Source organism: Lolium perenne, chromosome 2, assembly GCF_019359855.2.
Source record: "Lolium perenne isolate Kyuss_39 chromosome 2, Kyuss_2.0, whole genome shotgun sequence".
Lineage (NCBI taxonomy): Eukaryota > Viridiplantae > Streptophyta > Magnoliopsida > Poales > Poaceae > Lolium > Lolium perenne.
Window position 1 is genome coordinate 3450078 of NC_067245.2, and position 144179 is coordinate 3594256.

At 45.7% G+C, this 144179-nt stretch overlaps 3 protein-coding genes and 1 long non-coding RNA gene across 4 annotated transcripts; all 4 read right to left on the minus strand.

The window, feature by feature from the left end:
- Positions 1–15827: 15827 nt before the first annotated feature.
- LOC127328164 (chloride channel protein CLC-a-like) lies at positions 15828–21975 on the minus strand. The gene is made up of 6 exons (XM_051354788.2): positions 21718–21975; positions 21262–21640; positions 20251–21171; positions 16625–16633; positions 16004–16026; positions 15828–15948 (listed from the first exon to the last, which is right to left on the minus strand). The coding sequence occupies exons 1-6, from the start codon at positions 21930–21932 to the stop codon at positions 15828–15830; spliced, it is 1668 nt and encodes a 555-aa protein (XP_051210748.2). The 5' UTR covers positions 21933–21975.
- A 2080-nt stretch (positions 21976–24055) lies between these two features.
- LOC139835102 (uncharacterized) lies at positions 24056–76902 on the minus strand. The gene is made up of 7 exons (XM_071825081.1): positions 76298–76902; positions 76097–76169; positions 75623–76018; positions 74994–75220; positions 24633–24705; positions 24196–24366; positions 24056–24099 (listed from the first exon to the last, which is right to left on the minus strand). Exons 1-7 carry the CDS (start codon positions 76634–76636, stop codon positions 24056–24058), a joined length of 1323 nt encoding a protein of 440 aa, XP_071681182.1. The 5' UTR covers positions 76637–76902.
- Positions 76902–78252, minus strand: LOC127329616 (uncharacterized). The gene is made up of 2 exons (XM_051356106.2): positions 77374–78252; positions 76902–77295 (listed from the first exon to the last, which is right to left on the minus strand). Exons 1-2 carry the CDS (start codon positions 78250–78252, stop codon positions 76918–76920), a joined length of 1257 nt encoding a protein of 418 aa, XP_051212066.2. The 3' UTR covers positions 76902–76917.
- Positions 78253–123565: 45313 nt separating this feature from the next.
- Positions 123566–126149, minus strand: LOC127329618 (uncharacterized). The gene is made up of 3 exons (XR_007868980.2): positions 125686–126149; positions 125395–125586; positions 123566–123715 (listed from the first exon to the last, which is right to left on the minus strand). It is a non-coding gene; the product is annotated as an uncharacterized lncRNA (long non-coding RNA).
- Positions 126150–144179: the final 18030 nt, after the last annotated feature.

Below are 144179 nucleotides of genomic sequence, written 5' to 3' on the forward strand. Positions count from 1 at the left end.
TTCGTTGCCGCCAATTACCCGTCGGAAATTGGTTGGGTCGATGAGAGCACTCCAACTAAGGATATAAATGAAGATTGGGGAGAAGGAAGATTTTCGATCAAGAACCATTGTCTGCGTTGCATTACCCCGTTCAATGGTGAACTGTATGCAGTAGCTGCGGACAATTTTGAGATCGGAAGAATAGTGTGCACCAATGTATGATTGCGACAGCGCGCGAGCACTGTCAAGATGGAGACACTAATTTCATTTCCAGAACTTGGACGTCAGAAGTTCTACCTTGTGAAGTCGGATGGTGATCTGCTGCTTGTGTTGTTGGTCAGCGAGGCTTTGGCGGGCAAACCTTTGGTGTACCGTGTGGACACTCAGAGCCGCTCTCTCCATCCGGTCAGTAACATTGGCAGTAATGCCTTCTTCGTGAATTATATCCGGTGTATCTCCATCGACACCAGAGTGTACCCGACACTTCGACCTGGCAGCATCTACTACGCGGATTTGGGTTATATCAGAGAGTACTCTCATGATACAAAGGCCTGGGATGAGTGGCCAGTACGTGTGGATAGAATAGGAAGCTACGGTATGAGTAATGAACACAGGCCATGCCGTTTGGAGGATGTATTGGCCGCACACTGCAGACGGAAGGAGTTCAATGAATATTTCCTTGGGGAAATGCACGAATGGAGCGACGAAGAAATATATGAGGAGGAATGAAGAACAAATTCATTCATCCTAATCTTCTTGTTGTCCATACATTGCGTGCGTCTTGTATATTTTTCAGCTTAGTTTGTCGTGAACATTAACAACGTTATTGCCTGCTTTTGGCTGCTGTATGCAGTTTATGTATTATACTTAGTTTTGTGATTATGCTGTTGTGAATTTATCATATACTAGCTTCTAGATTTGCTACTAGATTTGCTGCCATATTGGGCAAAAAAGAGGGCCAAAAGGCATAAATAACCCCAGAGATTTGCTACTAGATTTGCTGCCATATTGAAGAAAGACAGAAATAGAAGCTTCTCTAGATTTGATACTAATTTGGTGAAAAAGACAGAGAGAGAAAGAGGGGAAAAGGTGCTCTTAAAAATGCCAATTTGGGCCGAGAGAGACAAAACCCAGCTCCTGCTCACGTGCAACCAAACGCTTCTCGTCCTATCCCACGCGGTCCCTTTCTACCAGCCCCACGCGACGCGGCCCCACACGACGCGGCCCCACACGACGCAGCCCCATAGACGACGCGGCGCAACACGTCAGCACAGAACGTCCAAATAAACGGATTCCTTCCGTCTGAGCTCCTTCTGCGGGTCTTCAGACAAAGGCTATGGTAAAACTGAGGAAAAACTAAGGGGCTGGGGAAAACTGAGTACAACTAAGGACCCGAGGGCACGAAAATAGAAATCCCTAATTTTAATGATGCTCTCGCAAGAAATAAAAGTTGAAGCAAAATAGAGCATCAAGAAGCAAATTCAAAACACATTTAAGCCTAACCCACTTCCTATTAAAAGGAATCTTGTAAGGAAACAAGTACTGAAAGCACATAGCAACAAGCATAAAAAGGCAACACAAGTTCAACTTCAAGATTCTCAACATAAAGAGGGGAAACTTAATATTATGAAAATGCATATAACCATGTTTCCCTCTCTCATAATAACTTTCAGTAGCATCATTAATAAACTCAACAATATAACTATCACATGAAACATTCTTACCATGAGCTACATGCATAAAAGTATCATTACTCTCCACATAAGCATAATCAATTTTATTAGTAATAGTGGGAGCAAATTCAATAAAATAGCTATCATTATTATTCTCATCACCATAATCATCATATATAGGAGGCATATTGTAATCATAATTAATTTTCTCCTCAATAGTAGGTGGACTGAAAATATCATATTCATCATTGTAAACATCATATATAGGAGGCATATCATCAACATAAACTTTCTCCTCCATACCCGAAGGACTAAAGAGATCATTTTCATCAAAACCGACCTCCCCAAGCTTAAATTCTTCCATAGCATTAGCAACAATGATATTCAAGGCATTCATACTTATAACATTGCCATTAGCATGGATATAAAGTTCCATAGGTTTTTTAATTTTCTCTTCAAACACCTTATGTCCCAACTCAAGATAAATACTATAAAGATCTCTAATATTTTTGTTGTTTTCCATTAAGCCTAACTAGTGAAGTCACACAACTTAGTATTCTCAGGAGTATTCATTTTAACAATAATAAATAAAGCAAACTAAATAAAGTAAATGCAAGTAACTAATTTTTTGTGTTTTTAATATGCAGAACGCAAACAAGATAGTAAATAAAGTAAAACTAGCAACTAATTTTTTTATATTTTTGATATAAGAGCAAACAAAGCAGTAAATAAAATAAAGTAAAGCAAGACAAAAACAAAGTAAAGAGATTGGATGTGAGAGACTCCCCTTGCAGCGTGTCTTGATCTCCCCGGCAACGGCGCCAGAAATTTAGCTTGATGCGTGCAGTTAACACACATTCGTTGGGAACCCCAAGAGCAAGGTGTGATGCGTACAGTAGCAAGTTTTCCCTCAGTATGAAACCAAGGTTTATCGAACCAGTAGGAGTCAAGGATCACGTGAATGTCGTTGGTGACGGAGTGTAGTGCGGTGCAACACCAGGGATTCCGGCGCCAACGTGGAACCTGCACAACACAACCAAAGTACTTTGCCCCAACGTAACAGTGAGGTTGTCAATCTCACCGGCTTGCTGTAAACAAAGGATTAACCGTATAGTGTGGAAGATGATGTTTGTTTGCGAAGAACAGTAAAGAACAATTGCAGTAGATTGTATTTCAGATGTAAAGAATGGACTGGGGTCCACAGTTCACTAATGGTATCTCTCCCATAAGATAAATAGCATGTTGGGTGAAAAAATTACAGTTGGGCAATTGACAAATAAAGAAGGCATAACAATGCACATACATATATCATGATGAGTACTATGAGATTTAATCAGGGCATTACGACAAAGTACATAGACCGCTATCCAGCATGCATCTATGCCTAAATAGTCCACCTTCAGGTTATCATCCGAACCCCTTCCAGTATTAAGTTGCAAACAACAGACAATTGCGTTAAGTATGGTGCGTAATGTAATCAACACAAATATCCTTAGACAAAGCATCGATGTTTTATCCCTAGTGGCAACAGCACATCCACAACCTTAGAACTTTCTGTCACTGTCCCAGATTCAATGGAGGCATGAACCCACTATCGAGCATAAATACTCCCTCTTGGAGTTACAAGTATCAACTTGGCCAGAGCCTCTACTAGCAACGGAGAGCATGCAAGAACATAAACAACATATATGATAGATTGATAATCAACTTGACATAGTATTCAATATTCATCGGATCCCAACAAACACAACATGTAGCATTACAAATAGATGATCTTGATCATGATAGACAGCTAACAATATCTAACATGATAGCACAATGAGGAGAAGACGACTATCTAGCTACTGCTATGGACCCATAGTACAGGGGTGAACTACTCACACATCGATCCGGAGGCGATCATGGCGATGAAGAGTCCTCCGGGAGATGATTCCCCTCTCCGGCAGGGTGCCGGAGGCGATCTCCTGAATCCCGCAAGATCGGATTGGCGGCGGTTGCGTCTCTGGAAGGTTTTCCGTATCGTGGCTCTCGGTACAGAGGGTTTCGCGATGAAGGCTTTAACTAGGCGGAAGGGCGGAGTCGGAGGAGTCACGGGGGCCCCACACGCTAGGGCCGCGCGGGCCCCCCTTAGCTCGCGCCGCCCTAGTGTGGCGGCACCCCGTGGCCCCACTTCGTTTCTCCTTCGGTCTTCTGGAAGCTTCGTGGAAAAATAAGACCCTGGGCGTTAATTTCGTCAAATTCCGAGAATATTTCCTTTGTAGGATTTCTGAAACCAGAAACAGCAGAAAACAGCAACTGGCTCTTCGGCATCTCGTCAATAGGTTAGTGCCGGAAAATGCATAATAATGACATATAATGTGTATAAAACATGTGAGTATCATCATAAAAGTAGCATGGAACATAAGAAATTATAGATACGTTTGAGACGTATCAGTGATGCAAAATGGACGTATCAATCTTACACATATTTTGAAATTTGAACAAAATTGGAACGAAAAAATCGCATGTACATCTTCATGTGCTACATGCTCACAAAATCGTTTCATGAAAAATCGACCGTGTGGCGTGTGTAAGAAAAGACAAAATTCATTGCTAAATATATGGATTTTCATAAGATAAATTTTCTATTTTTTACATAGATCACAAAAGATATTGGTTCCTCATGAAAGTTGACGAACACACGGATATTGTGTACATGCACAAGTAGAATTTTGTCAAATTTTCTTGACATTTCGAAATATAATTTTCGGGTAGAGGGAGCATACGCACCCGGGAGCCAAATTGAATCTCCGAGTATGATGGTACTATTTATAATCATGGTTAGATGGTTACTCCCGGACACAAGCTTGGATATCTTAATAGCTCGAAAAATAACTTCTTACGAACCAAACGGTTTTTAGTTTTAATATGATTGTTCTTTTTTATGACCATGGTTAGTGATACACCACTGTCGGTTACTCACAGACATATGCTTAGATATCTTAATGGACTGGAAAACAACTCCTTAGGCATCGAACACTTTTCAATTTGACTATGATGTTACTATTTATAATCATGGTTAGCGATACACCGTCAATGGTTACTCACAACCACATGCTTGCATATCTTATTAGCTCGTAAAATACTATTTTAGGGACCAAATAGTTTTCAAATTTGAATATGCTGTTACAATTGAAAATCTTGGTTAGGGATACTCCACTAGGGGTTACTCTTAGATATATGGTTGGATATCTTATTAACTCTCAAAAGAACTTTTTAGGCACCGAATGGTTTTCAAATATAAACATGACGGTACTATTTATAGTAATGGCGATACGCCATCAACGGTTACTCTTAGACACAATATTGGATATCTTAATATCTTGGAAAAGAACTTACTACACACCAAACTTTTTCAATTTGAATATGATGGTTCTATTTTATAATCATGGTTAGTGATACACGACCAGTGATTACTCACAAACACAATGTTGGATAAGCTAATAGTCCGGAAAACAAATTCGTACGCACCAACAATTTTTAATTTTAATATGATGGTTCTAGCTTTTAATCATGCTTAGGAGTACACGATCGGCTGTTACTCAGAGTCACATTCTTGGATATCTTATTATCGCGGAAAAGGACTTCTTAGCCACTGAACGGTTTTCAATTTGACCATGATGTTACTAGAAAATCGACCGGACAACGTATCCGCCAATACCGATCGTTTAGATGTAGTCCGCCTACCTGCCAAAATGGATCCATTCGAAAATGTGTGACGATACCTTCTTAGAGAAAGGATCATACATGACAAACATATGATTTTGAGGACATGTATGCCGAATGGTTACTTTCTGCGACATGTAAAGATACGGATGGCCAAAAAAAGGTTACTTTAGATGAAGCATGAGGATCCGACTTGCAAAGTACAAAGCACGAATACATTTTCTAGGAAAAAAGATCCTTTCTATAGTGTGTGAGGATACCTTTGCTCGAAAAAAGATTCCTAGGTGCCAAAGATAGGATTCCTCTGACGGCACATAAGGATACCTTCCAGAAGAGTATCTTACGTGCCAAACATATATTTTCGAGAAAATTAATGTGTGAAATGGTTACTTCAGTGACACGTAAAGATATAGCTGTTGCCAAAATCATATTAAAATTAAAAATGGTGACACGTAAAGATGTCACGTAAAGAGGATCGGCATGAGGGCGAGGGTGTCGGCGGTGGCCAGGTTGACCAGGGTGATGGCGCCGTCGGGCCTGGCATCGTCGCACAGGCAGAGCAGGCCATTGCAGGCGCCGACGACCTCCATGGTTTTGTAGATGTTGCAGGCTGTGCGGCCTGGCAACAGCTCTCGAGTTGTGCCGGTCTTGGAGTCGAGGATGTACGCGGACTCCATGGTGACGACCAGGGGCACGGCGTCACGGCACTGCTGCATCTCCGTGGTGCGCTGGTGGACGAGGTCGCGCAATGTCCGGCAGATGAGGCGCAGCCGCCGGAGCGAGGTCCATGGTAGCCGCATAAGGATTTCCAGCACCAGCTCCGTGCGGGATGTACACCATCGCAACTGCTGCGAGTCTCGATCCTAAGTTTTTGTTTGGATTTATTCCGCCATTGATTTTGTCTCCTAGTTGGCTCTCTTACGCTTTACCGTTTACCGGAACGGAATCGTAACCGCCAAGTTTTACGGGAAAGCCAGCCTCGTTCATAAATTTCCCAGCACCGGTTGTCGTAGGCTTCACTTCACCTAACCCCCTCTATTTGTTTTTTTCTCTTGGGGCTTAGCCGCATAGAAATTTGAGTATAGCGCCATCGATTGCTCTCGCCGTCTGCATCGGTCCTTTAATTGTTTCACCATTCACTTTTTTTTGAGCAAGGTTTCACCATTCACATAGCGACTCCTTCCCCATCAAAGATATCAATACCAACATGCGACCGCAAAAATCTCGGGTATGCTGACACTTCCAAACGTTGGCATGATGTGTTGCTCAGTACAAAAGATGTACTCAAGAACTACCTGTCCCGCCCGATCGGATACACATGCTGACTTGATCCTCTGGATTAGTCCCAAATGTTTCCATACAAGCCTAGCTCTAGGACACTCAAAAAGCATGTGTTTAACATCTTTAGTACCCCGTTGGCGTAGGGGACATTGTGCACTCACCTTGACATGTTAATTTGTATGCACCATTCAACACGGAAGAATTTCTTGCATGATACAAGCTCATTTAAACATTTTATCCAAACACAAACACAGCTCAGTCCGTGGGTTGCAGCCAAGAGTAAATTTAGATCCCAGGGGTAAACAGTTCCAGAGGTAGAGCCCCTCTAGTACACTTTTTTTTAAGCAAGAACTTCTCTTTGGCCATACTGAATTCAACATCTGTCACCTATACACAAGAAACACAAAACGAAATCCAGCAAAATGGGATTAATTTCGATTGAGAGAAACCTAGAAAAAGAAGTGCACAACTCTATTGGCCAAGAGCAGGTTTGTAACACCTGAGTTATAAACCTAACATAAACAACACAAGTCGGTATCGATAATTTACCATCAAGGCATGGACTAAATTTGTTTTTGGAAATTCTGCAACTTGTCGCCATATTTATAATTAGCCGTAGGTTGGAGGAAAATGTAATCTTTGGAACATATGTAGCAGTGGAAGCGTGAGCATCATGAACAAGAAAGCACCTAGAAATCTATGATGGCTTTTGTGGCCCACACTAGTGGAAAACGGGGCAATAGGCCCGGTCCATTTGGGCCTTTAGACCCGGTTCCCGAACCGGGACCAACTAGGCGGGACTAAAGGGGGTACCCTTTAGTCCCGGTTCAAAGATAAACCGGGCCTAAAGTCCTCGACACGTGGTGCGGCCAGGGAGCTCGCGGTAGAAGGGCTTTGGTCCCGGTTCGTGGTACGAACCGGGCCTATGTTTCTCTGCCGCGGCAGCGAATTGCTATTTCTCTGCCGCGGCACAGATTTGGGCTGTACCAGCGTTTCTCTGCCGCGGCAGAGAAACAGGGCGTTTCTATGCCGCGGCAGAGTTTCAGCAATGCATATATATATATCATTCAAGAAACCACAAAAAAGAGTCATGAATATATATAGACATCGTCAACAGTACACGACATAGTCAACACAGTACACGTAATGCATGCATATTTACAATACAACATGTCCTGAACGAATATCCTCCCCCGTCACGATCTTCCGATAGTGCTCTCCACCTGGGGTAAGGACCTCGGTAATAAAGAATCCCGCGATTTCCTCTTGAATTGCTTTTATTTGATCCGCTGTTATGAGAGTGTCCCGCAGGCGTGTCATCTATATTTAAAAAAGGAGATCAATATATGAATGGAACTCAATACAATAGATGGTACTAATTAAGATTAATTGTGAAAATTTGTTATCGTACACGAGTGTGGTGTATTTGGGCATCCCCACCCTTGGGACAGGACATGTCACGCATGAAGGTGCAGACGTAGTATCCACATAAGTTATTCCCTTGTTCCTGCCTCATACACTTTACGAAAAAATAGTTCGATCAAACTAATAATCAAGCATCGTATTGAAAGTAAATATCATATATAAAGTTTCACGGACATAGCTATATATATAGTACTACTTACAGGGTAATCTCTAAATGTAAGCTCCGGTTTCCATTCACCCGGAACAGTATTGATGAACCGTTTCCAAGCCCTGCCCGGCAAAAAATAATGAGTAAATGAGTAATTGATTAGTTGATGATATCTTCGAATTAGAGCAGATGAAGATGCCAATACGAAATTGATTGAAACTACCTCTGGAGAATGGCAGCCATGTCCGCCCATTCCGCATATTCTTTACGTTTCGAGTCCATGACGTTTACGACTCCAAGGTGAAGATCAATGATTAGGAGAATAAAGTGGAAACTGCACAAGCATAGCTCAATGATTACGAGAATAAAGTGGAAGGTGCACAAGTATAATGTATGTTATATATAACACTCACTTGAAGTTGTAGGGAAAGAATATATCCTCTTTGTCTGCTTGCTTCTCTAAAAACATTACGATGTTGTCCTCTGTGTCCTTGGGGTACCGTCGAACCGTAACTTCATGAACTGTGTTTGGGTCTATGAACCCCAGTGGTAGGAGCTTGCCTCTTTTGTATTCCAGCTTCTTCATTCTGCATAATTAAATGTATAGCGTACACAAAGAATATAATGAGGATAATTGTTAGTGCAAATGAATGAGCTACAAACTTAATTACACAAATAAATCACTTACATGCAGTAGCAACTGATGACAGCTTTGTCGAGGGCGTCTTCATTGAATAACTGAAACAGTTCTTCTAACTTAAGGTTTATCTCGTCTTCCCCCCGGAAGTAATGCTCATCTCTAAGATACACCGTGATGTAGCTTTCACATCTTCGACAGGCTTTCAGGTACCAGTCATACAACCTTCGCATCTGAGTCCCTAGACGCGCGAGCTCGCCAGGTTTGACGAGATCAGATCCGTATCTATACTTGTTTACCACTTGAGCCGTTGGATAGTAATCTTCGTACTCAACTGATGCTCCCTGAGCTCTAGCCGCCCGTTCGATCATCGATGCCGTCTCTGGATCATGATATGGCTCCACGATGAAGTGGGGTGCGGCCTGAATGTCCTGCTGTCCAAGCTGGGCGACTTTTTTTGCTTCTTTGCTCGCTCTAGAGGACTGTCCAAGAGAGCGGTCATAATCAGCTCTCAGCTCAGGTCTCTTCATTCTCGTCTCGGCAAAGTGCTTCACTGTCTGCGGTGGAATAAACATCTTCTTCGGCGCAAGAAACGCCTTTTGCTCTTCAGTCTGCTCATGTGGTAACAACTCTGGAGTCTGTGCCCTCATTGGAGTTGATGATCTCTTCAGAGCTGTAGGAGGTGCCGCGGACCGCTTCCTCTTTTGCTTAGGTGGAAGCGGCGGAGTCTCCTGACGAGGAGGAGGAGGCGGCGGAGTATTTTCACGCGGAGGAGACTGGTCATGGATAGGGGAATCATCATCGCGCAGAGGAGAATCATCACGCGGAGGAGATCGCACAGGGTGGCGGAGGAGGCGGAGGTGGCCTGCTTGTTGGCTTCTCACCTGGAAACACAATGTTCTCCTTCCGCCATTGCACGGTGGTTCTACGGGCTTCTCCCAGTTCTTTGATTTCCCCATCTTCACCTGCAGGGTGCTCAAGCACCAACCCCTCATACTCTCTCAACACTTCATCCACCATCACAACAACAAAGTCGTCTTGGACCGGACGGCAATGGTAAGACCTTGTAGGTAAGAGGATGCCGACCGCCGCCTTGAAGGATAGGTTGAAAACTTTAACATGCAGCTCACAAGGACGGCTCTCAGTGAGATCATCCACGGGGGGGTAGCGAGGAGGCTCGACCACCTGGTCATCATCATCATCATTATCCACCTGCTGAGAGGAAGCCACGCTGCTTTTCCGGTGTGGTTGAGATTGCAGCGGGGCGATGGCATTGAGCAGTGCAGGATCTACAGCCTGCCCCCGAGCCATCTGAGATGTAAGTACTTGGGTTACCATGGTTAATTGGGCTTGCATGGTGCTCATACCCTCCTCTAAGTTAGCCAGGCGGTCTGTTTCCCTTGCCTTCCTCCTCTCATGGCTTTTATCAGGAAATCTCTTCCTTTCCGCAGGAAAGCCATACTTCCACGGAACGGAGCCTGCTGTGCCTCGTGTTCGTCCGCCGTGTTCTTTGTTCCCAAGGGCGCGTGTCAGCTCATCGTTCTCTCTTTCGGGCTGGAACAACCCCGCCTCCACGTCCCTATGTGCTTTTTCCAGGGCATCAATGGGAACCTTCAGATGAGCTTTCTTATAGATGAGCTCTTAGGTCAAATTCCTCCTGCTTGTGCTCGTCCCACACACGTACACCTGCTAGGGACCACAACTGTAGAAGTTCTTCGACTAATGGCTTCAGGTACACATCAATGTCATTCCCGGGTTGCTTCGGGCCTTGTATGAGCACTGGCATCATAATGAACTTCCGCTTCATGCACAACCAAGGAGGAAGGTTATATATACAAAGAGTCACAGGCCAGGTGCTATGGCTGTAGCTCTGCTCTCCAAAAGGATTCATGCCATATGTACTTAGACCAAACCGTAAGTTCCTTGCATCCTGTGCAAAGTTTGGGAACTCTCTATCGATTTTTCTCCATTGGGAGCCATCAGCAGGGTGCCTCAACATCACGTCTTTCTTACGGTCTTCTTTGTGCCATCGCAACAACCTAGCATGCTCTTTATTTCTGAACAAGCGTTTCAGCCGTGGTATTATAGGAGCATACCACATAACCTTGGCAGGAACCCTCTTCCTGGGGCGCTCGCCCTCAACATCACCAGGGTCATCTCGTCTGATCTTATACCGCAATGCAGTGCACACCGGACATGCATCCAAATTCTCGTACTCATCGCGGTAGAGGATGCAGTCATTAATGCATGCATGTATCTTTTGTACATCTAATCCTAGAGGGCAGACAATCTTCTTCGCTTCGTACGTACTGGCGGGCAATTCGTTACCCCTTGGAAGCTTCCTCTTAATTATTGTCAGCAACTTTCCAAATCCTGAGTCAGTGACACCGTTCTCTGCCTTCCATTGCAACAATTCCAGCAGTGTCGCCTAGCTTTTTATGGCCATCTTCGCAAGTTGGGTATAACAATTTGTTGTGATCTTCTATCATCTTGTCGAAGGCCAACCTTTCCTTTTCAGTTTCACATTCTCTCCTTGCATCAGCAATGGCCCGGCCAAGATCATCATCAGCAGGCTCATCTGGTGCCTCTTGATCTTCTACTTCATTGTCTTCATTGCCTTCTGCAGTATCATCGTATTCAGGGAAATTGGGATAACCGTCATCATCCTCTTCCTCTTCGTCATTGTCTTCCATCATAACCCCTCTTTCTCCGTGCTTGGTCCAACAATAGTAATCGGGCATGAAACCGGATCGCGAGAAGGTGGCTGTGAATGAGACTCGAGCGAGCGTAATTTACGGTATTCTTGCAGTCCACACATGGACAATACATGAAGCCACCATGTTTGTTTGCCTCCGCCACGGCCATAAAATTATCCAGGCCCGCAGTGAACTCGTCAAACCGTCGGTCAATGTACATCCATTGCCGATTCATCTGCATGATATAATTAAGCTGATCAAAACCATTACAGAACATCACGATGTATATATACACATGCATTTTATCAATTGCAGATGAAAAGGATAAAGTTGTTAACCTCGATGAATAAGAAAAAAGCAAGTTAAGTGTGGCTTGATTTGTGTAAACTCAAGTGGCAAATCCTCTTAAGCATTTCATCGAACACCTCTTGTGCATGTGAAGAAGAGAGGAAAGCAATACACCCCTCTTGTGAAGATAGTGAAAAAATGGCTAAGTGTGGCTCACACTTGGGCAGGGGCAAGGTTATATAGCCAGAGGGGGGCCTTTGGACCCGGTTTGTCATACAAACCGGGACTAAAGGGTTCCCCACGACTGACACGGCCTGCCGCGCCCTGCGGTGGACCCTTTAGTCCCGGTTTGTCATACAAACCGGGTCCAAAGGCCGCTACAGGACAGGCGCCAACGGGTGGGGTCGTCCTGGGCAGAAACGAACCGGGTCCAATGGGGGCATTGGACCCGGTTTGGTTCAGCAGTGGGACATTTGCTTGGGACCAAAGGCCTCTTCTCCACTAGTGCCATGTATTTTCACCAGTACATCCCATACATATATTAGATATGAGAGACGGCTGCTAAGTGCTAACAACCCGGGCACGTGCTCCTCTTATGGTGAATGAAGAACTCACCTCACCCATTGTTCCTTCTCGAGGGATTTGACAAGGCCGGGGTTCTATTAGTCCCTCCATTTTCCTGCTCTGCATTGCAGGTTTGTCAAATCTGCTATTTCTTAAGGAACCTATGGGGGTTCTACAAGGAGTTCCTAACGTTCGCGCAGACCCACCTATCACCCATCTCGCCTTCAAAGACGATATCATCTTGTTTGCACTGAGTGAATCGAGGAGTGTAGATGCACTAAAGGAAACTCCTATTGTCCATGTTTAGGTCAGAAAATCAACTTGGAAAAATCTTCGGTTTTTGTCAATCGAGTTAAGCTCGATGTAATGAATAAGTTGGGAGTGACCAACAAAGCTCAGTCTAAGGAGATTGATGGCATCACTGTTCAGTTAGTGTCTGTACTATAACTAACTTGGCTAGCTGTAACTGGAAAAGTCTCAGAAGAAGCAATGATTAAAAATTTGTAATCCTCAATCGAGTTAAGCTCGATGTAATGAATAAGTTGGGAGTGACCAACAAAGCTCAGTCTAAGGAGATTGATGGCATCACTGTTCAGTTAGTGTTTGTACTATAACTAACTTGGCTAGCTGTAACTGGAAAAGTCTCAGAAGAAGCAATGATTAAAAATTTGTAATCCAGGAATCCAAGACTAAAGTCTCAGTTGAACCTGGATGCACGTGAACCCAGGTGAGAAATGCATTTTCCAAATGTTGAAAAATTCTGAAATAAAAATAACGGGGTACGTATGCATGTTCCATGTGTGCGTAGAAAGTTTTCGCGGAGAAACCACTTTTTTATTTCAGAATCTAAAAAGACAAAATACGTCACATATATACTGCTATATAGCCCTGCAAAATTTCACTTTTTGCCGAGGCAAAATAAAAGGTTTTTTTCTTCACGAAACTCATGTCCAGGGCACATGTTTGAGATCACCTTTGCATTCATTTTGTGTTTTGATTTTTAAAACATGTTTTTACATCACAAACGCACTTTTAAAAAAGTGTGTTCACATGCACCCAGGTTCTGAAAAGCCAGTCTCCCAAGACTAAAAGTCTCAGAAGAAGCAATGATTAAAAATTTGTAATCCAGGAATCCAAGACTAAAGTATGACATAATGTGTGACATGGAGAATGGAGGGGGAAAATAAAAGGAAAATTACCAACCAATTTATTTCCCATACAACTTGAACACTAAAATACCACAGCTACCATTCTCTAAGAAAAAGTTAGTCGACAAGGTATGAAAGCGGTAGGCCCATACAAGGAAAATTAGCTAGACTTCACAGATGGAAGAACGAACGCGGACTATGTCCGCCCGAGCTGGGTTGCTCTCGTAATCACCAAAGCTATTTGTGTGGCGTAGGTGAATCCCCGAGCAATAAATGCACCTATCTGACTATTGTTAGAAACGGACTAAATATTGGAATACTTCGTATACTTGTCTAAGAATTCTGTACCAATTTAATGAACTTAGGTGGCTGGTAGCATATGCAATAAGTTTACGTGTGGGTGAGACGGTCGAAACATGTACCAGCTTCTCCCTCACTTTACAATTACTTCACGTTTTGAGTTTGGTTAAAATCAAACTGTATAAAATTTGATTAAATATTTATGAAAAAAATCAAACATGTACCAGATTCTCCCTCACTTTACAATTACTTCACGTTTTGAGTTCGGTCAAAATCAAATTGTATAAACTTTGATTAAATATTTACAAAAAATATCAACATTTTACGAAAAATATCAACACTTTATTTCTTGAAAAAACTGTATACAATAGATTTTATATTGTAGATGTTGATATTTTTCGTAAACGTTTAATCAAATTTAATTGTCTTGTTTACTATCTTTTTTCATCTTGTTCTTGTTTTTGGCTTCCTTTTATTTCTATTGGCTGTTCCATATCTAGTCTACACCCAACTTGCTTGAAAAAAAGGCTTTGATGTTGTTAGTGTTGTTGTTGTATTAGAGTTGTGGTAATGTGTACTTTGATATCATATGTATTTAATATTATGTATATCAACATTTTTTTCTTGTAAATTTGGTCAAACTTTGCAAATTTTGATTTTAACTAAACCTGAAACGCCAAATAAATAAAATCAGAGTACCATAATACCATCGTTTGCACATCCTGTACCGGTTTGCACAGTACCATGTCTGATGAGCCTAGGAATACTGTTTGACATTTTTTCAGTGGTACTCGTCGATTTAATTTACCACCCCTACTACATTCAGAAGTAATTGGATTTTAGCATTGATTTTTCTGCCCAGATATATCTATGTTCATATTGTTGATGCCTCGTCCTCGGTTTTTCATGCCTTTTCCCAGATATAACCGGAACAGCTAGCACTAAATGGGTTCAGAGGGTTCCAATCAGACATGGATGCCTGGTCCGTTGGAGCAATTATAACTCTAAGGGTCAGACTGGTAGTTGGAGCAGGACCAAACCTATGAGGTCACATGAATGCTTCGGGTGGTTGGCTCGACTAGAATCTGTATTTGGATCGCCGATTACACAGAATAATACAAGCTGAGATATGACGTGGGGGAAAGAAACGGATGGCTTGATGGGCTTGGGATAAGCGGAGCAACCCAGCTCGGGCATGCTTCGGAGTTTTCGATGGAAGAACATTCATGTATAAGACGTGAAAGATATTATTTTCTTTGTGCTTTGGTGAACCGGTGAGCATTGCGAACGGATGGAGTAGCGGTAGGTCTATCTGGTAATGCTGATAATCCATCTTTGAAAACACATGCAAAGTTATCAGAAGTTAAATAGGAAACAATATTCATTGCTAGCACATCGGTGAGGGGCAAGGTTCCCCGGCGGCGTCCTCCTGCGACGGCGGGGCTCCTCCCGCTCCTGCTCCCCACATAGAACCAACATCTGGCATCCCATGCATGTGCATCTGGTTGGTCGACAGGGGCTTATTTTAAAAAAAAAAGGATTGACGAATCAAATGATATATCTGTTCTAATTTCTGCCACTTCTTCTCCCTCTGAATCAAACTTTTCTTTGCCATAATGTGGGGCTTCTATTACTACCCACATGCCCATCACGGTATGCTCAAAACAAGTGAAACTGATATATGACAAGTACACACCCATCATTCAGAACTAAAGTACTCACTCCGTTCGTATTTTAACTGAAACCAGCACCTGGCACAGCAGCGTGTGTCGATTAATACCAAACAGAGGTAGTAGTACGTACCATATTCAGATATATTTACATGTAGCAAGCACATCCAGTGTTCATCCCGATAAACAGATCCGGCATATACCTCATTAAAACCCTAGAATCCAGCACATGCATGACATAGCACATAAATATTACTCCATACTAGGTTCCTTCAACATCATTGGTTTAAGCCTCACACGCTGACATACTCCACTACATCGCATTGGTCAGCGACAGGATGGCTGTAGACGCACACAGGAACATCAGAACATTGCAGGTCCTCTCAATCGTGTGCAGCTCCCCGCGAGGCTTTGCCCAGAACTCAACCTCAAGCCTGTGCATGAAAGGGCATAACAGTAAATAAAGAGATTGAATGAGGAAAAACTGACAACTTATTAGAGAAGAATGAACTCTACAAAATATTTACAAAACTTTAAGTTCTAACAGGTATGGTTACATCATACATTGCTACAGCTAAATTTCATACGGTGTAAGAAACGAAAATTGCAATAAACAAGATCTGTCAGTGCGAATGTGGTTGACAGAAATATATACCCTTTTCCTGGGTGGCTCGCCCTCAACATCACCAGGGTCATCTCTTCTGATCTTATACCGCAATGCACCGTATATCGGGCATTTATTCACATTCACTTACTTCTCACCGCGGTAGAGGATACAGTTATTAGGGCATGCATGTATCTTCTGTAGATCTAATCTTAGAGGGCAGACAAGCTTCTTTGCTTCATACGTACTGGCGGGAAATTCGTTCTTTCTTGGAAGCAACTTTTTTAATATTATCAGCAATTTTTCAAATCTCGAGTCAGTCATACCGGCCTCTGCCTTCCATTTCAGCAATTCCAATATGCTACCCAGCTTTTTCTGCCCATCTTTACAACCTGGGTACAACAATTTTTTGTGGTCCTCTAACATCTTGTCGAACTGCAACCTCTCCTTATTTGTGCCACGATCTCTCCTTGCATCAGAAATGGCCCGACAAAAATCATCATCACCAGGCTCATCTGGTGCCCGTTCTTCACCTTCTTCTTCTTCATTGTCTTCCATTGCGGTATCATCGTATTCAGGGAACATAGATCGGTAGTTATCATCGTTATCTTTTTCATCACTGTCTTCCATCATAGCCCCTTCTTCTTCGTGCTTGGTCCAAACATTATAGCCGGACATGAATCCGTGCCGAAGCAGGTGGCTCTGAATGTCTCTTGAGCAAGAGTAATCCTTCTCATTCCGACATTTCAGACATGGACAACAAATAAAACCTTGCTTCCCCTTGTTGGCCTCGGCCACAAGCAGGAAAGATTTCACGCCCTCTCTGAAAGCGGGATCGCATCGGTTACCGTATATCCATGGATGACTCATCTGCACCATATGTACAATTATGTATCAAATGCAATCACCATGCTAAAATTAGTATTGTGCGGTCTATATATACGAGAAAATAGTTGCTAACCTTTTAGGAAAAAAAAAGAGGAAAATCTTATTAAATAAACTTAGTGGCATCCTCACAAACATTTCATCAAACACCTCTTGTGCACATGAAGAAAAAAAAGCTAGCATAAACCTCCACCTTCCACAACCAAGGAAAAAAATGTAGGGAGATAGGGGCTGGCTGTATATATATAGGCCTTGACCTTTTATCCTGGTTTGAGCCATAAACCGAGACAAAAGGGCTGCCACCAGGCTGCAGAAGGCCTTGGACCCTTTTGTCCCGGTCCGATCCACCACCCGCGATAAAAGGTCCCTAAAGAACAGGGACAAAAATCCCCGTGCCCTCCAACTAGTTTCGGGGCGGCGTGGCCTGGCCATTTGTCCCAGCTCCATACTGGTCCGGGACAGAAGGCCTGGACGGAAGGCCAGTTTTCTACTAGACGAACTCTCACAGAGTGCAATAGTAGATTATTCACTGTCGATATTAGTAGGGTCGGCCATGTACGGGAAAAAAGGAAAACTACCGCGGGCGGGCCTCGCGGGGCAAAGGCCCCTGCTCGATCGCTTGGTAACCATGGTTAACTGTTAACAAATTTATGACGGCCAATAGTCTAGTAATCAATAGAAAAAAGAATCATCTCATGATCATACAACACAACATTATCTTAGCCCATATCTTAGACCAGTCATAATGAAAATGATCATACATATGATCAACCGCGTCCCTACAACACATAATATCATGAGGTAGTATCATGGTTCCATCATAGTTAATATTTTGTAGTATCATGCATTTGCTATTAAATTTTCTAGTTTTACCCGCTATGATATGGTATCCACCTACGATACCGGTCTCAACTCTTTTCTCATTAACTGTTGTGCCACATCAAATTTTTGTTAACATGGTATGCATGATACTTTTATTATGGCTAGTCTTGAGAAAGACTCTGGGGCTTACTGGTTAGTACATGTGAAGCTGTACTAAACAGCCAGAGTTCGAGACTCGCCACCTCAATTATCAAATACAACGGTGGTTCCTCCCACTGTTGGTTTCATCTTTTTATTATGGCTAGTCTTAAGCGGAGTAGTTTCATGAATACGAAGGGCTATATTAGATAAAGCGATGATATTTCACTACCAAATGCAAAGTAGACACATGTTGCAATACATACTACTCCCTCCGTTCCATGAAAGTTGTCTGAGATTTGTTAAAATTTGGATGTATCAATAGTATGTAGATACATCCACATTTTGACAAATCTCAGACGAGTTTCATGGGATGGAGGGAGTATTATATGTAAGACACATTCTCCCCAAGAAAATGATAGCATCATGGCAATGATTCAATGTCAAGATCCTTTTAAATATGAAATATACACTGGATTTTTTATTTGAGTATACCTAAGTATAAACTAGAAACTTGTATAAAGATTTTTTTATCATACATAAGTAGAAGTTAGATATATCTACCACGAGTGGGAGATAAACAAATGTTTGTATGCAATATATTCATGTAAGTGACAAAAACTAGTCCAAAAATACATGTGATTTTGTTTTTATGTACCGACATTTGAGAAAGCATCATTTACACAACTCTCTTACACGCAATGTATGAAAAAGTGACTTTTATAACATACACGGTTTAAAATAGAGCAACATATTAACTAAGATCATGAATTGAAAATTGAGTTTAATCATGTAAGAAGTTTGAGTATAAATGATAATGCTTATTTATACTTTGCTCAAGAAAATACTTATTTATACTAAATGTTACTACAACATACTATTAGCTATGGATGTGGATTGATAAAAAGAGTTATAAACAATTGTAAAAGTTGAGTATAAATAATTATATTTATTTTGTCTAGAGACGCTCTCTCGAACCTTGCAGGTCCTCTCAATCGTGTGCAGCTCCGTGCGAAGCTTTGCCCAGAACTCAACCTCAAGCCTGTGCATGAAAGGGCATAACAGTAAATAAAGAGATTGAATGAGGAAAAACTGACAACTTATTAGAGAAGAATGAACACTAGAAAATATTTACAAAACTTTAAGTTCTAACAGGTCTGGTTACATCATACATTGCCACAGCTAAATTTCACACGGTGTAAGAAACGAAAAATTGCAATAAACAAGGTCTGTCAGTGCCATAGAAGGCATGATGCATGCATCACTCAAAAAACACATATCAGTGTAAATTTGGAACATCCAACACTTGAACAATTGTCCCGGAAAAAAGTCACGTGCCCTAGCAGTTTTATTCATTTCAAGGTTGTTCATCGTCCTACAGATAAGAAAGTAGAAGCTTTGAAGTGCTTCACTACAACGTCAAGGTTTCTGCTATCAAGACACACATGATAATTTATCATACGTATTTGACATAACTGAAAAATGGCCATACTTCAACTATCATTTGCTGAAAGTAGCTGCTGCTACTACAGCAAGTGTCAAACACAAAACAGTTGTTTGATGACTAAAGCGTGTTTATATTTCTAGAGAAAAAAAAAGTCAAGTTGTAACCTCAAGTTGACTGAGAGGCTTTTTGCACATTCCCACAAAAATACCACTTGGTGACTAATGCTAAGTGTGTCATTCCGGATCAAACACTTCTATAAGGATCATTTTGATTTTGTGGCAGCAGTAAACATATACTCCGTTATGAAGGGCGGAGGGATGAGTGGCAAACAGAGGCGATGTGGAAAAGGAAAACTTAAACCGTTACAGCCAAAGAGTAAAATAGCTTATAGGAGAAGCGGTACTATCTAACTGTCTGTAAATATCACTATTTCCAGAACATGGCTTTCACGCTTTTAGTTCTAACAGATCTGTCTATCCCAATGTGCTTGTATACTTGACAGAAAGCATGATACATGCATCACTCAAAAACAAATATCAGTGTAAATTTGGAGCATCCAGCACTTGAACAATTGTCCGGGGAAAATAGAAAAGCCGCGTGCACTAGCAGTTTTATTCATTTCAAGGTTGTTCATCATCCTACAGAAAAGAAAGTAAAAGCTTTGAAGTGCTTCACTACAACGTCAAGGTTTCTACTATCAAGACTCGCATGATAATTTATCGTACATATTTGACATAACTAAAAACTGGCCATACTTCAACTATCATTTGCTGAAAGTAGCTGCTGCTACTACAGCAAGTGTCAAACGCAAAACAATTGTTTTGATGACTAAAGCACGACGATGCGGCCGTAGGCGGAGCCCATGAGGATGATGGGGAGGAAGAGCCCCGACGGAACGGCAATGCCGAAGGTGGAGAGCCCCAGCACACAGTAGATGGCGAAGAAGATGAGGAGCGAGTAGAGGCGGAACTCGCCGGAGGTGCCCGTGGAGAAGATGTTGCGCGTCGCGTCCATGTTGGTGGCATGCAGGAGGCTGGCCAGGTCGTTGTAGTGGCCGGCAGGGCAGTTGAACTGCTTGAAGTTGCCGCTCATCCCATTGGTCGGGCACGCGGCACCCAACGCCGGGTCGCATGGGGTGCACGGCACGGCAAAGGGGAGCACGTACAGCCCCACCGACGTGAACACGCACACGGCCAGGGCCAGCGCCAGCTTCGCCATCCGGCCCTTCCCGTTGATGAGACTGTAGAGGCGGAGCACCTTGTGGAGAAGGTAGTTGTAGAGGGCGCCCAGGAGTCCACCGATGACGCCAACGAGCGTGACGAGGAGGAGGTCGGCGAGGTGGTAGTTGACGGTGACGTCGCCGACGTCGAAGATGATGAGCCCGCCCTCGCCAAACAGCGCGCACCGTCCGTTGCGGCATACCTCGATGAAGCCCCGCAGCACCACCACCACGGTGGCCGTGCTGAAGAAAGTGCGCCACAACAGCGTGCTCCGCCACCAGGTGGCCACCTCCTCCAGCGCGAACAGGACGCCGCCGACGGGGGAGCGGAATGCCGCGCACACCCCAGACGAGGCGCCGCAGGTGATGAGGTCGCGCCTGTCACGGTCGTTGTTGAAGTAACGCAGCCACTTCCAGCGGAGGCGGAACCGGCCGGCGCCGCCCTGGCTGAGCAGGTTGGCGAGGCACGCGCCGATGTGCACAAGCGGGCCTTCCTTGCCGAGATCGAGCCCCGACGATACCGCACAAATGCTGCCGATGATCTGAGCATGGAGCAACCTATTAGTTCAGTTGTTCATTTTCATTCACTTGGAGCAGCTACGATCCAGTTGCATTTCGAGACGTGGACGGACCTTGACAATAAGCTGTGGCACACCAAACATGTTGGGCGTGTCGACGCCGTTGAGGTAGGCCTTGATCTCGGGGATGCCCGGGCCAGCGGCGGTGGGCGCAAAGACCACACAAAGCACGGCGGCCACGAAGGTGAGTGCCAAGTTGAAGCCGGAGAAGTAGAAGAAGCCGGTCCAGTATCTTTTATCTCGGACGAGCTGCACCATGTGGATCATCTTGATGCCGGAGATGTTCTCGATGGCGAGGTTGATGAGCGAGGCGATGACGCCGGTGAGGAGGCCGACGAGGAACGCCAAGGCCCACTTGAGGAAGATGTACTGCAGCACCTCCACGTTGGACCGGCTCCTCCAGTCGTGTTTGAACAGATCGTTCTCGATGATCCTGCATCATACGGCAATGGCAATACGCAATGAATCAAAGGTGGCTGCAACAGAGAAATGGAATGCTCGCTCACTCACTCGTAGTCGAGGCTCTCGATGTGCGAGACCTTGGCGCCAACGATGGCGAGGTGGTTCGCTGTCAGGGTAGTGTTTCTCCTCAGCAGGGGTTGCTCTAGGGAGCTGATGCCATTGCTGGTGCTCCCTGGATCCTCCGGGTTGTCGTGGACACCATTATCGTGTTTGCCTAGACCAGACGTCGTAGCCGTAGCTCCGGCGCTCTGCTCGTACTCCATGCCCGTTTCTTCCTTGGCACAGAGACAGTTTTTGATGCCTCTGTTTCTTCAAGTTTGGAAACAACAAGGGATGTCAAGGCTGGGATTGGCATGTCTATGCGTACGTCACTACGGGAAAACATGGTTTTGCCGTGTTGGCAAAATACACGGCAAAGACCCTTCGGAACACGGCAAAGCGTTTGCCATGTGGCGGAACACGGTAAAGTTCACACGGCGAAAAACAGCTCGGCAAAGAACCTTTACCGTGTGCCTTTCTGCGTGGAACACGGCAAAGCCTTTGCCGTGTGCCTCACTGTCAAGAACACGGCAAAAAGTAACTTCACGGTTGCTCCACCTAACTGACGGTGCCACGTCAGGCCACCTTTGCTGTGTGCCTTGGGAGGACTCACACGGCAATGCCCTGCACCCTTTGCCGTGTGCCCTAGGGTTTTCAGGCACAGCCCTGAGGTTTGCCGAGTGTTTTTCAACCAACACGGCAAAGGCTAGTTTCAAAATTAAAAAAAAAACTGCCTGGTCGCGTCGCCAGAGACGAGCTCAAGCCCCGTCTTTGTCATTGACGACGCCGGGTACCACCGCCGGCGACCCACATCGTCGTTCTGGGATGCATCTCCACCGGCGAGTGTGAGCACCTGGCAACGACAGCGGCCGGCGGAGGGGCGATGGAGGAGCGGCGGAGGTCCGTTGTAACATCCCAAAAATTCAAAACAAAATAAATGAATTTCCGTAGTTCCAAATTTTGGAACCAACAAAAACTTTTATTAAATTAAGTGTGATACATAGTGATCTTGCTTAATTCTTGTGCTATTGCCATGATTGCTTGTTATAGTAGTTTGAAATAACCTTAAACCCTAAACCTCACCCCTCTTTTCATCATCCTAGTTAAAATAAAATAAAAGGAAATTAAATAAGAAAAAGGCATATGTGCCTATGGCTATTTTTACAAATCTTTACTCTAGACCTTTCTACTTTGTTTAGAGGTTTGGAAAACCTTCATACACCCTATCTAGCACTTATCAAACCAAATTCAAAGTGAAACCAAAGAAAATAAAAAGAAACTAAAAATGCTATAGAGGCATATGAGAGAAAAATGCAAATTTATGAATTTGGGAATCTTGACCCTAAGACTTGTTGTGAATGGTGGGATCACTCCTATATACCATTTCAACACTCAACAACACCATTTGGGTCAAGCCAAGTCAAATTAAAACTCAAATGCAACATATGCATAGAGGCATATGTGACACATAGCCATAATACCCAATTCTTGCCCTATGCCTTTAAACCTTGATCAAATGGTGGGAAGCCATTTCTAAACCTAATCTAGCACTAAATTGACCCTAACCCATGCCCAAGTAAAGCAAGGTGAACAATTTACAAAAATAATAAAATTTGACACATCACCTTTTATGTGTGATGGCCATTTTTGCAAATCTTTGAGCAAGACCATTTGAATTGGTTTCAATGATCTTAAAATGTTTCTAAACTAATAATAATCACTTTAGGGTCAATAAAAGTCAAATCAATTGGAGAGAATTCAAATGGTGAGATAATTCCATTTTTTTTACTCACATACACTAAGGGCAATTTTACAAATCTTCATATGAGGCCACCATTGCTTGCCCTATGGATTCTAAAACTCTTATATAACAAAAACAAACACAAATGCATAAAAGAAACCAGATTAAAATCAAAGGAAAATTCAAAACTCACATACATGTGATAATGGTCATATGTCCCAATTTTATTTTCTTCACCACTTTGCACCCATTTATCTTCTGATTCATCAACCAACCTTGGTCAACCAAAGCCATGTCATCCAAGACCATGTCAAAGTGAGCAACTCTCATGTTGACCATCAGTGCAAATGTTGACCAGGTTGACCAGTAGGGTTTTGACAAGTGGTGATGTTGAAACTAGGTGAAGATGACCACATTTTGAAATCTTTGCAAAACAACTCTAAAATGAACACCACCACCACCAATCTTTCACTTTATTTATATAATTGAGCTGCACCAAAAAGAATTTCAAAATTTGAAAAGAATTTTCATGCGGCCATTATGTCGAATACCTTGCAGGCATGATTCTGGTTTTGGCATACACTCTATTATCCTCTGGATTTTGGGCTAAACCCCTTTCGAATTGTGATCATCCATCTTCTGTACCTCCTCTGCATCAGACCCAGCACTTTAGCACTGATTAAAGTAGAGGCATGATGAAGAACACACCCATGCCGGCCATGCTAGACACCACCATGCCACCCTACCTCTCCACTCATCTCTGGCCACATCCACCTTGTCCTGGAGCATCACCGAACCTCCCTGAGCATGCCTGTACCCTCCCTGGATCGAAACGAGCACGACATTGGCCGAATCAGGCGCGCCCATGCACGCCCAGTACCGTGCCAGGCACGCGGTGAGCGAGTCCCGCCCCCAGACTGGACACGGCAGAGCACACGCTCGCCTGGACGCTCTAGTCCTCCTCTCCCTCTCCCACTTGGCACGAATGATCACCACACCCCCAGCTACCTCCTAGACATCCTCGATAGCCCGCGCGTGCACCCTAGCCGTCGCCATGATCAACAATCTGCCGCGCATGTACTGCAAACACTCGAATGACGCCAGCCTGCCATCGTCCTCCCCTCGCTGCCCCTTCACGCGCGTCGTCCTCTCCATGACCCCAGCAACCTAGCGCGACCCCTACCTTGCCCCTTCACCGCTCCAGACAGCCGCGCCATGGACACCCTCTCACAGCACCCGCCGATCACCTCGCGTTCCTATAAATAACGGCCACCCCAGCACGAGTTCCTCACACCATTCACTTCTCCACTTCTCCCTCGCTCTCCTCGACCCCTTCTCCACTCCAATTACTGCCTCCAGCGCCGGAATTGCTAGATCATCTCCGCCGGAGCCCGCAGATCGCCGTCGCCGATTCACGCCGCCCGGAGCCTCGCCGACGGTACCAGTCGCTTCCTCGTCCTCGCCAACGACGCCTCGCACCTCTCCCTCGACCGCCGGCGGCCCAGGACGCTCCCGGACCCCCAACCTCCGTCGCCAGCACGCCCTCCTCTCGCCGGAGAAGAAGACGAACCACAACCGTGCGATCTGGTTCTAATCTGACGGTCGACGTGGCCAGGTACCGCTTCGGCTAGTTTAAGTCGCTGACGCGTGGGACCGCTTGTCAGCAGGCCCGCGCCGTTACTGGGCTGTGGTTTCCCTTTTTCAAACCGTTGCGGCCCATTATTTTTCCCGCCTAAGCCCATTACGCCGTATTCGAATTAATTCGTTTCAGCACTTATTTCAATTCTGCTCAGTGCTATAAATTGAATAGTTCAAAATCTAGAAACCCAAATTGAGTGATTTGAAATGTTTTGGAAAGCTTAGAGTTTTATCTAAACAATGCCACTGGCCTCACTTGCAGATTATTTTTAGAATTTAAATGATAAAAATAACAAAACAGATACTTCTCTGTATTCAAATAAATCTTAAAATTCAACCATTGTGAATTTTGAAGTGAATCCAATTGCAATAATTCACATTTAACAAACCCTAATTTACTATGTAAAAATATGATAGGTGTTCTGTACATGATCATGGGCTAGAATCAAAATATTGGCTATGTAGTCAATACTAGCCCATTCAAACTATTTCAAATTTTAGGAATTTAAACCAATGAGGTGTAGCACCTCATTTAAATCATTCTCACAAGTGATATGAAGTAATGTGTTGACCTTTAAATGCTTAGGCTCACACTTGCTCACTTGTAGAATTTAAATCAACATAGTATTTAAATTGCACTAGTTATTTAAATCACATGAGATGATGAATCTCATTTAAATCACTTTTCTCAAATACTAAGTGTGAAGTGTTGACCTTGGTCAACATGGGATCATCCCTGGTTATTTGAGAAGATTAAATTTTAAGAAGATTCAATGAGAGGAAATTATTTCTCCAAACCAAAGAGAAACCCTAATTCCAATCTTCAATGAGAGGAAACTATTTCTCCTAAGATTAAATAAAGAAACCCTAGCATAATTTAAGAATAAATGTTAAGTAGTGATACTAGATCAATTGTGTAAGCCAATAAGGCTAATTAAGATTACTTAAGTGTTGTTTGGTGATTGTATCCTCGTATTCGTGTATAGACGCTAGTACCGGAGACTACCAAGAGGAAGAGGCCTTCTACCAAGAGGAAGAGCAAGAAAACTTTGGTCATCTCACCAATCAAGGCAAGCTAACACTCTTGCAAGGTTCCCTTGTGCAAAGCTCTACAAGAGCAAGGCACCATTATTTTTATTTTTAATGCTCCTATCCCAAGTTTTTACTTTACAAGCTTTACTAAATTTTGTTTATCAAAGTATCTTTTTGATTCCTGACTCACTTAGTCTAGTTATGGAGTAGTGCAAGAGTATCAAACTTAGCCTAGAGCAATCCATGATACTTAGCATCCCTCATAAGTAGTTGCTAGTGCTAAACTAAAATTGACTACTAGAGATGGGAACTTGTGAAAACCAATGACTTTGAAAACCTTGGAATGATGAGTCATTCTATTGAAAGATTTTGAAGGTGAATATGACTGGTGAATGACTTGGTGAATTTTACAAAAAAACTGATGGTTGGGTTCGGATGCGATACCATTCCAATTTGAAAGTACCCCCACAATACCCGACATGGGTAAGGGCTTAACTAGAAATTTATGTGCTTTAGTATGGGTTCCCTCTAAACAAGCGTTATCGGGGTTAGGCTGGAGGCTGCCTCTACAACAAAAGAACTGATGAGACATGATGTTAATATGAGGTGAATGTACGGCCCAAGCCCTGTGCAGTTCCCGGGTTGACTGCGGTTTTCACCGGGAGGCCAAGCTCATGGGGAGAGGTGCTCATACTAGAGTATGTAAGTGAAAGGTTATGGTTGGTAGTTCGCATACGGAGTATGGTAAATCAGGGCCAGTTAACCCTGACGGATTATTGCAAATGTTGTGGCACAAGTGTACGACCTCTGCAGAGTGTAGAACTATTCGAATAGCCGTGTCCACGGTTATGGACGGTTGGAAAGGCCATACTGTTCCGTCATCAGACCATTTTCAAAAATGTGACATATGACTTGGGACGTGAATTTGAAAGGTGAATGGTGACTTTGAATTGAATCACAACAGAGTTGTGGGAATGACACTAATGTTCCCCCTTGAGTTAGTTTAGCAAATGAAGAGTCTTTACTAAATGTTTATGAAATAAACTTGGCTTTATGCAAATAAACCTAGAGCTTAGTATCCCCTTACTAAAATTGATAGTGCTTACACTAGTATTAGTTTGCGAGTACTTTAAAGTACTCATGGCTTTGTCCCTGGCTATTCAAATGGCCAGACTTTGAAGGAGAACAACAGTGCGAGGAAGATGGTGACAAGGTATCAGCTTGTCAATGCCTATGGATTATAGGCTAGGGTTTAGTTGGAAGTAGAGGGCAAGTAGATCTCGAAGGTTTCAGCCGAAAAGTACTCGACGATTATGAAAACTAGGGTTTGTAACAATGATTCGATGATCTCTTCGTCCCTCGACTCCCCCTTTATATAGGAGGTGGAGCCGAGGGATTCGTGCTGTACAAGTTACAGAGTCCGGGACGGTTTCTAACTCATCCCGCCAGATTACAAATAACACTTCCTATTACAACTCTAGCTTTCCTTAATATATCTTGGGCTCCCGAATCTTCTTATTCTTTGGGTAGTGGGCCTTCAGTAAACCCCGGGTACTATCTTCGGCAGGCCCATTTGGGATGCCTATGTCAGTAGCCCCCGAGATTTTGCTTGAATCGTAGAGTCAGGGAAAATCTCCACTGTTTTATTTTTAATCGACAGCTTTAACTTTTCTATATTTCTTCACATAAAATTCTATATTGTACAGGGATAATGGTAGTTGGGGCTAGTTCATCTGACGGATCAGGTACTAGTTAACTGCTCTCGTGGCAATCCGCAAAAACGTACTTCAAGATCACGTCCCTGGACATGACCTTGGGATACTGGTGTAAACTTCGACAGGCGCCGCTTAAGGTCTTACCATTCTGTCGAGTCCCAGTAAAATTTATCGGGTACTGATGTCTACGTTCCCCCTCCTTTCCTGTAGACAGTGTTGGGCCTCCAAGAGCAGAGGTTTGTAGAACAGCAGCAAGTTTTCCCTTAAGTGGATCACCCAAGGTTTATCGAACTCAGGGAGGAAGAGGTCAAAGATATCCCTCTCATGCAACCCTGCAACCACAAAGCAAGAAGTCTCTTGTGTCCCCAACACACCTAATAGGTGCACTAGTTCGGCGAAGAGATAGTGAAATACAGGTGGTATGAATATATATGAGCAGTAGCAACGGTGCGTAAAATAGCTTGCTGGCGTGTAGTTGATGGTGGTAGTATTGCAGCAGTAGTAACACAGTAAAACAGTAAACAAGCAGTAGTAACACAGCAGTATTTAGGAACAAGGCCTAGGGATTAGACTTTCACTAGTGGACACTCCCAACATTGATCACATAACAGAATAGATAAATGCATACTCTACACTTTTGTTGGATGATGAACGCATTGCGTAGGATTACACGAACCCTCAATGCCGGAGTTAACAAGCTCCACAATTTGTTCATATTTAAGTAACCTTATAGTGTAAGATAGATCAAAAGACTAAACCAAGTACTAACATAGCATGCACACTGTCACCTTCATGCATATGTAGGAGGAATAGATCACATCAATATTATCATAGCAATAGTTAACTTCGCAATCTACAAGAGATCATGATCATAGCATAAACCAAGTACTAACACGGTGCACACACTGTCACCTTTACACACGTGCAGGAGGAATATAACTACTTTAATAACATTGCTAGAGTAGCACATAGATGAATTGTGATACAAAACTCATATGAATCTCAATCATGTAAAGCAGCTCATGAGATTATTGTATTGAGGTACATGGGAGAGATGAACCACATAGCTACCGGTACAGCCCCGAGCCTCGATGGAGAACTACTCCCTCCTCATGGGAGCAGCAGCGGTGATGAAGATGGCGGTGGAGATGGCAGCGGTGTCGATGGAGAAGCCTTCCGGGGGCACTTCCCCGTGCTCCGGCAGCGTGCCGGAACAGAGACTCTGTCCCCGCATCTTGGCTTCGCGATGGCGGCGGCTCTGGAAGGTTTCTGTGGGTTTCGTCGAACGCATCAGGGTTTTCGATCCAGGGGCTTTATATAGGTGAAGAGGCGGCGCAGGAGGGCTTCTGGGGGGCCCACACCATAGGGCGGCGCGGCCCCCCCTCTGGCCGCGCCAGGGTGTGGTGTGGGGCCCCCAGGGCTCCCCTCTGGCGACTCTCGGGTGTTCTGGATGGTTCCGGGAAAAATAGGAACCTGGGCGTTGATTTCGTCCGATTCCGAGAATATTTCGTTACTAGGATTTCTGAAACCAAAAACAGCAGAAAACAGGAACTGGCACTTCGGCATCCTGTTAATAGGTTAGTTCCAGAAAATGCACGAATATGACATAAAGTGTGCATAAAACATGTAGATAACATCAATAATGTAGCATGGAACATAAGAAATTATCGATACGTCGGAGACGTATCAGCATCCCCAAGCTTAGTTCTGCTCGTCCCGAGCAGGTAAAACGATAACACAGATAATTTCTGGAGTGACATGCCATCATAATCTTGATCATACTATTTGTAAAGCATATGTAGTGAATGCAGCGATCAAAACAATGTATATGACATGAGTAAACAAGTGAATCATATAGCAAAGACTTTTCATGAATAGCACTTCAAGACAAGCATCAATAAGTCTTGCATAAGAGTTAACTCATAAAGCAATAATTCAAAGTAAAGGCATTGAAGCAACACAAAAGAAGATTAAGTTTCAGCGGTTGCTTTCAACTTGTAACATGTATATCTCCTGGATATTGTCAACATAGAGTAATATAATAAGTGCAATAAGCAAATATGTAGGAATCAATGCACAGTTCACACAAGTGTTTGCTTCTTGAGGTGGAGAGAAATAGGTGAACTGACTCAACAATAAAAGTAAAAGAATGGTCCTCATAGAGGAAAAGCATCGATTGCTATATTTGTGCTAGAGCTTTGATTTTGAAAACATGAAACAATTTTGTCAACGGTAGTAATAAAGCATATGTATCATGTAAATTATATCTTACAAGTTGCAAGCCTCATGCATAGTGTACTAATAGTGCCCGCACCTTGTCCTAATTAGCTTGGACTACCGGATCATCACAATGCACATGTTTTAACCAAGTGTCACAAAGGTGTACCTCTATGCCGCCTGTACAAAGGTCTAAGGAGAAAGCTCGCATTGGATTTCTCGCTATTGATTATTCTTCAACTTAGACATCCATACCGGGACAACATAGACAACAGATAATGGACTCCTCTTTTATGCATAAGCATGTAACAACAATTAATAATTTTCTCATTTGAGATTGAGGATATATGTCCAAAACTGAAACTTCCACCATGGATCATGGCTTTAGTTAGCGGCCCAATGTTCTTCTCTAACAATATGCATGCTTAACCATAGGGTGGTAGATCTCTCTTACTTCAGACAAGACGGACATGCATAGCAACTCACATGAAATTCAACAAAGAGTAGTTGATGGCGTCCCCAGTGAACATGGTTATCGCACAACAAGCAACTTAATAAGAGATAAAGTGCATAATTACATATTCAATACCACGATAGTTTTTAAGCTATTTGTCCCATGAGCTATATATTGCAAAGGTGAATGATGGAATTTTAAAGGTAGCACTCAAGCAATTTACTTTGGAATGGCGGAAAATACCATGTAGTAGGTAGGTATGGTGGACACAAATGGCATAGTGGTTGGCTCAAGTATTTTGGATGCATGAGAAGTATTCCCTCTCGATACAAGGTTTAGGCTAGCAAGGCTTATTTGAAACAAACACAAGGATGAACCGGTGCAGCAAAACTCACATAAAAGACATATTGTAAACATTATAAGACTCTACACCGTCTTCCTTGTTGTTCAAACTCAATACTAGAAATTATCTAGACCTTAGAGAGACCAATTATGCAAACCAAATTAGCAAGCTCTAAGTGTTTCTTCATTAATGGGTGCAAAGTATATGATGCAAGAGCTTAAACATGAGCACAACAATTGCCAAGTATCACATTACCCAAGACATTTATAGCAATTACTACATGTATCATTTTCCAATTCCAACCATATAACAATTTAACGAAGAAGAAACTTCGCCATGAATACTATGAGTAGAGCCTAAGGACATACTTGTCCATATGCTACAGCGGACAGTGTCTCTCTCCCACAAAGCATGATGTAATCCAATTTATTCAAACACAAACAAAAATAAAAGCATACAGACGCTCCAAGCAAAGCACATAAGATGTGATGGAATAAAAATATAGTTTCAGGGGAGGAACCTGATAATGTTGTCGATGAAGAAGGGGATGCCTTGGGCATCCCCAAGCTTAGACGCTTGAGTCTTCTTGATTATGCAGGGGTGAACCACCGGGGCATCCCCAAGCTTAGAGCTTTCACTCTCCTTGATCATGTTGCATCATACTCCTCTCTTGATCCTTGAAAACTTCCTCCACACCAAACTCGAAACAACTCATTAGAGGGTTAGTGCACAATAAAAATTAACATATTCAGAGGTGACACAATCATTTTTAACACTTCTGGACATTGCATAATGCTACTGGACATTAATGGATCAAAGAAATTCATCCAACATAGCAAAAGAGGCAATGCGAAATAAAAGGCAGAATCTGTCAAAACAGAACAGTTCGTATTGACGAATTTTAAAATGGCACCAGACTTGCTCAGATGAAAATGCTCAAATTAAATGAAAGTTGCGTACATATCTGAGGATCACTCACGTAAATTGGCATAATTTTCTGAGTTACCTACAGAGAATTAGGCCCAGATTCGTGACAGCAAGAAAACAGTTTCTGTGCAGTAATCCAAATCTAGTATTGACTTTACTATCAAAGACTTTACTTGGCACAACAAAACACAAAACTAAGATAAGGAGAGGTTGCTACAGTAGTAAACAACTTCCAAGACAAAAATATAAAACAAAGTACTGTAGCAAAATAACACATGGGTTATCTCCCAAGAAGTTCTTTCTTTATAGCCATTAAGATGGGCTCAGCAGTTTTAATGATGCACTCATAAGAAATAGTAGTTGAAGCGAAAGAGAGCATCCAGAGGCAAATTCAAAACACATTTAAGTCTACCATGCTTCCTATGCATAGGAATCTTGTAAATAAACAAGTTCATGAAAAGCAAAGTAACAAGCATAGGAAGATAAAACAAGTGTAGCTTCAAAAATTTCAGCAAATAGAGAGGTGTTTTAGTAACATGAAAATTTCTACAACCATATTTTCCTCTCTCATAATAACTTTCAATAGTGTCATGAGCAAACTCAACAATATAACTATCACATAAAGAATTCTTATCATGAGTCTCATGCATAAAATTATTACTACCCACATAAGCATAATTAATTTTATTAGTTGTAGTGGGAGCAAATTCAACAAAGTAGCTATCATTATTATTATCATCATCAAATATAGGAGGCATATTGTAATCATAATCAAATTTATCCTCCATAACAGGCGGAACCAAAAGACCAATATCATTATAATCATCATAAATAGGAGGTAAAGTATCATCAAAGTAAATTTTCTCCTCAATGCTTGCGGGACTAAAAAGATCATGCTCATCAAAACCAGCTTCCCCAAGCTTAGAATTTTCCATATCATTAGCAACAATGGTGTTCAAAGTGTTCATATTAATATGTTCCATGGGTTTTTTAATTTTCGGATCAAACCATCCATGTCTGAAATCAGGAAATAGAGTAAAAAGCTCATTGTTGTCCATTATGCCAAACTAGTGTAAACAAGAAACAAAAAGTTGCAATTGCAGGATCTAAAGGAAATAGCTTCGAGTACTTACGGCGCCGGAAAATAGCTTAGTAGCCGAGATCCGGAGTGTGAGTACCTTTTACCTTTCCTCCCCGGCAATGGCGCCAGAAAATAGCTTGATGTCTACGTTCCCCCTCCTTTCCTGTAGAAAGTGTTGGGCCTCCAAGAGCAGAGGTTTGTAGAACAGCAGCAAGTTTTCCCTTAAGTGGATCACCCAAGGTTTATCGAACTCAGGGAGGAAGAGGTCAAAGATATCCCTCTCATGCAACCCTGCAACCACAAAGCAAGAAGTCTCTTGTGTGCCCAACACACCTAATAGGTGCACTAGTTCGGCGAAGAGATAGTGAAATACAGGTGGTATGAATATATATGAGCAAAGAGCAACGGTGCCGTAAAATAGCTTGCTGGCGTGTAGTTGATGGTGGTAGTATTGTAGCAGTAGTAACACAAGAAAACAAAGAAACAAGCAGTAGTAACGCAGCAGTATTTAGGAACAAGGCCTAGGGATTAGACTTTCACTAGTGGACACTCTCAACATTGATCACATAACAGAATAGATAAATGCATACTCTACACTTTTGTTGGATGATGAACGCATTGCGTAGGATTACACGAACCCTCAATGCCGGAGTTAAATGGCTCCACAATTTGTTCATATTTAAGTAACCTTATAGTGTAAGATAGATCAAAAGACTAAACCAAGTACTAACATAGCATGCACACTGTCACCTTCATGCATATGTAGGAGGAATAGATCACATCAATATTATCATAGCAATAGTTAACTTCGCAATCTACAAGAGATCATGATCATAGCATAAACCAAGTACTAACACGGTGCACACACTGTCACCTTTACACACGTGCAGGAGGAATATAACTACTTTAATAACATTGCTAGAGTAGCACATAGATGAATTGTGATACAAAACTCATATGAATCTCAATCATGTAAAGCAGCTCATGAGATTATTGTATTGAGGTACATGGGAGAGATGAACCACATAGCTACCGGTACAGCCCCGAGCCTCGATGGAGAACTACTCCCTCCTCATGGGAGCAGCAGCGGTGATGAAGATGGCGGTGGAGATGGCAGCGGTGTCGATGGAGAAGCCTTCCGGGGGCACTTCCCCGTTCCGGCAGCGTGCCGGAACAGAGACTCCTGTCCCCCAGATCTTGGCTTCGCGATGGCGGTGGCTCTGGATGGTTTCTGTGGGTTTCGTCGAACGCATCAGGGTTTTCGATCCAGGGGCTTTATATAGGCGAAGAGGCGGCGCAGGAGGGCTTCTGGGGGGCCCACACCATAGGGCGGCGCGGCCCCCCTCTGGCCGCGCCAGGGTGTGGTGTGGGGCCCCCAGGGCTCCCCTCTGGCGGCTCTCGGGTGTTCTGGATGGTTCCGGGAAAAATAGGAACCTGGGCGTTGATTTCGTCCGATTCCGAGAATATTTCGTTACTAGGATTTCTGAAACCAAAAACAGCAGAAAACAGGAACTGGCACTTCGGCACTTGTTAATAGGTTAGTTCCAGAAAATGCACGAATATGACATAAAGTGTGCATAAAACATGTAGATAACATCAATAATGTGGCATGGAACATAAGAAATTATCGATACGTCGGAGACGTATCAGGTACCTAACGCGTCCGTTAGGATTTTTCTTCGTATCTGTTGATACGGATAAAAGTAGCAGAGCGCATTCTTCGGCGATGCCACGCCCAGCAGAACGGATCTGGGGTCTTACCTTCGCAAATTTGCGGCATTCAGAAATTGATCGCAACTTTGGCGTTCTGAGAATATATTGTCGAGTGCTTTTTCGGCTGTTGGAATGGCACATTTTATCGAGTCTCAGATGACTTACATTGCTCTCCCGATGGGAGTATATGTAGAGTTAGTTATAACTCGAGATATACTCTTTTGCTTTTCTATTTTTCTTTTTTAATTTCATCGGGCACGCGAACAGCGTTCCCGATGGGAGTAGCCCCCGAGGCTACAACCAAGGACTTGTACTTGGTTGTAGGCTCAACGTTGTAGTCCACCTTGTCGCTATATTGTCATTATTTCTCGATATGATCTTCTTTTCATCTCTCGGGTGCGCGAACAGCGCTCCCGATGGGAGTAGCCCCCGAGGCTACAGCCAAGGACTTGTGCTTGGTTGTAGGCTCCCATAATTTCTATATTGCCACACTCGAAATTTTACTTTTGTCGAAGTAGCCCCCGAGCATTTGGGCAAAAACTTGTATTTGATCAAAAGCTCCCGAAGTATTTAATAACTTCTTCTGTCGCCAATCTTCTTTTATTTTTCTTGTCGACATGCTTCCCTTAGTCAAATTTACTTCATCTCTGTTAATAGTCGTGATTTTTCTGCCTTGTGGGTCCATTGTTTCCACCACGTTGACACGTCGTGCAAGTGGGGGACACACGTCCTCCGCTTTTCCTGGCGCACGTACGGTAACGCCTGTCTTATTCCATCTCAATAAAAATACCTTTTTGCCCTTTTATCTAGAAGATCTTTTTTCACCACACGATTTCTCCATCCAACGGTGCATTGCTTCGCCCGATTCCTATATAAACCTTTCTTCAACCTCCGTTCACTCCTTCGCTTGCGCCGCCCATCTGTTCCTCTTTGCAAAAACTTCCCCTGCGCCCAACTTTCTTTGGTCTTCCGCACGCACGAACGTTGCTTTTCCAGTGCCGTTGATGCCACCGCGCACGCGACTCACTCGCCACAGTACTCCAGAGTCCAAGATGGTCGCTGAAGATCTTGAGTGGGAGAGATCTAAAATCTCCAACCAAGACGTCAACCTGCTGAAGAGACTAGGCCTGATGAAGAAAGAGAACGCCATCCGCTTTCCCAGCGAAGAAAGCTACCCAACCCCTCCAATGGAGTACCGGGTTAGTTTCGTTGATCACCTCATCCGCGGCCTTTCTACCCCAATTCACGATTTCCTCCGCGGTCTTCTTTTTGTTTATGGGATTCAGCTGCACCAGTTGACCCCCAATTCCATCCTCCATGTCTCTATTTTTATCACTCTTTGCGAGTGCTTCCTTGGAGTCCCTCCTAACTGGGCTCTGTGGAAACGCATTTTCTGCCTCCGCCGCAATGGCTCCCACAACGCCACCTATAACATAGGCGGCGTTGTTATCTGTGTCCGATCTGACGTTGATTACTTCGACGTCAAATTTCCTGATTCTGTCCAAGGGTGGCGCAAAAGGTGGCTCTACATACACGAAGAAAGTGCCAATTCTGTTGAGCACAACATAGTCCCTTTCGACGGAAGTGCCAAAATTCAGCGCCGCCGCTCCTGGGATGCTGAAGCTTCCGAAGAAGAGAAAAAGGCGACAGAAGCACTTATGTCTCGTATTCATCAACTTCAAAATACTCGAGGCAAAGAGCTGTCTGGTGTTCAAATCACTGCCTACTTTCTTAGGATTAGAGTGCAGCCTCTTCAGGCTCGCAAAAATCCCCTTTGGACGTATGCTGGTGAAAATGACGCCAATAGGCTCTCCAGTGATCTTTCTGTAAAGGACTTGGAGAAGCTGATTCGAAGAATTTCCTCGCTGAACAAGAAGGATCCTATTCCCTCCTCTTGCCGTGTGGAACCATACAACTCTGCCAATCCTCTCCCTAAGGTATTTTGTCTTCCCGAATTTCTGTTTTGTTCCGAACCTTTCCTGCATCTCATTGTATTAATACCTCTCTAATTTTCTTTTGTCGCTATTTTTCTGCAGAACCATCCTACTGTGGCGTCCCTTCCTCCTCTTCCTGAGGATGGAGAAGTCGAAGAAAGAGCCATTATCACGGATGACAATCAAGAAGCTCCATCCTTTGTGAACGAACCCGTGGATTCACGAAAATCTGCGGGTAATTCCGAAGGTACTTCGTCGGCACAGTCTCCTCCTCCCGCTATCTCCCCGAAAGGCAAAAGGAAGAGGAATGATGTCGAAGATTCCGGCACTTCCAAAGCCGAAGAAGTTGATCCTTCATGTCAGAAGGCAGCTTACGATCCTTATCTTGGATCCCTCGTCAGCTCGTAAGTCCTTTTTACTTTTCTCCTTATTTCTGTACTCGAAATGTTTATCTTGTCTTGCTTTTTAAGCTGCCGATTTTTAACCAACAGTGATGACGAGGAAGAAGTACCAACTGTTGACGTGGCTCCTCGAACAAGCACGTCACATACTGTACTTGCCTCAGACACGCTAGTTGAAGGAGAAGAATCCTCGCCTCCTCAACGAAACGTCGTCACCGCAACTCCGCCAGCAAGCCCCCTTGCCCCTTCACCAAAAAGGACAAGGATTGAAACAATTCTTGAACCTGCCCCTCAATTGGGCAGCTCTTCGACCCTGCTCTTGGATGATGTAAGTTTGTCGATATCTATATTTCCTCTGTTTTGATTTTTCACGCCTTCACTCGTTTTTCATACCGATATTTCTCTTTCTTTGTTCTTCTTTGACAGCCCATGATCAAAGAGCTTATTCGCATCGGATCCCAATTCGTTGGGTACCGTGAGTATGCCAACAGAGCTGAAGGTAATACCTTTTTTGCTGTCTTTGTTTTTGACTTCTTGCTCCTGTCCTTTGTCGCAACCTTTTTTACCTTTCTTTTTTCTTTTTTACTTCGATAGAGAAACTTGCAGAGGCCAACAAACGTGCCGACACACTTGCTCAGCAACTGAAGCAAAGTGAAGCGGCACGCAAGAAAGCCGAACTTGTTGCTAGTGAAGCCAAAGCAGAGGCTGATGAAGCCAAAACGAAGATTGCTCGTGTCGAGGATCTGCAGAAAAGACTTGAGGATGCTGAATCTGCTTTAAACGAGCACAAAGCTGCACAGGCTGATCGTGAGCAGGGGATCCTCAAGCGCCTGAAATCACAAAGTCGACGCACTCAAAGTAATATTATTGATTTCTTCTATTTTTGTGCTACCCGCTGTTTCTTGTTTTTGACCAACGTTTTGTTTCATGCGGCAGACCAAACAAACCAAGAGTTTGACCTGGAGAATCCCGACAATGATCCTCTTCTTGACGCACTTTCTTATCTGGAGCTTCATGGAGCCGAAATTCGTGAAGGCGTGGCGAATGCTAGTGCGGGACTGTCGGCGCTGTTCCCCTACTTCTTCCCGAAGAAAGAGGAGCCCCCGACTTTCCTTACCCTTGCCAAGAGCTTCAATTCATCGGAGGACCTTGGACTGAAGATGCGCCAGGAAAACATGAAGATTGCTGTCGAGAGTACTGTTGCCTTGGTCGCTGACAGCCAACAATCTGTTGATTGGATGAAGGTTGGCGACACCGATCAGATAGAACAGTCAAGATGGAGGTCGTTGATTAAGGCAGCCAAGCCCAACACGAAGAAAATCCTGGCCTATCTTGGGATCAAACCAGCTTCGACTCCTAGCTCATCAAGGCCGGAGGTCTAGTTGCATGCCTCTTTGTTTTTTCATTCTCTGCTTCTTTTGCCCTTGTCGCCAAATTTAGCTGTGGCGACAATCACCCTGGTAGTCCTTTAGGAGAAACTTCTTTTGTAATGCCTATGTAAATGTTTCTAGAAAGTAATGAAATTTCCTCTGGCTCTATCATTGATCCTGGCGCTTTCTTTTCCAGTTAATATTTGACAACTATTCGACCAATCCTTGCTCTGCCGATGCCTCTCCCGCTTCTTCCTTCTCGAAGAAAATGCCAATCGCTGATAACCCTCTCGAAGGTTCTTCAAACAAACATTCGTCAGAAGAATTGCAAGAACTTCGACAGCAACTTCAATCCATGAAGAAACAAACGCTTGCGCTGATGGAAAAGTCTCGTAAGTCATCTGAAGCCAAAAAAATTGCACTTCAACAAGCTCGTGAGGCCGTGGCTGCTAAGGAAATCGCTGCTTCCAAGGCTGAAAAGGCGACTACTCGAGAAAATTTCATGCTCGAGTTAATGAATGAAGCCAGTGCGGATATGTCGGGTATGCTTGTTTCATCCTCCGATATCTTCCGTCTTCATGCTACGTCTCTTAAAGTTTTCTGCTCTGTTGTTTTAATAGGTTCCTTTACTGATGCTGTTGCCGAAGAAGAGAGGGTAAATACTAGGACGAACCTCCTTGTTAACCTTTCCCTTGACCATGGTTCTCTGTTTTGGGCTACCCCCGAGAGGACCCGCCAGGTTGTAAGATTTCAGGATCGCACCTCTCAAACTCGCGACTTCCTTGACTTCTGTACCAGGACCCTGTCTATGGTTTATAACTCCATGTTTCCTCGGAACGTTCAACCAAAAACCCTTCCCGAGTTAATGGAGAAGTTTAAGGATGCCCACAAGATCCATGATTTTGTCAGAGCTCAACTGGTGGCTGGCGCCAGATTTGCTCTTATCATGCTTCAGATCTGCCACTCAAATCTTGACCTGACTCAAGTTGTTGCGAAAGTTCATGAGAAAGTAAGGCGCCGAAGAATTGGTGTCGACCGAATTAACACGAAGGTTTCGCCTATAGCCGAAGAAATGATTGAAGACCTTCTTCGGATGGATGCCGACTTTTTTGCAGATGGTCATTATGCTGATTTTCTTGGCGCTGCTCCTGAAGAAAACAGGATTACACTTGACAACATATTGAATCATGACTGATTATTTTCCTTTGGTAGATAACTTTTCTTTGTAACCCATGATTGTGATTATATTGTGAAGCAATCATCATATTTCTATATTTATATAGCCTCCGAGTGTTTCGGTGGCTATTTCCTGTATTTGTGTGTTGCGAGGTTTTGAACCAAGGCATTTATTCAATATGTAGTTTTGCCGAGAATCAGCCCTCGAGTACTATTTTGTATTGCGAGGTATTTTGATACCAAGGCGAAGTTTTTCTTTTTTCGAGGAACTATATTGAAATTCGTCGGGTCGGAGACTTTTGATCGTGTCGATGAAGAAAAGTTATATTGATACTATCTTTATTATATTGCAGCACCGCGAGTCCGCCTCATTAAAAACCTTTCCCGGCCCCACTCGGTGCCCCGAAAAAGGAAAAGAGTGCGTCTGAAAACTCGCGGGTGTTTCAGTACATTGAAGTTTTATAAGGACTATATTTCAGCTTTAACCGTAGAACCGCCTGAGTTGCGCCACGTTCCAGGGGTTTTGTTCCTCCACCCCTGTCTTCTTGTCCTTTATCCTGTATGCTCCTCCTCCAATTACTTCCGTGACAATGTAAGGGCCAAGCCATGGTGAGTCGAGTTTTTCATGACTTTTTTGCGTGAGCCGAAGAACTAGGTCTCCCACCTGGAAAGATCTTGGCCGCAAACGTCGACTGTGGTAATTCTTCAAGTCCTGTTGGTATTTGGTTACCCTTGATAGTACTTCGTCTCGAGCTTTGATGACCCACAAGTATAGGGGATCGCAACAGTCTTCGAGGGAAGTAAAACCCAAATTTATTGATTCGACACAAGGGGAGGTAAAGAATACTTATAAGCCTTAACAACTGAGTTGTCAATTCAGCTGCACCTGGAAAAGCACTAGCAACAGGGGTGATGTGAAAGTAGCAGTAATATGAGAGCAATAGTAACAGTAACACAGCAGCAGTAATAGCAATATGAGAGCAATGGCACCAAAAGATAGTTGATACTACTTCCAATGAAATGTAGAACAAGTATATGATGATGAGAGATGGACCGGGGTTCCCAGCGATCTACACTAGTGGTAACTCTCCAATAACAAGTAACAAGTGTTGGGTGAACAAATTACAGTTGGGCAATTGATAGGAATCGAAGCATTAAGAAAGAACATCAGGCTTATTAATTATGTAGGCATGTTTTCCGTATATAGTCGTACGTGCTCGCAATGAGAAACTTGCACAACATCTTTTGTCCTACCAGCTGGTGGCAGCCGGGCCTCAAGGGAAACTACTGGATATTAAGGTACTCCTTTTAATAGAGTACCGGAGCAAAGCATTAACACTCCGTGAAAACATGTGATCCTCACATCACCGCCATCCCCTCCGGTTGTCCCGATTTCTGTCACTTCGGGGCCATTGGTTCCGGACAGTGACATGTGCATACAACTTGTAGATACAATCTAAGCAACAATAGAGAGCTCAAATCTAAGATCATGCCACTCGGGCCCTAGTGACAAGCATTAAGAATAACAAGATTGCAGCAACAATAACTTCACAAACTTTATAGATAGACTAATCATAATGTATCATCCATCGGATCCCAACAAACACAACACCGATTACATCAGATGAATCTCAATCATGTAAGGCAGCTCATGAGACCATTGTATTGAAGTACATAGGGAAGAGTATACCGACATAGCTACTGCTAGAACCCGTAGTCCATGGGGGAACTACTCACGGAGCATGGCGGAGGCGGTGGCGTTGATGGAGATGGCTTCCGGGGGCACTTCCCCGTCCCGGCAGGGTGCCGGGACAGAGTTCTGTCCCCCGAATTGGAGTTTCGCGACGGCGGCGGTGCCACAGTAACTTTTCTGGAGTTTCGTCAATTGGTACTGCGTTTTTAGGTCGAAAGGGGTTTTATAGGCGAAGAGGCGGCGCAGGGGGGCACCTGGGGGCGCCACACCCTAGGCCGGCGCGGCCAGGGTCTGGCCCGCGCCGCCATGTGGTGTGGTGGCCCCCTGGCCCCTCTCCAACTCTTCTTCGGTGTTCTGGAGCCTTCCGGGAAAAATAGGAGGTTTGGCGTTGATTTCGTCCAATTCCGAGAATATTGCCCGAATAGCCTTTCTGGAACCAAAAACAGCAGAAAACAGGAACTGGCACTGTGGCATCTTGTTAATAGGTTAGTTCCGGAAAACGCATAAAAACATCATAAAGTGCAAGCAAAACATGTAAGTATTGTCATAAAACAAGCATGGAACGACAGAAATTATGGATACGTCGGGGACGTATCAGCATCCCCAAGCTTAGTTCCTGCTCGTCCCGAGCAGGTAAATGATAAAAAGAATAATTTCTGTAGTGACATGCTACTTACATAACCTTGATCATACTATTACAAAGCATATGAATGAAGTGACTCAAGGCAATGATCTATAGTTGCTAACAAGTAGATAACATATAGCAAAACTTTTCATGAATAATACTTTCAAGACAAGTATCAAAAGTCTTGCATAAGAGTTAACTCATAAAGCAATAAATTCAAAGTAAAAGCATCGAAGCAACACAAAGGAAGATTAAAGTTTCAGCGGTTGCTTTCAACTCTCAACATGCATATCTCATGGATATTGTCAACATAAAGTAATATGATGAATGCAAATATGCAAGTATGTAAGAATCAATGCACAGTTAACACAAGTGTTTGCTTCTAAGGTGGAAGGAAGTAGGTATACTGACTCAACATAAAGTAAAAGAATGGTCCTTCAAAGAGGAAAAGCATCGATTGCTATATTTGTGCTAGAGCTTTGATTTTAAAAACATAAAGAGAGCATAAAAATAAAGTTTTGAGAGGTGTTTGTTGTTGTCAACAAATGGTAGTGGGCACTCTAACCCCCTTGCCAGACAAACCTTCAAAGAGCGGCTCCCATTTTATTTTATTTTTGAGTGGCACTCCTTCCAACCTTTCTTTCACAAACCATGGCTAACCGAATCCTCGGGTGCCTGCCAACAATCTCATACCATGAAGGAGTGCCTTTTTATTTTAATTTTATTATGATGACACTCCTCCCAACCTTTGCTTACACAAGCCATGGCTAACCGAATCCTTCGGGTGCCGTCCAACAATCACATACCATGGAGGAGTGTCTATTTAAGTTAATTAATTTGGGACTGGGAATCCCATTGCCAGCTCTTTTTGCAAAATTATTGGATAAGCGGATGAAGCCACTAGTCCATTGGTGAAAGTTGCCCAACAAGATTGAAAGATAAACACCACATACTTCCTCATGAGCTATAAAACATTAACACAAACTGAGAAGCATTTTGAATTGTTTAAAGGTAGCACTCAAGCAATTTACTTTGGAATGGCAGGAAATACCACATAGTAGGTAGATATGGTGGACACAAGTGGCATAGTGTTTTGGCTCAAGGTTTTGGATGCACGAGAAGCATTTCCTCTCAGTACAGGGCTTAGGCTAGCAAGGTTGTTTGAAGCAAACACAAGTATGAACCGGTACAGCAAAACTTACATAAGAACATATCGCAAGCATTATAATACTCTACACTGTCTTCCTTGTTGCTCAAACACTTTTACCAGAAAATATCTAGACCTTAAGAGAGATCAATTATGCAAACCAATTTTAACAAGCTTTACGGTAGTTCTCCACTAATAGGTTTAAACCACATGCAAAAACTTAATCATGATCTACTTGAGAGCTCAAAACAATTGCCAAGTGTCAAATTATCCAAGACATATGAGGCATTTTCTTTTCCCAACCAAATAATAATAAGTATTGTAGCTTCCAACTTTTATCATTGAACATTAAAAGTAAAACGAAGAACAAGTGTTCATATGAAAAAGCAGAGCGTGTCTCTCTCCCAAACAAGGATTGCTAGGATCCGAATTTATTCAAACACAAACAAAAATAAAAGCACACAGACGCTCCAAGTAAAGCACATATGATGTGACCGAATAAAAATATAGTTTCAGGGGAGGAACCTGATAAGTTGATGAAGAAAGGGATGCCTTGGGCATCCCCAAGCTTAGACGCTTGAGTCTTCTTGAAATATGCAGGGATGAACCACGGGGGCATCCCCAAGCTTAGACTTTTCACTCTTCTTGATCATATATCATCCTCCTCTCTTGACCCTTGAAAACTTCCTTCACAGCAAACTTCTCATAAACTTCATTAGAGGGGTTAGTACTCAAAAAATTTGAATCCACCTTGGTCCTGTAGTGGCACATTGCAAGAACTCAATAAAACATTAGCTACAGCCCTCTACGTCTAGAAAACCTCGCTTAAAGTCCACAAGAGACAATGCAAAAAACAGAGACAGAATCTGCCAAAACAGAACAGCCAGTAAAGACGAATTTTAATAAAATACTTCCGTTGCTCAAATCAGAAAACTCAAAACTAATGAAAGTTGCGTACATATCTGAGGAACACGCACGTAAATTGGCATAATTTTCTGAGTTTCCTACAGAGAATTAAACCCAGATTCGTGACAGATAGAAATCTGTTTCTGCGCAGAAATCCAAATCTAGCATCAACCTTCGATTAGAGGCTTCACTTGGCACAACAAAACACAAAACTAAGATAAGGAGAGGTTGCTACAGTAGTAAACAACTTCCAAGACACAAATATAAAACAAAGTACTGTAGCAAAATAACACATGGGTTATCTCCCAAGAAGTTGCTTTCTTTATAGCCATTAAGATGGGCTCAGCAATTTTAATGATGCGCTCGCAAGAAATAGTATTTGGAAGCAAAAGAGAGCATCAAGAGGCAAATTCAAAACACATTTAAGCCTAACATGCTTCCTATGCAAAGGAATCTTGTAAATAAACAAGTTCATGAAAAGCAAAGTAACAAGCATAGGAAGATAAAACAAGTGTAACTTCAAAATTTTAAGCACATAGAGAGGTGTTTTAGTACCATGCAAATTTCTACAACCATATTTTCCTCTCTCATAATAATTTTCAGTAGCTCCATGAATAAACTCAACAATATAACTATCACATGCAGCATACTTTTCATGATCCACAAACTCATAATTTTTATCAAGTTCAAGAATAGTGGAATTAAAACTTTCAAACTTACTTTTATTAATAATATAACAAGGTAGTTGATCAATCTCAAGAGATATGGGACTCATAGAATAAGTCAAGAACTCTCCAATCCCATTTTCATTAGTAGTACAATTAATTTTATCAAGTAACATAGGACCATCATCTAGAGCTTTATCATAAATATTTGCTACGCAAAATTCTTTAGTACCATGCATTTCGACATCAGGCACAAACAAAGCATTATCATAAGATTTATCAAAGTAGCATGGATTATCATATATAACAGTAGCATAATTATTTTCACAAGTTTTACTCATAGGGAATATTTCAAGAGAATCCACAGGAACATAACATTCAACCTCTTCCGGTAAGCATGGAGGACAATCAAATAGTGTAAGAGATAAAGAGTTACTCTCATTAGAAGGTTGGCATGGGTAGCTAATCCATTCTTCCTCCTTTTGTTCGTCGCTCTCCTCTTCCTTTTCATCCAATGAGCTTTTAGGTTCATCAATTTCCTCCTCTTTTTCATCCAATGAGCTTTCAGGTTCATCAATTTCTTCTTCCACCGGTTCCTACAAATTGTGAGTGCATTCTTGTGCATTAATGTGTCTCTCTTTATAATCAAGGATATAAGGATTCCTACTGTAGCATTCTATGCAAGAATTAAGGATAGTAGAGACATAATCTTTAAGGTCCTTACAAATAGCACAAGTTTCATAATTCTCAACCATGAAGGATTCTATCTCAGAGGCTCCCATAAATAAGACAAATTGTTCTACCTCTTCGAACCCATAATGAATATAGCAATTCCGGTTATAGTTCTTAATAAAAAATTCCTCACTAAAGCCACATTGAAATTTAAGATGTTTAGTATCCTGTTGAGAGCAACAGTTTATATCATGGCGTCTAAGCAAGATTCTAGCCATTGTATTCAATTTTTCTATCATAGCACTCATTATTTTACCAGTTCTTGATTCTCTATAATTATTATAGCATTCTATAAGCTCCAAGTAGGTTGTAGGTTCTCCCATAACAGCAGTTTTTAATTTTTCGGTTTTTCAAATTTTTATGGATTTTTGGGTATATGAGACAAATAAAACAAGACAAAAATAAACTAAACAAAAGTAAACTACGCAAACTAATACTAGACAGAAATAAACTAAGCACAAATAAACTAGACAAAAGTAAACTAAGCAAAACAAAATAAAATAAAACAGAGAAAGAGGTAGAGTGTACTCCCCAGGTGAACTTATGAGTAGAGCTATGCCTCCCCAGCAACGGCGCCAGAAAACAGTCTTGATGACCCAAAAGTATAGGGGATCGCAACAGTCTTCGAGGGAAGTAAAACCCAAATTTATTGATTCGACACAAGGGGAGGTAAAGAATACTTATAAGCCTTAACAACTGAGTTGTCAATTCAGCTGCACCTGGAAAAGCACTAGCAACAGGGGTGATGTGAAAGTAGCAGTAATATGAGAGCAATAGTAACAGTAACACAGCAGCAGTAATAGCAATATGAGAGCAATGGCACCAAAAGATAGTTGATACTACTTCCAATGACATGTAGAACAAGTATATGATGATGAGAGATGGACCGGGGTTCCCAGCGATCTACACTAGTGGTAACTCTCCAATAACAAGTAACAAGTGTTGGGTGAACAAATTACAGTTGGGCAATTGATAGGAATCGAAGCATTAAGAAAGAACATCAGGCTTATTAATTATGTAGGCATGTTTTCCGTATATAGTCGTACATGCTCGCAATGAGAAACTTGCACAACATCTTTTGTCCTACCAGCCGGTGGCAGCCGGGCCTCAAGGGAAACTACTGGATATTAAGGTACTCCTTTTAATAGAGTACCGGAGCAAAGCATTAACACTCCGTGAAAACATGTGATCCTCACATCACCACCATCCCCTCCGGTTGTCCCGATTTCTGTCACTTCGGGGCCATTGGTTCCGGACAGTGACATGTGCATACAACTTGTAGATACAATCTAAGCAACAATATAGAGCTCATATCTAAGATCATGCCACTCGGGCCCTAGTGACAAGCATTAAGAATAACAAGATTGCAGCAACAATAACTTCACAAACTTTATAGATAGACTAATCATAATGTATCATCCATCGGATCCCAACAAACACAACACCGATTACATCAGATGAATCTCAATCATGTACGGCAGCTCATGAGACCATTGTATTGAAGTACATAGGGAAGAGTATACCGACATAGCTACTGCTAGAACCCGTAGTCCATGGGGGAACTACTCACGGAGCATGGCGGAGGCGGTGGCGTTGATGGAGATGGCTTCCGGGGGCACTTCCCCATCCTGGCAGGGTGCCGGGACAGAGTTCTGTCCCCCGAATTGGAGTTTCGCGATGGCGGCGGCGCCACAGTAACTTTTCTGGAGTTTCGTCAATTGGTACTGCGTTTTTAGGTCGAAAGGGGTTTTATAGGCGAAGAGGCGGCGCAGGGGGGCACCTGGGGGCGCCACACCCTAGGCCGGCGCGGCCAGGGTCTGGCCCGCGCCTCCATGTGGTGTGGTGGCCCCCTGGCCCCTCTCCGACTCTTCTTCGGTGTTCTGGAGCCTTCCGGGAAAAATAGGAGGTTTGGCGTTGATTTCGTCCAATTCCGAGAATATTGCCCGAACAGCCTTTCTGGAACCAAAAACAGCAGAAAACAGGAACTGGCACTGTGGCATCTTGTTAATAGGTTAGTTCCGGAAAACGCATAAAAACATCATAAAGTGCAAGCAAAACATGTAAGTATTGTCATAAAACAAGCATGGAACGACAGAAATTATGGATACGTCGGGGACGTATCAAGCTTCGTCGAGTGCGTCGACGTCGTCTTCCAATGCTATCTTGGAGGTTTCTTCATTATACTCTGTGACTCTGGGGGAGTCGTGCTCTATTTCTATTGGCAGTACTGCCTCTGCTCCATGGACCAGGAAAAACGGGGTCTCCTGTGTCGCTGTATTTGGTGTTGTTCGGATGCTCCACAACACACTTGGTAGTTCTTCTGGCCAGGTATGTCGAGCTTTTTCCAATGGTCCTAACAGGCGTTTCTTGATGCCATTGCAAATGATGCCATTGGCTTTCTCGACTTGCCCGTTGGTTTGAGGATGTGCAACTGACGCAAAATGCAACTTAATACCCACTTCTTTGCAATAATCTTTGAATTCGTGGGATGTGAAGTTACTGCCATTGTCTGTGACGATGCTGTGGGGCACTCCAAATCTGAAAACGAGGCCTTTTATGAATTTTACTGCGGATGCTCCGTCTGGTGAATTTATCGGCTTCGCTTCTATCCACTTTGTAAATTTGTCGACAGCTACTAGCATGTACTCCTTTCCTCCTGGCCAGGATTTGTGTAACTTGCCCACCATATCAAGTCCCCATTGGGCAAAAGGCCACGACAATGGTATTGGTTTTAGTTCTGCTGCTGGAGAGTGAGGTTTTGCGGCAAACCTTTGACACGCGTCGCACGTTCTTACTATTTCCTTGGCGTCCTCGATTGCTGTCAACCAGTAGAATCCTGCCCGAAAAACTTTGGCTGCAATAGCTCGACTACTTGCGTGGTGGCCACATATTCCTTCGTGTACATCTTTCAGAATTATTCTTCCTTCTTCGGGTGTGACACACCTTTGCAGGACGCCTGAAATGCTTCGCTTGTACAATTCTCCTTTGATCACCGTGAAAGCTTTAGAGCGTCGAATTACTCGTCTTGCCTCAACTGGATCCTCGGGTATTTCTTTCCTGAGGATGTATGATATGTACGTCTGCATCCATGGTATCTGTATCACCATGACCAGGTTCTGATCTTCTTCTTCTTCCTCTTGCTGTTCCTTGGTAGCCCTCGAGGGTTTCTTCTCCTTCTTTTTTGATTTTGTCGATTTGGTGGATCTCTCTGTTATCTCTTCCCAGAATACACCTGGCGGAACTGCAAGGCATTGCGATCCGATGTTTGCAAGAACGTCGGCTTCGTCGTTGCTCAATCTGCTAATATGATTTACTTCGCATCCATCGAACAACTTCTCGAGCTCGTTGTACACCTCCTTGTATGCCATCATGCTATCATTGACTGCGTCACATTGGTTTATAACTTGCTGAGCCACCAATTGTGAGTCGCCAAAGATTTTTAGTCGAGTTGCACCGCAAGCTTTCGCCATCTTCATCCCGTGTATGAGAGCTTCATATTCTGCTTCGTTATTGGATGCGTTAGGGAACGTCATCCGAAGGACATATTTTAACTTGTCGCCTTCAGGTGATATAAGTACTACTCCTGCGCCAGCTCCTTCAAGTCTCTTGGACCCATCAAAGTTCATGGTCCATGTTCTCGACAAGTCTGGGGGTCCTATGTTTTGCAGCTCCATCCACTCTGCGATGAAGTCTGGCAGAACTTGCGACTTGATTGCTTTTCTTTTTTCATACGTGATGTCCCGAGGGGAAAGTTCTATTCCCCAAAGGGAGACACGACCCGTAGCTTCTGGATTGTTTAGTATATTTGACAAGGGAGCTTCATTGACCACTATGATCGGATGTGCCGAAAAATAGTGGCGCAATTTTCGTGCTGTTGTGAACACTCCATATGCTAACTTTTGGTACTGAGGGTACCTTTGTTTTGAGGGCGATAAAACTTCGCTGACGAAGTATACTGGCCTCTGTACTCCATGGATTTTTCCTTTTTCTTCTCTTTCGACAACTAGCACCGTGCTAACCACTTGGGGTGTGGCCGCAATATACAGCAGGAGAGGTTCCTTTTCCTTCGGCGCCACCAGAATTGGTGGTGTCGAAATTGTGCGCTTTAAATCCTCGAACGCTCTGTCGGCCTCTTCGTTCCATTGGAATTTATCTCCTTGCTTTATCAGAGCGTAAAATGGTAACGCTTTTTCTCCCAGCCTGGCGACGAATCTGCTCAAAGCTGCGACTCGCCCAGTTAGCTGCTGTATCTCTTTCAACTTTGTTGGCTTCCTCATTGTTACTATAGCTTGTATTTTGTCGGGATTTGCTTCAATCACTCGTGCTGAAACTAGAAACCCCAGAAGTTCTCCTGCTAGGACGCCAAAAGAACACTTCGTCGGGTTCAGCTTAAGGCAGAATTTGTCGAGGTTGTCAAAAGTTTCCTTGAGATCCTCGATCAGCGTTGCCCCCTTTTTTGACGTTATGACGACATCATCGATGTATACTTGCACGTTTTTCCCAATCTGTGTCGCCAAACACTTCTGCATCATCCTCTGATATGTTGCTCCCGCATTTTTTAGACCAAAGGGCATTGTTCTGTAGCAAAACACGCCGTATGGTGTAATAAACGCGGTCTTTACTTCATCTTCTTCTTTCAATCTGATCTGGTTATAACCAGAATATGCGTCCAGGAAGGAAAGACGTTCGCATCCAGCCGTGGAGTCGATAATTTGATCGATCCTCGGGAGGGGAAAGTGATCCTTTGGACAATGTTTATTGAGACACGTAAAGTCGACGCACATGCAAAGGACTGTCGTGTGTTTCTTCGGCACCATCTGTAACAACCCAAAAATTTCAAAACAAACAAATTGAATTTTCCCTAGTTCCAAATTTTTGAAACCAACAAAAACTTTTATTAAAATAAGATTGATACATATAGACCTTGTTTAAATCTTGTGTTTTGCCATGATGAGTGTTATTATGCTTTTGTGCTAAACCCTAAAACCCTAAAGTGATCTAGTGAAGATCCCCAACCCAATAAGATAAAGGAGAAAGAATAAACCCTAATCTTCTCCAAAAATCATTTGGATCTATTTTGAGAAACCCAAAATAAAATAAAAGACATATGGTGGCATATGGCCCAAATAGGTAACTCTTAAACCCTACCTTTATTCTTTATGCTCAATGGTGGTGAACCTTTGAGAACCCCACAAAACCCTAAACCTCACCCCTCTTCTCACCACCCTAGTTAAAATGAAATAAAAAGAGAATTAAATAAGAAAAAGGTATATGTGCCTATGGCTATTTTTCTAAAATTTTACCCTAAGCCTTTCTACTTTGCTTAGAGATTTGGAAAACCTTCTTACACCTTACCTAGTACCTATCAAACCAAATCCAAGTGGTTTCCAAAGAAAATAAAAAGAAACTAAAAATGCCATAGAGGCATATGTAAGAAAAGTGCAAATTTGTGAATTTGAGAAGTTTGACCCTAAGACTTGTTGTGAATGGATGGATCACTTCCATATACCATTTCAACACTCAACAACATCAAATGGGCCAAGAACACTCAAATCAAAAATCAAATTAAACATATGCATAGAAGCATATGTGCCACATAGCCATTTCACCAAACTTTGACCTATGGCTTTAAACCTTGACCAAATGGTGTGAAACCATCTCTCAACCTAATATAACACTAAATTGACCCTAACCCATGCCCAAGTGAAGCAAGGTGAACCCTTTTCAAAAATAATAAAACTTAACACATCACCTCTTATGTGTTATGGCCAATTTTGCAAATCTTTGATCAAGACCTTTTGCAATGGATTCAATGGTTGGAAAATGTTTCTAAACTAATAAGAATCACAATTGAGTCAACAAAAGTCAAAACAAATGGAGAGAAATCAATTAGGGAGGAAATCCCATTCTTACTTACATACACATAGAGCCAAATTTGCAAATCTTCAACCAAGGCCACCTTTGCTTGATCCTTGGTTTGTAAAACTCTTATATATAATAAACAAACACAATTGCATCAAAGAAACCAAAATCAAACCAAAGGAAATCTCAAAACCTTCACACATATGATAATGGTCATATGTCACTTTTATATTTTCTTCCCCACTTTGCACCCCTGGTTTTGACTTTTCTTCAACCAAACTTGGTCAACTATGACCATGTCATCCAAGACCATGTCAAGGTCAACAACTTCCATGTTGACCATCCCTGCTGAAGTTGACCAGGTTGACCAGTAGAGAATTGCCAAGTGGAGACTTTGAATTAAAGAGAAGATGAGCCACTTTTTGAATTCTTGCAAACCTTCACCAAAATGAACCCCACCACCACCATTCCATCTCTATGAATATATGTTTGAGACCCACCAAGGGAATTTCCAAAATTTGAAACTTTTTCTCTTTCGGGCATTTCTACAAACACTTTGCAGGCAGAACCCATTTTGATGCCCATGCTGCAATTTTGGTTGGACTTGGTCCAACCCTGGCCCTTGCCTGCTGCTCTGGAGACTCACCACACCTCTGGGCACCAGTACAGGCCACTGCACCCCTCTCTCTTGGTCACCATGACCAAAACCCAACCCATGCCGGCCACCATTGACACCCACATGCTCACTTCCTCTCCTCTCACATCCATCTCCCCTCACCTTGTCAATCGACTTCCCCTGACCCTCCTGAAGCTGCCCCTGCAAGCCCTTGACCAAGTTGACATCGCCACCGGCCAGAAACTGACGTGAACCGACGCGCCCAGAAGCGCCCATGCGCGACAGGACGCGCATGGTGACGCCCCGGAGCACGCCAGAGCGCGTCGTCGCCTCGTCGCCTCCACCTCCCCCCTGACCTCAGCTTCTGCACGGAGCATCGCCACGGCACCAGTTAGCTCCCAGACAACCCCATCTCCCCGCTCGAGCACTGTCGCCGTCGTCACCATCGACGACTGTCCGCCACGGTACAACACGCGCGCGTCACGCTCCTGCTCGCTACAGACCCTCGTTTTCAGTGCCTTCAAGCGCGTCGTGATCCCCGTGACGTAAGGAAGAGAGCAACATCACCGCCCACTCCTCTCCGCCACTGTGCCGTCGTCGCCATGACCGACCAACCCATGCCGCGCTGCCCCTCCTCGCCCGCTATAAAAGCCGACGCTCCTCGGACGGTTTCTGCACACCAACGAGTTCTCCTCTCCCTCCTGAACCTCCTCGACCTCTTCCCCTCTCCGATTACACCCCACCTCGCCGGAATTTGGCCGGAGCCCGCCGCTGCAGCAGCTCAACGAAGCCGACGTTGCCAAGCACCCCTGGAGCCGCCGCGACCCTCCCTCGACTCGCCTTCGTCGACCAGTTCATTTGCCCGCCTCGCCGACCTCGCTGGACGTCGGTAAGCCGCCCATCTCCACCCTCCTGGCCGCCGGTAGGGTTAGCCCTCGCCGGAGCTCGTCGAGGATGAGGACGATCCTCAGCCGCCGATCGCCTCTCTAATCCGACGGCCCTCATCGCGTACCGCTTCGGGCTGGGGAAGCACTGGCTGACAGTGGACCCCGCCGTCAGGCCTCTCTCGCCCGCGTGGCAGCTCAGCTGGGCTGGCCCGTTTAACCCCTGTGAAGCCCATTTCGTTTTCCCGCGCTGGCCCAGTTTTTGAATTCAATTAATTCTTTTAGTTTGGAAAATCAATACTGGTCTATCCTATAAATTGAATAGCTCAAATTCTACAAACTCAATTTTTGCAAATCAAAATGTTTTAGAAAGCTCATGAAAGGCCCCATCCAACCACACTGGATTCAAATCAAAATATGTTGTAGAATTTGAATAGTAAAAATAACAAATCAGTAACTTTTCAAACTTCAAATAAATCTTAAAAATCAACCATAAACTATTTTGAGGTGGTTCCACCTCTCAAAAATCACATTTGATGTGGTCTAATTTATTATGTAATAAAATACTATAGTTGTTTCATATGATCATGGGCTAAACTCAAATAATGGCTATCTGGCCATTACTAGCCCATTTAAATTATTGTCCAAATTTAAGATTTCAAATCTATGAGGTATAGCACCTCATTTAAATCATCTTCTCAAGTTGTATGAAGTAGTGTGATAACCCTGGTTGCTTGGTCTCATATTTGTTCACTTATACTAAATGTTTGCCATAGTAGCATGATAAATTGTTCCAACAAATTATTAAATCCTATGGGAGTGTTTCTCTCATTTAAATCTTGTCATGAACAATTCAAAATGAGGTAGAGACTCTGGTCATTTAGGTCTCATATGAATTGTTGATGATATTAAATCTTTACCTTGTTAGGATTAAAAGGTATGAGGTGTTCACCTCATTTAAATCACTTTCTCAAATGATAAGTATGAAGAGGTTGACTTGGGTCAACCTAGGTCATATTTTATTCATAAGAGAAATTAAATCTTAATGAGACAATGAGAAGAAGTTATATCTCCGAATAATTAAAAGCAACACCTTATTTAGTATGAGAGGAAATTATTTTTCCTAAATAAGATAACAACACTTTTACCCACTTAATAGTAATAAGTGATGCTAGTTTACTTGTGTAAATTATATGAGGTGTTTTACTTCATTTAAATCTTGTCCCAAGTACTTTCATATGAAGTTTGAACCCCGGGTCAAAAACTCTCACATGAAATACTTGGAGATTTAAATCATAATAGTCACTATTAAATGGTATGAGGTATCCCTACCTCATTTAAATCATTTTCTCAAGTGATGATGATGAATGGTTGACCTAGGTCAACATAAATTCATGTGTGATGATTTGAGAAATTAAATCTTAAAGAAGATTCAATGAGAGGAAACTATTCTTCCTCAAAACAATACCACCAATGCACCAAATTGTATTAATTATGTGAATAGAATAGTTTGTGTGAATATATGTGATGTTGGGAAGAGCCAATGAATTGTTTGGTGATTGTATCCTCGTATTCGTATTTTAGACGCTAGTACCGAGGAGTATCAAGAGGAGGAGGAAGTCTACTTCCAGGAAGAGGAAGACCACTTTGATCAGTACACCACTCAAGGCAAGCTAGTATTCTTGCATGCTATTACCAATGCAAGCTATGTTTTTGAAAGCTATTACCAATGCAAGCTAACACCCTTGCAAGCTAATAGTCTTGCAAAGTGCAAAGCTCTACTAGAGCAAGGCACACCCACCACTACTTTTTACTTTATGCTTATGATCCTATTTCCCAGTTTTATTCTTACAAGCTTTGGTTTTTGATTATTTATAACTTGCTTTTATAGTTAACTTTGGTCTAGAAATAGAGTACTACAAGAGTATCAAAATTAGCCTAGCAAGCTCCAAGATATTTAGCATCCCTCGGGACTAGTTGCTAGTGCTCAATATCAGAATTGACTACTCTAGATGGGAACTTGTGAAATGAAAAGACTTTGAAAACCTTGGAATGATGAGTCATTCTATTGAAAGATTTTGAAGGTGAATATGACTGGTGAATGACTTGGTGAATTTTACAAAAACTGATGGTTGGGTTTGGATGCGATACCATTCCAATTTTGCAAGTACCCCCACAATACCTGATATGGGTAGGGCTTAACTAGAAGTTTATGTATCTTAGTATGGGTTCCCTCTAAACAAGCGTCATCGGGGTTATGCTGGAGGCTGCCTCTACAAAAGTGAAGTGATGTGATATGACGTGAAATGAGGTGAATGTCCGGCCCAAGCCCCGTGCAGTTCCCAGGCTGACAGTTTGTCTTCACTGGGAGGCCAAGCTCATGGGGAGAGATGCCTATACTAAGATATGTAAGTGAAAGGTTATGGTTGGTAGTCCGCACACGGAGTGTGGTAAATCAGGGCCAGTTAACCCTGACGGATTATTGCAAATGTTGTGGCACAAGTGTACGACCTCTGCAGAGTGTAGATCTATTCGAATAGCCGCGTCCACGGTTATGGACGGTTGGAAAGGCCATACTGTTCCGTCATCAGACCATTTTTCTTTCAAAAGGTGACATGTGAAGGGTGATTTTGAACTTGAAAAGTTGAATGGTGCCTTGTGATTTGAATTGAAAGGTGACTTTGACTTTGAATCACAACTGAGTTGTGGGAATGACACTAATGTTCCCACTCGAGTTAGTTGAGCAAATGAAGGTTTTTGATTATTAAAATGTTTATGAAATAAAACTGGCTTTCTGCAAATGAAACTAGAGCTTAGCATCCCCTTCTATAGTTGATAGTGTTTACCTTAGTATTAGTTTGCGAGTACTTTAAAGTACTCATGGCTTTGTCCCTGGCTATTCAAATGGCTAGACTATGAAGAGGAGTACCGGAACCCGGAAGAAGGACAGCAGGACGTCTACGACAACTAGGATCACTCCTGACGTCAACAGTTGCCTGTGGAATAGATGGACTACTACTACGCTACTTCGCTTCCGCTATGTGTTTTGTAATTGATCAATAGATCAACTAGTATTGTAATGAGACTGGATCATGTGATCCCGTGTTGTAAGACAATTATGCGTTGTAATGAATGATGTGTTGTGATGTTAATCTATTATGTCTCGCAAAAACAATATTCCTGGGATTGCGATGAATGACATAATAGGCATCTGGACTTAAAAATCCGGGTGTTGACAAGTTGGTATCAGAGCCATTGTTTGACCTTAGGAGACCCTAGTTAGAATGGACGTCTGCAAAACTTAGCTTCAAAAACCAAAGAAGTGAATAATTGTGAAAAACTTATTCTCACTCTTATCCTTGAAATCTTTTTCAAAATGAGAAATTCATACTCTACTTTCTTTGTAGCACTATCTAAAATTTTGCACACTTGAATACTTCTCTAAAATTACTCCTCCTCTTTGCTCACAGATGAAGTACCAATGGGAGTCCTATAAGCTTGGATCCGGAGACGACAAAAGTTTCGAAAAGGAATTGAAGCAACTGGTGGACTATCTGGGACATCCGTATCCCGAGTTCTTCGGAATACCCCTCAAGGCTCAGTCAGGAGAACCACCTCAGTGGGACGTCTCTACTGATCTACGAAGGAAGCTTGATGCCCCAGTATGGGAAACCATATGGTTTTCTGTAACGGGAAACACTTGGAAGGAAGGACTAGACAAAGCTATGCAAGAAGCAATTTCCCGTCTGTGTGGACAAAATGAGGACAAGATCAAGAACACTCGCTTCATTTACTACCCAAGACATGACTCCATGGGAAGATCAATGACCATGCCCCCACCACAACCAAAGATGAACCCCTATGAAGCACCTCAGGACTTCAGGCAGTACCAAACCCGCAGGGATTTGGACAACGCCCTCGCCTCTCGCCAAGCACCTCACCCGTGAAGACGAAGAAACCCCCCCCTGAAGAGTAGTATCACCCAAGCACTTAAGTAGGTGTGAGTTGTATCAGGATCCCCCTTGTATCGTAGAGCGATGAATGGTTCTTCAAACCAACGGTGTGTTAGATTTGTAATGTATGATGCTTGGTATGAATGAAAAAGTGTTGTTGGTTTTTACCCCCGCAACACTACTCAAGTTTTCAATATTATGAACGTTTAAACTTAACAAAACAAACCATAGAAATTTCCCTCTTATCTTATCATCTACCTCAATGTTTAGATGGCCCCACCAACCCGCAACGCCACCCAAGATGCCATGATACAACTGCTGCAGACGATGATGGCAGACCGAGAAGTCGAGAGAGCTGAACGCCAAGCCAACATTACCGCACTGCAACAGATAGCTCAGAACAATCAAGGCCATGGAAACCACGATCACCCTGGATCAAAGCTGAAGAACTTTCAGCACACCAACCCTCCGGTATTCAACAAGACTGAAGAGCCCCTTGATGCTGATGACTGGCTCCAGACCATGGAGAACAACCTCGAAGTTGCGCAAGTTGAAGCCGCAGAGAAAGTGCTGTTTGCCACCCATTATCTGGCAGGACCAGCCAGAGCTTGGTGGACCAGCACCCGTGCCATGAATGCAGGACAGATGATGACCTGGGAAGACTTCAAGATTAAGTTTAGCAAATACCATGTGCCCCAAGGACTGATCAAAAAGATGAGAGACGAGTTCCGTGAACTCAAGCAAGGAAGAATGTCCGTGGTGGAATACCGCGACAGGTTTCTTACTCTGTCAAGGTACGCCCCGGATGAGACCGACACCAATGAGAAGCGAAAGGAAAGATTTCTGAACGGACTGCACGACGAGATGCAAACTGTGTTAGTGAACATTCCGTTCGCTGACTTAGAAGCCCTGGTAGACTCAGCCATACAGATGGAAGGAAAGCTGCATCAGGCCAACGAAAACCGCAAGAGAAGAATGATGAACCAGAGTGGACCCCACCATAACCAGAAGTATCGAAATAACTCCTCTGGAGGATTCACCCCAAGATACAACAAGCCCCCTGCCCAGAATTATCGCCCCAACTACACCAACAACAACGGAGGACCCCCGAAGCACGGAGGGAACAACAACAACAACAACCGCCCCAACAACAGCAACAACAATGGAAACAACAACAACCCCAATACCGCCCCGAGGACTGGAAGCAATGCTACCCCCGTCAACCCCAAAGACAAGTCCACCGTCAACTGCTATGAATGTGGAGTTGTGGGTCACTTCTCCAAGGAGTGCCCCAAGAAGCTTGCCAGGATTGCCGCCAATACCGCAGCACCTGCTCAACAACAGCGCCGCTTTGCTGGAAGAAGGAACCAGAACAACAACAACGGACGTTTCTACCACATGACTGCCACTGAAGCTCAGGAAGCACCCCAGACAATGCCAAGTATGTCCTCCTGTTATTAAAATGCTCAATCTCTCTTAGGAACCTAACTTTTCTTAAAATCTCGGGACGAGATTTGTTTAAGGGGGAAGGGTTTGTAACAACCCAAAAATTTCAAAACAAACAAATTGAATTTTCCCTAGTTCCAAATTTTTGAAACCAACAAAAACTTTTATTAAAATAAGATTGATACATATAGACCTTGTTTAAATCTTGTGTTTTGCCATGATGAGTGTTATTATGCTTTTGTGCTAAACCCTAAAACCCTAAAGTGATCTAGTGAAGATCCCCAACCCAATAAGATAAAGGAGAAAGAATAAACCCTAATCTTCTCCAAAAATCATTTGGATCTATTTTGAGAAACCCAAAATAAAATAAAAGACATATGGTGGCATATGGCCCAAATAGGTAACTCTTAAACCCTACCTTTATTCTTTATGCTCAATGGTGGTGAACCTTTGAGAACCCCACAAAACCCTAAACCTCACCCCTCTTCTCACCACCCTAGTTAAAATGAAATAAAAAGAGAATTAAATAAGAAAAAGGTATATGTGCCTATGGCTATTTTTCTAAAATTTTACCCTAAGCCTTTCTACTTTGCTTAGAGGTTTGGAAAACCTTCTTACACCTTACCTAGTACCTATCAAACCAAATCCAAGTGGTTTCCAAAGAAAATAAAAAGAAACTAAAAATGCCATAGAGGCATATGTAAGAAAAGTGCAAATTTGTGAATTTGAGAAGTTTGACCCTAAGACTTGTTGTGAATGGATGGATCACTTCCATATACCATTTCAACACTCAACAACATCAAATGGGCCAAGAACACTCAAATCAAAAATCAAATTAAACATATGCATAGAAGCATATGTGCCACATAGCCATTTCACCAAACTTTGACCTATGGCTTTAAACCTTGACCAAATGGTGTGAAACCATCTCTCAACCTAATATAACACTAAATTGACCCTAACCCATGCCCAAGTGAAGCAAGGTGAACCCTTTTCAAAAATAATAAAACTTAACACATCACCTCTTATGTGTTATGGCCAATTTTGCAAATCTTTGATCAAGACCTTTTGCAATGGATTCAATGGTTGGAAAATGTTTCTAAACTAATAAGAATCACAATTGAGTCAACAAAAGTCAAAACAAATGGAGAGAAATCAATTAGGGAGGAAATCCCATTCTTACTTACATACACATAGAGCCAAATTTGCAAATCTTCAACCAAGGCCACCTTTGCTTGATCCTTGGTTTGTAAAACTCTTATATATAATAAACAAACACAATTGCATCAAAGAAACCAAAATCAAACCAAAGGAAATCTCAAAACCTTCACACATATGATAATGGTCATATGTCACTTTTATATTTTCTTCCCCACTTTGCACCCCTGGTTTTGACTTTTCTTCAACCAAACTTGGTCAACTATGACCATGTCATCCAAGACCATGTCAAGGTCAACAACTTCCATGTTGACCATCCCTGCTGAAGTTGACCAGGTTGACCAGTAGAGAATTGCCAAGTGGAGACTTTGAATTAAAGAGAAGATGAGCCACTTTTTGAATTCTTGCAAACCTTCACCAAAATGAACCCCACCACCACCATTCCATCTCTATGAATATATGTTTGAGACCCACCAAGGGAATTTCCAAAATTTGAAACTTTTTCTCTTTCGGGCATTTCTACAAACACTTTGCAGGCAGAACCCATTTTGATGCCCATGCTGCAATTTTGGTTGGACTTGGTCCAACCCTGGCCCTTGCCTGCTGCTCTGGAGACTCACCACACCTCTGGGCACCAGTACAGGCCACTGCACCCCTCTCTCTTGGTCACCATGACCAAAACCCAACCCATGCCGGCCACCATTGACACCCACATGCTCACTTCCTCTCCTCTCACATCCATCTCCCCTCACCTTGTCAATCGACTTCCCCTGACCCTCCTGAAGCTGCCCCTGCAAGCCCTTGACCAAGTTGACATCGCCACCGGCCAGAAACTGACGAGAACCGACGCGCCCAGAAGCGCCCATGCGCGACAGGACGCGCATGGTGACGCCCCGGAGCACGCCAGAGCGCGTCGTCGCCTCGTCGCCTCCACCTCCCCCCTGACCTCAGCTTCTGCACGGAGCATCGCCACGGCACCAGTTAGCTCCCAGACAACCCCATCTCCCCGCTCGAGCACTGTCGCCGTCGTCACCATCGACGACTGTCCGCCACGGTACAACACGCGCGCGTCACGCTCCTGCTCGCTACAGACCCTCGTTTTCAGTGCCTTCAAGCGCGTCGTGATCCCCGTGACGTAAGGAAGAGAGCAACATCACCGCCCACTCCTCTCCGCCACTGTGCCGTCGTCGCCATGACCGACCAACCCATGCCGCGCTGCCCCTCCTCGCCCGCTATAAAAGCCGACGCTCCTCGGACGGTTTCTGCACACCAACGAGTTCTCCTCTCCCTCCTGAACCTCCTCGACCTCTTCCCCTCTCCGATTACACCCCACCTCGCCGGAATTTGGCCGGAGCCCGCCGCTGCAGCAGCTCAACGAAGCCGACGTTGCCAAGCACCCCTGGAGCCGCCGCGACCCTCCCTCGACTCGCCTTCGTCGACCAGTTCATTTGCCCGCCTCGCCGACCTCGCTGGACGTCGGTAAGCCGCCCATCTCCACCCTCCTGGCCGCCGGTAGGGTTAGCCCTCGCCGGAGCTCGTCGAGGATGAGGACGATCCTCAGCCGCCGATCGCCTCTCTAATCCGACGGCCCTCATCGCGTACCGCTTCGGGCTGGGGAAGCACTGGCTGACAGTGGACCCCGCCGTCAGGCCTCTCTCGCCCGCGTGGCAGCTCAGCTGGGCTGGCCCGTTTAACCCCTGTGAAGCCCATTTCGTTTTCCCGCGCTGGCCCAGTTTTTGAATTCAATTAATTCTTTTAGTTTGGAAAATCAATACTGGTCTATCCTATAAATTGAATAGCTCAAATTCTACAAACTCAATTTTTGCAAATCAAAATGTTTTAGAAAGCTCATGAAAGGCCCCATCCAACCACACTGGATTCAAATCAAAATATGTTGTAGAATTTGAATAGTAAAAATAACAAATCAGTAACTTTTCAAACTTCAAATAAATCTTAAAAATCAACCATAAACTATTTTGAGGTGGTTCCACCTCTCAAAAATCACATTTGATGTGGTCTAATTTATTATGTAATAAAATACTATAGTTGTTTCATATGATCATGGGCTAAACTCAAATAATGGCTATCTGGCCATTACTAGCCCATTTAAATTATTGTCCAAATTTAAGATTTCAAATCTATGAGGTATAGCACCTCATTTAAATCATCTTCTCAAGTTGTATGAAGTAGTGTGATAACCCTGGTTGCTTGGTCTCATATTTGTTCACTTATACTAAATGTTTGCCATAGTAGCATGATAAATTGTTCCAACAAATTATTAAATCCTATGGGAGTGTTTCTCTCATTTAAATCTTGTCATGAACAATTCAAAATGAGGTAGAGACTCTGGTCATTTAGGTCTCATATGAATTGTTGATGATATTAAATCTTTACCTTGTTAGGATTAAAAGGTATGAGGTGTTCACCTCATTTAAATCACTTTCTCAAATGATAAGTATGAAGAGGTTGACTTGGGTCAACCTAGGTCATATTTTATTCATAAGAGAAATTAAATCTTAATGAGACAATGAGAAGAAGTTATATCTCCGAATAATTAAAAGCAACACCTTATTTAGTATGAGAGGAAATTATTTTTCCTAAATAAGATAACAACACTTTTACCCACTTAATAGTAATAAGTGATGCTAGTTTACTTGTGTAAATTATATGAGGTGTTTTACTTCATTTAAATCTTGTCCCAAGTACTTTCATATGAAGTTTGAACCCGGGTCAAAAACTCTCACATGAAATACTTGGAGATTTAAATCATAATAGTCACTATTAAATGGTATGAGGTATCCCTACCTCATTTAAATCATTTTCTCAAGTGATGATGATGAATGGTTGACCTAGGTCAACATAAATTCATGTGTGATGATTTGAGAAATTAAATCTTAAAGAAGATTCAATGAGAGGAAACTATTCTTCCTCAAAACAATACCACCAATGCACCAAATTGTATTAATTATGTGAATAGAATAGTTTGTGTGAATATATGTGATGTTGGGAAGAGCCAATGAATTGTTTGGTGATTGTATCCTCGTATTCGTATTTTAGACGCTAGTACCGAGGAGTATCAAGAGGAGGAGGAAGTCTACTTCCAGGAAGAGGAAGACCACTTTGATCAGTACACCACTCAAGGCAAGCTAGTATTCTTGCATGCTATTACCAATGCAAGCTATGTTTTTGAAAGCTATTACCAATGCAAGCTAACACCCTTGCAAGCTAATAGTCTTGCAAAGTGCAAAGCTCTACTAGAGCAAGGCACACCCACCACTACTTTTTACTTTATGCTTATGATCCTATTTCCCAGTTTTATTCTTACAAGCTTTGGTTTTTGATTATTTATAACTTGCTTTTATAGTTAACTTTGGTCTAGAAATAGAGTACTACAAGAGTATCAAAATTAGCCTAGCAAGCTCCAAGATATTTAGCATCCCTCAGGACTAGTTGCTAGTGCTCAATATCAGAATTGACTACTCTAGATGGGAACTTGTGAAATGAAAAGACTTTGAAAACCTTGGAATGATGAGTCATTCTATTGAAAGATTTTGAAGGTGAATATGACTGGTGAATGACTTGGTGAATTTTACAAAAACTGATGGTTGGGTTTGGATGCGATACCATTCCAATTTTGCAAGTACCCCCACAATACCTGATATGGGTAGGGCTTAACTAGAAGTTTATGTATCTTAGTATGGGTTCCCTCTAAACAAGCGTCATCGGGGTTATGCTGGAGGCTGCCTCTACAAAAGTGAAGTGATGTGATATGACGTGAAATGAGGTGAATGTCCGGCCCAAGCCCTGTGCAGTTCCCAGGCTGACAGTTTGTCTTCACTGGGAGGCCAAGCTCATGGGGAGAGATGCCTATACTAAGATATGTAAGTGAAAGGTTATGGTTGGTAGTCCGCACACGGAGTGTGGTAAATCAGGGCCAGTTAACCCTGACGGATTATTGCAAATGTTGTGGCACAAGTGTACGACCTCTGCAGAGTGTAGATCTATTCGAATAGCCGCGTCCACGGTTATGGACGGTTGGAAAGGCCATACTGTTCCGTCATCAGACCATTTTTCTTTCAAAAGGTGACATGTGAAGGGTGATTTTGAACTTGAAAAGTTGAATGGTGCCTTGTGATTTGAATTGAAAGGTGACTTTGACTTTGAATCACAACTGAGTTGTGGGAATGACACTAATGTTCCCACTCGAGTTAGTTGAGCAAATGAAGGTTTTTGATTATTAAAATGTTTATGAAATAAAACTGGCTTTCTGCAAATGAAACTAGAGCTTAGCATCCCCTTCTATAGTTGATAGTGTTTACCTTAGTATTAGTTTGCGAGTACTTTAAAGTACTCATGGCTTTGTCCCTGGCTATTCAAATGGCCAGACTATGAAGAGGAGTACCGGAACCCGGAAGAAGGACAGCAGGACGTCTACGACAACTAGGATCACTCCTGACGTCAACAGTTGCCTGTGGAATAGATGGACTACTACTACGCTACTTCGCTTCCGCTATGTGTTTTGTAATTGATCAATAGATCAACTAGTATTGTAATGAGACTGGATCATGTGATCCCGTGTTGTAAGACAATTATGCGTTGTAATGAATGATGTGTTGTGATGTTAATCTATTATGTCTCGCAAAAACAATATTCCTGGGATTGCGATGAATGACATAATAGGCATCTGGACTTAAAAATCCGGGTGTTGACACCATCACTGGGTTAGCTACCCATGTGGCTTCTGTGGATATCTCTTTGATAAAACTAGCATCCTTGAGTCGATTTATTTCTGATAACATAGATTTGCGGTTTGGTTCTGAAAAACGCCGCAAGGGTTGTTTGATTGGTCTCGCGAGAGGATCTAAGTTGAGGTGGTGCTCGGCAAGTTCCCTGGGTACTCCTGGCATGTCAGCTGGACACCATGCGAAGATTTTCCAGTGCTCACGGAGGAACTTGACGAGCGCGCTTTCCTATGCGATATCCATATTTGTTGCAATGGACGTCGTCTTTTTCGGGTCTGTCGGGTGAATCTGCACCTCCTTAGAATTTTTCTCGGTATTGAAAGTTGATTCTTTATTTGGCCTTCCAACGTCTGGCAGCACGTCGTAATCAGTCATGCTTTTGGACGCCAAATACTCAGCTTGCATCCCGAAAGTTTCTGATAGCCGATGAAAATCCTTGTCGCATTTATCGGCTAAAGCGAAGCTTCCTTTGACTGTGATTGGTCCCCTTGGTCCAGGCAATCTCCATAACAGGTATGTATAGTGTGGCACCGCCATAAATCTAGCATATGCTGGTCGTCCCAACAAAGCGTGGTACTGCGACGGAAAATCCACGACTTCAAATTCCAGCCTCTCGATTCTATAATTCTCTCGAGTTCCAAACTGAACGTCGAGATTGATCTTCCCCAATGGATAATTTGGCTTCTCCGGTGTGATACCGTGGAACCTTGTGTCTGTTGGCTTCAGGTTCGCTAAGGATATGTTCATCTTCCTCAATGTGTCTGCATACATGAGGTTTAAGCTGCTGCCGCCGTATATGAACACTCGAGAGACATCAAATCCCGCAATAACTGCTGGCAGAATAAGTGCTGACTGCCCTGGTCGAGGAACTTGTTGCGGATGATCTGCTATGGTGAAACCAATATCTTGCCCTGACCAATTAAGATACTCGACAGTTGGTGGAGGCATTTTTTCTGCCATAAACACCTGTCGTGAAATTACTTTTTGAGCTCTATTTGACGGCCTTGCCTTCTGAATCATCGACACCGCTCCGTGAGAGTTGGGATCAACATAAGGTGGTGGTGGGGGTGCTGCCGCTATTCTGAGCTGATGTCGATTGTCTTCTGTAATCGCGGGGGGAGGTGGTAAGTGAATCTCACTCCTGGGTTCTCGAGGATTTCTCTGTGCTGCCCGAGCGTTAGCGTGCTCTGCATACCTGAACATTGCCTGGAAATTGCGATAGTCTTTCTGCAGGTGCCCTGACTGTCTTTTACCGTTGCTGTCGATGAAAAAGTGCATCTGACACGGTCCATTCATCATGTCTTCAGGGGACACGAAGGGCCTTGGGAACCTAGGCCCGCTATTTTGCCTGTTGTTGCGAGAATCATCCCTGTTATCACCTCGCTGTTCACTACTTCTCTGATAATCATCTCTGTTGTTTCCTCCTGTGTTTGCCCGAAAACCGGCCGAAATTTGCCCTGGAGCGTCATAGTTCGGGTACTGCCGAGGAAATCGTCGCCTCGATTGATAGTTTCGACTACGGTCCTCCTCTGGGGACCTGTGCCGTTTGTTGTGGACAGCGTCTTCTCCATCTACCCATCTGTTTGCTATCTCCATTAACGCGGATACTGTCTTTGGATTGGTCCTTCCCAAGTCCTCGACAAAATCTCCACGCCTGATTCCTGCGACAAACGCATCTATTGCTCTCTCGTCAGATATATTTTCTGCCGAGTTTTTGATGATATTCCACCTTTGGATGTACTTTCTCATTGGCTCATCTGGCTTTTGTCGACATGCTCTCAATTCCTCTAACGACGCAGGTTTTTTGCACGTGGATCTGAAGTTCTTGACGAACACGTCCTCGAAACTTTCCCAGCTGTCGATAGATCCTGGAGTGAGTTTCTTTATCCAAGATCGTGCGGCTCCACTCAAATGCACCTGGATGCTTTGCATAGCTGTTGCCCTGGTTCCTCCTGTGAGCTTCACTGTCTCGAGATAATCAACTAGCCAATCCTCTGGATCTTGAAGGCCGTCGAACTTCTTGAAGTTGTCGGGTAACTTGAATCCTGAGGGGACTCGAGTTTTTCGGACTCTCCTCGTGAAGCATGGCAAGCCGCACATATCTTCGTCGTTAAGCTCCGGAGATTGCCGATGATCCCTTCTACTTTGCCGCGCTCTATCGACCCTTGCTTGTGCTGCCGTGTCTCTTGCTCCGCTTGGCCCTTCAGGTGCTGCCGCCGTTGCTGCTGCAGGTCGTGGACTATTTTGCCTTGCCGCTCCTTCGGGAGGCGTTGATACGAACGCTGTCCCCATAGCTCCAACTCTTGCTATCGCCATATTGTATAGTGTTTCCCTTGGATCACCTGGAGGTGGTTTAGATGCGAGGATAAAAGCTTGTGTCGCCATATACCCAGCTTCTGGTGTCTTAGGGATAATGTTCCCTCTTGTATCTATTGACATAAAGGACATGTCGAGGTTTTGAACCAAGTGCTCTCTTTCAGCTTCGGGTATGTGTTGTAACCTTGATCTTCCTCTGTTCCGAGCCTCCCTGTGGCTATCACCCGAAGTTCTAGATTGTCGACTTAGATCTGCCCTTCTCCTGCTGGATGCAGAAGCTGCCTCCTTTCTTCTGTTTAACTCGGCTGTCTGTTTTTCCAATTCTCTGGCAGCTCGTGCGAGCCTATATTGATATGCTTGTAATTCCTCTGGTGTGGCCGTGGTAGCCATTGGTTCTGTACCATTCATAGCTCTCGCGGCTCTGTCCCACGCTGCTTGTGAAAGTTGAACTCTGTCTCGCGGCTCTGGTCCGACGTATTTGTTGCCCAGGCCTTGTCGCAGATTGGAGGTGATGGGGATATGCCCATAGGGGGTGGGTCGCCAGTCCCAGTCGCCATGAAGATAGAGGCTCGGGTGGATCGCCAGTCGCCTAAGCGACTGGGCCCTAAGGCGACTGGGCCGTGATCCCAAGGAGGAGGTCCACACGGTTGGACAAGAAGATTACTTGCGAGGGGGATAGCGGATCCCGGATTAGTAGCAACTGATATGATTCGGAGTTATCTCCATGTAACCCTAGATCGGGGGTGCTTATATAAACCCCCGAGCTTAAACCCTAGAGGACACCTTACTTGAGATCCAATCTCCCCCTGTAAGCTCTCGGCGTAGCCGCCGACTGAGCCCCCCCATTGTAATTCTCCACTGAGCAATAAAGATCTAGCAGGACGTAGGCCTTTTACTCTCCGGAGGGGCTGAACCTGGGTAAAACCCTTGCGTCTCTTGCACCTCGACCCGTAGATGGCAATGTTCCCTTCCCCTCGCATCAATGAAGTGCTACCCCCCGTAGCATCTGCCGTGGTTACATCCACGACAGTGGCGCCCACCGTGGGGCATGGGACATCAAGCCTTCGAGCTACGGCGAGGCCCTACTCGCCAATACGGCGGCCGGTTGCTTCCGGCAGGATGATCGCCACCGGCAATTTCTTCCACATCCAGCCAAGCACCTACCGGCCCGCCTCGTCGCCTCTCAAGCACGCCTGGATGGTGCCGATCGGCTCCATCAACCTCTTCGTTGGGCTCGCCGGCGTCAGCGACCCCTCTGAGCCTCGCCCCAGTCGCTCGCACGACCCCTTCGCGCCCGGGCAGCTCCTCACTGCTACTCGCCCGGTCACCGGCGAGGTATACGCGGAGGCCGAGGCGGCCCTGGAAGACGATGCCGAGTCGGCGGTCGTGGCACCGACCGCCAACTCCACTGTTGCCTTGGCAGTCGCCGACACCGCCGACACCGCTCCAGCCGCCGATTCCGCCGACACCATCCCGGCCATCGACTCCGTCATCGCTGCGATCGACGCCGACTTCACCGACATCATCGCTGCAACGTCGGTTGCGGGATCCACCGCTGCGTCCCCGACTGCCCGCTCCATCGCCACAGCATCAACCAAGGACTCTATCTCCCTGGTCTCCCACCCGAGCGACTTCGAAGGTGGCTTCGAGGATGACTCCATCCTCTCCCTCTTCGGCAGCGACTACGACTCGGACTCTGTCGAGGCCCCGCGTTACCGCTACCCGACCGCAGTCTTCATGGCAGGGGTGAAGAAGAGCTCCCAGTCGACGCCTTCACCACTCCCCTCCCCGCAACCGCCACCGCAACCGAGATCGAGGCGCACCGGGCGGCCCTCGAGGAGCAGAGGAAAAAGGAGCTCGCCGAAAGGCAGAAATTCCGCCTCGAGCAAGATGAAGTAAGGGCCGTGTCCCACTATCGTCAGCAGCGAAACCGCCGGCGCATGGAGCGCGCCCGCGCGAACGACTTTCCCAGCGCACGCCTTAACTTCGACGACCCAGACGGAGAAATCCGGGTCGCCCGAGTCCAAAACCCTGACATCCCGGAAGGAAGTCGGGCTGCTGCAGATAGAGCAGCGCGCGGAGCACCCCCGCCACCCCCACCACCACCGCCCGAAGTTCCTCGGGCAGAGGTCGACGCCAACGGCCTACCACTGCACTCGTCTCCAGCCGATAACGTGGCAGCTGCGCAGGCCGTCCTCGCAAGAATCCCCGAAACGGGAGACGGCGCGATCCTCGTCCAGCACGCCAAGGCTTTGGTAGCCAAGGCATTGGAGCAGCAGCACGCCGCAGCCGACTCGCAGGGGCGACTCTATTCGCGCACATCCGCCAGTCGCGCGGCGTCGTCAGACGCGGCAAACCGCGCAATCGTCAACGCCAACAACGGCCCGCCGCCAGCACCGCGCGCGGCCCACTCGTCTAACAACCGAGTCGAGCCGCGCCCCGCGCGGGTGATGGTCGCCGCTAACGGGCAGCCAGTTGACGCCCGAACCCACATCGTCAACGACCAAGAATGGCGGGCGCGCAATCGATTGAACGACCGCCACGCCGATGAAGCTCCGCGCCAGAGCGCGTTCACCCGAATCGGCCCCGCTTGCTTCGGGCCGATGATTAGAGGCGAGCCGTATCCTGTAGGGTTCAAAGGACCCCGCGACATCGAAAAGTACGATACAAGCATTGACCCCACTGTCTGGATCGACTCGTACGCCATGGCAATGGGGATCCAGGGCCACTCCGAGTTACTCGCAGCGCGGTACCTGCCCCTCATGATGGACGGCGTCAATCGCCATTGGTTCAATACCCTCACCGTCAACAGCATCGACTCTGGGAAGAAGCCCGCGCCGCGTTCATCCAGCACTTCGCCGCCGCATACACCCGTGCCACAACCATAGAAGACCTAGATCGCTGCGTCCAAGGCCCGCGCGAGTCGACCCGCCGGTGGGTGCAGCGCTGGCAGGACATGTGGACGACCTCCGGTGGCATCAGCACGGACACGGCAATCATCGCTTCCGACGCTGCTGCCGGTATGAACCGCTACGCGCCACGCTCCGGCGCGACAGCAGGGACAATATCTCAATCTCCGAGCTCTTCGACATCGCCACCCGCTACGCCGATGAAGACCCTACAGTCGACTCGGACGACGAGTACGGTCAACGACGCAATCGCCGCCCTGCGCACACGGAGCCTCGGCGTGGCGACTACCGGTTCGCCGGCCGGTCTAACAACGGCAAGCGCCGCGGAGAGGGAGGACACAACGAGCTAGTCGCTACCACCGATTACGAGCAGCGCGAGCCAAAATCGTTTCGGCGCGACACTCGTGCACCTCGGGAGGATCGGCCTCAGCCCAAGCGCTTCGACGCCCGCAGCCTCCTAGATGCACCATGCATCTATCACAGCAAGGAGGGCAAGCCCGCCAACCACACGACGGGAAATTGCTACTCCCAGAAGCAGATAGAAAGAGCTCGCCGCGCCAAGGAAAACGACGGCGGCAACCAGCACAAAGAGCGCGCCAAAGACCAAGACCAGCACAAGGGAGAGGGCTTCGGTCGCAGCGCCGGCTCGCTCCACACCTTCACCGGGGTCGGCGACCGACGGGACAGGAAGGTCCTCGCAAGGGCAGTGGCGGTACACGCAGTCATACTTTCCGACGTACTCCCGGTGGCTCAACTGGTCCGAGCAAAGCATCACCCGGCGCCGCGAAGATCACGCCCCCGCATCGAGTACCCCGGGCGAGTGGCGCTAGTCGTCAGGCCCAAGGTCGCCGACTACTGGCTACCAAAAACCCTGATGGACGGGGGAAGCTCCATCAACATCATGTACTACGACACCTTCCAGCGGCTTGGTCTGCCGGACTCACGCCTTGAGAACACCAAGGTCACGTTCCACGGCATCGTCCCCGGGCGGAAGGCCTTCCCGATCGGCAAGGTGACGCTGCCAGTCACCTTCGGCCCGCCCGTGAACTACCGCACCGAGCGGATAACGTTCGAGGTGGTGAACTTCCGAAGCTCTTACCATTGCGTACTCGGCCGACAAGCGTTCGCCCGCTTCATGGCGACCCCACACTACGCGTACAACATGATGAAGATGCCAGGGCCTCGAGGCGTCATCACCGTCCACGGCGACCCGGAGATGGCATTGGAATGCGAGGACGACAGCGCCAAGCTCGCCGACGCCGTCATCGCCGACGAACAAGACAACTCCGCCGAGCTCGCCAAGTACCCGGGGCCGACCGCAACGACCCCGCCATCCTGGAGAAGCCAACCGAGCTCGACTCGTCCGCAGCAACCTTCAAGGCCGCAGCCGGCACTCGCCAAGTAGATCTTGTAGAAAACGATCCAAGTAGGCAAGTTACCATTGGGACGGGCCTGTCCGCCCAATAGGAAAGCGCGCTCATCAAGTTCCTCCGTGAGAATCGAGATATCTTTGCATGGAAACCATCTGACATGCCAGGTGTCCCGAGAGAACTTGCTGAGCACAAATTACATGTCGATCCCACCGCGCGACCCGTTAGGCAGGCAATGCGCCCTGTGGGAGAAGAACGGCGACGCGCAATCGCCGAAGAAGTAAACCGGCTACTCGCTGCCGGCTTCATCATAGAAATCAAGCACCCGAAATGGCTGGCAAACCCAGTCCTAGTGCTAAAGAAGAACAAGACGTGGCGAATGTGTATCGATTACACAAGCCTCAACAGCGCGTGCCCCAAGGACCCATTCGTCCTACCGCGAATCGACCAGATTATCGACGCGGTCGCCGGGTCCGAGTCGCTATGTTTCCTGGATGCATACTCCGGGTACAATCAAATAAAGATGGCCAAGGAAGACCAAGAGAAGACTGCATTCATCACACCCCTAGGCGCCTACTGCTACACGTCCATGACCTTCGGCCTCAAGAACGCCGGAGCAACGTACCAGCGGTGCATGAACAGCTGCTTGGAAAGCCAGATCGGCCGCAATGTGCATGTCTACATCGACGACGTGGTGGTCAAATCGACTCGACAGACCGACCTCGTCAGCGACCTCGCCGAAACATTCGCCAACTTACGGCGGTACAAGATCAAGCTCAACCCTTTGAAGTGCACCTTCGGGGTTCCATCAGGACAGCTGCTAGGCTACGTCGTCTCCAAGCGAGGCATCGAACCTAACCCGGAGAAGACACTGGCGGTCATGCGCACCAAGCAGCCAGCATGCCTAGTCGACGCGCAGAAACTCGCCGGTCGAGTCGCCGCCCTCAGTCGCTTCATACCCCGGCTCGGAGACAAGGCCATGCCACTATACCGCTTGCTCAAGAAGTCGGAATCATTCCGGTGGACAGACGAGGCGCAGCGGGCCCTAGAGGAACTCCAGCATGCTCTCTCGAATGCCCCTATCCTCGCGGCCCCGCTGCCAAAAGAAACCATGCTCCTATACGTCGCCGCGTCGAACCGCGCTATAAGCGCAGTCATGGTCGTCGAACGGAAGGAGGAAGGAAGGGAGCAACTGGTACAACGCCCGGTCTACTACATCAGCGAAGCCTTAATCGAATCCAAGCAACGGTATCCACACTACCAGAAGCTGGTGTACGCCGTCCTCAGGGCCCAGCGGCGACTGGCCCCTTACTTCCACGAGCACCCCATCAAGGTAGTCGCCTCAACACCACTCGCCGACATCATCCGCAACCGCGACGCAACTGGCCGGATCGCCAAGTGGGCAGTCGAGCTCGGCGTCCACAACATCACCTACGAGTCACGCCACGCCATCAAATCTCAAGCACTCGCCGACTTCCTCGCCGACTGGGAAGAGGCCCAGCAGCCAAGCTCCCCCGCGGACCTCAAACATTGGACGTTGCACTTCGACGGTTCTAAAAACCTCGAAGGAGCAGGCGCGGGAGTCGTCCTCACATCACCAAAGGGCGACACAGTGAAGTACGTCCTGCAACTCAGATTCGAGCCATGCACCAACAACATGGCCGAGTACGAGGCGCTCTGCACGGCATGCGAGTCGCAAAAGAGATGGGCGCAACACGGCTGCGCTGCCTCGGCGATTCCGACCTAGTCGCCAGCCAAACTTCCGGCACCTGCGACGCCACAGACGCCAACATGATCGCATACAAACGCGCCGTCGACCAAGCCGGCGCTGGCTTCGCCGGTCACGTCGTCGAGTGGGTTGACAGGCGCAAGAACGAAGAAGCCGACGCGCTAGCCAGAATCGGGTCCAAGCGACTTCAACCTCCTCCGGGCGTCGTCCTGGACATCCTCAGCCACCCTCGGTGCGCGCACCGCGCGAGCTGGACATTGCCGAGCCACCTGCTCCCGACTCCACCTTAGTCGCACTCGCCGTCGACAGCACCGATTGGACCGAGCCATACATAAGCTACCTCGAGAGCCAGGCACTGCCGATGGATGAAACCAAAGCACGCGCCATCGTGCGCAGATGCAAGTCCTTCACCATCATCAACAATGAGCTATACAAGCGCAGTGTCTCGGGAGTGTTCCAACGATGCGTCACCACGGCGGAAGGGCGTAACATTCTGCGCGACATCCACGCAGGGGACTGCGGCCACCACGCAGGCGCGCGTTCAATCGTCGCCAAGGCCTTTCGTCACGGCTTCTACTGGCCAACAGCCCACGAAGACGCAATCGCCCTTGTCCGTTCATGCGCCGGGTGCCAAAAGTATGCAAGCCAGTCGCACATGCCAGGATCGGCATTGAAGACCATCCCCCTCACCTGGCCCTTCGCCGTATGGGGCATGGACATGGTGGGAAAATTCAAAACGGCCCCGGCGGATATACTCACCTCCTGGTAGCGGTGGACAAGTTCACCAAGTGGGTAGAAGCAAAGCCCATAAAGAAGTGCGACGGGAAGACGGCTACAAAGTTCCTACGCGAGCTCATCTATCGGTACGGCTACCCTCACAGTATCATAACCGACAACGGCACCAACTTCGCCAAAGGGGAGATGGCTGACTTTGCGAAGAAAAGGGCATCCGACTCGATCTCGCCTCAGTCGCCCACCCCGAGTCGAACGGCCAAGCAGAAAGGGCAAACCAGAGCATCCTGCACGGACTCAAACCACGCCTGGTCGTGCCCCTAGAGCGCGCAGCCGGTTGCTGGGCAGAGGAGCTCTCTTCAGTACTATGGGGCATCCGCACAACGCCTAACAGGTCAACCGGCTTCACGCCTTTCTTCCTGGTATATGGCGCCGAAGCCGTCATGCCCACGGACATCGCCTACGACTCGCCTCGGGTCGCCAACTACGCCGAAGAAGACAACGAGCGAGCTCGCCAAGACGACATCGATCTCCTCGATGAGGCCAGAGACCTCGCACTCTCCAGAACCGCCATTTACCAGCAGGACCTCCGTCGTTACCACAGTCGCCGCGTTCGGAGTCGCTCCTTCCAAGTCGGCGACCTGGTACTCCGGCTAATCCAGGACAAGAAAGGGATGCACAAGCTGTCCCCGCCCTGGGAAGGACCATTCGCCGTCAGCCGCGTACTCGGCAACGACTCCTACTATCTCATCGACGTCCGCAAGGACGACAAAGGCGAGCCGCTCACTAAAGAGGTGGAGCGCCCCTGGAACATCAACCTTCTCCGGCGGTTCTATACCTAAGGAAAAAATGTAATCCGAAAATTCAGAGGTTAATAAAAATCGCCGACCATTTTTTTTTGATCTCAAGCTCCGACTACCTCTCCTTCACCCGCCAGATATCGCCATCTCTCATCCCGGTACACACCGGCTTAGTCGCCGCAACAAGCGACTAGGTGCTGAGAGACCTCCGGTCGCCGCTGCTGGAAGAGAGAAGTCCACGATCGGCCAAGTAGCCGGGCTAACACGGGATGGCGGCGTAACCGAGGCGCAACACCAGGCCCGGTCACCCACCATCTCTAACGCCGTCGGGTGAAAACGGCGACTGGAACCCACAGCAGGGCCGCACGCTCGGCCAGCCCCACGGGCCTCGGCGACCGCCTTGTGCTACGCTATAAAGCACACCAATGCCCTCCTCTACCTTAGGTTGGCGAATTGTGCGGCTAAGTACTTCGACTAGGGACTCCGCAAAACGGACCCGCGGCTCGCCAAGGAAAATACGCCCGCAATGATCCCCTTTGGAGTCGCCTAGCGACTGGCTCACCGAGCCACGACGAGTGGCGCGCTACATCCGAACAGCGCAAAATACAACTCACCACTACTCCACCCATGAGGCTGCTATTCGTACTATAATGACTACGTACTGCGACTGGGGACGCCCAGCTCGAAAAGGAAAACAGTCAAGTCGATAGCCTTCATTGGGGTCGCAAGGCGACTGGCCTGAAGGCCATGGATAGTCGGAACCAACTCCAATGCATCGCCGCCTCAAAATAATGCAAAAGCAACCACCGAATCATATTTAAGCAAAAGTCATCATTTTATTTACAACTAACTCCCGCTCGCGGGAAATCCAGCCACTTCCTACACAGGTACTCAGGAAACTACGAGGACGACCCCGGAGCCCCCTCTACGACAGGCTCGACGCCATCATCGCCGTGACGAAATTTCGGCGTGTACACCACGACCGGATATGTCGACAACGAGCCGGCGGCAGCGGCATGGAAGAGGCGCTCCGCGGGGTAGTCCACCGGGCCCGGCTCTTTCTCCGCGTCACCAGGTGCCGCTTGGCTGGGGATATGAGTCTCCAAGTCCGCGGTCGCCAGTACTCGGTCGGCGAAGGGGCGCACCGCATCCATCAGCCGCAGCACTTCGGCAACATCGAACTCGCCAGTCTCCGAGGGGAAGCCAGCGGTGACCTCCTCCACGTCGAACCCTTCAGAGTAATGCGCCAGCACCATACTCGAGCCATGGTAATGCCAACGCGGCAGGAAGAGCGGCGAAGCCAGTCAACAACAGCCGGAATGTTGGACACCGCCTTGAAGACGGATGGCGTGTCCCGCGGAATCACCTCCCGCGGGCTTAGGTACTGGAGCGCGGCGAGTATCTCCCCCGCGCAGGCGATGATACGCGCGGTCGCGGTCGACAGGCATTCCCGCGGAGTCGCCGTCTCCACGAAGTCGCACGTACCTGCAGTCAACAACACAAGGAAAAGGGAAAATGAGAACTTCCCCTTCAACGCCAACTGGCCCCCGGAGCCGACTCGCCACGCTCGGGGGACTGGCCCCGAGCCGACTCGCCACGCTCGGGGACTGGCCCCGAGCCGACTTCGCCACGCTCGGGGACTGGCCCCGAGCCGACTCGCCACGCTCGGGGACTGGCCCCGAGCCGACTCGCCACGCTCGGGGACTGGCCCCCGGAGCCGACTCGCCACGCTCGGGGACTGGCCCCCGAGCCGACTTCGCCACGCTCGGGGACTGGCCCCGAGGCCGACTTCGCCACGCTCGGGGACTGACCCCCGAGGCCGACTCGCCGTGTTCAGATGCTCGAACCCCCGGCAAATAAACAAGAAGTGCGACGACAAGAACTTACCAAGAATCTGCCGCGACATCTCTCTGACGAACGCCTCGAAGTTGGTCTTCTCGGCCTGCACCGCCAGGACGATGCCCTCGGACGCCTCCTTCTCCGCAGCAAGTTCTTTGGCGTGCTGCTGCTTTAAGGCCGCCACCTCCTCCCGCAGAGACGCGGCAGCCCCACGAGCAGAGTCCCGCGCGTCAGTCGCGGCCTCCAGCTTCACCTTGTATTCGGCGATGACGTCCTCCAGCTCCCGGCCCTTCTGCTCCAGGACCTTCGTCAATTCCGCCACCTCCGCTTTTGCCCTTTTCCGGGCCTCTTCGGCCTGCTGCGCCCGGAACTCGGCTTCACGGTAGAAGGACTCCTTGACGAACCCTTCCCGAGCCTCGGCAAGAGCCTTTGCCTGCGCCTCTGCTACAAGAAAAGGAAACGGTGAGAACGAACGCCAGGGCCAGTGACACTGAATGAGGACGGCGAGCGGGCCTGACTTACTGCCCAGGGCAATCAGCTTCCGGTTCTTCTGCGCCGCCTCCTCCACAAGCGCGGTCAGCCGCTTAATCTCCGCCTGCGAAAACCAAACAAAAAATGCCAAGGTCAACAAACGAAAATCAGAAGAGACTCGACTCGCCCTTTCAGACCAAGTCGACCCTCGGGGACTGGGGGTGACTAGGCCACGTGTTCAGCGACACTTACCACATGCGCCTCGCCAAGCGCCGTGTGGAGCTCGGTGAAGGTCAATGAAGACGGCGGCGGATGACGCGACTCGGTCGCCCCGTCCGCTCGCATCACCGCCTCAGTCGATGGAACTTCGCCCGTCCGCGTGTCGGCGTCACTGGGCGGGGCTCGGTCCCTGGCGGCCTTGGACCGGCACTCTTTCAGTGGCTCTGACAGACCGCCCTCCTCGACGATGTCCTCTTCAACCTCGGGTGCCTTCTGCCCCTCGGTCGATCCAACGTCAGTCGACTCCTCCTCCACCACGGGCGGAGTAACGTCTGGACCCGTCGCTGCACTCGCCATGCCCCCGCGAGCCATGCTGGGTAGAGGAAAGACGTTGGCGGTGGGCTCGACGCGGCTAGTGCTCTCCTTCTCCGCTTGGCTCCCGGCGGCAGGCTCTTCCGGAGCCGACCCCGCGCCCCCAAGGTCGGACGGCGCCGCCTTCCTCTCCGCGGCTTTCTTCTTTGCCTCGGCCGCCCTCGTGGCCGCCACCCCGGCCGCGGGCGGCTTCGCCAAGGTCTTCTTCTTGGACCTACAAGGAGGTGAGGTGAGTCGACACCCAGTCCAGTCGCAAGAAGGACAAATCCGACAAGAAGTACTTACTTCACCGTGGGAATCGCTCTTACGCCCGGACCAGCCCGAGCTCCCGCATCGATCGCGTCCTTCAAAGGACGCTGAAGCCTCATGGACCCTTCCAGGAGAGTGGGGCGCAGTCGCTTCGATAGCGGCTCAGCCCCTTCCTTGGAGGGCTCCGCCTTGTCCTCCGGGCGAGAGGTCGCCTCCTCTTCAGCCGCGCCCTGGGACGAGGACTCGGCACCCCTCTTCGACCCGCGCGGGAGTCTGATGAAGTCCCGCGCCTCCGACTCCGACTCGGTGCGCTCCTCCTCCTCGTCGACCTCTTCCTCCTCGCCCTCGGTCATCTCCGGTGGTTCCTTCCCGGCGAGAGGAGGGAGGTGGTCCGCGATCTTCTGCCAACGCTGTAATCGAATCAAAGGGACAAGTCAGAAAGGAAGAAGCGCGGCCAGGCCGTGCGAAGTCGCCATGCGAAGCATTACCTGAGGCGCTGGGGTGTCTTCGGTGTAGGGCTGCAAGCCGTCTTCGAAGGAAGTGAAGGTGGCAGTAGTGATCTTGGCAAGCGCCTTCCGGTACTCGCCCTCGTCCCACTCGGTCGCCGTCGACCGGGTGCGGTCATTCTGTCCCCGGTACTCCCACATGGGGTGAGCTCGGCACCGCAGGGGGATCAGCCGCCGGCCAAGCCAACAGTTGTACATGTCGACCGCCGTCAGGCCGTCATCTTTTAGCGCCTGGATCGCTTGGCGCATATCCTTCACCACCTTCTCCTGCTCGCGCGGCAGCGACCGGACATTGAGGCGCCGCGGGACGCTCGGCTCGGGACTGTATTGGGGAATGCATACCTCGCCCGGGGGAGTGTACTCCTTGGCGTAGAACCAGAAACGACGCCACAGCGACTGCGCCTTCTTGGGGAGCGCCATGTCGATGAAGCTTTCCCCGGACTTCACCTGGAAGGTGATCCCCCCGTTTGGGATGAGTGCTTCGCTGTTCTTGCTGGCCCGAGTCGCCCGCCCATGGAAGATGGACACCCACAGCGGGAAGTAGGGCGGACAGCCCAAGTAGCATTCGCACAGCGCCACGAACAGAGAAATCTGCTGGACGCTGTGCGGCCCGAGGTCGGAAACCTTGATGCTGTAGAAGGCCAGCAACTGCCGGAGGAAATCGGAGGTGGGGAGAGCGAACCCGCGATCGAGGAAGCTCATGAAGATCACGAACTCCCCGGGCCGTGGGAGGGGCTCCGTCTCGTTCGCCGGCGGAACCCGCCATCGCTCTTGGTTAAACTCCGGGATGACCCCGGAGGCGACATACGGGAGGAGAGACTCCCGCGTGACCTTCGACTTGCCCCAACCCTTCGCCGCCATGGATGTGTGTGGAGTTTGGAATGAAGATGAGATGAAGAGAAGATGGGGGATGAATGCGGAGGAGTGTTGAACCCTAATCCTAGGGGCGACCCTTTATACCGCCCGCACTCGCTCAGATTGAGGATGAAATCTGTTCGTTGAATCGTCCCGGAATCGCCGCCCCGCAATCAACGGTCGAGATCTGCGCCGTCACCGGCTGAATAGCCGTTAAACTAGCCGTTAGCGGTCACGTCGAGCCCAACGGTCAACAACATGCAAACGGTGTGCGCCTCGGTCAACGTGAAATCTAGCCGTTGGCCTCTCCACGTGTCTCTATGATGACTACGCGTCGACTGGCAAACGGCGATCGGCGAGCCGATCGTCACACGCCGATCGATCGATCAAATTCTGGCGACTAAGACTGCCACCGCACCCGCGACTTTATCTTTGGAAGCCCGGCGGCGACTCATCTTGATCCATCACCGCGCCTCTCCAAGACTTGCTCCAGATCCGCGCTTCATCACCACCGCGCTTGGGGACTACTGATGGGGATATGCCCATAGGGGTGGGTCGCCGGTCCCGCCGCCATGAAGATAGAGGCTCGGGTGGATCGCCAGTCGCCTAAGCGACTGGGCCCTAAGGCGACTGGGCCGTGATCCCAAGGAGGAGGTCCACACGGTTGGACAAGAAGATTACTTGCGAGGGGGATAGCGGATCCCGGATTAGTAGCAACTGATATGATTCGGAGTTATCTCCATGTAACCCTAGATCGGGGGTGCTTATATAAACCCCCGAGCTTAAACCCTAGAGGACACCTTACTTGAGATCCAATCTCCCCCTGTAAGCTCTCGGCGTAGCCGCCGACTGAGCCCCCCCATTGTAATTCTCCACTGAGCAATAAAGATCTAGCAGGACGTAGGCCTTTTACTCTCCGGAGGGGCTGAACCTGGGTAAAACCCTTGCGTCTCTTGCACCTCGACCCGTAGATGGCAATGTTCCCTTCCCCTCGCATCAATGAAGTGCTACCCCCCGTAGCATCTGCCGTGGTTACATCCACGACAGGAGGGATCGACGTATGGATTTCCCAGATCGTCGAAAGCCTCAGATGTTTCCTCTTGATCCTCAATTGCATAAATCTGATGATATTTTGTATTCAGATCTATGTTGGGTTTGGTGACATCATCGTTGAGATTGATGGAGACCTTGCCCACTGTGATAGATTTGTCGATGAAGTCGTAACTGTCGACATCGCTTGAGCCATCGCTTATATATGAGTCCGCAGATGACTCAAACGACATGTCGTTGAAGATCTTGGCGAGTTTCTCTCTTGTTCTGGTGCTGACGTAGCGTGTCGACGAAGTTTCTTCTTCTCCTGACTCGGTTGACGATGTATAGCTTGAAAAATCGGAATCGACCGCCGACGATCCCGACGAAATCGGAATTTCGACACGATACGATCCTTCTTTCTCGACGCGAAAGCGAAACCTTCCGAACGTCATCTCCATAGGCTCCGCCAGGTACGCATATGCATCCAAACGGGAGGGTGGGTGAGGAACAAAATCGACAAGACCAGCAGCGATCTGTTTACCTCGATCCATTGTGTTGCTTGCGGTTGATGATGTCGAAGATCTTGAACGTGCCATCGAGATCAGATCCTTACGCCTCTAATTCCCACAGACGGCGCCAATTGACAAGGTATCAGCTTGTCAATGCCTATGGATTATAGGCTAGGGTTTAGTTGGAAGTAGAGGGCAAGTAGATCTCGAAGGTTTCAGCCGAAAAGTACTCGACGATTATGAAAACTAGGGTTTGTAACAATGATTCGATGATCTCTTCGTCCCTCGACTCCCCCTTTATATAGGAGGTGGAGCCGAGGGATTCGTGCTGTACAAGTTACAGAGTCCGGGACGGTTTCTAACTCATCCCGCCAGATTACAAATAACACTTCCTATTACAACTCTAGCTTTCCTTAATATATCTTGGGCTCCCGAATCTTCTTATTCTTTGGGTAGTGGGCCTTCAGTAAACCCCGGGTACTATCTTCGGCAGGCCCATTTGGGATGCCTATGTCAGATGGACAGCAGGACGTCTACGACAACTAGGACTACTCCTGACGTCAAGCGTTGGCCTGTGGATTAGATAGCCACTACTACTTCGCTTCCGCTATTTGTGATGTTCGTTGATCAATAGATCAACTACTATTGTAATATTGGATCATGTGATCTACCTTTGTAAGACGATTATGTGTTGTAATAAATGATGACTCTATGATATTCAACTATTATGTCTCGCAACAACAATATTCCTGGGATTGCGATGTATGGCATAATAGGCATCTGGACTTAGAAATCCGGGTGTTGACAAGTTGGTATCAGAGCCATTGTTTGACCTTAGGAGACCCTAGTTAGAATGGACGTCCGAAAAACTTAGTTTCAAAACAAAGAAAGTGAATATTTCTGAAAACTTATTCTCACCCTTATCTTAAGATCTTTTCAAAAGAATAAATCCATGCTCTACTTTTCTTGGTAATTGTACCTAAAATTTTGCACACTTGATCAATTCATTAACCTACTCATCCTCATTGCTCACAGATGGAGTACCAATGGGAGTTCTATCAGCTTGGTCGCGGAGGCGACCTAGGGTTCGAAAAGGATTTGAAGCAACTAGTGGAATACCTAGGCCACCCGTATCCCGAGTTCTTCGGAATACCCCTCAAAAACCACTCCGGAGAACCACCTCGGTGGGAAGTTTCTACTGATCTACGAAGAAAGCTTGGAGCCCCGGTATGGGAAACCATCTGGTTTTCTGTAACGGGAAACACTTGGAAGGAAGGACTAGTCAGAGCTATGCAAGAAGCAATTTTCCGTCTGTGCGGACAAAATGAGGACAAGATCAAGAACACTCGCTTCATCTACTACCCAAGACATGACTCCATGGGAAGACCGATGACCATGCCCCCGCACATAGAGATGAACCCCTATGTAGCACACCAGGACTTCAGGATGTACAAAACCCGCAGGGATTTGGACAACGCCCTCGCCTCTCGCCAAGCACATTACCCATGAAGACGAAGAATTCCACCCTGAAGAGTAGCATCACTCCAGCACTTAAGTAGGTGTGAGTTGTATCAGGATCCCCTTGTATCGTAGAGCGAATGAATGGATCTTCAAACCAACGGTGTGTTAGCATTGTAATATGTGATGTTTGGTATGAATGAAAAAGTGTTGTTGGTTTTTACCCCCGCAACACTACTCAAGTTTTCAATTTATGAACTTCTTAAATTTTAACAAAACAAACCCTAGAAATTTCCCTCTTATCTTATCAGCTACCTCAATGTTCAGATGGCCCCACCAACCCGCAACGCCACCCAGGATGCCATGATGCAACTGCTGCAGACGATGATGGCAGACCGGGAAGCCGAAAGAGCTGAACGCCAAGCAAACCTTGCCGCACTGCAACAGATAGCCCAGAACAATCAAGGCCACAGAAATCACGATCACCCTGGATCGAAGCTGAAGAACTTTCAGCACACTAACCCTCCGGTATTCAACAAAACTGAAGAGCCCCTTGATACTGATGACTGGCTCCAGACCATGGAGAACAACCTCGAAGTTGCGGGAGTTGAAGCCGCAGAAAAAGTACTGTTTGCCACCCACTACCTGTCAGGACCTGCCAGAGCCTGGTGGACAAGTGCCCGTGCAATGAATGCGGGACAGATGATGACATGGGAAGACTTCAAGCTGAAATTCAGCAAATACCATGTGCCCCAAGGACTGATCAAGAAGATGAGAGACGAGTTCCGCGAACTCAAGCAAGGAAGGATGTCCGTGGTGGAATACCGCGACAGGTTTCTCACTCTGTCAAGGTACGCCCCGGATGAGACCGACACCAATGAGAAGAGGAACGAAAGATTCCTGAACGGACTGCACGACGAGATGCAAACTGTGTTAGTAAACATTCCGTTCGCTGACTTAGAAGCCCTCGTAGACTCAGCCATACAGATGGAAGGAAAGCTGCATCAGGCCAATGAGAACCGCAAGCGCAGAATGATGAACCAAAATGGGCCCCACAATGCCTAGAAACACCGCAACAACCAATCTGGAGGATTTACCCCAAGGAACAACAGGCCACCTGCTCAGACTTACCGCCCAAGCAACAACAACAACAGCAGCCACCACCACAACCACAGCAACACCAACAGCAACAACAGCAATGGCAACCGCACCAACAACAACAACCACCCCAATGGCAACAACAGCAACCCCAATACTGCCCCAATAACTGGAAGCAACACTGCTCCCGTCAACCCCAAGGACAAGTCCACGATCAACTGCTATGAATGTGGAGTTGTGGGCCACTACTCCAATGAGTGCCCCAAGAAGCTTGCCAAGATTGCCGCCAACACCGCTGCACCTGCCCAGCAACAGCGTCGCTTCGCCGGTAGAAGGAACCAGAACAACAACAACGGCCGCCTCTACCACATGACTGCCCATCGAAGCTCAGAAGCACCCCAGACCATGACAAGTATGTCTTCCTGTTAATCAAAATGCTCAATCTCTCTTAGGAACCTAACTTTTCTTAAAATCTCGGGACGAGATTTGTTTAAGGGGGAAGGGTTTGTAACATCCCAAAAATTCAAAACAAAATAAATGAATTTCCGTAGTTCCAAATTTTGGAACCAACAAAAACTTTTATTAAATTAAGTGTGATACATAGTGATCTTGCTTAATTCTTGTGCTATTGCCATGATTGCTTGTTATAGTAGTTTGAAATAACCTTAAACCCTAAACCTCACCCCTCTTTTCATCATCCTAGTTAAAATAAAATAAAAGGAAATTAAATAAGAAAAAGGCATATGTGCCTATGGCTATTTTTACAAATCTTTACTCTAGACCTTTCTACTTTGTTTAGAGGTTTGGAAAACCTTCATACACCCTATCTAGCACTTATCAAACCAAATTCAAAGTGAAACCAAAGAAAATAAAAAGAAACTAAAAATGCTATAGAGGCATATGAGAGAAAAATGCAAATTTATGAATTTGGGAATCTTGACCCTAAGACTTGTTGTGAATGGTGGGATCACTCCTATATACCATTTCAACACTCAACAACACCATTTGGGTCAAGCCAAGTCAAATTAAAACTCAAATGCAACATATGCATAGAGGCATATGTGACACATAGCCATAATACCCAATTCTTGCCCTATGCCTTTAAACCTTGATCAAATGGTGGGAAGCCATTTCTAAACCTAATCTAGCACTAAATTGACCCTAACCCATGCCCAAGTAAAGCAAGGTGAACAATTTACAAAAATAATAAAATTTGACACATCACCTCTTATGTGTGATGGCCATTTTTGCAAATCTTTGAGCAAGACCATTTGAATTGGTTTCAATGATCTTAAAATGTTTCTAAACTAATAATAATCACTTTAGAGTCAATAAAAGTCAAATCAATTGGAGAGAATTCAAATGGTGAGATAATTCCATTTTTTTTACTCACATACACTAAGGGCAATTTTACAAATCTTCATATGAGGCCACCATTGCTTGCCCTATGGATTCTAAAACTCTTATATAACAAAAACAAACACAAATGCATAAAAGAAACCAGATTAAAATCAAAGGAAAATTCAAAACTCACATACATGTGATAATGGTCATATGTCCCAATTTTATTTTCTTCACCACTTTGCACCCATTTATCTTCTGATTCCTCAACCAACCTTGGTCAACCAAAGCCATGTCATCCAAGACCATGTCAAAGTGAGCAACTCTCATGTTGACCATCAGTGCAAATGTTGACCAGGTTGACCAGTAGGGTTTTGACAAGTGGTGATGTTGAAACTAGGTGAAGATGACCACATTTTGAAATCTTTGCAAAACAACTCTAAAATGAACACCACCACCACCAATCTTTCACTTTATTTATATAATTGAGCTGCACCAAAAAGAATTTCAAAATTTGAAAAGAATTTTCATGCGGCCATTATGTCGAATACCTTGCAGGCATGATTCTGGTTTTGGCATACACTCTATTATCCTCTGGATTTTGGGCTAAACCCCTTTCGAATTGTGATCATCCATCTTCTGTACCTCCTCTGCATCAGACCCAGCACTTTAGCACTGATTAAAGTAGAGGCATGATGAAGAACACACCCATGCCGGCCATGCTAGACACCACCATGCCACCCTACCTCTCCACTCATCTCTGGCCACATCCACCTTGTCCTGGAGCATCACCGAACCTCCCTGAGCATGCTTGTACCCTCCCTGGATCGAAACGAGCACGACATTGGCCGAATCAGGCGCGCCCATGCACGCCCAGTACCGTGCCAGGCACGCGGTGAGCGAGTCCCGACCCCAGCCTGGACACGGCAGAGCGCACGCTCGCCTGGACGCTCTAGTCCTCCTCTCCCTCTCCCACTTGGCACGAATGATCACCACACCCCCAGCTACCTCCTAGACATCCTCGATAGCCCGCGCGTGCACCCTAGCCGTCGCCATGATCAACAATCTGCCGCGCATGTACTGCAAACACTCGAACGACGCCAGCCTGCCATCGTCCTCCCCTCGCTGCCCCTTCACGCGCGTCGTCCTCTCCATGACCCCAGCAACCTAGCGCGACCCCTACCATGCCCCTTCACCGCTCCAGACAGCCGCGCCATGGACACCCTCTCACAGCACCCGCCGATCACCTCGCGTTCCTATAAATAACGGCCACCCCAGCACGAGTTCCTCACACCATTCACTTCTCCACTTCTCCCTCGCTCTCCTCGACCCCTTCTCCACTCCAATTACTGCCTCCAGCGCCGGAATTGCTAGATCATCTCCGCCGGAGCCCGCAGATCGCCGTCGCCGATTCACGCCGCCCGGAGCCTCGCCGACGGTACCAGTCGCTTCCTCGTCCTCGCCAACGACGCCTCGCACCTCTCCCTCGACCGCCGGCGGCCCAGGACGCTCCCCGACCCCCAACCTCCGTCGCCAGCACGCCCTCCTCTCGCCGGAGAAGAAGACGAACCACAACCGTGCGATCTGGTTCTAATCTGACGGTCGACGTGGCCAGGTACCGCTTCGGCTAGTTTAAGTCGCTGACGCGTGGGACCGCTTGTCAGCAGGCCCGCGCCGTTACTGGGCTGTGGTTTCCCTTTTTCAAACCGTTGCGGCCCATTATTTTTCCCGCCTAAGCCCATTACGCCGTATTCGAATTAATTCGTTTCAGCACTTATTTCAATTCTGCTCAGTGCTATAAATTGAATAGTTCAAAATCTAGAAACCCAAATTGAGTGATTCGAAATGTTTTGGAAAGCTTAGAGTTTTATCTAAACAATGCCACTGGCCTCACTTGCAAATTATTTGTAGAATTTAAATGATAAAAATAACAAAACAGATACTTCTCTGTATTCAAATAAATCTTAAAATTCAACCATTGTGAATTTTGAAGTGAATCCAATTGCAATAATTCACATTTAACAAACCCTAATTTACTATGTAAAAATATGATAGGTGTTCTGTACATGATCATGGGCTAGAATCAAAATATTGGCTATGTAGTCAATACTAGCCCATTCAAACTATTTCAAATTTTAGGAATTTAAACCAATGAGGTGTAGCACCTCATTTAAATCATTCTCACAAGTGATATGAAGTAATGTGTTGACCTTTAAATGCTTAGGCTCACACTTGCTCACTTGTAGAATTTAAATCAACATAGTATTTAAATTGCACTAGTTATTTAAATCACATGAGATGATGAATCTCATTTAAATCACTTTTCTCAAATACTAAGTGTGAAGTGTTGACCTTGGTCAACATGGGATCATCCCTGGTTATTTGAGAAGATTAAATTTTAAGAAGATTCAATGAGAGGAAATTATTTCTCCAAACCAAAGAGAAACCCTAATTCCAATCTTCAATGAGAGGAAACTATTTCTCCTAAGATTAAATAAAGAAACCCTAGCATAATTTAAGAATAAATGTTAAGTAGTGATACTAGATCAATTGTGTAAGCCAATAAGGCTAATTAAGATTACTTAAGTGTTGTTTGGTGATTGTATCCTCGTATTCGTGTATAGACGCTAGTACCGGAGACTACCAAGAGGAAGAGGCCTTCTACCAAGAGGAAGAGCAAGAAAACTTTGGTCGTCTCACCAATCAAGGCAAGCTAACACTCTTGCAAGGTTCCCTTGTGCAAAGCTCTACAAGAGCAAGGCACCATTATTTTTATTTTTAATGCTCCTATCCCAAGTTTTTACTTTACAAGCTTTACTAAATTTTGTTTATCAAAGTATCTTTTTGATTCCTGACTCACTTAGTCTAGTTATGGAGTAGTGCAAGAGTATCAAACTTAGCCTAGAGCAATCCAAGATACTTAGCATCCCTCATAAGTAGTTGCTAGTGCTAAACTAAAATTGACTACTAGAGATGGGAACTTGTGAAAACCAATGACTTTGAAAACCTTGGAATGATGAGTCATTCTATTGAAAGATTTTGAAGGTGAATATGACTGGTGAATGACTTGGTGAATTTTACAAAAAAACTGATGGTTGGGTTCGGATGCGATACCATTCCAATTTGAAAGTACCCCCACAATACCCGACATGGGTAAGGGCTTAACTAGAAATTTATGTGCTTTAGTATGGGTTCCCTCTAAACAAGCGTCATCGGGGTTAGGCTGGAGGCTGCCTCTACAACAAAAGAACTGATGAGACATGATGTTAATATGAGGTGAATGTACGGCCCAAGCCCTGTGCAGTTCCCGGGTTGACTGCGGTTTTCACCGGGAGGCCAAGCTCATGGGGAGAGGTGCTCATACTAGAGTATGTAAGTGAAAGGTTATGGTTGGTAGTCCGCATACGGAGTATGGTAAATCAGGGCCAGTTAACCCTGACGGATTATTGCAAATGTTGTGGCACAAGTGTACGACCTCTGCAGAGTGTAGAACTATTCGAATAGCCGTGTCCACGGTTATGGACGGTTGGAAAGGCCATACTGTTCCGTCATCAGACCATTTTCAAAAATGTGACATATGACTTGGGACGTGAATTTGAAAGGTGAATTGTGACTTTGAATTGAATCACAACAGAGTTGTGGGAATGACACTAATGTTCTCCCTTGAGTTAGTTTAGCAAATGAAGAGTCTTTACTAAATGTTTATGAAATAAACTTGGCTTTATGCAAATAAACCTAGAGCTTAGTATCCCCTTACTAAAATTGATAGTGCTTACACTAGTATTAGTTTGCGAGTACTTTAAAGTACTCATGGCTTTGTCCCTGGCTATTCAAATGGCCAGACTTTGAAGGAGAACAACAGTGCGAGGAAGATGGACAGCAGGACGTCTACGACAACTAGGACTACTCCTGACGTCAAGCGTTGGCCTGTGGATTAGATAGCCACTACTACTTCGCTTCCGCTATTTGTGATGTTCGTTGATCAATAGATCAACTACTATTGTAATATTGGATCATGTGATCTACCTTTGTAAGACGATTATGTGTTGTAATAAATGATGACTCTATGATATTCAACTATTATGTCTCGCAACAACAATATTCCTGGGATTGCGATGTATGGCATAATAGGCATCTGGACTTAGAAATCCGGGTGTTGACATCCGTGGACGGCGTAGGCGCGGCTGTGAGCATCCCCGTCGTTGGGTGCCTCCTTGACCGAGGCGCGGGGAGGACGGAGGGCAGCCACAACCGACGGAGGGGCCGAAACACGGCTGACGGGGAGGGGCCGAAATGCTGCGCCGGGAGGGGCCGGAATGCCGCGTGGGGAGGGGCCGGAACGCCGCGCGAAGAGGAGTCGGAGTGCCGCAGGGAGGATGGCGGGCAGCCGCAGCCGCCGGAGCGCTCGGGACGGGGCCTCGCGGAAGCGCTCGAGCCGGTGGAGGAGGCGAGCGGCGGTTGAGCGCGAACTGCTTGTTGCCTGCGGCTGCAGAGCGGGCGGGGGCCGGTGCGAGCGCGAGGGTCGACGAGGCGAGCTCGGCCATGGAGGCCTCGCGGCGACAAAGCGGAGGGACGCGGCGGCCGGAGGCGAATCGGAGGGTCGTTGCTGGGAGCGAAGCGGAGGGCCGGGGCTGGAAGAGATGAGGCTTGTGCGGCTGGGAGAGAGATGGGAGAGGATAAGGGTTGGGGTGGTCCTTTTTTTTATTTTTATTTTGCTATGTCATCAGATCGATCTTGTATGTATACATGTTTGTCGTGTTCTACCCTGGGAACACACGGAAAAGACACCTTTGCCGTGTGTTATAGAAGGACGCACACGGCAAAGGCCTTTTTTTAATTTTTTTAACTATTGCAGTTTCCTATATTTCTTTATTACTAAAGCTTGTATTATATAAATGTTGATACTTCTATTGTTTTCACTTTTATTTTTCTTTAATCTAAAGACTCCTTCGCCAGGGTTTCCATGAAGAAGTGCCGATTCCGCCAGAAGACAGGGCGACTGAGCCTAGATCGTGCCTGTTGTCGCAGCCGATGTAGTAGTAGGACGTCAGATCCGATGACCCCGAGTCGTCAGACCTGACAAACATCGTGGAAGGAGATGCGGTTCCGCGCGATGATGATGCTGATGATGATGAAGAAGCCGATATGATCACGAGATCCATCCCGCCAAGCAGATCTGAAAAGGTTGAGCGCGACGAGAAGGGGTGCGGGGTGAACTCGAAGGATCCGAAGCAGATCGAATCCTCCAGGGCCGACGAAGACGATGCCGACGAAGACAATTTGAATCTTTCATTGCCCTGCACTTCAGGAAACCGTCACTTTCCACCTTTCCACCGTGCAACCGACGTTTTGGACCTTCTTGGGCTGCGGCGATCCATATGGGCCCCTTCTTGGGCCAGAGGAGGTAGGCCAATATCGAGTACCCGAAGGGTAATGCCCACATCAACGGCCCGGCGGGGTTGGCGGTGGCGGTGAGAGGGGCTATTGGCGGTGGGAAATGGTGGAGGAAGAACTGAGTGGTGAACCTTGTGTTCGATACATGGCAATATATAGTGGTGCAAGGATGAAACGATGGCAGGAGAAAACAGCAGGGTTGCAAAGAGAAAACAGAGGAAAAAATAGGCGGGGATACCCTTTGCCGTGTGCCAGCGAAAAACACATGGTAAAGGGAAATACTTCATGCGGCGTTGCTTCTCGTCCCAAGGCACACGCACGTGCCCGGTATGGGCTCGTTCCGACAAACTATGCGTATCCGGAGGGCAATACCTAGCTCTTTTGCCCTAAAACCCATATAACCCCAAACGTGGTAGCTCATTTCGTGAAGGGGTTTTCAGAAGAACAACCATATCCCACATCCGTCTTTTGTTCTCGCTAGTAGGTCACATAAAACGATGCCCCCCCAACTGATGGGATTCGTAGCATAGAAAACAAAATATTTCCTACCGCAAGAACGAATAACAAGCCAAGATCGAATCTAGAAGATGGTAGCAACGAGAAGATCATGAGACTAACCCTCGAAGATTTCCAAAGCCTACGAGATTAGATCTCGTTGTGGATGTAGTCGATCACTTGCCGCTTGCAAAAGCGCGTAGAAGATCTTGACGGTGCCACAGTCGGGCAGCACCTCCGTACTCGGTCACACGTTCGGTGTTGATGACGACGTCCTTCTCCCCGTTCCAGCGGGCAGCAGATGTAGTAGATCCTCCTCGGAATCCCGCCAGCACGACGGCGTGGTGATGGTGGTGGTGGAGATCTCCGGCAGGGCTTCGCCGTAAGCACTGTGGGAGAAGATGGAGGAGGAGAGAGGCTAGGGTTTGGGAAAGAGGGGTGGATGGGGTGCCGGCCAGGGAGCCCCCTTAGGTGGTGCAGCCAAGAGTGGCTGCCCCCTCCCTCTCCTCCTCATTATATAGGTGGAATCCCTAAGGGTTTGCCCAACGGTTCGTGAACTATGCAGACATGGTTGAGACTTCTCTCCGACCAATAACCAATAGCGGGATCTGGAGATCCATAATGGCTCCCACATATTCAACGATAACTTAGTGATCGATTGAACCATTTACATACGATACCGATTTCCTTTGTCACGCGATATTTTACTTGTCCGAGGTTTGATCATCGGTATCTCCATACCTTGTTCAACCTCGTCTCCAACAAGTACTCTTTACTCGTACCGTGGCATATCATCTCTTGTGAGCCATTCACATGCTTGCAAGCTAATTAGACGGCATTCCACCGAGAGGGCCCAGAGTATATCTATCCGTCATCGGGATGGATAAATCCCACTCTTGATCCATATGCCTCAACTCATACTTTCCGAATACTTAATCTCATCTTTATAACCACCCATTTACGCAGTGGCGTTTGATGTAATCAAAGTACCCTTCCGGTATAAGTGATTTACATGATCTCATGGTCGAAGGACTAGGTAACTATGTATCGGAAGCTAATAGCAAGTTGAACTTAATGACATAATCTTATGCTACGCTTATTTGGGTATGTGTCCATTATATCATTCATTTAATAACATAACCTTGTTATTAATAACATCCAATGTTCATCATCACGAAACCATGATCATCTATTAATCAACAAGCTAGTTATACAAGAGGCTTACTAGGGACTCCTTGTTGTTTACATAACACACATGTATCAATGTTTCGGTTAATACAATTATAGCATGGTATGCAAACATTTATCATAAACACAAAAATATATTATAATAACCATTTTATTATTGCCTCTTGGGCATATCTCCAACACTAACATCTCACATATTTTCGGCTTTGTTTCGATACATTTTTGCCCAAAATGGGACCCACGTGAAATGACAGGCCGCCAGAACCGCCGGCTAGGGTTCACCGGGTTGGGAATGCGCGAAACCGAGGTTACCTTTACACATAAAATAACGTGTCCCGGTTCTAAAAACTATTTTTCCAAATTTTTTGGGGCGACAGAAAGTGGACGCTTAGTTCAAATCCGGGCCGTTTCCAGCGAAATCGGCAGGACACCGCACATAGCCGCATGTCTACCCAGAAAGCTAACCCGCGCGGCACACATGTGATCTGCGGTGTATATGTGTTCCTCTATCAACGTACAGAGGTCCCGCTGAATTGTTGAATGCGCTCTCTGTAGCCGCTTCACAAAAATAGCCCGCTTCGGCACTCGGGAAATAGGAAATGCGTTTTTCATGGCACCTAAAGGGAAACACTTCATGCGGCGTTGCTTCCCATCCCAAGGCACACGCACGTGCCCGATATGGGCTCATTCCGACAAACTATGCGTGTCCGGAGGGCAATACCTAGCTTTTTTGCCCTAAAAGCCATATAACTCCGGAAGTAATAGCTCATTTCGTGAAGGGGTTTTCAGAAGAACAACCGTATCCCACATTCGTCTTTGTTCTTGCTACTAGGTCACATAAAACGACGCCCGAGACATGGGTATATATAGGGAGGGCGAGTGCTGGTGGTGTTTGGAGGAGAATTGAAGGTGCCGGTGCTAGAGAGGGAGAAGTGCTGGTGGATGTGGAGGAGAAATGCCCAAGACATGGGTATATATAGGGAGGGCGAGTGATGAAACGACGCGGAATAAATGGCGGGAAAGAAACGGTGGCCGGGAAAAAATATGGCGGGAAAGAAACGACGGGAAAGAAGAGAGAAATGGCGGGGAAGAAGAGGGAAATGGACCTTTGCCGTGTGCTTTTTAGAATTGCACACGGCAAAGCCATCTTTGCCGTGTTCTTTTCAAAATGACACACGGCAAAGACTTCTTTGCCGTGTTCCTTGCTCTTTTACACACGGCGAAGGTTTCGCACCAAAATGTTGCTGACATGCGCGGGAGAAGGGCCTTTGCCGTGTTTCCGTTAGGGGCACATAGCAAATCCATGCCGTTATGACGGTGGCGTCTTGAGTGCTCGCCCGGGACACGTGGCGCCGCCTTTGCCGTGGTTCGGACCTTTGCCGTGTGTCTTGTATGAGGTTCGCCGTGTTTAACTCTTTGCCGTGTTCTTTTTTAGACCTTTGCCGTGTTGCTTTTTTTGCCGTGTTCTTTTCCCAGATTTTACCGTGTTTTCTATCTTTGCCGTGTTCCTTTTCCGTGGAACACGGTAAAGCTCGTAATTGCCGTGTTCCGAGGTCTATGGCACACGGCAAAGGTTGGGCAACACGGCAATTGCCGTTTTTCCCGTAGTGGTGTACATATAAATTGACGGGTGGCATTGGCAGGGCAGAACACTTTGGCCCCTCTTGCTCCTCTCCCATATTTTTTTCAAGATTCATACTCCTCGTATGGATCTTATTTAGATGCAATTTTGCAAGTCATTTATCAATGCAAAGAGCACAAGTATACTTTTCCTCTTTTATTTATTTATTTGATTTCATACTCCGTTGACATTACACATATAGTTTCCACTCCATATGGACCAATTATCTTCCTTACGAACTCTTCTCTGGAAAGGGAAATAATATCACTAGTGGAAAACAGGGCTTCCGTGGGAGCCTTTTGTCACGGGCGCGCCTGCACCCGCGACAAATGGCCTGGCCACGTCGCCCCGAAACCATGTGGAGCGCGCAGAGGCTTTTGTCGCGGCCTTTTGTCGCGGGCCGTATTACGACCCGCGACAAAAGGGGTAGGAGCGACGTGGCCACCCCTTTTGTCGCGGGTCGTAATACGGCCCGCGACAAAATGTCCATGCCTATATATATAGAAGCAGCCAGCCACCCCCACCTCATTTTTTCCTTGGTGGTGAAGGTGGAGGTGTATGCTAGATCATTTTTTCTACATGTGCACAAGAGGTGTTTGATGGAATGCTTGTGAGAGGGATGCCACTTGGTTTTATTTGATAAGATTTCTCCTCTTTTTGATCCTAAAAGGTTAGCAACTATTTTCTCGACTATATATATATGCATAGTCCGTACAATACTAATTTTAGCAAGGTGATTGCATCTGATACATATATAATTGTACTTATGATGCAGATGAGTCATCCATGGATGTACGGTAACCGATGTGCTCCCGCTTTCAGAGAGGGCGTGAATTCTTTCCTGCTTGTGGCCGAGGCCAACAAGTCGAAGCAAGGTTTTATGTGCTGTCCATGTCTAAAATGTAAGAACGAGAAGGATTACTCTTGCTCAAGAGATATTAAGAGCCACCTGCTTCGGTTTGGGTTCATGTCCAGCTATAATGTTTGGACCAAGCACGGAGAAGAAGGGGTTATGATGGAAGACGGCGATGAGGAAGAAGATAATGATGAGCAGTACCGATCTATGTTCTCTGAATGCTTTGATACCGCAATGGACGACAATGAAGAAGAAGGAGGTGAAGAACAGACATCAGATGATCCTGTTGATGATGATCTTCGTCGGGCCATTTCTGATGCAAGAAGAGACTGTGGCACAGATAAGGAGAGGTTGCAGTTCGACAAGATGTTAGAGGACCACCACAAATTGTTGTACCCAGGTTGTGAAGATGGGCATAGAAAGTTGGGTAGCATATTGGAATTGCTGAAATGGAAGGCGCAGAGGTCGGTGTGACTGACTCGGGATTTGAGAAATTGATGATAATATTAAAGAAGTTGTTTTCAAGAAATAATGAATTGCCCGTCAGTACATATGAAGCAAAGAAGCTTGTCTGCCCTCTAGGATTAGATGTGCAGAAGATACATGCATGCATTAATGACTGTATCCTCTACCGCGGTGAGAAGTACGAGAATTTGAATAAATGTCCGATATGTGGTGCATTGCGGTATAAGATCAGAAAAGATGACCCTGGTGATGTTGAGGGCGAGCCACCCAGGAAGAGGGTTCCTGCGAAGGTGATGTGGTATGCTCCAATAATACCACGGTTGAAACGTTTGTTCAGAAACAAAGAGCATGCCAAGTTGTTGCGATGGCACATGGAAGAACGTAAGAAAGACGCGATGTTGAGGCACCCCGCTGATGGTCGGCAGTGGAGAAACATCGGGAGAGAGTTTCCGGATTTTGCAGGTGAGGCAAGGAACTTATACTTTGGTCTAAGTACAGATGGCATGAATCCTTTTGGGGAGCAGAGCTGCAGTCACAGCACCTGGCCCGTGACTCTATGTATCTACAACCTTCCTCCTTGGTTGTGCATGAAGTGGAAGTTCATTATGATGCCAGTGCTTATCCAAGGCCCAAAGCAACCGGGCAACGACATTGATGTGTACCTAAGGCCATTAGTCGATGAACTTTTGGAGTTGTGGGCCAAACCAGGTGTACGTGTGTAGGATGAGCACACGGAGCAAGAATTTGACCTACGAGCGTTGCTATTCGTAACCATCAATGATTGGCCTGCTCTCAGTAACATTTCAGGACAGACGAACAAAGGATACAATGCATGCACACACTGTTTAGATGAGACTGAAAGTAAATATTTGGGAAAAAGCAGAAAAGTTGTGTACCCGTTCAATCGTCGTTTCCTTCCGCGCAAGCATCCCTTAAGGAAAAAAGGCAAGCATTTCGATGGCGAGGCAGACCGCCGTCCGAAGCCTGTCCCCCGTAGTGGTGCTGATATATTTGACATGGTCAAGGATTTAAATGTTATCTTTGAAAAGGGTCCAGGCAGTCGACCTGTTCCGAAAGACGATGACGGACACGCGCCCATGTGGAAGAAGAAATCTATTTTCTGGGAGCTAGAATATTGGAAAGTCCTGGAAGTCCGCTCTGCAATCGACGTGATGCACCTGACCAAGAATCTTTGTGTGAATATTCTAGGTTTTCTGGACGTGTATGGAAAGACAAAAGATACAACAGAAGCACGGGAGGACCAGGAACTTCATAAAGGACGAAACGGCAATCATCCAGGGCAGTTTGTAGGGCCTGCCAGCTACGCTCTTACCAAACAAGAGAAGGAGATCTTTTTTGAAGCCCTATTCAGTATCAAGGTTCCGTCTAGTTTCTCGTCGAATATAAAGGGGATAGTAAATATGAAGGAGAAAAAATTCCAGAACCTGAAGTCCCATGACTGTCACATGCTTATGACACAATTGCTTCCGATTGCATTGAGGGGACTTCTACCAGAAAATGTTCGACTAGCCATTGTGAAGATATGTGCATTCCTGAACGCAATTTCTCAGAAGGTAATGGATCCAGAAACTTTGTCAGGATTACAGGAAGATGTGGTCCAATGTCTTGTCAGCTTCGAGTTGTTGTTCCCACCATCCTTTTTCAATATTATGACGCACCTCCTCGTTCACCTAGTTGAAGAGATTAGAATTCTCGGTCCTGTATTTCTACACAATATGTTCCCCTTCGAGAGGTTCATGGGAGTCTTAAAGAAATATGTTCATAACCGAGCTAGGCCGGAAGGAAGTATCTCAAAGGGCTACGGAACTGAGGAGGTCATTGAGTTTTGTGTTGACTTTCTTCCTGACCTTAAGCCGATTGGTGTTCCTGAATCTCGGTATGAGGGGAGGCTGACTGGAAAAGGCACACTAGGAAGGAAAGCAACGGTGTGGAGGGACAAGATTTCTTTCAATCAAGCACACTACACAGTTCTATACAATTCCATCTTGGTGGCTCCGTACATCGAGAAACATAAGAATGTTTTACGAGAAATAAACCCGGGCCAGCCCGAGTCCTTGATTACACGTCAACACATGAATACCTTCGGCAGTTGGTTGCAAAGACATCTCATTAATGACCCATCTGCGGTGGAGCAGCTGTACTTGTTGGCCAGGTTACCATCTTCAAACATATGTACATTCCAAGGGTACGAGATAAATGGGAATACATTTTACACGATCGACCAAGATAAAAAGAGCACCAACCAAAACAGCGGTGTCCGCTTCGATGCAACAGACGAGAATGGGCAGACCACCACATATTATGGATACATAGAGGAGATATGGGAACTTGACTATGGTCCCACTTTTAAGGTCCCTTTGTTTCGGTGCAAATGGGTGAAGCTCAGCGCTATACATATTGACGATAAGTACGGTATGATAACAGTGGATCCCAACAATCTTGCGTACCTGGATGAGCCTTTTGTCCTAGCCAGCGAGGTGACTCAAGTTTTCTACGTGAAGGACATGTCTAGCAAATCAAGAAAAAGAAATCAACAAAAGAATACATCAACCGAGGAGCCAAAGCGCCACATAGTTCTTTCGGGGAAAAGAAACATCGTGGGAGTGGATGACAAGATAGACATGTCAGAAGATTATAATAAGTTTAAAGAAATTCCGCCCTTCACGGTGAAAATTGACCCAAGCATCTTGCTAAATGATGAAGATTCTCCATGGCTACGGTGTAGAAGATCACAACACTAGATGGCGATGTAATAATGTATTCTTCATATATAGTTCCCAAGACAATCTCTACATTTATGTAATAATGAGAACCCTTTCCCCAACACTGTTAGAGGAGACGGAGTCTTTCACGGGCTTGCATGGAAATTTTTCCGAGGAGCAGCTTCCGAAGATGCCGTAGGGCGTGTGCACCAACGACATCTTCGAGAAGCTGCGCCACGGGAGATTTCCCAACCCTTTCCTTCATCCATGGGAATGAAACTGTGCTTGGCTTGTTGATCTGCTTGGCAAGGCGTATCGATGCTCCTTTTATAGGCACGGCACCGCTTCTACTTTGTCTTATTCCTTCGACAGGCCGTCGTGCGCTACATGCTTTATCTCATCGAGCAGTGCGTCCACCCACGCGTCCTTACCCTGCCGACACCTTTAGTCGCGGTTGCAGCCACCAACCGTGACAAAAGGTTACCGACACATCCTTATCCTGCCGACAGCTTTAGTCGCGGTTGCAGCCACCAACCGTGACAAAAAGGTTACCGACACAGGCGTAGAACCTACCGCTCGGACGCACTCGAACGCCACGGAAACCGGACGCCCCTCGACGACGTGGAGGCATCCCGGAGATGAATGAGCGGAGGAGGCGGTGGCGACGTGTGGTTGCACCCGCACTCGTCGCTATATATAGCGCACGCGGGGCATGGCACGTGTAAGCCACGGCTACACACGTCGCACGCCGGCGTCGACGGGTGAGGCACGTGGAAGCGGTGGCCACACGTCGCACGACGGCGTCGGCGGGTGAGGCACGTGGAAGCGGTGGCCACACGTCGCACGGGACGCGACACGTGTGGCACGGCGGCGGTGCACAGGGGTGAAACATACCCGACTATCAACGTTTCATATGACGCGAGATGCAAATAGGTATATGGATGTCATATTCATGTTCATTACCTTTTTCTGATCAATATTCATATATAAAATATTTGTATTTGAGTTACCATTCAAAAGTTATTGAAATAATAGTTTTATTAATTTAAAATACAAAAAATAAAGGGTGAAGAGGTATAGATGGGCTGATCCGTGGCACAGCCCATCCAACGGCTCTAGGCCGTTGGATTAAAACGGCCAGAGCTGTTGGATGGGATGTGCCGCGGATCAGCCCCAAAGGCCTTTTGTCGCGGGTGGGGGCTTGACCCGCGACAAGACCCCTTTTGTCGCGGGTGGGGGCTTTACCCGCGACAAAGGGGGTCTTTTGTCGCGGGTCAAGCCCCCACCCGCGACAAAAGGGGTGGGTATAAGTACTGGCCGTCGCGGGCGGAGCCGCCACCCGCGACTCTGGAGGCCAACCCTAACTCAAATAGCGCCGCCAGGCTGCCGGATTTCACCGCCGCCGCCGTTCGCCGCCGACACCGACGCCCTGCCTCGCGCGGAAGCTCCGCCTCGGGCCGCCGTCTGCGCCCTCCTCTCTGCGCCGCGGGCCGCCACCTGCGCGTCCTCGGGCCGCCGCCTGCGCCGCTCCGCCTCGGGCCGCCGCTGCGCCGCCGGCGCCTCGACTTCCTACTCCAGCGCGCGCCGCCGTAACGCAAGGTAGCGCCAGCTGCTCGGGCGCCCTGCCTTTTTTATTTTTCATTTTTTTATACTTAATTGAGTTAATTAGTTAGGATGTAATGTAATTAGTTAGTTAGTTTTAGGCCGGTTTAGTTAGTTAGTTTAGGTATTTTGTATAGTTAGTTTAGTATTTTGTATAGTTAGTTTAGGTATTTTGTATAGTTAGTTAGTTTAGGTATTTTGTATAGTTAGTTTAGGTATTTTGTATAGTTAGTTAGTTTAGGTATTTTGTATAGTTAGTATGGATTTAGTTTGTAATTTAGTATATGTATGTACTTAGTTAGTATATGTATTTTGTATAGTTAGTTTATAATTAGTATATGGATTTAGTTTGTGCTTTAGTATATGTATTTGGTATACGGACGACTCCTCCACCGACACCCTCTCTCGCAAACTAGCTAGCGTCGCCGACACCCTCTCTCTCGCAAACACGCATCCACCGACACCCTCTCTCTCTCTCTCTCTCGCAAACACGCGTCGCCGACACCCTCTCTCTCTCTCGCAAACACGCGTCGCCGACACCCTCTCTCCCTCTCTCGCAAACACGCGTCGCCGACACCCTCTCCCTCTCGCAAACACGCGTCGCCGACACCATCTCCCTCTCGCAAACACGCGTCGCCGACACCCTCTCCCTCTCGCAAACACGCGTCGCCGACACCATCTCCCTCTCGCAAACACGCATCGCCGACACCCTCTCCCTCTCGCAAACACGCGTCGCCGACACCCTCTCCCTCTCGCAAACACGCGTCGCCGACACCCTCTCCCTCTCGCAAACACGTGTCGCCGATTAGGGTTAGGGTTTGGTTAGTGTTTGATTAGGGTTAGGGTTTGGTTTGTGTTTGATTAGGGTTAGGGTTAGAACATGTACTTATCGATTTAATTCTTTTGCAGAAACAATGGATCCATTCGAACGGGACTTGGAACAGGAAGACATGTTCGCGTACATAATCCGCGATGGTACAGAAGCCGACCGAGAAGACCGCGACTCCGGTCATGGAGAAGCCGACGGCTCCGGTCATGGAGAAGCCGACGGCTCCGGTGACGGAGAAGCCGACGGCTCCGGTGACGGAGAAGCCGACGGCTCTGGTCATGACGAGGTATTAATGGAATTCTATATGTACATATGTATTGACGCATTAGTATAGAGGCATTAATGCAATTCTATATGTATTCTCTTAGGCCTCCGAAGATAAGATAGAGAAACGAGGCCCGGCAAAGAAGTTGACCAAAAAAGACCACTTCACAATTGAAGCTATATCACTGGAAGGCCAACCGGTGGTACCCGAGAATGTCGGAGTGAAGTTCAAAAATCAGTGCGGAGTTGTGGTTAGAGATCGTATCCCGATCACTGTCAGAGAATGGAACAAGACCAAGAATGTGTCCGAAAATCAGGTTGCCGATAGGTACAAAGACACAATTTTCAGAGACCTCATGGCACATTTCACTTTGCCAGATTTGGGATCGGAGTCTGAGAATGCTAAGCAGCGGGCGCTAGTGAAGAAATGGGCTCTTAAGAAGATGGGGGAACTTTTCCGGGCGTATAAGAACCGGTTATGGAAAAATTATAAGAAATACAAGAAGCCTCCATTATTCGAGAACTACCTAGCGAAGCAGGAGCATAACTGGGAAGAATTTGTGAGGTACAAAGAATCAGAGGAGGCTTGAACCTGTCAACGAAAAACAAGAAGAATGCAAGCGAAAAGAAATATCACCATCATACGGGGCGAGGGGGCTACGGAGTAGCCATGCCTAAGTGGGATGCACAAGAGGCTGAGATGGAGCTGAACGGGATCACTCCAGAACCCACGCGAGAAGGATGGGACACTAGGGCTCGAAATTGGTTCCTCACGCATGGCTGTGAGTATGACATGAAGACAAGGAACATTGTTGAAAGTGACACCAGGGTTAGCGTACCCAGGCAAAAATGGATTGAAGTGACGACAGATATAAAAGCGGGAAAACTAAAGTTTGCTCCCGATAGAGAGAAAGACTTGCTGACGCTTGTCCTCGGTAATCCTGAGAAGGGAGGACGAACAAGAGGCTTCGGCCCTAGTGTTCCGTGGTCGCTTGGGTTTCCGGCCGACGCGGAGACTTATAGAAGCCGAGCGAGAGCTAAACAACGCCAGCTGGAGGTGCAGAATGACCGGATGGCCGAGTTCCAACGCCGACTTGACCAGCAGCAGCGGGAGCTTCAGCAGCAGCAGCGGGAGATAAATGAACTAAAAGGACAGCGCCCGCCAGATAATACCGCTGACATATCTCAGCGACGAGACAGCAGCGTGGCCGACTCGGAGGCCCCTCCTACACGGATGATGATAGATGCCGGTCCTGGCGACCCCTTGGATGGAATCAAGGAGCAAACACCTTGTGATCTCCATGAGGTGTTCAGGAAGGTTTCTGTTAAGGTGGCGGTCGGCTATGTCTTACCGGCATTTGGACCTGAAGGTGAGCTGGCAACATGGCATGGCAATCCGATTCCAGCTGGCTATGCTCGTGTCGGGGTGGATTCAGTTGTCCCGTCGTGAGAGACATTGGAGCTCGATATCCCTGGAAGTGATGGGGGGCTTACACTCAGAGAGGTGCTGGGAGAAATCATTCTCTGGGAAAAGAAGAACATCAGGCTGCCAGGCTGGGTAGCACCTAGTACCAGTCGTCCCAGCAGGTCACCATCACCTCCTCCAGGTGATCGCAGGCCACCATCACCTCCTCCTACTGATCACATGTCGCCACCATCACCCCGTGGGTACGACGTCGACCACGACATCGGTAGTCCATCTCCATCTCCAGCGCCGCCGCCTCCGCCCACTAAGACTCGGAATGCACCCAGCCGGAAGCGTTTCAAGAGTCCTGTCCGCAAGAAGTCGCCCCTCCCAAAAGTACCAAAGGTTCCTCCCCCCCGTCCTTACGATCGTACCCCGGAGGAAAATGATGCCATGTTAAGAAATACAATTATGATTTTTTTCATAAGCCAAAACCTCCAGCGCCAGAGCCATACACAGAGAAGCAAATAGAACATGCTACTAGTTTTCTGAACACACCATCGCAGTATGAGTTACACGAGAAGAAGGATGACTATACACGCACTCTTGCGAAGGTAATTGACCAAAAGAAGGATGAAAAGGCTAAGGAGAAGGACATTGCTGGCACGAGCAAATCATCAGCTAGAAGTGCAGCTGAGAAAAAGTCAAGTTCAACAAGTGCACCCCTCAAGGCCAAGCAAACGACAAAAGGCAAAAAGAGAAAGGAAGTTCCCCTCCTCGGTGCTCAGCCCAAACAATCGATCCCAGCACTCAAAGTGCTTAATGTTCCCAAGCTGTACCAGGAACATCATGGTGGTATCGATATGGAAGAAGCTGCAAGGCTAGCGGCTGCTTGTTCAGTTACCGTGGAGGAATTGCTGTCTGCAGCAGATGCTGCACTACCCACTGCTGATATAGCTCCTAAATTTGTCTACGGGGCCGACTTGGTCAGCAGAGCAGCTGCATAAACTGCCAACACATATGCGGAATTTGCATCAGTGGTACCTTGATGCATGCAAGGAGAACATAATGTACATCGTGGCGAGTATACCATGGGAATATTACTACCGAAAGGAGGAGATCCATATTGAGATGAATGAACTCTGCGCTTATTCAATCTAGATGCCCTCGACAAATCTCTCATGAGTTGCTATTGCTTGTAAGTTGTTAACTACATATAAGTTCATTTTCATTCAGTTCATGTTCGTTTTCATTGCATATATATACTCATTATATCTTATGAGTTCTCTTATGCAGACTGAAGATCAGTGAATGCAAAAGTAATAATATTATCAATGTTGGGTTTATTGACCCAGATAAAATACATGTTGAAACGGTGAAGCATAAAAGCGAAGAAACGGGGGGAAACCTACTAAGGTTTTTGGGGGAGCAATATTTCTGTGATTCAATATTGTTTCCTTACAACTACGAGTGAGAGTCTTAATGATCTTTTATGCACATTCAATTTTTCTTACTCGATGTTAAGTGTAATTCCTGACGTATATGCATAACATGTGCAGCTTCCACTGGATTCTACTAGACATTCAACCTGATAAGGGAATAGTTGAAGTAAAAGACCCACTGAGTAGAGGCGTGGACGGGTTCCAGGACTTGCAGAAGTTGCTCCAAGTGTAATTTCCTTCATCGCCGCGCTTTATCTTTCGTGAGATATCAATTAATTATCCACTCATTCAATCATTCTTTTGCCTGGCAGGGCTTGGCAAGCTTTGAAGAATCATCATAAGGAGATTACCTTTGCAAAGAAGCTAACATTTACTCCTGTACCGTGCCCCCAGCAGCCACAAGGGACGAATCTATGTGGATACTACGTTTGCGAGTCCATTCGCATGTTAACCACTGAGAAGCAGAACAAAAATAAATTCGACGTATGCAATAACATTCACAACTTTATTTATTATCATCAATATTTCGTTATCAAGACTGATATAGTCATACTCATCTCATTTTCGTATATAGGTCGACTTAATGCGGGACAGACTCCAACCAAAGGAACACGCACTAGGAATCGCGGAGGAACTGGCGGGACTTTTGGTTAGAGAAGTAATAAACAACAAAGGCTTGTTTAGTCCAAATAGATGCTCTACCTCCAAATAGACGGTCGTTAGTACCGCTTGTCGATCGTGAGCTCCATGTATATATGTAGGGAATCTACGAATATGTGTAAGGGGAATCGACTTTTGCTTCCAATATTTGTTTGATCGATCTATATATATATATAATGAATGAACGTGTACAACTTCTAGTAGCGTACAAATATATGCAACTTTTATTTTCGAACGAAAAAAATGAAATAACAGGCGGTCGGTGGCGGGGGGGAGGGGTGCTGCACCCCTCAAACCCTAAAGCAGCAGCGTTGTGCGCGCGCCACGTAGAGGGCCTTTTGTCGCGGGTGGTAATACCGCCCGCGACAAAAGGGCCTGTGCCCTGCGCGCCCCGCGGCTGCCACGTGGTGGACCTTATGTCGCGGGTCGCGACAAAAGGCCTACCTTTTATCGCGCCTTGCTTGTCGCGGATGGCCGCCCGCGACAAAAGGCCCTTACCACCCGGATCAAAAGGCCTGTTTTCCACTAGTGTATTAATCTGAATAATCGATTTATCGCAGCTCTGAAGAATTGATCCTGGTCTTGCCTTTTCGGCCGCTAGTACCGTTGCTTTTCTGGATGCATACAGCTCATGATGAAACAGTTCTTTTACTAAGAACAAATAGAATCATGTGGAGCGTCCCACGTACGGAACCATCTCATGTCTCATGGGTGCAAACAAAAGGCATAGCTCCTGTCCGTACATACGGAGATGAACTTCCTGTTGTTTTCTCGACGACACATTCAGGGCAGAGGAGTCTCTCAGAATTTTATTAATTAGCTGGTTCATATATACAAGCAATTGCCCAATTAGTTGGCTATATGTTCTCTCTGTGCGCAAGAGATTTCCTAGAATACCCGAAATATCTAATGAAAACTGCTAGTTGTTGAATGGCAACAGTTTGTGGTGCCAAAAGACATTAGCTTTTCCCTATAAGATCTGAAAGGATATGAGCTAAAAGGATAGCTCCTACTCGAATTCACTCTTCCGTGGTCGATCCCTCCACGCAGTCACTCTCATGCGAAGCGTTACCCATCAAGGAAACAAAGTCACCAGGAGTCCAAATCTAACTGTCAAGAAATTGTAATTATCGATGATCCAGAAACATCATCCACAAAAAGAGAGAAAATGAGCCTTCTTCCGTAATGCAGCCTAAAATTTGTGATGCTACACTGATGAACACCAAGGAATGCAATGAAGAGCACAGTTTGATTCAAAGAGTACAACAACAGCTGTGTTTTTCCAATGAGACAAGCAGGTAATTAAACTGCAAGATTCTTACTACTTGCTTGCCCGACCATCCCCACATTTCTGGAAGAAAATTCAGCGGTTTAATAATAAGTAGATGAGAGATCTGCTTCATAATTAGTTGCTTGAGTTGCCCAAAAAAAAGCATCATTCTGTATTGTTGTTTCAGCTTAATAAAAGCCTATCAAAATGCTGCAGTTAAAGTAATGTGGTCGGAAAGGTGTCTTCGCTTTTCGTGACTGTATAAATAGGCACAAATTGTTCATGGGTCTTGGTGCAAGGTTTTGTCATATTCCACTACAATGTTTTCTTGCTGCGGTTCTGATAAGCACTCGAGAGAAGCCATCGACGACGCTAAACAAATGCCCAAAAGAAAGCCATAGTGTAACTCCAACATATCACCAGTGTCTGAACGGTCAGTTAGCTAAATAATAGACGGTTATTTCCGGAAGGTGTGAAGAACTAGTAATGCTTAGGGCATGTACAATGATATCCAGTCAGCTGTCTGTAACACTGTCCACGTAGGAAAAGAGAAGACGTGGGAGGGAGAGAGAAAGAAAAACGGCACAGTCCGTCTGTAAAAATACAGTCGATCTGCAGCCAAGAAAATCGCTGCCTACAGACAGCCTCCTTTCCATTGTACGACCCCATCACAAGTAGTGGGCCGGTTGGATCTTGCCTGCCATGAAAGTTATGCGCCGTGTTTTCCGTAAATTTCTAGTGGTTATGGACAGTCAAATAGACTCCTCATTGTATAGGCTGTCTGCTGTGCTGTCTACAGTTGACGTGTAGAGATTATACGGACACCCACCGTCGGAACAAATGTACATGCCCTTATAAGGGTAGTAATCATACTGAAAAAAGAACATCCACCTTCGTTTTTTTCTGTTGAAGGGGAATACACTAAAGTGAATGGAGTGCTGGCTGTTTGTTGTTGTGTGAATATAATATACAGAATATACCGTTGAGAGCTGGTGAAATGTCCATGGTTTTAAAGGCGTCGCCTCAGCGTCCAGGCGCTCACCCTCCGCCTTAGAAAAACACCTTTAAAACCATGGAAATGTCCTTACTGAGAATGAGAAATTCTTAGTCCTGTACTCAGATAATGTGTCTTGTTGCTTTGAGAAACCATTTTGTAGTACTCAGCTAACAGAAAGGCAATTAAAAAAATAATGGGAGAGTAACAATCCAATCCTGTAATTAGTATCATTTTCCAACTTTATTTGTACTGAACTCTGTAATTCGTAGTATTTTTAATTCAGGCAGTGAAAAATGCATATGTTGTTGGAACCAACATCTACAGGTCAAACATTTTATATACAGAAAATAAAACTAATGTATGGTACTTATTCACGTGTATGCATGACAGGCAAGAGAACAACAAATGTTGCTCATACAAGTATATCAGAAAGAAGTGATCTCTCGGTTAATTTAAAAACCTTCTGGTCAATAGATGACAATAATTCCTATACCAGCTCAAATGCATACAATATAATGGGATCAAGAATGATATATTTTTATATGCAAACAATGTGATCAAGTGAAGCAACCGGCTAAATAAATGTGATGCTTCTTGTCCGTATTTTATTTATCGACTCTTCACTCCATAAACATGTGGTCTTGTTTACTGAGTTCAGTTTCGCTTGGGGACAAGCGAGGTCTAAGCTTGGGTGACATAGGCATCCCCAATGGGCCTACCAAAGATGGTACCCGGGGTTTATTGGAGGCCCACGACTCGAAGGATAAGAAGATTCGGAAGCCCAAGATACTATTAAGGAAAGCTAGAGTTGTATTAGGAAAGGATACTTGTAATCTTGCGGGACGGGTTAGAAACCCTCCCGGACTCTGTAAACTTGTGTATTACGAAATCCTCGGCTCCACCTCATATATAAGGGGGAGTCGAGGAACAAAGAAAGGATCGAATTTACTGTCAACACAACCCTAGTTTCATATTCGTCGAGCACTTTTTGGCTGAAACCTTCGAGATCTACTTGTCCTCTACATCTAACTAAACCCTAGTCTACAATCCGTAGGCATTGACAAGTTAATACCTTGTCAATTGGCGCCGTCTGTGGGATCTAGAGGCGACAAGGAGCTGATCTCGATGGCACGTTCAAGATCGTCGACTTCGTCGGTAGCAAGCAACATCATGGACAGAGGTAAACAGATCGAAACTGGTCTCGTTGATTTTGTTCCTCACCCGTCCTCCCGTTTGGATGCATATGCGTATCTGGAGGAGCCCATGGAGATGACGTTTGGAGAGTTCCACTTCTGTGTCGAGAAGGAAGGATCATATCGTCTCGAAATTCCGATCTCGTCGGGATTACCGGCGGTCGATCCCGATACTTCGGACTCAACATCGTCAACAGATTCAAGCGATGAAGAAATTTCGTCGCCACGCTTTATCAGCACCAGGGCAAGTGAAAAACTCGCCAAGCTCTTCAGCGACATATCCTTCGAGTCATCCGCGGACTCAGATATAAGCGATGACTCGAGTAGCGTCGACAGCTTCAACTTCATCGACAGATCCACATCTGTAGGCAAGGTCTTCACCAATCTATATGATGGTGTCACCAAACCCAACAAAGTGAAAAATCCAAAATATCATCAAGTTTATGCCATTGGAGAAGCGAGTCGCGATCAAGAGGAAACATCAGAGGCTTTCAACGATTTGGGGAATCCCTATGTCGATCCCTCAGACTTAAGGCGAGGCCTGGGCACTAAATATGTCGGGCCTACACCACGTGTCAGAGTTCAACTTCCACAAGCAGCATGGGATAGAGCTGCGAAAGCTATGGATGGTTCTGAACCAATGGAGATAACCGCCACGGTGGAAGAATTGCAAGCATATCAATATAGGCTCGCCAGAGCAGGAAGGGAATTGGAAAAACAGACAGCTGCTTTGAAGAAGAAGGGGGGCAGCTTCCGCATCAAGCAGGCGAAGAGCAGAGCTAAGTCGACAGTCAGGAACTTCGGGAGATAGTCACAGAGAAGCTCGTAGGAGAGCAAGATCTCGGCTGCAAAACATACCTGAAGCAGAAAGAGAGACTCTAATCCAAAACCTCGACATGTCCTTTATGTCAATCGACACGAGGGGGAATATTATTCCAAAAACACCGGAAGCAGGGTATATGGCGACGCAAGCTTTCATCCTAGCATCCAGACCACCTCCCGGAGATCCAAGAGAAGCGTTGTATAACATGGCCATGGCGGGATGCGGAGCCATGGGAGCAGCGTTCGCAGCTACACCTCCCGAAGGAACTGCAAGGCAAAATAGTCCGAGACCTACTACAGCAGTACAAGATCCACCGAGAGCAAGCGGAGTTAGAGACACAACGACTCAGGCCGGAGTGGATAGAGCGCGACAAGAAAGAAGAGAACATCGGCATTCACCAGAAGTTGCCGAGGAAGATATGTGTGGACTCTCGTGTTTTACGAGACGGGTTCGAAAAACTTGAGTCCCGTCAGGATTCAAGTTACCCGATAGTTTCAAGAAATTCGATGGACTGCAAGATCCTGAGGATTGGTTAGTTAATTATCTAGAGATGGTGAAACTGATAGGTGGCACCAGGGCAACAGCAATGCAGAGTATTCAAATACACCTGAGCGGAGCCGCAAGATCCTGGATAAAGAAGCTTCCTCCGGGATCCATCGACAGCTGGGACAGTTTTGAGGATGTATTCGTTAAGAATTTCCGATCAACTTGCAAAAAACCAGCATCCCTTGAAGAGTTGAGGTCGTGTCGACAAAAACACGATGAATCGATGAGAAAGTACATCCAAAGATGGAACATCATCAAAAACTCGGCAGAGAACATATCTGACGAGAGAGCAATAGATGCGTTTGTGGCAGGAATTCGGCGAGGAGATTTTGTCGAAGACTTGGGGAGAACTAACCCAAGGACAGTGTCAGCATTGATGGAGATAGCAAACAGATGGGCAGACGGAGAGGATGCTGTTCACAATAAGCGACACCGGTCACCAGAGGAGGACCGTAACCAAAACTTTCAAAATAGAAGGCGATTTCCTCGGCAATTCTCGAGTTACGATGCTCCTGGCCAAATATCGGCTGGGTTCCGGGGAAACAACGGAGGAAACAACAGAGATGAATATCAAAAAAGTAATGAGCAGCGAGGCGACAACAGAGATGATTCTTGAAATAACAGGCAAAATAGCGGGTCAAGGTTTCAGAGACCTTTCGTAACTCCCAAAGATATGATGAACGGGCCATGCCAGATGTATTTTTATCTCGACAACAATGGAATAAGGCAGTCAGGACATCTGCAGAAGGATTGCCGAAACTTTCAAGCAATGCTGCGAGTAGCAGGGATAGCCAATGCTCAAACAGCAAATAGAAACCCACAAGGGCCTAGGAGTGAGATTCACTTACCACCTCCTCCAGCGATCACGGACGAAAATCGACACCAGCTCAGAATAGCGGCAGCACCACACCCACCTCCGTATGTTGATCCTAACTCCAATGGCGCCGTCTCGATGATCCAGAAAGCTAGACCATCTAACAGAGCACAGAAGGTAATATCGCGGCAAGTATTCATGGCAGAGAAGAGGCCTCCACCAATAGTAGAGTACCTAAATTGGTCGGGACAGGACATTGGCTTCACAATTGCGGATCACCCGCAGCAAGTTCCTCGACCAGGGCATTCAGCACTCATCTTGCCAGCAGTGATCGCAGGATTCGATGTATCTCGAGTTTTCATAGACGGAGGCAGCAGTCTAAACCTTATGTATGCAGATACATTGAGGAAGATGAACATATCCCTAGCAAATCTAAAACCAACTGACACGCGTTTCCATGGAATCACACCAGAGAAGCCGAGTTATCCGTTGGGAAGGATTCATCTCGACGTTCAGTTTGGGACCCGAGAAAATTACAGGATAGAAAGGTTGGAGTTTGAAGTTGTGGATTTCCCGTCGCAATATCAGGCCTTGTTGGGGCGACCAGCATATGCGAGGTTTATGGCGGTACCACATTACACATATCTGCTATGGAGGTTACCTGGACCTAAAGGACCAATAACAGTTAAAGGAAGCTTCGCGCTAGCCGATAAATGTGACAAGGACTTTCATCGACTATCAGAAACCTTCGGGATGCAAGCAGAGTACGCGGCATCAAGGCTCCTGACTGATTATGATGTGCTGCCAGATGTAGGGAGATCTAACAAGGAATCGACCTTTAACACGACGAAAGACTCCAAGGAAATGCAGATCCACCCGACAGATCCGAAGAAAACGACGTCCATCGCGACAAATATGGACCTCGCATAGGAAAGCGCGCTCGTCGAGTTCCTCCGTGAGCACTGGAAAATCTTCGCATGGTGTCCAGCTGACATGCCAGGAGTACCCAGGGAACTTGCCAAGCACCACCTAAACTTGGATCCAATAGCGAGACCAATCAAACAACCTTTGCGGTGTTTTTCGGAACCAAACCGCAAAGCCATGTTATCAGAAATTGATAGACTCAGAGAAGTTGGTTTCATTAAAGAGATATCTACAGAGGCCACTTGGGTAGCTAACCCAGTGATGGTGCTGAAGAAAAACACGAAAGTCCTTCGCATGTGTGTCGATTTTACGTGTCTCAATAAACATTGTCCAAAGGATCACTTTCCCCTCCCAAGGATCGATCAAATTATCGACTCTACGGCAGGATGCGAACGTCTTTCCTTCTTGGACGCATATTCTGGTTATAACCAGATCCGATTAAAAGAAGATGACGAAGCCAAGACAGCGTTCATCACACCGTATGGCGTGTTTTGTTACAGAATAATGCCTTTTGGTTTGAAAAACACGGGAGCAACATATCAGCGGATGATGCAGAAATGCCTAGCAACACAGATTGAAAAAAACATACAAGTGTACATTGATGATGTCGTCATAACTTCAAAAAAGGGGGGCAACGTTGATCGAGGATTTGAAAGAAACCTTCGACAACCTCGACAAATTTTGTCTCAAGCTGAATCCGACAAAATGTTCTTTCGGTGTTCCTGCGGGAGAACTTCTTGGGTTCCTGGTTTCAGCAAGAGGGATTGAAGCAAATCCCGAAAAAATCCAAGCTATCATAACAATGAGGAAGCAACCGAAGTTGAAAGAAATACAGCAATTAACTGGGCGAGTTGCAGCTTTAAGCAGATTCGTCGCCAGGCTGGGAGAAAAGGCGCTGCCATTCTACGCCTTAATCAAACAAGGAGAAAAGTTCCAGTGGAACGAAGAGGCAGATAGAGCTTTCGAGGATCTTAAACGGACAATTTCGACACCACCAATCTTGGTGGCGCCAAAAGAGAAGGACCCCTCCTGTTATACATCGCGGCTACACCCCAGGTGGTCAGCACAGCGCTAGTTGTCGAAAGAGAGGAAGAAGGAAAACTCCACGGAGTGCAAAGACCGGTATACTTCATCAGTGAAGTTTTATCGCCTTCAAAACAGCGGTACCCGCAATACCAGAAGCTAGCATACGGAGTGTTTACAACCGCAAGAAAATTGCGGCACTATTTTTCGGCGCATCCGATAATAGTGGTCAACGAGGCGCCTCTATCCAATATACTAAACAACCCAGAAGCTACCGGCCGTGTCTCCCTTTGGGGAATAGAACTTTCCCCTCGGGACATCACGTATGAAAAAAGAAAAGCAATAAAGTCGCAAATTTTGCCAGATTTCATCGCAGAGTGGATGGAGTTGCAAAATACAGGACCTCCGGACTTATCGAGAACATGGACCATGAACTTCGATGGATCCAAGAGATTAGAAGGAGCTGGAGCAGGCGTGATTCTCATATTACCTGAAGGCGACAAATTAAAGTATGTCTTACGGATGACGTTCCCCAACGCATCCAACAACGAGGCAGAATACGAAGCTCTTATACATGGGATGAAGATGGCGAAAGCTTGTGGCGCAACTCGACTAAAAATCTTTGGCGACTCACAATTGGTGGCCCAACAAGTCATGAACCAATGTGATGCAGTCAATGATAGCATGGTGGCGTACAAGGAAATGTATAACGAGCTGGAGAAACTGTTTGATGGATGCGAGGTAAACCACATCAGCAGGTTAAGCAATGACGAAGCCGATGTTCTTGCAAACATCGGGTCGCAGTGTCTCGCGATTCCTCCAGGTGTGTTCTGGGAAGAGATAACAGAGAGATCCACAAAGCCGAAGAAATCAAAAAAGAAGGAGAAGGATGAAAAATCCTCGGGGGCTGCACAAGAAACACTGGAAGAAGAAGAGGAACAGGATCTAGTATTAATGGTACAAATCCCATGGATGCAGGCATACATATCATACATCCTAAGAAAAACAATACCCGACGACCCAGTTGAAGCAAGGCGAGTTATTAGACGTTCCAAAGCTTTCACTGTGATCAAAGGAGAGCTATACAAACGAAGTATCTCGGGTGTGTTACAAAGATGTGTTACACCCGAAGAAGGAAGAGTAATTCTGAAGGAAGTACACGAAGGAATATGCGGTCATCACGCAAGTAGCCGAGCTATCGCGGCCAAGGTTTTTCGAGCTGGATTTTACTGGTTAACAGCAATTGAGGATGCAAAGGAGATAGTGCGAACCTGTGACGCGTGCCAGAGATTTGCCGCAAAGCCTCACTCTCCGGCAGCGGAACTAATGCCAATACCCTTATCTTGGCCCTTTGCTCAATGGGGTCTCGACATGGTGGGAAAGTTACACAAAGCCTCGCTAGGAGGATACGAGTATATGCTCGTCGCTGTCGACAAATTCACCAAGTGGATAGAAGCGAAGCCAATAAATTCACCAGATGCAGCGTCAGCCATAAAGTTCGTGAAGAGCATTGTTTTTCGATTTGGAGTACCTCATAGCATCGTCACGGACAATAGCAGTAACTTCACGTCCAAGGAATTCAAGGCGTACTGTGCAGAGGTGGGCATCAAATTGCACTGCGCGTCAGTCGCGCATCCTCAAACCAATGGCCAAGTCGAGAAAGCCAATGGTATCATCTGCAATGGTATCAAGAAGCATTTGTTAGGGCCACTGGAAAAAGCTCGACATACTTGGCCAGAAGAGCTGCCGAGCGTGTTATGGAGCATCCGAACAACACCAAATACAGCGACACATGAGACTCCGTTCTTCCTGGTCCATGGGGCAGAGGCAGTGATGCCGATAGAAATAGAGCACGACTCTCCGAGGGTCACGGAATACAATGAAGAAGCTTCCAGGAGAGCATTGGAAGACGACGTTGACGCACTCGACAAAGCTCGAGACGAAGTACTGTCAAGGGTCACTAAATATCAGCAAGACCTGAAAAATTACCACAGTCAACGTTTGCGACCAAGGTCCTTTCAGGTTGGAGACTTAGTTCTGCGACTCAATCAAGATCGTACTGAAAAACTCGAGTCACCATGGCTTGGCCCTTACATCATCACAGAAGTAATTGAAGGAGGAGCATACAGGATCAAAGATAAGAAGACAGGGGTTCCCGAGAAAAACCCCTGGAACGTAGCGCAGCTAAGGCGTTTCTACGCCTAGTACCAAAATATAGCTCTCCTTGAAAAAATACAATGTACTGAAACGCCCGTGAGTTTTCAGACGCACTCTTTTCCTTTTTCGGGGCACCGAGTGGGGTCGGGAAAGGTTTTTAATGAGGCGGCTCGCGGTGCTGCAATATAATAAAGATAGTGGAATTATATATCTTTTCGACCGGCTCGGGGGCTTGTACCCAGAAGATACAATATATATATACACAATGTCGATGAATACAACTTGCAAAATATCTCGCCTTGGTGCAAAAGCACCTCGCAAAAATAAAACAGTAGTGCAAAATAGTGATCGACATAAAGCTCGGGGGCTAACGCCTGCAAAAATAGTACTCAATATAATTTATTTTGCTTTGGGTCAACCTTGCATTATAAAAAGAAAACATCGCCAACAAAACGCCTGGGGGCTTGGCAAGGAAAAAACAACGAATCTAGTAACTTTACAATATAGCTTATGTTTACAACATACAGGATACAAGTCTTGGGAAGTAAATTTTCAATTGTTGCCCAGTATATTATCTATGGTCAATCGTTCATTATTCACAGCACGAGTGCTATGTTCCGCATAACTGCCCTTCACGAAGAATTCGGCGTCCAGTCGAAGAAGTTCATCCATCATATCCTCATCAATAGGGGTGACAATGTCATCATACTTGCCGAAGTTCCTCTTCCTTTTCGCCATCTTGGCCAGGCACTTCGGAACAATTTGACCCATATCTAACTTCGGGCAGCAGATTTTTATCATGATCATAGCAAATCTTGCGCCAGCAGCTAATTGGGCTCGCACAAAGCCATGGACCCGAGGAGCATCTCGAAATTGTTCCATCAGAGCAGGAAGGGTCTCTGGCATTTTATTACGCGGAAACATGGTCCCATAAACTAAAGACAAGGTCTTCGTACAGAAGTCGAGAAATTCGCGGACCTGAAGCGCACGATCTTGAAATCTGACGATCTGGCGGGTACGTTCAGGTGTGCCCCAAAAATTAGAACCATGCTCCCGCGCAAGTCTGAGAAGTGCATTGGATCGAGCTTCAACACGCTCATCTTCGGCAGCAGCGTCCAAGAAAGAACCTATTTTGAAAGAGTCAGCAGAAAAGGAGGAGACAAGAAAAACAAAAAAGTACGACTAAGTTAATGAAGCACACCCGCCATATCCAAGCTAGCATCCGCCAGCAGCTGCAGCATGAAATTTTCTCGAGCAAAAGCTGCAGCAGCCTCAGCAACCGCAGTTTCCTTTTCAGCTATGGCATCTTGAGTCTGTTGAAGTGCAATTTTTTCCCTCTCGGAAGATTTTCGAGATTGCTCCATTATCACAAGTAACTGCTTCTTCGTGGATTGGAGTTCTTGGCGAAGTTCCTCCAAATATTGTGTTGAACCTTTACTCGACGAATCTCCAATAAATTCGGCAGCAACAGGCGTTTTCTTCAAGCGGGATGAAGCAGGAAAAACTTCGGAAGGATGAGGAGTTGAAGTATAGTTGTCAAAAATCAACTGAAAACAAAAATTTCGACATCAATCATCAAGCAAGGATAGATTTCCATTGATTCTCAAAGTATATACATGGCTATTACAAAAGAAGGATTCCTAACGAACTACTGAAGCAGTTACCATTACAATTACTATGGCGACAGCGCCAAAAGAGAGAACTAAAAAGAGAAGGCAAGGCGGTCTACTTGACCTCCGGCTTCGAAGAAGTGGGGGCATGAGCTGGCTGATATCCAAGATAGGCAAGGATCTTCTTCGATTTGGGCTTGGCAGCCTTAATCAGTGCCTGCCACTTCTTCGTCTCCATTTCCTCCGTATCGCCAACTTTTGCCCAGTCGATGTCTTGCTGGCTGTCGGCAACCAAAGCAATTGTACCTTCAACGCCAACCTTCAACCCCTCTTGGCGAAGTTGGAGTCCAAGGTTTTCTTGAGAGCTGAAGCACTTGGCGAGAGCGACAAAAGTCGCGGGCACTTCCTTCTTCTTGAAAAAGTATGGAAAAAGCCGCGACAGGCCAATCTTCGCTTCAGTAAGGCCATCGCGGGCCTCATCACCATGGATCTCAAGAAGAGAAAGTGTGTCAAGAAGCTGGTCATCTTCGGCACCTTCCAGCTCATATTCTTGATCAGTTGTCCCTGAATAACATGAAAAGAGTTGGTCAAAGGAAAAAGGGAACAAAATCGACACAGGGAAAAAGCAAGGATATGAGCACTTACTGACAAAACGTCGACATTGTGACTCCAAGCGAGTGAGGATTTCTTGTTCACGCGCAGACTGCTGAGTTATGTTTTCACTCAGAGAAGTTTCTGCGTCGTGAAGTCTTTTTCGGAGTTCTTCGACAGTGGCGGCATTTTCCTTAGCCTTCTTGGCATCCTCTTCAGCTTTCTTGCGAGCTTTTTCGCTTTGCTCTAACTTGATAGCAAGAGCGTCAGCACGCTTGTCGGCCTCCGCAAGATCTCCTGGCAAAATAAATGACAGTCAAATATCATGACAAAATAATGGTACACATGCAACAGAGGAAAATAAAAGTAGTACCTTCCAGCTTCTTGGAAAAGTCACGGTACCCGACAAATTGGGTACCAAGACGAATAAACTCCTTCATAAAAGGCTGAAGAAACGACCAAGGGAGAAAAAGAAGTCAATATAGCCAGTGTAAATTCAACCACACTTAGCAAAAAACAAAGGGGAGATTGAAGTATTGAAAGATTTGGAACTTACATCATCCAATGAAGGTGTCGAAGAGCTACCAGGGAATTGGATAGGTTCCTTGGACGGCTCGACCCTCGCTCTCTTGGGAGAAGAGGCTCGGGGGCTCTCATTTGTGGCGGATGCTCGGTGTCCTGCTGGGGAGGCGAAGTTTTGTCCCCATCAGGTCGAGATTCAGAAACAACTAAAGTACGGGACATGCTCGTTCGAGCAGTCGCGTCAATAGGTGTATCCTCAGCTTCGTCGCCACTACAAAAATAAAGCGACAAGGATAAGAAACAAAAGAGAGCATTGTCGAAAACAAACAAGTGTAGTGCATCAAAAAACTCACGAGCTGACGAGAGCAGCCTCGTAAGGGTCAAAGGCCCTCTTCCCAGCATCAGGTGCAGATTTTTCGGCACGTGTAGCACCGGCTTCAGAAGTGCCTGAGTCGACAACTTCGTTCCTTTTCCTTTTGCTCTTCGGAGAAGCAACTGGAAGAGAAGAGTGTGTCGAGGCAGTGGCCTCAGACTCAGCTTCTTTTTCAAGAGAAGCCGCGGATTTGTGCGAACCCGCGACTTCACTGGCAGGGCGCGAGGTGCCTTGGTTGTCATCGTCGACAACGGCACGGTCGTCAACTTCTCCACCTTCAGGAAGAGGGGGAAGAGAAGCAAGGACGGGGTGGTTCTGAGAAAAAGAAAGAGGGTTGACAATAAAGGTGTTAGCAAGACAGTAGTCGACAAATAATAAAACTTGAGGAGGCAATATAGCAACTAAAAGGAAAAATTACCTCGGGAAGGGGATTGGCGCTACTATATGGCGCAATACGGCAAGAGGATGGAACTGAATCCTTCTTGTTGAGCGATGAGATTTTGCGGATAAGCTTTTCAAAATCCTTCAAAGGAAGATCTTTTGAGAGCCTGTCGACATCTTTTTCACCAGCGTACTTCCAGAAGGGATTCTTGCGAGCCTGAAGAGGCTGCACTCTAGTCCTAAGGAAATAGGCAGTAATCTCAATACCCGAAAGTTCCTTGCCGCGGGTGTTCTGTAGCTCGTGGATGCGAGTCATTAGCGCTTATGTCGCCAACTTCTCGGCTTCGATAGCTTCAGCATCCCAGGAACGGCGGCGAAGGATTTTGGCTTCTCCGTCAAAAGGGGCGATGTTCTCCTCCACTGGATTGGAGCTTTCTTCATGGATATACAACCACTTTTTCCGCCAACCTTGGACGGAGTCGGGGAATTTGACGTCGAAATATTCGACGTCAGAACGAACACAAATAACAACGCCGCCAATGTTGTAGGCGACGTTGTGGGAGCCATTACGGCGAAGGCAGAAGATACGCTTCCACAGAGCCCAATTAGGTTGGACCCCGGGGAAGCATTCACACAGTGTGATAAAGATCGACACGTGGAGGATGGAATTGGGCGTCAGTTGATGCAGCTGAAGCCCATAGACAAAAAGAAGACCACGGAGAAAGTCGTGGATTGGGGGAGAAAGACCTCGGATGAGGTGGTCAACGAAACTGACCCGATAATCTATTGGAGGCTTTGGGTAGCTCTCCTCCTTGGGGAACTGGAGCGAGTCCACCTTCTTGCTGAATCCCATCTTCTTCAGCATGTTGATGTCTTGGGCAGAGATCTTGGATCTCTCCCACTCGGCGCTTCCCAGATCCGTTGTCGTCATCTTCGACTCCGGCGTGCTGTGCCTAGTCAAACGGATGCGAGGCGACATCAATGGACTTGGCGGCGAAGGGTGTGAGTGTGGTTGAGCGCTTGAAGCAATGGGAGCAATGGAGGATTTGCAGAGGAGAAGCAGAGATGCGGCGCGAGCGAAAGTGCTGAAGGAGGAAGACGATGGCCTTATGTAGTGGTGCGGCGAATCGACGCAACCGTTAGATGGAAAAATTATGAGGCAGATGGCAAACACGTGGACAAGGGGTAAAAATGGGTTTTTACTGAGAAATGAACGGACAGGCGATACAGTACGAGTGCCAGAAAAAGCGGAGGACGTGTGTCCCCCACTTGCACGACGTGTCAATTGGATAGGAAAATTGGACCCACAAGGAAGAGAGAGAAGCGGTTCTCGCATGTTCCCGATACAGTAATCATGGCTATCGTAAGCAATGATGTCACCTTGGCAAAAGAAAATTTCGACAATGACGCTTGACAAGAATTTCGACAGCAGACGATTATTGATTATTTCGGGAGCCTTTGATCAAATACAAGTTTTTGCCCAAATGCTCGGGGGCTACTTCAACAAAAAATAGAAATATTCAAGTATGACAAAATAGAAATGGCGAGAGCCTATGATCAAATACAAGTATTTGTTCATAGCCTCGGGGGCTACTCCCATCGGGAGCGCTGGTCGCGCACCCGATAGATATAGAAAGCTCGAGAAAGAATAAACAAATATAGCGACATGAGGTGTTAAATTGTTGAGCCTACAACCAAGCACAAGTCCTTGGCTGTAGCCTCGGGGGCTACTCCCATCGGGAACGCTGTTCGCGTGCCCGATGAAATTATAAAAAAAAAGAGAGCGAAAGAAGGAAGAATAAGAAGTGAGTATATTTCGAGTTATACAAATAACTCTACATATACTCCCATCGGGAAGGCAAAATAAGTCATCTGTTGACTCAATAAAATGTGCTATTCCAACAGCCGAAAAAGCACTCGACAATATATTCTCATAGCGCCAAAGTAGCGAATAATCTCTGAATGCCGCAAAACTTTGCGAAGGTAAGACCCCAGATCCGTTCTGAGCGGCGTGGCGCCGTCTCTGACGTCGGTTTGCTAATTTTTTCCGTATCAACAGATACGAAGAAAAATCCTAACGGACGCGTTAGTTACCCGATAAAATATGATTGGGACTCGACAGAATGGTAAGACCTTAAGCGGCACCTGTCGAAGTTTACACCAGTATCCCGAGATCATGTCCAGGGACGTGATCTTGAAGTAGGTTTTTGCGGATTGCCACTAGAGCAGTTAACTAGTATTGAACAAATATTTAAAGGATATGTGATAAATTCGGCAGATGTATTGAACAAATATAAAGTTGGAGATTTTCCTTGACTCTGCGATTCAAGCAAAATCTCGGGGGCTACTGACATAGGCATCCCCAATGGGCCTGCCAAAGATGGTACCCGGGGTTTATTGGAGGCCCACGACTCGAAGGATAAGAAGATTCGGAAGCCCAAGATACTATTAAGGAAAGCTAGAGTTGTATTAGGAAAGGATACTTGTAATCTTGCGGGACGGGTTAGAAACCCTCCCGGACTCTGTAAACTTGTGTATTACGAAATCCTCGGCTCCACCTCCTATATAAGGGGGAGTCGAGGAACAAAGAAAGGATCGAATTTACTATCAACACAACCCTAGTTTCATATTCGTTGAGCACTTTTCGTCTGAAACCTTCGAGATCTACTTGTCCTCTACATCTAACTAAACCCTAGTCTACAATCCGTAGGCATTGACAAGTTAATACCTTGTCATTGGGGGAGTTGATACGTCCATTTTGCATCACTATTTTATATCATAATTTACTGTTATTCATTGATATATTTCATATTTAGAGATGATACTTATGTTATTTCACCTATTTTGCATATTTCATGATTATTGGAGAATTACTCACCGGAGTCAGGATTCTGCTGGAAAAAGCGCCGTCAGAATACAATATTTTTGAAGATCAACAATTGACGGAAAATATACCGAAGCTCCTATTTTTCCAAATAACGGAGCCAGCCAAAAGGGGAGGCCGAGGAGGGCCGCCATGGGCCCTCCCCATAGGCCGGCGCGGCCACCAAGGCCGGCGCGCCGCCACGTGGGGATGGGGCCCACGACCCCCTCGGCCATCACCCTTTCGCGTACTTCATCTCCCGAAAACCCTAAGGTGCAGGGAGGCATCGAGGATAGTCACCACCGCCTCCTCGAGGCGGAAAAACACCAGAGAGAAAAGAGCTCTCCGGTAGGCAGAAATCTACCGGCGAAATTCCCTCCCGGAGGGGGAAATCGTCGCCATCGTCACCGTCATCGAGCTGGACTTCATTGGGATCATCATCATCATCTCCGGTGTCATCTCCACCGCTGCACCTCGTCTTCGCTATAACATCTAGGGTTGAATCTTGATTATTTTATAGGGGAAACTCTCCCGGTGTTGATTACTCCTTGTTATTGATGCTATTGAGTGAAACCGTTGAATCAAGGTTTATGTTCAGATTGTTATCCATCATCATATCACCTCTGATCATGTCCCATATGATGTCTTGTGAGTAGTTCGTTTAGTTCTTGAGGACATGGGTGAAGTCTAAATGTTAGTAGTGAACTACATTGAGTAATATTTAATGGTTTGACATTTAAGTTGTGGTGTTATTCTTCTAGTGGTGTCATGTGAACGTCGACTACATGATACTTCACCTTTACGGGCCTAGGGGAATGCATCTTGTATTCGTTTGCTAATTGTGGGGCTGCCGGAGTGACAGCAACCTGAACCCCCGTTGGTATATCGATGCATGAGGGATAGCAGGATCTCAGAGTTTAAGGCTGTGGTTAGATTTATCTTAATTACTTTCTTGTATTTGCGGATGCTTGCAAGGGGTTTAATCACAAGTATGTATTAGTCCTAGGAAGGGCGGTGCATTAGCATAGGTTCACCCACACAACACTTATCAAAACAATGAAGATTAATCAACTATATGAAGCGAAAACACTAGACTAAATTCCCGTGTGTCCTCAAGAACGTTTGGTCATCATAAGTAAACAAACCGGCTTGTCCTTTGTGCTAAAAAGGATTGGGCCACTTGCTGCAATTATTATTCTCGCACTTTACTTACTTGTATTTTATTTATCTACTATATCAAAACCCCCTGAAAACTTGTCTGTGAGCATTTACAATGAATCCTTCATCGAAACTGCTTGTCAACACCTTCTGCTCCTCGTTGGGTTCGACACTCTTATTTATCGAAAGTACTAGTGCACATTTTCGTGGAAGTATTATTTCCAATTTTTGTGTCGTAGCCCAACAAGGAGAGTAGGATGATGTCTATCTGCGGTGTTTCGGTCACACCCAAAGTGTCACAAGTCTTAGGTGAATTGACTGCAAGAATTAAAATGGAAAGTGGTGAGTGTAAATGATAGGATTTTGGAGTATTGATAATGCAATAAAGTAAAGTGCTTAAAAGTAAACATCTAATAAGAAATAAATGGATTTCTGCAGGTGAAAAGGTAGGCACGGGGTGATTCGGTTCATGGCGATAGTGAATGTGCCTAGTGGAATAAATGTATTAAGTGAATATGGTTCTTCCTATTTATATAATTGAAAAGGCAAGCAACCCATAAGAGAGAAAGACTCCTCTTGGTAGATTTCATCTGCCTCCAATAATCCTTCTGCCTGTTACCAAAGCCATGGTCAGCGCATCGATTAAGGTGATTAAACCGGAGTAAAGCTTTAAGCTTGGTGGTTCCTTGTGATTCCTCAAGTATTGCTAGATCCTCTTTGATATCGGTCGTGTCACTCGGGGGTCGCCGATTCACTAGCAAACAAATTCTTGTTTATGAGTTTCCAAGATCATGCTATCTGGGCCCTTAAATTAGATAACATCATTAGGTGCACATAAACATTCATACTCATATATAATAATCCTAATCATAAATTCACAAATATATGGAATAATAAATGGCACAACACATCTCACCAATCCCCTACATCTCCCACGTCAATCGGATCTACTCAAACATGAGATCAGAATAACATAATGATATCATAGCAAAGTAAATGAAGTTCATCTTGATATTACCGTAGCAAGTCACAATAGTTGAAGATCAAATCAAATGCAAACCAAGATGGAATAGAGGTGTCAATTCCTAATCTTACTAGTATCAATCTCTCTCTCAGTACAAGTGGGGTGTAGTGGATGAGGTGGTGATCTTGATGAGATTGATCTTCGGTGGAGTCGAGGATGGTCTTCTCCTTCTTCAGATCTGATATCTTCTCGTCTGGTGCGAATGGTGGATATTGTATTCTGTGTTTTCGTCTTGTTGCCTTCACATAAAGGATTTGGTTTGATAATACAAAGGCGGCGCCAGCCAGTACGGGCGGGTGGTACGATCGACCGTACTGATGCCCGTTAAAGCTCCTAGGGCGCTAGGATGGATTTGGCCTCAAAAGGAAATGTCCTCAGATCCTCCAGATATGATGGTTTCCTGAAACACATAATTTTAAAGCAATGTTTCATCTGGAATGCGATATTAGCATTAGTTGAAACACAAAATTCAATGGAAACCCAATGAAACCAATAGATAGGCGATGGAAAATCTGTAGTAAAAAAGCATCGAAATTTGGAGCTATCAGTCGCCTTGTTCCCCGGCTAGACGAATATATACCTATCAACTATTGGGGTTTAAATTTATACCCTTTATCTCTCAAACTAAACCCCGGCAAGACCCTTAACCCTACCACTAGCTACACCCCTAATGTAGGAAAGTGGAAAGAGAGAGGGAAGTGAAGTCAGGAAAGTGCTGGGAAAGATATGGAGGGAAACTGGGGGTAGAAAGATATCTCTTGGTCATGCCAACATCGTAGGTGGTGCAGGAAGGTCAACAACAACTCGAGAAGAAGCCACCATTTCGTTGGGTGTATATGGTGATGCAACTTTTCTTGCCGTGATATATACCTTTGTTATTGCATCGCCAACGAGCCCTAGGGCACCTGGTTGACGACAATGGGATTCTACGCTGACTCGTGGATAACCAAATGTGCAAGTATTTGTGCATTTATCAAAATTAATTATATATCTTTAAACAATTGGTATAATAAGAATAAAATGGTTGAAAGTTAATTAGGGTTTGTTATATATGTATTTAATACTTCCAATAAAAAAGTAAACCTAGTGATCAAATGGATATGTGAACACACATTCCCTGCTAGACATATGTTCAAAAAAATAGTATGTACCAATATTAGGACTACAACCCCAAGAGCTAGGGTTTCCGATGGTCTCAGGCATGATTTCATGTGTTCCCCTATTATGTGGCCGCCAAAACGGAAATACACTAACTATCCATATAATTTAGCATATGAATAAAAATAACTTAAAAATGTTCTGTTGTCACAAAAAAATTGTTATGCTGCTTCGAAGTGGCAGTATTTCACTCTTAAGTCCCGAAACTTCGAGCAAGCTAGTCTAGTTTGTGAAGGATGTTCCACATTAAAGTTGTCTATTTGATTTTCCTCTATACCAATAACTTTCAATACCAATATTAGGCCCCCATGGCAAGGAGCCAGTATTTGATGCTTTTTTGGGGTATGATTTTATGGAATCCCCCCCCCCCCTTCCCCAAAGAAATACACCAACTTTTAATGCAAAGTTACGATTTTAAGTGACTACTAGTTGAATGCCCGTGCATTGCTACGGATATATAAATACATTGATCAAGGTTTTGTTTAACCAGCTTTCACCTTATCTCTCCCTTTTTCCTCCAGCAAGATTGTCTTCCTTCTCTACCCGCTTTGCGTAGCATGTATCCCCCAAACATAACGTACCATGTAGTAGTTTGATTAAAAAACAAACAAAATGTGCAAACGAAGTCACATGACACATCTAATTCGGAGCATCTTCACATCGAACTGAACCTATTTTTATGATGCAAGGCACTTGACCTTATCATTCGGAGCATCTTCACATCGAACTGAACCTATTTACCATGATTTTAGACAGACATGGAAGGTGCAGAACTTGAGAATCGTTTTACTGTTCATACTTGTCATGGAAATTCTCCGACAACAAAGAATAAAGTTAATTTCGTATAAGCTACTTGTATATTTTCCATCATATCTTTGTCGAATTTCCATCTTATAATGTCACTCAAGCATGATGAAATCAATATCTTTAGATAAATTCCCCTGCTATAGAAATTTCATTAGCTTTAGAAAAAATAAGCAACAACTTCAGCACACTGGGAATACCAGCTTCGTTGCAAATATTGAACCTCTAAAATTTTATAATCCATATAATTCACTTGTAGAACAAAACTTTGACATCAAACTATAAATGCTCCAACCATAACCAAAACTTGAAGGAAGCTATCCATATATATTATTGGATTACTATCCAGATCATTGTGATCATGCGCCGAGATGGGGACCAAGAGAATGCAACCTGTAAGACGTGGCAACATAATGAATTGAACATGAACATGGTGGTGGGACTGGGTGGGAAGCTTGCGATGTTCCACACAAGGTGCGAATAGATGACAATATGGCAAGGTGGGGAATCAAAAACTATTATTCCAGGAGCCTTTAGTTTGCACGATTTCTTCTAAGCTCATAAGATATCTTATAGGTCAGGTCTATTTCTACTTCTGATAATATGAAGAATTAACCATAGTTTTGCGTGACCGGTAACTTAGGAAATTAGATGATCATTTTTGTGTGGGTAGAGTTAAAACGGACGTACTCACGTACAGTGCTACGGTAAGAGGTTTTTTTAACCATCAACCAAGTCTCATCGTGTTGTAACTTCTGCACCATGATTCCAATATGTACAAAATCTACACCCACGGTTCCAGTATGAACATGCCCTGTATTGGGTCGAACCGTTGCTGTTCTGCAGAGCAAGTAGTCTGCGGAGAAATCAAAAAATCCAGTTAGAATATTTGCTTACCAGTACATAAAAAGAGCATAGTGCAAGATCAGCAGCAGAATGACATTCATTTTTAGCAGCACGACCAAACCAGTTGAGATTTGTCCCTACCAAGCAAAAGAAAAGAACAAATGAATGATGATATGCCAAAACATACTCTATTCCTCCAATACTACTCTGCGAAGTTGCAAGGCAATACAAATGCCAGAAATGAGGCATCATTTGAATCTAAGCTAATGGATAAACTATACCAGGTCCACCTTTGCACTATGTTAATTCTAACCTACATTATGCAATGGTAAGGTTGAGGTGCATCAAGCACTAATACATGACATAAATATAACACATATCTGAAGTCAAATTAGCATTTTGCCACACAATTCTATCCTTAAGTTTTAGCATGATGTATATTTGACATTAGATTTTTAATAAAAGGACAATGTAAACCTGACCACCTAGCAAACTAATTATCAACGAGAGAAATGCGAGATAAAAGAACTGATCATAACAGGCCTGGCTGCGCACATGGTGAGTGAAAATCAAATGCAAAATAACCGAGAAACAGGAATGTGATGTCATCCATTTCCTATATGGAGAAAAGATTTTCGTTGGCTGTTTAAATTACAGGAGAGAACCTGTGTGCATATGAACACTCTACACCTCTGCCTGCGCTTGGCAACAAATTACACTATTAATTAGATTGCTATGTAATTCTTCAGCCTAAATATGTAGGCAGTTTCGAGAACATATCTACTGATACCGGCTTCTAGCTGATACAATGTACACCTTAAACCTAGGCTGTTCGATCTTCACAAGATTTAAAGGCAAGGACACGATGAACTCCTGTATTATATTGTGCGTTTAGCCCCTTAAGTTCTAGTGCTCGCACCACATCTGGTCTTCAGTAACCGTCTTCAGTAACCAGCTAACCCATAACAATTTTATAGCAATGCTGGTGGACTCGTGGCAGTAGCATTACTATTAACCTGGTACACGTAAAATACCTCATACTTGTGTCACTGGGAGTTCGATCCTCATGGAAGCTAATTCTTGCAAATGTTTCAGATCCGCAGCTTGTACTTTGACCACATGCAAGTTCTTAATGTAGTGGACCAGCTTATATGGTTTGAAGCTGACGAAACATGATATGGAGTTCAACAATCGACCCAGTTCCTGCAGTGCAGATCCTGCGGGCGGGACACTTGGTAGTTGTTGTTGGCGGCGGAACAAGGTGCAGCTTCGGTCGCATCTGTGCTCTCCTAGTCATAACCATAGGTGCTTCTAGAAGGCTAAATCTGGCCTGGACCTCCATTTCCTTTAAAGGATTATCTTGTCCAAGCCAGATGAATAGATAAAAAAAAGAAGAACATAATTGTTCATGCAATGAGGATACATTCAAGGTATTTTTTGTCTTTCACCATTTGGGGAACCGAGCCTCAGAAATCAGAACTGTCAGCTACGTACAACATTGAACAGTGCACATACAAAGTGTGCATTGCATCAGCTAGCAGCCGGTATCACCGGATATGTACTCATGCAGTTTCTTAAACAACTTTGCGCAGAACCGTTCATTCTTTGGAAAATGTTTAGTTCAAAATGTAGTGAACATGTTTAGTTCAGAATGTACTGAGCGCCAATGGTGGGCATGTGCTAACTTACCCTGAGAGTGGAGGCAGGCTTCCTGCGAGGATGTCGGTAGGTCGCGTGCGCTGTGGATGGCGGCCGTCTCCATCTGCAGAGAAACCCACCGCACCTTGTACCTGGTGACGTCCTCATCCTAGTAGCATCAACGACAATCATCCAATAACCCAGATTCTTCTATATGTCCTGACTCCTGAGTGTAATTGGCTGCTGCACGCAATCAGAATTCACAAATCAGTGAACAGATATAAATAATTAATCAAATCAAATGGGAAAGGAGGAACTATAATTGGAGTAAATCTCCCCCACAGGCAGGCTGGTGGATCCACGTCTGGCTGCGAATGTCGAACATGATTTGAAGGAAATTGCAGTGGGGGTCTCGGGGGCGCATAGAGGGATGGCAGGCGCGTATTATTGTACCGGTTGCGGTTCCGGCCTGGCTAGGGCCTTGGCAGCGGCTGCAGTCCTTACCTACATAGTCTACGACACCAGCATCAGAAATCGCTGGAGCATGGATATCTACACCAACGGTACTCTGTGAGGATGGGATCCCGCGGCGGCCACGGTGATGACCAGGCGGCGGCCATCGGCCGCACTCTGCGTGGAGGCGACGGCCACCACGGTGAAGTCCCAATGGCGGCGGACGCGGATCCCGGATCCCGGTTAAGGAGTGGGCGAGCAGGGAGGCGAGTTGCCTGCTAGCCGGAGATGAGAGGCGGCGTCTCTTCCTTGGTTCCTTCATGCAGCTGCGAAGAAGGAGGCCAGCGATGGGAGAAGATGGAGCGACCGGCGGAACCGCGTGAGGATGGAACGTTCGTGGGAATTACCCGCATTAAAACTGAGGAGACCGCATCTTGATTGACATGGGAAAAAAAAAAGGAAACAAGAGATTGTTTCCCGATATTGCTTACGCGCGACGGTGGGGTAGAGATTGAGAAGATCGGACGGGTACGAGCCATGAATGCGCTGTTTGAGAAAGATCGGATGGTCAGGATGTTCCCAATCTCCTCACCAAACGCGTTGTATGACGTACCATCAACTGGAATATATAAGACTACTCACAATGGGTAGTATCATAAGCTAGTATCATGCATATGATACTAGTCTATGTTACTAGCTCCACAATGGGTGGTATCATAAGTGTGGTAACAAAGAGAGTTTCATTTATTATTTTGTGGGATCTATCCTAGTACTTCAATTTTGTGATCTCTTTGTGGCATGTACCAATATAAAATTTTGTTTATTGCTACACATAGACACGATATAAAAGTTGAATAGATCCATGCAAATAATATAGCGCCAATATATCATTATTAAAATATATGTTGCATTACATGGATCAAGACTCAAAAATAATCTAATGAGGCCCGAACTTTTTCCAAATATTCTCAATCAAATCATCTTTTAGGGCTCTATGCGTTGGACGATTGCGGATTCTGGCATCTCTTTCAAGTACCTCGGCAAAACTGGCATGTCACCATGAGTAAATACCGATGGAAGGACAATTGATGTTCCTGCTTCCTCATTCAAATCAAGAATATTGCCCGCCTCTTCTTTTTCATCATTGACGATCATATTGTATTCCCAATCTCCTCACCAAACGCGTTGTATGACGTACGACCAACTGGAATATATAATACTAGTAAAGATAATATATTATCTACACAGATTACGTCTGTTAGAGCATCCCCACTCATTGGCGCTCCCCACGCCCAAATCCGGCGAAATTTTCGTCCGGATTGGATGAAGATTTGGCGTGGGGAGCGCCGAAGTTCCAGCCGTCCCCCCGGCAGGAAACCCCCAACCTCGACCATTTGACATATTTCAAACAAATTCAACATAAAATTTAACAAGTTCGGCAAACAAGAGTACGAAAATTGCTGAAACAAATTCGGCGATAATCAGTACAATGTTTAACAAGTGCTGAAACAAATGAAGCACACAATTTCACAATTTCACGAACATCTGCTCCTCCTCTTCGTCCGAGTCCATGGCCGGCGAGGCAAATGGACGAACACCTGACGGGCGTGGTCGAGGCAACCCGAGCCGCGAGCGACGAGGAGCAAGCAGGCCGGAAAACAGGCCGGCGGAAGAGCAGCCAGATAGGCCGTCGTCCAAAGACGGCGGAATATAGGCAGGTGGGGAAGGAGGGGCGGCGGAATCTGGGCAACAAGCCGGCAGGGTGGTGCCGGCGGCGAGAGAGATACGAGGGGTGGGGGAGATTTTGAGCGACGTGGCGGTGGGGTTCGTGCGTCGAGTCACCGACAGATCGGGCCCTTCCCCGCTTTTCACTCGTCCGGAGTCCCCGAGCGCTCCCCGGGGGGCCGGGGGTGGCGTGGGCTCGCCGGATGGATGAAGGGCCAAATCCGGACGAAAACGAGGAACCGGGGGCGCGACTGGGCCGAATTACGCCGTCTGGATAGAAAAAACGCTCGCCGGGGGCCTCGACGGGGGCACGAGTGGAGATGCTCTTACAATCCGTGCCTTCTCAGTGTTTTGGCGGTGGCGTATGATTGTGTGGGCCAGGGTGAGGCCGTCCTCCGCCTCTAAGCTCGACACACATCTCTAGAGATAGCGACATGTGTGGGGTCATCTCTTCGTCCTCCGTCAAGCGAGACGTGACCAACCTCCACCACGCCGACACCAACGTTTTTCTCCGGCGAGTCGCCCTCTTCCTCACCGTGGAGCTGCCTCTACTCAACCCCCAACCCGCGGCACCCCGCTTCTTCCCCGGCTCCTCACTCGCGCTTCTTCCTGGGGGGGTGCCCCCCCCCCCCCCCGCCGCCCCTCACATCGAACGCCACACGGCCAGGCATGGGGAAGCGATGCTCCAGGCGGCCGACGGCCGTCGAGCCGCCACGGGAACCACGGGGTCAGAGGCTCGTGGATAAGCTGCTTGAGGCGGGAGTCAGGGGATTCACGGCGGTGGAAGCGGGGAGGAGAGGTGCTGCCAGGCGCGTCCGGAGGTGTTGGATTCCGTCGCCGGTGATTCGACCTGGCCCTCCAGCTACAAGCAGCCGTCGGTGCAAAATCGACCGAACTTTTGTAGCGAATTTTTTCTTTGTGTGATGCATTTTTGTTCTTCATGTGGCTCAAATTGTTCGAAGATTTGTAGAACATATTCTCTCCTTTTGATTCAAATTCATCGATCTATTGTAGCAAAAAAAATCTCCGTAAGTTTTTCTTCACGATTTGCAAATCCTTGGATAGTTTGTAGCAGATCTCTCCTTTTGATGCAAATTCACTGATCTATTGAAGCAACAAAAAATCTCTATAATTTTTCTTCACGATTTGCAAATCCTTGAAAGGTTTATAGCAGATTTTCTCCCTCTTTGATACAAATTCACTGAAATATAAATTTTGCATTTTTTCTTCACGATTTGCAAATCATTGGAAGGTTTGGAGCAGATATTTTCTTTGAAATGTTTGTAGCAAAATTCTTCATCAACAATTGTTTCTTCACGAGTTGCAAATCCCTTTTGATGCAAATCCAGGCAATGGTGTAGCAGATATTTCAAAGCTTTTAAGCTGAGCTCGGGATGCTTAATTCAATTTGTTAACACTGCAAGTAGGGAGGTTTGCAGGTATGGTTGTTAGTTCTCATACCTTATACCCATGATATCAATGGAAGACCAGATTGTTTTATATATCTAGGGATTCCAAATGAAAACTTCCATAGGCAGGTATCACATTCCGCGAACTATTACTGTTCTCTAAGTAGATGTAATCTCCAGCATGTTTTTTTTGTTGCTTCCAGCATGTAGTTCAAAGTGATAGTGACAAACAACCTCTAAATTTCAAAAGGAGAACCACATTACGTAAATACTCTGTGCTTTGCAATGGGTTACATATACATCCATACAAGAGTCTGCACGCCTATTTTACTTTTTGAAAGGAGTCTATACTTTGAGCCATTACACTTAGCACAAGCAACATCTATAACACCCTGTAATCACCCCGTTCAGCACAGTCTTCTGCAGCTTGCTAATGATTTTTTGGTATTCCCATTTGTCAGCTACTGTACATGTTATTTGTGCACCTTTTTCAACATATCTTGCTTCTTGTGCGTACAATCAGGTGGATTATGCTCTGTTAGTTTTTAAAGTCCAAGTTTATTTGCTACTATCAGTAACTATCAATCAGCTTATTTAAGGATTGTAAGTTTGTAATTAGATAATTACTATGTTTGGGAAGGATTATCTTAAATAATGAGACGACATAGTGTTCTGAAGAACAATGCAGCAACTGAAAACTGATTCATAGTTCAATAGTTGTATACTTCGAAATTACTGATCTGAATAAGATGTTAAGTATAGCGTGGTTCTGGAATCAATTTGTGTCTTCAGTCAATTAACAAAAAGCTTGATAAACTTTGGCTCGGTCCTAATTACATGATGCACATTTTTTCGAGTCATTTACATTTAGTTTTGTCCTTTTACTGTGGAAGAATGATTAGGCTATATCTTAAGTTGTTTTCTATCTAAAAGTGGTCTATGGTTAGGTGGATGTCACTTCCTTACACATAGACATATATATGGATATAGAATTTTCGGAATTTAATTCTTCCATGTGTATATTTTCTTTCAGGTCAAATTTTGTGTCATATTGCCATTGCTCGGTGCTTACTCATGTTTGCGACTACCGTTTGGTTTACAAGATTCCTTCTGCGGTAAACAGATCCGTCATATTGATACTTTAGAACCCAAGAACTTATTGCTCATTTGGAAGTGCTATAGATGGAACCGTCAGAGGATAAATAGAAGCTCCAGGGCTTGTGCTGCAGTGAACCCCCTGATTTTAGTAACTTGGCATTCCATCATTACAGTATTGACGACCAGAAATAGTGTCTACATACTTTATGCTTTATCAATCTTCCATCAGATTATTTAGATTTTACTTATCTTCTGAACTGCCTGGGAGATGTAAGTTAGCTGCCTATGTCATATCCTTCTGAACTGCAGTGGTTAGGAGGTGGCCTGGATGAGTGCATTATTTTCGATCTTATGTTATATCCTTTCTTAAACTTGGTTCCGATCTCACAGTTTTTTCTTGCGGTGCTTTGTTCCTGCTACTATTTGTGTGCTGTTGTGTCCAATTGGGGTTTTTAGTCGCCTGATGATGGCAAGAGAACATGCAGAAGTGGTTACTGTCGATACAGATCATGCACTAACCTGTGAATGTCCTGGTTTTCCTTCAAAAGCATTGTGCATGTTTTTTTGTTCCTTGTGCATTTCACTCATATATCTACCTGCCGCCATTGCCTGTGCTAAGAAAGCTAATATATCTAATGTCATAGGTTGTACCTATGCATCAATCCAGGGCAAGTAAAAATGTTTGCTGGATATCGTTTTAAATGTTTGATATATATTATGCCATTCTTAAGTGGTTGACCTCGTAGATAAGGCAGCAAAGGCATCTGAAAAGATTAGCTTGATTTATCATTACTTAAATCATGTTCTGATTGTATGTTTTTTTCATGTAGTTATCCGGTGAGTAAGCGTGCTGGTAGCAGTTTACCCAGGCTGGTCCTTGAGATGGAGGAGTTTCTTCTTCAAGTGACATGCGTATGATAACTGTGTGCATATTCTGTAACCATGGGCTGGCAATAGACTATGCAGCCTAATAGCTGGAGGTCTGCTTTGTTTAGATTTGTTGATAGGGTTTGCCCGATCAAGGGTACCACGTGACCTACATTCGTTCTATCTTCTATTTGTAATTCCTCAAAACTGTAAGCTCGGTAGATTACCCTGGCTACTCAGGGCATCCCATAAGATGTATTGCAATCGGTAGGTTTGGAAATAATCTGGTTTGTCCAATCGGGATAGTCCAATGAGAATTTTGTTAGTGTGTTTCTTATCTGTGGCCAACACTGCTGGGAGTTAGTCTGTTGTCTTGGACTCACGTTTTGAAAGATAGATATGTGAGTTTCTGGTGAAAAAGTTTGTGATATGATTTCATTGGTTATTATTTGGTTTCCCGTGCTTTGATGCGTGATGATGATAATGTTATGAGCTTCGACATCATCGCTGTTGAAATCCCGCACACTTTGCCTCAAAATCTTGGAATGCTTGAACATTTTTCTTGCCTTTAATTATTTATCCCCTTCAAGTTGGGTTAAATAATCTTTTGCAGAAATCTGACAGTGCAAGTTATGCAAGTATACCCGTGCCCATTGACATTCTTGAACTCATGCATTAAGTAACATTTATGAGTTGATTATTTGGCAATTTCAGTATACTCCGTACTCAAAATTTACTTGCAGAATCAGTTGGTCGCCATATAATCTTTTCTGCATGAGTATGAGCAATAGTCCGATCTCTGGAATAACTGGTGATGTTTTTGCTTAACATAGAAAGCTTAGTAATGATGCAAGTTCCAACAAATTGGACCGAAGTGTCAAGTGGGATTCTTATCCAATATCTTAGCTAGGATGGATCAGTTGATTCTAGAGATCCGGTGGGCGGTCTGTCCTTTTTAGGTGTTTGTGTGGATCACATATTTGGCGTTCTTCCGTTTCACCGATGGCGCGGTCGCGACCACTCAAGCATGCTCAATGAAGTGATCCAGGGGAGGGAGTGTCTCGACACGATGTATTCTTTTGCGAATTGGACGAGTTGGTCACCATCTGAGGGCGCACACACGAGGTAGAGTGTGTGCCTTCCGCGCACTGCTTGCATAATTTCTACAATTTTGGCATTCACACGTAGACGCACTATATAACTGAATCGTCGTCCACGTACCAAGAATCATCAGGTATGCCATGAGCTACTTAGGTGCCTCGCGTCCAAGAACTACCACAAGAAGGATTGTAGAATTGTCTGTTGGATTGCAAATGAGCTCAGGGGAGCCAGGTTTAGTACATGGCGATCATGAGATCGTGGGCGAGCAGAGGCGTGCGCAGACGCGTGCAGGCGCATGAAAAGGGACTACTGAAGACTAGGACTACGGTGGTTACAACGGTACAGAGATTCAGGTTTCAACACCCCCCGCAGTCTGAACGGCACTTGGAGTGATATTCAGACCGGTTCGGAATTCTTCGAAGACGGACGTCGGCAGCCCCTTCGTGAAGATGTCCGCGTACTGTGAGCCCGTCGGGACGTGAAAAATACGAGCTTCGCCAAGCGCCACCTTGTCGCGGACGAAGTGCAGGTCAATCTCCACGTGCTTGGTGCGTTGATGAAGCACGGGGTTGGAGGAGAGGTACACCGCTGAGATGTTGTCGCAGTAGACGATCGTGGCGCGCGTGGGAGGCCGATGAAGCTCGACGAGGAGCTGCCGGAGCCAGCAGGATTCCGCAACGCAGTTCGCGACGGCGCGGCACTCAGCCTCCGCGCTCGAACGGGAGATTGTGTTCTGCCGTAGGAAACCAAGTTGCTGCCGAGGAAGACGCCGAACCCAGAAGTTGATTTGCGCGTGTCCGGACATCCGGCCCAGTCCGCGTCGGAGTAGGCCACCAGGTCGTGTGTCCATGCGCGGTGAAGCTGAAGGCCGAAGTGAGAAGTCCCACGGATGTATCGGAGGATCCTTTTGATGATCTGAAAGTGCGCGTCCGTTGGTGCATGCATGAAGAGGCAGACTTGCTGCACTGCATAGGCTAGGTCGGGCCTAGTGAGGGTTAGGTACTGGAGCGCACCGGCGAGGATGCGGTACAACGAGGGGTTCTCGAAAGGTTTGCCAGTGGTGATGGAAATTTTTGGTGTCAACGGGAGTGGAGATGGGATGACAATTCAGCATGCCAGCCCGGTCGAGAACCTCAAGTGCATATTGCTGCTGGCAAAGAAAGAGACCACGTGTATTGCGATGAACGTTGACCCCGAGGAAGTGGTGAATGTCGCCAAGATCTGTCATGGAGAACTCGGTTTTGAGAGAAGTAATAGTGGAGGCGAGGAGGGTGGATGTGTTGGCTGTAAGGATTATGTCGTCAACGTAGAGGAGGAGATAGGCAACCTCGGAACCACGGCGAAAGATGAACAGGGAGGTGTCGCTGATGACCCACAAGTATAGGGGGTGTATCGTAGTATTTTCGATAAGTAAGAATGTCGATCCCAACGAGGAGCAGAAGGTGTTGACAAGCAGTTTCGATGAAGGATTCACTGTAAATGCTCACAGACAAGTATTCAGGGGATTTTGATGTAACAGATGAATAAAGTACGAGTAAGTAAAGTGCGAGAGTAACAATTGCAGCGAGTGGCCCAATCCTTTTTAGCACAAAGGACAAGCCGGTTTGTTTACTTATGATGACCAAACGTTCTCGAGGACACACGGGATTTTAGTCTAGTGCTTTCGCTACATACGGCTAAATAATCTTCATTGTTATGATAAGTGTTGTGTGGGTGAACCTATGCTAATGTACCGCCCTTCCTAGGACTAATACATACTTGTGATTATACCCCTTGCAAGCATCCGCAACTACAAGAAAGTAATTAAGAATAAATCTAACCACAGCCTTAAACTCTGAGATCCTGCTATCCCTCCTGCATCGATATACCAACGGGGGTTTAGGTTTCTGTCACTCCGGCAACCCCGCAATCGGCAAACGAGTACAAGATGCATTCCCCTAGGCCCATAAATGGTGAAGTGTCATGTAGTCGACGTTCACATGACACCACTAGAAGAATAACACCACAACTTAAATATCATACCATTGAATATTACTCAACCATAGTTCACTACTAACATTTAGACTTCACCCATGTCCTCAAGAACTAAACGAACTACTCACGAGACATCATATGGAACATGATCAGAGGTGATATGATGATGAATAACAATCTGAACATAAACTTGGTTCAATGGTTTCACTCAATAGCATCAACAACAAGTAGAGATCGATACCGGGAGAGTTTCCCCTATCAAACAATCAAGATCAAACCCAAATTGCTATGGCGGTGTGATGCTGTCCAGGACTGGCGCGTGGTTGACGAGGGAGGAAATTCCTGTTGTGTAGCTTTCTGGTCCCCGGCAACGGCGCCAGAAAAGTGCTTGATGTCTACGTTCCCCCTCCTTTCCTGTAGACAGTGTTGGGCCTCCAAGAGCAGAGGTTTGTAGAACAGCAGCAAGTTTTCCCTTAAGTGGATCACCCAAGGTTTATCGAACTCAGGGAGGAAGAGGTCAAAGATATCCCTCTCATGCAACCCTGCAACCACAAAGCAAGAAGTCTCTTGTGTCCCCAACACACCTAATAGGTGCACTAGTTCGGCGAAGAGATAGTGAAATACAGGTAGTATGAATATATAGTAGCAGTAGCAACGGTGCCAGAAAATAGCTTGCTGGCGTGTAGTTGATGGTGGTAGTATTGCAGCAGTAGTAACACAGTGAAACAGTAAACAAGCAGTAGTAACGCAGCAGTATTTAGGAACAAGGCCTAGGGATTAGACTTTCACTAGTGGACACTCTCAACATTGATCACATAACAGAATAGATAAATGCATACTCTACACTCTTGTTGGATGATGAACGCATTGCGTAGGATTACACGAACCCTCAATGCCGGAGTTAACAAGCTCCACAATTTGTTCATATTTTAGTAACCTTATAGTGTAAGATAGATCAACAGACTAAACCAAGTACTAGCATAGCATGCACACTGTCACCTTCATGCATATGTCGGAGGAATAGATCACATCAATATATCATAGCAATAGTTAACTTCGCAATCTACAAGAGATCATGATCATAGCATAAACCAAGTACTAACACGGTGCACACACTGTCACCTTTACACACGTGCAGGAGGAATAGAACTACTTTAATAACTTTGCTAGAGTAGCACATAGATAGTAGTGATACAAAACTCATATGAATCTCAATCATGTAAAGCAGCTCATGAGATCATTGTATTGAAGTACATAGTAGAGAGATTAACCACATAGCTACAGGTACAGCCCCGAGCCTCAATGGAGAACTACTCCCTCCTCATGGGAGCAACAGCGGTGATGAAGACAGCGGTGAAGATGGCAGCGGTGTCGATGGAGAAGCCTTCCGGGGGCACTTCCCCGCTCCGGCAGCGTGCCGGAACAGAGACTCCTGTCCCCCAGATCTTGGCTTCACGATGGCGGCGGCTCTGGAAGGTTTCTGTGGGTTTCGTCGAACGCATCGAGGTTTTTAGGTCAGGGGCTTTATATAGGCGAAGAGGCGGCGCAGGAGGGCTTCTGGGGGCCCACACTATAGGGGGGCGCGGCCCCCCCCGGCCGCGTCGGGGTGTGGTTTGGTGTCCCTGTCCCCCTTCTCTGGCGGTTCTCATGTGTTCTGGATGGTTCCGGGAAAAATAGGAATCTGGGCGTTGATTTCGTCCGATTCCGAGAATATTTCGTTACTAGGATTTCTGAAACCAAAAACAGCAGAAAACAGGAACTGGCACTTCGGCATCTTGTTAATAGGTTAGTTCCAGAAAATGCACGAATATGACATAAAGTGTGCATATAACATGTAGAAATCATCAATAATGTGGCATGGAACATAAGAAATTATCGATACGTCGGAGACGTATCAGCATCCCCAAGCTTAGTTCTCGTCGTCCGAGCAGGTAAAACGATAACACAGATAATTTCTGGAGTGACATGCCATCATAATCTTGATCATACTATTTGTAAAGCATATGTAGTGAATGCAGCGATCAAAACAATGTATATGACATGAGTAAACAACTGAATCATAAAGCAAAGACTTTTCATGAATAGTACTTAAAGACAAGCATCAATAAGTCTTGCATAAGAGTTAACTCATAAAGCAATAATTCAAAGTAAAGGCATTGAAGCAACACAAAGGAAGATTAAGTTTCAGCGGTTGCTTTCAACTTGTAACATGTATATCTCATGGATATTGTCAACATAGAGTAATATAATAAGTGCAATAAGCAAGTATGTAGGAATCAATGCACAGTTCACACAAGTGTTTGCTTCTTGAGGTGGAGAGAAATAGGTGAACTGACTCAACATTGAAAGTAAAAGAATGGTCCTCATAGAGGAAAAGCATCGATTGCTATATTTGTGCTAGAGCTTTGATTTTGAAAACATGAAACAATTTTGTCAACGGTAGTAATAAAGCATATGCATCATGTAAATTATATCTTATAAGTTGCAAGCCTCATGCATAGTGTACTAATAGTGCCCGCACCTTGTCCTAATTAGCTTGGACTACCGGATCATCACAATGCACTGTTTTTACCAAGTGTCACAAAGGGGTACCTCTATGCCGCCTGTACAAAGGTCTAAGGAGAAAGCTCGCATTGGATTTCTCGCTATTGATTATTCTTCAACTTAGACATCCATACCGGGACAACATAGACAACAGATAATGGACTCCTCTTTTATGCATAAGCATGTAACAACAATTAATAATTTTCTCATTTGAGATTGAGGATATATGTCCAAAACTGAAACTTCCACCATGGATCATGGCTTTAGTTAGCGGCCCAATGTTCTTCTCTAACATATGCATGCTTAACCATAAGGTGGTAGATCGCTCTTACTTCAAACAAGATGGACATGCATAGCAACTCACATGAAATTCAACAATGAATAGTTGATGGCGTCCCCAGTGAACATGGTTATCGCACAACAAGCAACTTAATAAGAGATAAAGTGCATAATTACATATTCAATACCACAATAGTTTTTTAAGCTATTTGTCCCATGAGCTATATATTGCAAAGGTGAAGAATGGAATTTTAAAGGTAGCACTCAAGCAATTTACTTTGGAATGGCGGAAAATACCATGTAGTAGGTAGGTATGGTGGACACAAATGGCATAGTGGTTGGCTCAAGTATTTTGGATGCATGAGAAGTATTCCCTCTCGATACAAGGTTTAGGCTAGCAAGGCTTATATGAAACAAACACAAGGAGGAACCGGTGCAGCAAAACTCACATAAAAGACATATTGTAAACATTATAAGACTCTACACCGTCTTCCTTGTTGTTCAAACTCAATACTAGAAATTATCTAGACCTTAGAGAAACCAAATATACAAACCAAATTTTAGCATGCTCTATGTATTTCTTCATTAATGGGTGCAAAGCATATGATGCAAGAGCTTAATCATGAGCACAACAATTGCCAAGTATCACATTACCCAAGACATTTATAGCAATTACTACATGTATCATTTTCCAATTACAACCATATAACAATTTAACGAAGAAGAAACTTCGCCATGAATACTATGAGCTAAGAACACATGTGTTCATACGAACCAGCGGAGCGTGTCTCTCTCCCACACAAGCATGATGTAATCCAATTTATTCAAACTCAAACAAAAACAAAAACAAACAGACGCTCCAAGTAAGGCACATAAGATGTGATGGAATAAAAATATAGTTTCAGGGGAGGAACCTGATAATGTTGTCGATGAAGAAGGGGATGCCTTGGGCATCCCCAAGCTTAGACGCTTGAGTCTTCTTGATATATGCAGGGGTGAACCACCGGGGCATCCCCAAGCTTAGACTTTTCACTCTTCTTGATCATAGTATATCATCCTCCTCTCTTGACCCTTGAAAACTTCCTCCACACCAAACTCGAAACAAACTCATTAGAGGGTTAGTGCATAATCAAAAACTCACATGTTCAGAGGTGACACAATCATTCTTAACACTTCTGGACATTGCTCAAAGCTACTGGAAGGTAATGGAACAAAGAAATCCACCCAACACAGCGAAAGAAGCAATGCGAAATAAAAGGCAGAATCTGTCAAAACAGAACAGTCCATAAAGACGAATTTTAAAATGGCACCAGACTTGCTCAGATGAAAATGCTCAAATTGAATGAATGTTGCGTACATATCTGAGGATCACTCACGTAAATTGGCATAATTTTCTGAGTTACCTACAGAGAATTTTGCCCAGATTCGTGACAGCAAGAAAACAGTTTCTGCGCAGTAATCCAAATCTAGTATTGACTTTACTATCAAAGACTTTACTTGGCACAACAAAACACAAAACTAAGATAAGGAGAGGTTGCTACAGTAGTAAACAACTTCCAAGACACAAATATAAAACAAAGTACTGTAGCAAAATAACACATGGGTTATCTCCCAAGAAGTTCTTTTCTTTATAGCCATTAAGATGGGCTCAGCAGTTTTAATGATGCACCCGCAAGAAATAGTATTTGAGGCAAAAGAGAGCATCAAGAGGCAAATTCAAAACACATTTAAGTCTAACATGCTTCCTATGCATAGGAATCTTGTAAATAAACAAGTTCATGAAGAGCAAAGTAACAAGCATAGGAAGATAAAACAAGTGTAGTTTCAAAAATTTCAGCACATAGAGAGGTGTTTTAGTAACATGAAAATTTCTACAACCATATTTTCCTCTCTCATAATAACTTTCAGTAGTGTCATGAGCAAACTCAACAATATAACTATCACATAAAGCATTCTTATCATGAGTCTCATGCATAAAATTATTACTACTCCCAACATAAGCATAGTTATTCTTATTAATTGTAGTAGGAGCAAATTCAACAAAGTAGCTATCATTATTATTCTCATCAAGTGTAGGAGGCATAGTATAGTCACAACAAAATTTACTCTCCATAGTAGGTGGTACCAAAAGACTACTATCATTATAATCATCATAAATAGGAGGTAGAGTATCATCAAAGAAAATTTTCTCCTCAATGCTTGCGGGACTAAAAAGATCATGCTCATCAAAACCAGCTTCCCCAAGCTTAGAATTTTCCATATCATTAGCAACAATGGTGTTCAAAGTGTTCATATTAATATGTTCCATGGGTTTTTTTATTTTCGGATCAAACCATCCATGTCTTAAATCAGGAAATAGAGTAAAAAGCTCATTGTTGTCCATTATGCCAAACTAGTGTAAACAAGAAACAAAAAGATGCAATTGCAGGATCTAAAGGAAATAGCTTCGAGCACAAACACAATGGCGCCAGAAAAGTACTTTTACCTGGAACCAGAGTATGAGTGCCTTTTACCTTTCCTCCCCGGCAACGGCGCCAGAAAAGTGCTTGATGCTGTCCAGGACTGGCGCGTGGTTGACGAGGGAGGAAATTCCTGTTGTGTAGCTTTCTGGTCCCCGGCAACGGCGCCAGAAAAGTGCTTGATGTCTACGTTCCCCCTCCTTTCCTGTAGACAGTGTTGGGCCTCCAAGAGCAGAGGTTTGTAGAACAGCAGCAAGTTTTCCCTTAAGTGGATCACCCAAGGTTTATCGAACTCAGGGAGGAAGAGGTCAAAGATATCCCTCTCATGCAACCCTGCAACCACAAAGCAAGAAGTCTCTTGTGTCCCCAACACACCTAATAGGTGCACTAGTTCGGCGAAAAGATAGTGAAATACAGGTGGTATGAATATATAGTAGCAGTAGCAACGGTGCCAGAAAATAGCTTGCTGGCGTGTAGTTGATGGTGGTAGTATTGCAGCAGTAGTAACACAGTGAAACAGTAAACAAGCAGTAGTAACGCAGCAGTATTTAGGAACAAGGCCTAGGGATTAGACTTTCACTAGTGGACACTCTCAACATTGATCACATAACAGAATAGATAAATGCATACTCTACACTCTTGTTGGATGATGAACGCATTGCGTAGGATTACACGAACCCTCAATGCCGGAGTTAACAAGCTCCACAATTTGTTCATATTTTAGTAACCTTATAGTGTAAGATAGATCAACAGACTAAACCAAGTACTAGCATAGCATGCACACTGTCACCTTCATGCATATGTAGGAGGAATAGATCACATCAATATATCATAGCAATAGTTAACTTCGCAATCTACAAGAGATCATGATCATAGCATAAACCAAGTACTAACACGGTGCACACACTGTCACCTTTACACACGTGCAGGAGGAATAGAACTACTTTAATAACTTTGCTAGAGTAGCACATAGATAGTAGTGATACAAAACTCATATGAATCTCAATCATGTAAAGCAGCTCATGAGATCATTGTATTGAAGTACATAGTAGAGAGATTAACCACATAGCTACCGGTACAGCCCCGAGCCTCAATGGAGAACTACTCCCTCCTCATGGGAGCAACAGCGGTGATGAAGACGGCGGTGAAGATGGCAGCGGTGTCGATGGAGAAGCCTTCCGGGGGCACTTCCCCGCTCCGGCAGCGTGCCGGAACAGAGACTCCTGTCCCCCAGATCTTGGCTTCGCGATGGCGGCGGCTCTGGAAGGTTTCTGTGGGTTTCGTCGAACGCATCGAGGTTTTTAGGTCAGGGGCTTTATATAGGCGAAGAGGCGGCGCAGGAGGGCTTCTGGGGGGCCCACACTATAGGGGGGCGCGGCCCCCCCCTGGCCGCTCCGGGGTGTGGTTTGGTGGCCCTGTCCCCCTTCTCTGGCGGTTCTCGTGTGTTCTGGATGGTTCCGGGAAAAATAGGAATCTGGGCGTTGATTTCGTCCGATTCCGAGAATATTTCGTTACTAGGATTTCTGAAACCAAAAACAGCAGAAAACAGGAACTGGCACTTCGGCATCTTGTTAATAGGTTAGTTCCAGAAAATGCACGAATATGACATAAAGTGTGCATATAACATGTAGAAATCATCAATAATGTGGCATGGAACATAAGAAATTATCGATACGTCGGAGACGTATCACGGTGACGGTGTCCAGCGGTGTAGACGGCGGTGATGATGGTGGAGATGATGATGATGGTGATGGAGATGATGTCCAGCTCGATGACGGTGACGATGGCGTCGATTTCCCCCTCCCGGAGGGAATTTCCCCGGCGGATTCCTGCCCGCCGGAGAGCTCTTTTCTCTCTGGTGTTCTCCGCCCCGCAGAGGCGGCTGTAACTCTTCGCGAGGTACCCTCTGTGGCTTAGGTTTTCGGGACGAAGGGTTTCGCGAAGAAAAGGAGGCGAAAGGGGCTGTGGGGCCCCCACACCACATGGTGGCGCGGCCAGGCCATGGGCCACGCCGCCCTATGGTGTGGGCCCACCCTGGGTCCAGCTGGCTCCTCCTTCTGGCTTCCTTCGTCATCTTGAAAAATAGGATTTTTGGTATAATTTCCTTCCACAGTTGATCTTCCGAAATATTGCGTTCTGACGGTGCTTTTTCCAGCAGAATCCTGGCTCCGGTGCTTGATCCTCCAATAATGATGAAACATGCAAAATAGATGAAATAACATAAGTATTGTGTCCCAATATGAAATATATCAATGAATAACAGCAAATTATGATATAAAATAGTGATGCAAATTGGACGTATCAACCCCCCCAAGCTTAGACTTCGCTTGTCCCCAAGCGAAACTGAGCTCGATAAACAGGACCACATGTTTATGGAGTGAAGAGTCGATAAATAAAATACGGACAAGAAGCATCATATTCATTCGCACAAGACATTATAGTAGTTAACTTCCTCATATAACTCAACTTGAAACAAGTATAAGGTAATCACAAATAAAGGTGCATAAGAAATCATAATTGGTGATGGCAAACTTCGTTCTTGGTCAGAGAACAATTAACAGATTATACTTATCTCATTGAGCAGCGCTCTCATGTTAAAGTTTATAAGGCACAACTTGCATACTCAATCATAATGGTCTCTTCATGATCATTGATAACTTGCAAAGCTATATTCATTCAGATAAAACTTGTACTAAACAAGGAAGAATAAAAGACATGATGAAGCAAATCACAATATAATGGTTTGATCACAACTACTCAAATGCTTGCTTAAGATGGAGGGAAATAGGTTTACTGACTCAGCATAAAGTAAAAGACAGGCCCTTCGCAGAGGGAAGCAGGGATTAAATCATGTGCTAGAGCTTTTTTTAGTTTTGAAATCATATAAAGAGAATAAAAGTAATATTTTGAGAGGTGTTTGTTGTTGTCAACGACTGGTAGCGGGTACTCTAACCCCCTTGCCAGACAACCTTCAAAGAGCGGCTCCCATATTATTTTCATTTTGTGTGGCACTCCTTCCAACCTTTCTTTCACAAGCCATGGCTAACCGAATCCTCGGGTGCCTGCCAACAATCTCATACCATGAAGGAGCGCCTTTTTGTTTTAGTTTTATTGTGATGATGACACTCCCCCCAACCTTTGCTTACACAAGCCATGGCTAACCGAATCCTTCGGGTGCCGTCCATCAATCACATACCATGGAGGAGTGTCTATTTAGTTTAGTTAACTTGGGACTGGGAATCCCAATGCCAGCTCTTTTTGCAGAATTATTGGATAAGCGGATGAAGCCACTAGTCCATTGGTGAAAGTTGCCCAACAAGATTGAAAGATAAAACACCACATACTTCCTCATGAGCTATAAAACATCGACACAAATAAGAGATACTAAGTTTTGAATTGTTTAAAGGTAGCACATGAAGTATTTACTTGGAATGGCAGGAAAAATACCATGTAGTAGGTAGATATGGTGGACACAAATGACATAGGTTTGGGTTAAGGTTTGGATGCACGAGAAGTATTCCCTCTCAATACAGGTTTTTGGCTAGCAAGGTTAATTAGCAAGCATAAGAGTTGAGGGAAACAAACAAATATACATGTGATAGAAACAATCATGCATCTTCCTTGTAAGCACAAACAATTTTAACTTCAGAATAATAAGCTATGAGCTAACAAGAAAGAAAGACAATGAAACATCTACATGTATTTCTCTTTTCTACTTAAACCTCAAAGTGTTGTTGCTATTGACCAATGCTAAGTTTGCCAACACCAAATAGATGTATTCAATGCTCCCAAAGTGATACCAATACTAATGACAAGGTAAATCATATAATAGAGATTGCAAACTAAAATAAGGCGTGCAATATGTAAATGATAAGACTTCTCATTAATATTCCATAACGATAACTCACACCAAGGGATACATAGATAACCAACTAAAGGAGAGATACTTCCAAACTGCAACCCATCTTATATGATAACTTCCCTACTCATGATATGACACTACTTGATAATAAAAGTAAAAGGTAGTGATAATGTGATACCGCGGCACTCCCCCAAGCTTGGAACAAACCAAGGGGATGCCAATACCGATGATGAATTACTCCTGCGGTGATGGTGGTGATGAACTCCCGTCATCAAACTTCCAAGGAAGAGGCTCTCCATCAAGAAACGACATCTTGGTCTCGGGAATCCTGAAACTAGCAGCACGGCTTATGTATTTAAACCTGTTTTCATACTCACAGCTTCGATTACGAACGTCATAGAGTTGTGCTTGGAGCTTGTTGGTGGTGTCGTGAAGTGAGAGGATGTCGCTCCAAAGCTTTGCAGTTTCCTTCTCATGTTCAGCAATGAGTTCAGACGCAATCCTGTGGAAGATATCCACCTCACGCTCAGCCATCTTCTTTTATTTGAAAACCTCTTGTTCTAGCTTCTCCATCCTATCTTCCAAGCTTCCTTCTCCTTTAGGACCCTGGACATCCTTGACCTGCAATTCTCCTTCAACAAGCAGCAACTCCTTGGGGTGCATCCTCAGCTCCTCCATGTACAAGTTGCCAACATCCTTGCAGGAGCTGTCCTTCGGAGTTTCCGACGAAGACATGATGGCTCTAGATCCGAAACAAATCCTGGCAGAAACAGCTCGAAACAAAACACGTCGAGAAAACGATATACGGACCTCCAGGGGTCCGGGAGATTATATAGCAAATATTTTCACGACAAAAGGAAAGTACCAGATCGAACCAGAGTCGGAAAGGGGCGACGAGGCGGCCAAACCATAAGTCGGCGCGGGCCCAGGTCAGGCCGCGCCGGCCTATGGTGGCGCCCCCTCGTGCGTCCTTTCCACTCCGTTTCGAACTCGTAATTTTTCATATTTTCCAAAAACAGCAAAAATATTGTTCGGAAAGTAAATTGCGTACTTTTCATTACCGGT

Coding starts and splice junctions, on each gene's coding strand:
- LOC139835102 (XM_071825081.1), bottom strand. CDS start 76,636: ATGGCTCGCGGGGGCATGGCGAGTGCAGCGACGGGTCCAGACGTTACT. Junction 75,221..75,622: donor GATGTCGCGGCAGATTCTTG/GTAAGTTCTTGT, acceptor TGTTGACTGCAG/GTACGTGCGACTTCGTGGAG. Junction 24,706..74,993: donor TTGGCATTACCATGGCTCGA/GTATGGTGCTGG, acceptor CGTTATTTATAG/GAACGCGAGGTGATCGGCGG.
- LOC127329616 (XM_051356106.2), bottom strand. CDS start 78,252: ATGGCGGCGAAGGGTTGGGGCAAGTCGAAGGTCACGCGGGAGTCTCTC. Junction 77,296..77,373: donor AAGACACCCCAGCGCCTCAG/GTAATGCTTCGC, acceptor ATTCGATTACAG/CGTTGGCAGAAGATCGCGGA.
- LOC127328164 (XM_051354788.2), bottom strand. CDS start 21,932: ATGGAGTACGAGCAGAGCGCCGGAGCTACGGCTACGACGTCTGGTCTA. Junction 21,641..21,717: donor ATCGAGAGCCTCGACTACGA/GTGAGTGAGCGA, acceptor CGTATGATGCAG/GATCATCGAGAACGATCTGT. Junction 15,949..16,003: donor TCATTCTTCTCTAATAAGTT/GTCAGTTTTTCC, acceptor TTTCATGCACAG/GCTTGAGGTTGAGTTCTGGG.